Source organism: Sorex araneus, chromosome 1 (genome assembly GCF_027595985.1).
Source record: "Sorex araneus isolate mSorAra2 chromosome 1, mSorAra2.pri, whole genome shotgun sequence".
Classification (NCBI taxonomy): Eukaryota; Metazoa; Chordata; class Mammalia; order Eulipotyphla; family Soricidae; genus Sorex; species Sorex araneus.
In genome coordinates this window covers 188,023,102-188,167,280 of record NC_073302.1, presented here as the reverse complement: position 1 = coordinate 188,167,280, position 144,179 = coordinate 188,023,102, and the positions used below count along the sequence as shown (strand labels likewise).

The following is a 144,179-nucleotide window of genomic DNA, read 5'->3' as shown; positions in this document are numbered from 1 at the left end:
TAAGAATTTTACAAGTGTGGAGTCAAATGAGTATCCCAAGATAAAATTAAAAGATATTAGCCCGTGGAACAATCCAAACTCTTCTATATGCAAAGCAATACAATTTGAAGCAAATATTAGTCATGCTATTTCTGATGATCTTATCACAGTTTGAAAGACTAAATAATCCATTTTACGTAATGAAAATATTTTGCAAACTTTTAGGTGAGAAATAAAAGATATTATTAAATTGTAAAATATGATTCTGGACAATTGACTGGACAATCATGTCCAAAAAACATGATTCTGCAAGTGCTTAATGGTACATAAGAGAGGAACTATGAGACATGTTCTATTGATGTCTTCAGACATATTGAATAGGCTGAATTGAAGTGAGTCAAAGTTTCATCAGAGTCAATCTTCCACCTAAAGATAACATATTTTCAAGAGATTTAAGATTGTATATATTGATTCTAAAATTCTTTTCTTTCAAATTGGCCACACTTATTTTTCTTAAACAACTTGAAAATTGTTTCTTAAAAAATTGATTTTCTAAGTGTAAGGGATTTGAAATGGCAAAATGAAATTTAAACTTACTTTCAGCTGTTAGAATTTCAATAAATTGAAAGACGAAATCATGTGATAAAAAAGAAAGAAAAAATATCAGTGCTTCCCAAAGATGCCAGGTTATTGTACAATTGCAATAATGTGTTTTCATGTATCTTCTTTTCTACAAATTTTCTATAAATATAGTGAATTAGAATGGGTGGGATGGGAGATGTGTGCTGAAAGTAGGTAATGGGCCAAACATGATAACCTATCAGTGTCTGTGTTGCAAGCCATAATGCCCAAATGTAGAGAAAGAGTATGGGGAATATTGTCTGCCATGGAGGCAGGGGGAGGGCGGGAAAGGGGAGGTATACTGGGGATATTGGTTATGGGGAATGTGCACTGGTCGAGGAATAGGTGCTTGATCATTGTGTGAGTGTACCCCAAGCATGAAAGCTTGTTACTATCTCACGCTGATTCAATAAATTTTTTAAAAAAGAATTTTCTTTTACCATATGTAAATTTCATTTTGTTCCACTTTTACAGTAGAAGAAACATTCCTAATTCTGAGATCTTCAGAATATTCAATATATAAATTTAGAATGAATCTAAATAAAATAATGTAGGTTAACCAACAGCCAATATGCTATGAAATTTTCTTATCATTCTCTAATTTTTGCAAGTATCATTAGCTCTTTTCCTTCTGATGAAAGAAGAAAAGCTTTGGAACTTCTATTTGGGGGCTAAAGTTATTGTGCAGTGGATAGGTTACTTGCTTGCACAAAGACAACCAGATTCCACCCCCAGCACCTCACATGGTAACCTAAACCCTGCCAGGTAGGGGTGTTCCCTGAACTTAGAACCAGGAGTAAGGCTTTAACAACACTGATATGTACCCCAAAACAACAACAAAAATAAATTTCTATTTATGTTTTTGGATTTTAACAAAATAGGGCCTGAATGATAGAACAGTAGGTAAGGTACTTGCCGTACCTACTGGGTTCAGTCCCTCTCCACAGATGGTCTTCTAAGCCCACCAAGAGTGATCCTTTAGCGCAGAGCCAGGAGGAAACCTTGAGAATCTCTGGGTTGGGTCAGGCATGTTTCTTCCTTTATTTATAATTTAGATAGTTAAATAGCCAGTAATTAGCAGTATTTTACATCTCCCTCAATGAGTTTTTTAAAAAATTACTTTACATAAACCCTCTAATGCGCAATAGGGATATGGTTCAGTGGTAGACAATACACTTGTATTTGTGACTTTCTGCACTCAATCACCAGCAACACATACACACACACAGAACCATCTTAAATATTTGTTCATATTTCAGAGATTCTTTGAAAGATATGCTGTTCTATGTTTTTCATTTTATGCAGTTTATTTTGATCAGCCTTTGGGGGCTCAACTATAACTTTCAATTGATTGCTACCTATAGCACTCATATATTTTCATCTTAAGTGCAGTCTATAAGTCACATATTTAAAATGTCAGCTACTAAATATTAAAAAGGTCTGCTTTCAAATCTCACAATTTGAGCACAAGGTGTGTTTTATTTATAGAAGACACACAATGAAAATAAACATTAACACAGAAAGTTTAACACTTAAAAATAGTGCCTGATTACAATTCTATTATAATGAAGGTATTTTCATTTCTTTCATTTTTCATGAGTTCCATACAGAGCCTTATAAGTTGAGTTAAATGTAAGAATGGAAATATTGGGTCCTTAGAGAACATCTATTTTTACCTGTAACTTTTGGAATTGTAGAAGAACATACCAGAACACTTCTCATGACAGATTGGACAGTATGGACATGCTCCAATTTGCACTTGAAAAGCATCCCAAAGAGAGAAAATGCAACATTGACATGGGTTCAAGTGTCCATCATCTGTCAAGCTATCTTCTTTCACTTCTGACTTGGGTTATTTCACAGTATCTCCAGGAATCAAGCATTGTATCATTTGTGACATCTCACAGAAATCACCACAGATTGGAAAATAAAAATACAATTTAAAAACTAAATTTTCCAATTTGATTTGTATTCCTTTGAAAAGACTTTTATTTTTGTTATGATGTCCAACTAATAAATTCCAGATGTGCTGATTGAGCTTCTAATATTTAACATTTTATTCAGTATGGTTCTTATATTTAGGTACATGTCCACCAGGAAATTATTAATTTATATAAATTATTTATTTATTCATTTATTTGTGTTGGATCACCGAACGATACTGTTACAAAATTCTCCTGATTGAGTTTCAGTCATAAAATGATCGAACACCCACCCCTTCCCCAGTGTATATTTTCCACCACCTAAGTCCCCAATATCCCTCCCACCACCTCCACCTGATGCTATCCCCTGCCTCTTATGGCAGACAATTTCTGTTGTAGTCACTGACTGTTCTGCTACTTTTATAAGCCCATACTTTTATTATCTCAGTGACTTACATGAATCAAATCTATCAATCAACCACTGCAGTGGCTTGTGGTGCACAGATAAATATAAAAATGTTTCCTTGCTTTGGACATTCTCATAATTGATTGAATAAGACAAGAATAAATTAAAAAATAATCAACAAATAATTGGTATAGGGAAAAGAATAATAAATTGATCAGAGGATTGGTGGAAAAATGAATGTTAAATGTTTCAGAGAGAATCTGATCCCTCCCTGTCAAAATGGAATAGAGGTAGGATGATAAGAGAGGGGATATATAAGTCTTAACATTAATAGATATGTGAATGATATTGGCAATTAAAGGAAATATAACATGGGAGAGTCTAGCCCTTATCCTTGAGGGTGGATTATTGGAAACCTGTAAAGAAAAGCACACACACAATAAAGAGAATGGATTTTGTGAAAAATAGAGTTTATCAATTTTCCTTTAGAATGAAGATTTAACATAAAATGTGAAATTAAACAAGAAGGAAAGTTTGGGTTCTGAATCTGAAAGTGTAATATGCTGGGTTAGGTATCCAGGGATTGGTAGGCTGACTATGTTAGCCTCAAGAAAAACACGAAATCATGGAGTTTGCTGCAGTGTGAATGGAACTGGTCAGTATCCTTGTGAGCAACGGAAGAAGGAGAAGTGTCAGGTGATGTGACTTACCTGTGCCACGGAGAGAAACAGAGAAGGCTGGACTATGACAGTTGGTAGCAACCCTGAACACTGCATTACAGAATTCTAAAGACCAGGTGGGTAAGACAGTGGAGAGAGGATGAGGTGAACTGAAGTAATAAAAGGCTTTGTTAGAGGGTCTTGGCATGTTTTAGTGGTAAGGCAAAGGGTCCAAGTGTCTAAAAGACTAATGTAAATGTGTGATCTAATCTATAACTAAATGCAAGTGACATGGGGCCAGAGAGTACAGTGGGCAAGGTGCTTGCCTTGCACACAGGGACCCAAGCTTGGTCCCAGCGTGCTAGGTGGTCCCATGAGCACCTCCAGGGATGAATCCTGATTGCAGAGCCAGGAATAAGACCTTAGTATCTCCAGGTGTGCTCCCCCGAAAGCAAACAAAATGAAACAAACAAAAAACAGGCAATGGTGGAGGGTTACAAGCACTTTGGTGGGGATACAACAACAGTGTGCATTAAAATAAAAAATGCTGATACTGTTTTAGTATGGTACGTAAACTGATATAAAAATAAATGAGATAAATATGAAATAAAAATATAAGATAAAAATGGATTCTCTATGTGTGACTGTTTAGTTATTTTAGGTACAGGATTAGATGCCAGGGAAATTAAATCAAGAAAGCTTTAAAGGTTGATATCTAAGTTCCTTCAGGATTTTTAGACCAAATCTCAGGGTATACTTACCAATGAAGCTGTCGGTAAAATGAAATCCTCTTTTTTTCAATCACAATCAATCACAATATCCCGTTAATCACCGATTTCTTGGGCGGGCTCAGTAACATCTCATTTCTTCCTTTCCTTGCGATCTTAGAAGTCCATCTCGACTCAGCCCTCCTAACGATGTTGCACTGGGGACTCTTCAGGGTCAGGGGAATGAGATCCAGCTTGTTACTGGATTTTGCATATGAATACACCATGGGAAGCTTGCAAGGCTGTCCCATGGGGGCAGGAAACTCTCAGAAGATTGCCAGTTTCTCCGAGAGGGAGAAGTAGGCTAAAGATATCGAGGCCCCGCTCTTCTGAGAGCTTGCTTTTAAATCTCTCCCTGAGTGTTGGCTGTTGATGGGATTACACACCTGGGTTCCTCTGCCGGTACCTTCATGCATGAGGCCTGTGCAAATGTGTAGAGAGGAGCCTCCAGCATGGCTGCAGCTAGGTTCCGGTGGTCTTCGGCTGCCAGGAGCTCTGCCGGTGGGGAGGGAAGCTGGAGCCCATCCCTTCCAAGGGGCCCCAGGTAAGACAGCCAGGCGTGCGGGCAAGACTCTGCAGAGTCTCTTGCCTCTTTAAAAAAAAAATTATTAGTGAATCACTGTGAGGTACAGTTACAGACTTATGAACTTTTGTGTTTGCATTTCAGTCATAGAGTTATTGTTTACCCATCCCTTCACCAGTGTCCATTCTCCTCCACCAATGTTCCCAGTATCCCTCCCACCACCCCCACCCCATCCTCCACCACCCCACCCTGCCTCTGAGTCAGGGCATTCCCTTTTGTTCTCTCTCCTTTTGGGTGTTATAGTTTGCAATAGAGGTATTGACATCCCTTAAGAACATTTGGATTGAGGAAAATTTATTTTCCCAACCCAAAGTTGGTTCCAGAAACTTCCCTCTGATTCCAACTGCAAGAGAATATATACCACAGTTCAAAAATTCTCACAATTGCTTTCGTGTCAATCCCAAGTGTCTATCTTAATGACAGTAGGACAGCAGACAGGCTTTTGTGAAATTCCATTTGAAATAACACATTCCCACAGGACATGCTTTCTTTGCCAGACACTGGCCTCAATACGACATATTATTGTGCACATATTTATCCCTTGGTGATTAAGTAGCAATTTCCTTAAGTACCTCATCACCTAATCGTGATGCATTATCAACTTTATTTCATTTCTGACCAAGTACCTGATTGTAACAGCTCCTCAGTCCTGAGAACTAGACTTAGTATACTTTTTTATCATTTGACTCTTTGAAAATAATAAAAAAAAAACCTTTTGATGTTGTAAAGCCTAGGTCAGAATGTAATGGCATTAATATTGAAAATTTATGAAATATAAAATGTTAAAGGGCATTCTAGCTATTTGACATTCTTTTGTATTGTAACTTAGAACTTGTTATATTGATGTTAAATACTAATGACCCCATACATATTCCAGAACTGTTCAGACTCTTACTCAAGGGACCTAAATCTAATTAAACCTATTTTATATACTATTGTGGACCATGAGATCCATGTCTGATAATTTTTATTTTAAAGTTGAGAGCCTCATCTCTGGCCCTGTAGATCTGGTAGTGACTGGGCTCTTGCCAGACAAGCAGGGTGATGGATTAAATGTGGTTGTGAATCCCTTGACACGGCCAACATATAGAAATCAAGGCTATTTTTCTCTCCCTGTGAAACTGGATTGGCCTTGTGATCTGATTTGACTAATAGCCTGTGCTGAGGTGACCTTGCATAACTGCTCTGACTGTGCCTTAAAATATCAGCAGACACAACTGTTTCATTTCATATGTTCTCTCTTAGAAGTCATTCACCATGGAAGATGATTCCACTCGAGGACTCCTGCACATAAGGCAGACTGGGATGTTGAGGCAGGTGCAGCCATCTGCACAGATGTGTGAGGACCCTGTCTCCTCTGCAGAGATGGGAAGTTTCTAGGCAGCCTAAGAAGAACCAGTCTAAGCTCCATCTTTTTTTCTGGTTCTCTTTATCCAATAGTATAATGAAGAAGAACCGCCACCGACCCTATGGTTTGAGTTTGTTTCACTGAATGAAGTTGTCCTTTGGGGAAGTAAGTGTGTTAAGCCACAGTCCCTTGTTACTAGTTTGCACTTGCGACACTGCCACAGCATCACCACCTCCAGTGTCAGTGTCTCTGCACGCTGTCCTTAGGTCCCTTTCTTCCCCCCTCTGTCAATGCCAAATGAATTCTGTTGTCATAATCACAAGAATATGATACTTTTGTAATTTGAATTTATTTTTATAAAGTTGCTCATGATGATTTATTACATTCAAGATTCCAGCACCAATTCCACCACCATTGTACCTTCCCAACACCATGATTTTCAATTTTCCCAACCACCACCCAGTGCTACCCCAATTGCAGGCCCTACATAATTTGCTTTATATTGCTTAGCACTGTAGCACTGTCGCCCCCGTTGTTCATCAGTTTACTCGAGTGGGCACCAGTAACATCTCCATTGTGAGACTTGTTGCTAGTGTTTTTGGCATATCGAATATGTCATAGGTAGCTTCTCAGGCTCTGCTGTGCAGGTAGGATACTCTCAGTAGCTTGCCGGGATCTCTGAGAGGGACAGAGGAATCAAACCCTGTTAAAAACGAAGGCTCGCCGAGGGGCACATGCACTCGCGGGCTCTCTTGGCGGCTCTGTCTCACCGCCCGCATTCGGTGCCCTGGAACAGCTGTGTGTGCTGTCGGTCGAGGGCAGGCGACGGAAGGAAGAAGGCCAAACTGGTTGCTCGATCAGTTTATTTCATTCTCTCTCTTTTTCTCTCCTGGCTCTGGATCTCTCTCTGGATCTGTGGATTTGGCCCCCCAATCACTCTTACAACCTAGTTAAATCTCCCCAGCATGAAGGGGTTGGGATCTACACGTAGGTGTGGTCACAATCAATAGGGTAAGATTCCTTTCCCTTAGGGAATGCTTCTCCTAGGACCTAATTATCTTTCAGCAGGAGGATCTACTCAAGGGTGGAGTCCCATGAGTGTGTTTCTGTTCTCCTCAGCCAGCAAACATATAAGAATTCATAATATTAATCATTTTGTATGGACACAATAAGAGATGCATTAAAGCTTATAGAATTGCTCTCCTGGGGCCATCTCAATCTCAGAGTACAGTGCTCAGGTCAGATCAGTCTTTCCTATCCCTAGCAGGGTCCTAGTCTTATCATTACTTTTGGATCATGACAGCATTTGTCTATGATCAAGCTCTTAACTTATAGTTAAGAATTAGGCACTTTGGCCAGGCCCATCTTGATGCCAGGGTAGCACATAACTCACTGATTGCCCTGGATCTGTCCCATCCCTCATCGAGACCCTGCTTTTGGGGTGCTAGGAACTGAGGGCAACTGAGGCTTAAGTGGAGAAAGCAGATGTCCCGGAGGGAATAATATTCGAAGCCAATTAAGCTCCAAGTTACAAAAACATAATATTGTCTTCTTGTGTCTATACAAAAAAGACATAGCTTTAAAGTAAATTATTCAAAGGGCATAAAGGGGAGAAAGGCAATGTTATAATATTCAGTGTCCTAGGAAGGTCTGACCTTACAAATTAGCAGAGTCAGATTAAGGGAAAGCCATGAATTAACTGTTTTGGGTAAGAGAGCGTGGAGAAGTGATTATAGCTAAACAAAGGGATGGGAGAGATTTGGGAACACCTTGATGGGTGAGACTGGGGTAAGCCTAAACTCTGGGAAAAACTGGGACAAGCTACTCACTGTAAGGGGAAGAGGACAAAGTTATGTCATCCTACAGAACCCTGGTTGGTCACATGCAAGGCAAATGTCTTACCCGCTGTGCAATGACTATAAATGATCAAAACAGATTTGCTTAAAAGAGAGTGTGTGACGACTGTTGTATTTCATCCTAGAGCAATTGAGCCCTTATATAAGAAATTACTAATCTATTGTTACAAGTTAAACATTGTGTGTTTCATTTTTTAATTGAGATTGGTTGCCATCTACTTTACATCCTATCCAATGTGGCGTGCTACTCCTGGCACATCAGTGGTGTAGAGCATGAAATGTTGCTCCAGAGATTCTAAAATGTTGGATGGAGTGACAAAGCTGGAGTTTAAATTTTGAACTGGAAAGTGACTTTGGGGTCCAGAAGAGTCTCCACAGCACGGTGATCTCTTCTAAGATTTATCTGTGTGTCTCTGGATCATGTCCAGTTAATGTCTACCATGGTTCACAAATTATCATCATTGCTCCCATGTGGGGAAGCAATGTTCATGAACATCCAGAGGCAGTTCATGGGTGTGACTGCCAGACTCCTTGAAGAATAGGCGCATGGAGGAGGTTGTCCATCTCCAACTCAGTGAGAGCCTGGAGATTTTGGTCAGAAACCCACATCTCTGAGTTTTTCAACAAATTCATTCCTGGATGATGTTTGTTTCGAGCCTGTGGTGATCAACCGTGAGCCAGGCGGCAATTGGGTTATATGGAAGGTTTGGACTGCTGGGGCTCTATCTGGGCTGACCCCTCTCCAGGGGACCCCAGGTGAGACTCAGCCCGGCCTGAATTCTGGAGTCTTCTCTGCAGCATGTTGATCTCCTTCTAAATGTATTTATGATCCTCTCAATAATATAATTCTTAACCCCACAGTTTACTGTTACAAGTATGAAGCAACTAATCCAAGAATAAACAGACAAGAACAAAGATCCTGCGGTGCTAGTAGTAGCTATTTCAGCATAGCTCACAGACAAAATCTTTCCAGCCATAGCTTATTGGAAGGATGATCTCTGGTTAGCTTCACCCATGATGATTTTATTGCTTGCTTTAATGACAGTCTGGAAAAATTTATGCAACTTAGGAGAAATGGTGTTCTATTTAATTGAAGAAAATGTCCAGAAAAAAGATTTGAAGTAGTTATATTTCAAGTTCCTGTTTTATGTTTCTTTTCCTTTTAATTTTATGTTTTAAAATAAACCTTCTTAAATTTTCATATGTGCTCTGACGTTATTATTTTTTTTTTGATAACTTGTGGCCTTGAGGTGGCATGCACTCCACGTGTTTTGGGATATAATGTAATAGAAACTTGTGCATACAAGTTTGCAAAGGCAGTTTATAAACAATGCTGGTTATGTGACATCAGTTCTATACTGACATTATTTGTAGGTCGTAGCAGCTTGAATTTAAGGAAAGTGAGACTCCTTTGAAGATTTAAAGCAAAGAGAAAAATTGTCATGAGTCAGTCAAGAATCAGAAAGAACATTTTTATTACCCAAATAATAGTAAGTATATTAATGAAATAATACATTCGGAAATCAGAAAATTCTCATCTATCATTAACAATATTTCCCTGCATTGGTATTTGAGGGGCTTCTAAGCAGTTCTCAGGGGCCCAAGATCACTATCAGCAGTGTTTGGGGCCACCAAAGTCACACCTGACAAGGCTGGGTGTCATGACACTCGTGACTGGGATCAAACCTGGGTGTACTTCAACCTCTACACTCTGACCCCAGTCCCAAGTCACCATGTTTGATTGATATGTTTATGGTCTTGCATGCTAGTGACTGTACTAACATGACCACTGAAGCTTCCACCACCAAATTGTATGAAACACAGAGATTTGAGACAAAAATTGACATTCGTGTCATAGCTTGGACATTGCCTACTGGCCACTGTACTGGGGACCTGAAATATCTATTGTATTGTCTTGTTTTTTTCTTGCACCATAACCTTTTAAATAATCATTCTATAATAATGTCTCTCACATCTTTTTAATTAAGGTTTTATTCAGAAAAAATACGCTATCTCATTGCTTGCTGAGAAATCATGTAATGAAACGATGCCCTTGAGCTCATACTACTGTACTTTTCTCATCATGAAATAAGAATGATTTTCTGAAGGAAAATGTTTTCTAATACTTATATATCACAAATGATTGTCTAGTTTTCCCTATGAGGATGATCCTTATTTTAGAAATTAAGAGAACATACTGGATATTGGAGAACATGTGTGTGCATGTGTGTATGTGTGTGTGATTTGTTTGTTTTTCATTTGGGGGCCATGCATGGTTGTTGTTCTCAGGGCTAGCTCCTGGCTCTGATGTCAGGGATTTCTCCAGGTAGAGCTCAGGTGTTTGGGGATCAAACTCAGATTGCCACCATTCAAAGCAAGCACCGTATCCACTGTACTAGCCCTTCGTTCCTAAGAACTTTACTTTGTGAGGGTAAACTACATATGCATACGAAGAGATAATATAGGCTTTTAAAAAAATTAAAATGGTGAGTAACAAACCAGAAAATAAGAATTTCACATTATTTTATACTGATTTTGCGTGATTTCAATCATCACCATTAATAGTAGTAGTCATGTTTGTTAATTTCAACGTAAACAATATTTACACACCAAGCACATGTTAAAAAAATTGGCATCCTCTCACATACTAGTAGATTGTTATAATGCTTACTGTAACTCTACAGCAAGAGTTTGCTCACATTAAAACCAAAGCCATGATCATGGGGATAGCATGAATGATTGAGGGTGTTACTAGAAGCACAGGAGCCTTCTAATGTGACTAGAAGCACAGGACCCAGTACTGCAGCACCTAGGTGGCTCCCAGTTACTGCCAGGTTTGGTGCAGGGAATACACGTGCCTCTGGGCCAAAGCAGCACGTTGTAACTAGGTCCCTGGGTGTTTTTATTTATTTATTTTTAAATTGAATGTTCTAGTTGAATCACCATGAGGTACACAGTTGTAAAGTCTTTCACGACTCGGTTTCAGTCGTGCAGTATACATTTCCTATCTCCAGGGTCCCCAGTTTCCTTTCCACCACCACTCGTCAACCAACCTGCCTCTTTTTCTTCTCTTTCCTTTTTGGGGTATGATGGTATGCAGTGCTGGCAGGCCATCATGCACATCCCTTTACGTATTTCCCGCACCCAGTTTTGTCCAGAGGGATAATTTCCAGCTATGACTATCATCGTGCACTTCCCTATCTAACTGTCCCACTTCAACTTGGAAGCTTCCGTGGGTGATTTTGACTTTAATACTTGAGGACCTGAAGGACTTTCTGAAAGCTAATACTGTCTCCTGCCATTTTTCCTTTTTGCCCTGTGAATGATGCAGGTAACAGATAAGCACTTCCTTCCAGTAACTCAAAGGTTATGAGCCCCAAATCTCACAGTGGTTGTTACAAAGAACAAGCTTTTTCTTTCACTCTGAGAAGCAAATTACTGAAATAAGTCAGCACCTTGCTGTATCCATGTCTCCTGTGCTCAGGGAACCTTATAGCTTGGAAATAAATTTCTTTCCCTTAAAGAAATATCTGATCAGGGTCAGCCAATGGTGCACACTCTTGCCAGAGCACAGAACAGAAAGAGTTCTCCAGAAAGCTTGGCCAGCAGACACAGATTTGAACAATAAATCTTTTTTTGTCATCTTGTCATCTGCTCCAACACTGTGGTCGAGTTTTGGTAAAGGATGTCCACCCCAGGTGGGAACTATCACGCTCACTTAGTCACATGTGGGAAGAACATCACTTGATTCTTTTTGTGTTTCAAACAAAACTTACTCATGGAGAGATGACCAAGTTGTGCATATCCTTCAGTTTAGGGAGAATAACTCTCAGTATTGAGCTCATAGTGGTCAAAAGCAACTGTTCTAATTTTGTTGTTTATCTGCTGGGATTTGGCTTGAAGCCTTAAATTCTTCAAATGCTCTGAAGCAGGGGCATATACTCTTCAGAAAAGATCCAGACCTGCTCACTGATCAGGTTTTCAAGAGAGATTCACTAGTGTTCCCATAGATCTGTCTGCCTCTGTTCCACGGCAGTACTTGCTAGTATTCATTCACTGTAAAGCTTAATACCAATTTTTAATTCCTAGAACATCATTCTGATTCTCTTTCACTAGGTCACCATTTCTGACATGGCAACCGTGGCCATGGAGATTCCTAATAAAATGAAAGATGATTAAACAATTCTTAATTATTTAAAGAAGCCAACACCCAACCTGGGCTGGAGCGATAGCACAGAGTAGGGGTTTGCCTTGCACCTGGCTGACCCGGGTTCAATTCCTCCGCCCCTCTCAGAGAGCCCATCTTGCCGGCACGGCAGAGCCTGGTAAGCTCCCTGTGGCATATTTGATATGCCAAAAACAGTTACAACAAGACTCACAATGGACACGTTACTGGTGCCCGCTCGAGCAAATTGATGAGCAATGGGATGACAGTGATACAGTGAATTTGACAGTGAATAATTTGAAAATGTATTTTACAAGCCAGAGATACATTAAAATTTCATTTTTATTAGAATACTATAACTCTTATGCTACGACAAAAATCAATGGCCGATAAAACAAGCTAAGATGGTCAGTAGAGAGAAAAAAATACTTATAAACTAAGCTATGAAATAAAAAGATCTAAATGATGTACAAAAAATATTGGAATGACTATAAAATACTAAAAATATGTGCAGCCTACACGACTAGGGATCAATGGACGGTGTGCTCATGTACTTAATAACAATTTTTCTTAAAAAAAATCTTGTTGATGGGGCTGGAGAGATAGCACAGCGGGTAGGGCGTTTGCCTTGCACGCGGCCGACCCGGGTTCAAATCCCAGCATCCCATATGGTCCCCTGAGCACGGCAAGGGGTAATTCCTGAGTGCAGAGCCAGGAGTAACCCCTGTGCATCACCAGGTGTGACCCAAAAAGAAAAAAAATCTTGTTGATGAGCTAATTGAGAGACAGTTCCTAAAAGACTGAGAGTCTTAGAGTGGTTAAGGGGCATATTCTTGTCTTTCTCACTGGTACTAGATTGTAAATAGGGAGAGAATCTCCAGAACCTGTGATTTACTAAATGCAGGTAGGAAGAGACTGCAACACTCTATGGTTTTCCCTCTTAGATTGGTGATCAAATATTGTGAGTCATTCTTATTTTATAAATCACTGTATCACTATCACTGTCATTGTCATCCCATTGCTCATCGATTTGCTAGAGCTGGCACCAGTAAAATATCCATTGTGAGACTTGTCGTTACTGTTTTTGGCATATCAAATAATATGCCACGGAGAATTTGCCAGACTATGCCATGTGGGCAGGATACTCTCAGTAGCTTGCAGGAGTCTCCTAGAGGGATGGAGGAATTGAACCTGGGTCTTCCACATGCAAGAAAAATGCTGAGCTATCGCCAGGGCTGTAGTGATTTTCAAAATACGATCTAATATTTATTTATTTATTTATATTTTTAAATTTATTTTATTTTTTAATTAGTGAATCACCATGAGGGTACAGATACAGATTCACACGTTTTCGAGCTTGTTTTTCCCTCATACAATGTTCGCAAATACATCCCTTTACCAGTGCCCATTCTCCACCACCTATAAGCCCAGTATCCCTCCCAACCCCCAATCCCACCTCCCCCCCACCCCAACATGACTAAGTGGCAGGGCATTCCCTTTTGTTCTCTCTCTCCAATTGGGTGTTGTGGTTTGCAATAGGGGTATTGAGTGGCCATTGTGTTCAGTCTCTAGTCTACTTTCAGCATGCATCTTCCTTCCCAGGCAGGATCTCCAACCACATTTTCCTTTGATGTTCCCTTCTCTATCTGAGCTGCCTATTCCCCCAGAATGTGAGACCAGCTTCCAAGCCATCGAGCCAACCTACTGGTACTTATTTCTACTATTCTTGGATATTAGTCTCCTACTCTGTTGTTTTATATTCCACAGATGAGTGCAATATTTCTATGTCTGTCTCTCTCTTTCTGACTCATTTCACTTAGCGTGATACTTTCCATGCTGATCCACTTATATGCAAAGTTCATGATTTCATTTTTTCTAACAGCTCCATAATATTCCATTGTATAGCTGTACCAGAGTTTTATTAACCAGTCATCTGTTCTCAGGCACTCAGGTTCTTTCCAGATTTTGCCTATTGTAAACAGTACTGCGATGAACATGTAAGTGCAGATGTCATTTCGACTATACTTTTTTTGCTTCTTCGGGGTATATTCCCAGTAGTGGTATTGCTGGGTCAAATGTGAGCTTAATTTCCTATTTTTTGAGAAGCGTCCATATTGTTTTCCAGAAAGGCTGAACCAATCGGCATTCCCACCAGCAGTGTAGAAAGGTCCCTTTCCCCCCACATCCTCTCCAACAGAGGTTGCTTTTGTTCTGTTGGATGTGTGCCTGTCTCGGTGGTGTGAGGTGGTATCTCATGGTTGTTTTGAACTGCATCTCCTGATGATTCGTGATGTAGAGCACTTTTTCATGTGCCTTTTGGGCATTTGTATCTCTTCCTTGGGAAAGTTTCTGTTCATTTCTTTGCCCCTTTGAAGAATGTCATGAGTATCCTTATAGGGACCACATTGAATCTGTATAATGCTTTTGGGAGTATTGCCATTTTGACAATGTTGATTCTCCCTAACCATGAGCAGGGGATATGTTTCCATTTCCTCACGTCCTCTTTTATTTCATGGAGTAGTGTCTTGTAGTTTTCTTTGTAGAGGTCTTTCACTTCCTTAGTTAAGCTGATTCCGAGGTACTTGATTTTCTGAGGCACAATTGTGAATGGGATTGCTTTTTACATGTTCCTTTCCTCTCTCTCCCATTGTTTGCATATAGGATGGATATGGATTTTTGGGTATTGATTTTATAGCCTGCAAATTTGCTGTACAAATCTATTGTTTCTAGCAGTTTATTAGTGGAGGTTTTAGGATTCTCTAGGTATAGAATCATGTCATCTGCAAATAGTGAGCGCATGATTTTTTCCTTTCCTATCTCAATATCCATAATGTATTTTTCTTGCCTAATTGCTATTGCAAGTACTTCCAGTACTATGTTGAACAGAAGTGGTGAGAGTGGGCACCCTTGTCTTGTCTCTTATCTTAGAGGAAAGGTCCTTGGTTTTCCTACATTGAGGATAATGCTTGCTATAAGCTTCTGCACAGCAAAAGATACAGTGACCAGAATACAAAGACAGTCTACAGAATGGGAAAGGATTTTCACCCCATACCCATCAGACCTCTACAAAAAGAAAATCCAGCCCCATCAAAATATGGGGCGAAGAAATGAACAGAAAATTTCCCAAGGAAGAGATACGAATGGCCAAAAGGCACATGAAAAAGTGTTCTACATCACTAAACATATAGGAAGCCAGGGTTGAACCCAGGTAAGCTTCATGCAAGGCAAATGCATATAGCCACTGTAATACTTTTCTGATCTCTACAGCCCATCTTTTCCACTAAATTGCTTGTTCTTTCATAATTGAGTTGTGTTATTTCTTTATGTATTTTGGATATTAGCCCTTTAAGTTATTGAATTTTTGAATATTTCTGCTGTTTGATATATTGACTTTTCATTTTGTTTATGGTTTTCATTGTAATGCAGAAGTTCTCAGTTTTATTTAGTACCAATTATCCGTTCTTTTCATATTTGCTGTTGACTTTTAAAAATCACTTAGCCCATTATCTCAAACAAACTATATATTATCTTCCACATGTTTTGTGGTCAAGTCTCACATACAATATTTAGTCTTTTTTTCATTGTGTGGTATATGAGAGGTCCAGTTATGTTCATTTGCACACACTTGTTCAATTTTCCCAACATCGTTTCTTAAAAAGACTTTCATTTCCCCATTGCATATTCTTGAACATTAATTGATCATATAAGCTTGGGCTTGTCATTGGTATCTCTGTTCTTATTGACCTATGTGAATTTTTTAATGCTAAAACCATAATGTTTTGATTACTAGAGCTGTTCAATATAACTTTGCCATTAGACAGCATTAGGATTATAACCATTGAGTGAAAGCATCCTTATTACTATTAATAGTGAGTTTGTGATATATTTGTTTTATGACAAACAAAATTGCTTGAATTTATAAAGTTTGAATCTACATTTTAAATATATATATGTACATATATAAACATAAAAATAGACTAGTAATTCAAAGCCAGTCTTCAAGGACTAACTTCAGTTTGAAATTAAGAAATAGGATCCATCTAGATTTATACTTTTATTAAGATTGCTCTCACTGATTATGTATTTCTTGGTCACATACACATTTGGGGTCCATTTGTCCTATTTCTCTGATAAATGCTGTTGGCATTTTTATAGGGAATGAAACAAATCTATAAATTGTTCTGTGTAAGGTGAACACATAAGGGAGCTCAAAGCAGTGAGCATGTGGTGTTCCTTGGGGGCTGTGATTCCAGTGATGGGAGTTCCACATGGTACCCATCAGTGTCTGGAGACCATGTGGTACCAGGGACTGATGACTGTTAGTTACATGTAAAAGCCTGTCTCTTAATTTCTGCACTATCTCCTGGCACTGAGTTGCATTTCTAACAAGATTGGTATTTTCCAATCTATGATTACATGAAATGTTGATGCTTAAGATCAAGCCTTAAATAATTCACAACCTTAGTGGCAGTATACTTTTTCTTAAAAAACACACATTTTAAATGGGTGATTTAAAATGATATATCTTGGTTAAGTTGATTCCGAGGAACTTGATTTTCTGGGGCACGATTGTGAATGGGATTGCTTTTTTCATGTCCCTTTGCTCTGACTCATTGTTTGCATATAGGAAGGCCATGGATTTTTGGGTATTGATTTTGTAGCCTGCAACTTTACTGTATAAGTCTATTGTTTCTTAGAGTTTCTTAGTAGAGGCTTTAGGCTTCTCTAGATATAGTATCATATCGTTTGTGAATAGTGAGAGTTTGATTTCTTCCATTCCAATCTGGATGCCCTTCATCTCTTTTTCTTGTCTAACAGCTACCACAGGTACTTCCAGTACTATATTGAAGAGAAGTGGTGAGAGTGGGCATCCTTGTCTTGTGCCTGATCTTAGAGGAAAGGCCCTTAGTTTTTCCCCATTGAGGATAATGCTTGCCATAGGCTTGTGGTAGATGGCTTCGACTCTCTTGAAGAAAGTTCCTCCAAAACCCATTTTGGTGAGGGTTTTCATCATGAACGGATGTTGGATCTTGTCAAATGCTTTCTCTGCATCTATTGATATGATCATATGGCTTTTATCTTTATTTTTGTTGATATGATGGATTATGTTGATTTATTTCCGAATGTTAAACCATCCTTGCATCCCTGGGATGAATCCCAGCTGGTCATGGTGTATGATCTCTTTGATGAGTTGTTGGGTCCTATTTGCTAATATTTTTTGAGGATCTTCACATCGGTGTTCATCAGGGATATTGGTCTATCATTTTCTTTCTTAGTGGTGTCTTTGTTTGCTTTTGGTATTGGGGAGATATATGCTTTATAGAAACTGTTTGGGAGAATTCCTGTTCTTTCAATTTCCTGGAAAAGCTTAAGGAGAACTGTCAACAGGTCTTCTCTAAATGTTTGGAAGTTTTCGCCAGTAAATCCATCTGGACCTGGGCTTTAGTTTTTAATTACAGTTTCAATTTCCTTAATATTAATGGGTCTATTCAGGTATTCCAAGTCTTCTTGGTTCAGTCTTAGGAGATTGTAGGAGTCAAGGAATTCATCCATTTCTTTTAGGTTCTCTTGTTTTGTGGCATACAGACTTTCAGAGTAGTCTCTGATGATCTTTTGAATCTCCTTGGTTTCTGTTGTGATGCCCCCTTTTTCATTTCTGTTTCGGTTTATTAGGGTTTTCTCTCTCTCTCTTTCTTTGTGAGACTTGCTAGCGGTTTATCAATCTTATTTATTTTCTCAAAGAACCAGCACTTGGTTTCATTGTCTTATTGGACTGTTTTTGGGGTACCTTGTTGTTAATTTCTGCTCTAATTTTTATTATTTCCTTTTTTCAGTCTGGTTTGGGTTCCCTTTTTCTGGTCCTTTTCTAAGGTCTTGAGGTGTGAAGTCAAGCTATCTGTTTATGCCCTTTCTTCCTTCCTAAGGAATGATTGTAGAGCTAAAAATTTTCCCCTTAACACAGCCTAGCTGCATCCTATAGGTTTTGGTAGCTCATGTCTTCATTTTCATATGTTCGAGGTATCTCTTTCTTTCTTCCTTGATATATTTCTTGACTCACTCACTGTTCAACCCTGAGCTGTTTAATTTCCAGGTTTTTGCTTTGATTCTCTTTGTCTATGTGTGGTTAGCTTCTATCTTCAGCACATCATGGTCTGAGAAGGTAGTTGATGCAATTTCTATTTTTCTGATTCTATTGAGATACGTTTTGTGGCCCACTACATGGTCTATTTTGGAAAATGTTCCATGTGCACTGGAAAAGAATGTGTATTCTTTCTTTTTGGGGTGTAAATCCCTGTATAGGTCTATTAGGCCTCTCTCTGCTATTTTTTCCTCCAGTGTCAGTATTTCCTTGGTGAGTTTTATTCTTGTCGATCTATCCAGAGGTGATAAAGTGGTGTTGAAGTCTCCGACTTCTATTGTGCTGCTAGCAATGTTTTCCTTTAAGTCTGTTAGGACTTGTTTTAAGTATTTAGCTGGTCACTGATTAGGTGCGTATATATTTAAGAGTGTGATTTCTTCCTGTTGTACATATCCCTTGATAAATAGAAAGTGACCTTCGCTGTCCCTTCTAATCTTTTTCAATCTGAAATCTATGTTGTCTGATACTAGTATGGCAACCCCAGCCTTTTTTGAGGGAGTTGTTTGCTTGTAGGATTGTTTTTCATACTTTGACTTTGAGTCTGTGTTTGCTCTGACTGTTCAGATGTGTTTCTTCTAGGCATCAGAATGTTGGGTTTTGTTTCCAAATCCATTTTGCTACTCTTGCCTTTCAATTGGTGCATTTAGGCTATTGACATTGAGAGATATTATTGTCATGGGATTTTGTGTCATCTTTCTGCGGGGTTTGTTGTTCTTGTAGGTTTTTTTCCTGTCTTACAAAAGCCCCTTTAGTCCTTCTTTTAAGCTTAGTTTTGAGTCTATGAAGTTCCTTAATTGTTGCTTATCTATGAAATTGTGTGTGATTCCTTCGAGTTTGAGTGAGAACTTAGCCAGATAAAGTATTTTGGTGGGGCTTTCATTTCATTGAGTTTTTTCACTATGTCCCACCATTGTATTCTGGCTTGGAGGGTTTCCTCTGATAAGTCTGCTGTGAATATAAGGGGTGCTCCTTTGTATGTAATTTATTTTTTTGACCTTGCTGTTTGCAGTATTGTGTCCCTATCCATGGCATCCATCATTCTGACTATGATATGTCTTGGAATCTTTTTATTGGGTCCCTTCTAGCTGGCACCATTCTGGCTCCTATGATCTTAACATCTGCATTATCCAGCTCTGGGAACTTTTCAGCAATGATTTCTTTAACTGTGGCTTTCTCGTTAGGGTTGCCTCCCTGTCCTTCTGGAACTCCAATGATTCTTATGTTATTCCTCTTGGCATCATACCCTAGGTCTCTAATTAACCTTAGAGCTATTTTAAGATCTTTTCCAATTGTCTGTTGTAGCCTGTGGGCTTTCTGTTGCTCATCTTCAAGCTCACTAATTCTCTCTTCAGCTGTAGCCATTCTACTGTTGAGGGCTCCAACTGTGTTTTTTATTTCGTCTACAGTGTCTTTTATTCGTGACATTTCTGAATGTAGCTTTCGTATTTTTTCCCGTAATTTCTTCGCTGACTGCTCCACTGTTTCTTTAAGTTCGATGAGCATTCTCAGAATTTCTTCTCTGAGTTCTTTATCAGAGAGATCACATTTGTGGGAAACCCCTGCTGAGGCTTCTGGACTCTTTTCTTCGTCCTCTCCTTGCTGTGGGGATTTGCGCTGTTTCTTCTTGCTGTCACAGTTGTTTGGAGGTGGGACTTTCCAGTTCACTAGAGATAATCTCTCTTTTCGTGAGTTTTCGATATTTTGGTGCAATTAGAGTAGGCTAGTGGTTAATTTAGCCTTTTGTGTTTGAGGTAACTGGGGAGATCTCCACAAAGTTAGTTAATGGGAATTGCGACGTCTGTCAAGTACATTAGAACAGGGGAAAATAGCTGAGGCCCAATGAGCGGCTGCCGCTCGGGTGACCACGCCCACTGAAGCAGGGCCACGCCTGCTACCAAATAGGCCACGCCCCCTTTGGCCACTGATCACTGGCTGGAGATGGGATCCGGGGGCCATGACGGGCACCTACGGCTGGGAAGCTCAGTGAGGGAAAGACTTATTATTTATTTTTATATTTATTATCTTATGAATTGGGAAAGCTATTTTTAGAGATAATGTGAATATTCCAAATTAGCTTTTACAATATAGATAAAATTATTTCTTTGTTGCTTTGAAAGTTGAACTTTCAGACACTGGTATTAGGAGGAAGGAGGTAAATTAAATTGAATAAATTTTGTATTTAATACCTAATATATTCAGGCAACTTAAAAGAAAACAGAGAAAATTGATAAAATCATCAAATGTTTCATGTTTTTTTACCAAACAAATGAGATGGTTTAGTGAGAGTAGGAATTTAATTGCTCTCACACAGAGCTATGGCATAAGCGTTGAATGTGCTATGCTCTCTGATCGATGATCTGCCAGTTACTTTGTGGTAATGAAAAGTAAATGCAGTAATAAGAATGCACAGTCAGAATATGTTACATCTAACTATATAAGAGCTCTAGTAAAGATTTGTGAAAATTGAAGGTATAAATGATAAATTGCTAAAGTCATAAAGTAATTAATTTTAGAATAAGAGAACCCCCTTGTGTTTACTTTATGGAAGTTTCTGGGTTTAGAGGATCTATCCTTTTTTCCATATGTACTAGTCATTAGCATAATTACGATGCATTAATGCATTGTAATTCTTGTTTAACTCATTGAAAACCATGAATAACATAATACTTCAAATAAGAAACTCTCTTCTCTCTTATCCTCTATTTCAGCTGGTTTGTGATCTTGAAAATTTAATCAGTTATGTAGACTACCTTTTCCATTCTTCTTACCATCAAAGTTTCATTAGAAGACAGGTAAGTGGTAGTAAAGCAGAGGCAAAATTGACTTTTAATTGCTTGTTGAACCTAATACCAAGTACTTCTACAGCAATTTACATTGCAGCAGTATTCACAGACACACATGCACAGACACACAGGCACACACAAAGCTGGAAACAACCTAAGTGTGAGGCATGTAAGAACAGATGACAGGGTAGGGTCTTTGGTAAGTACACACAATGGACTACTAAGTGACTATATGGGAAGACAAAGTTATGCAATTTTCTGCTATATTGGATAAAATCTTAAAAGACACGTGGAATCAAAACAAAAATACCACCTAAAGTAGATTTGAAGATTTTTAAATTGTAAAAAATGATGAGGATTTTACAAAACCTCATCATTTTCTGAGTATGAAGAGTAACATGCTACCCATCTTCCTTTTAAAGCTTAACTTGAAAAAAGATAAAGTTGTGTACAGAAACAAAGGAAACAAGAATATCATTACAGCTTAGACTTATAAATAAAATTAAGAAATATTGTTTCGGGGGCTGGAGTGATAGTACAGTAGCTATGACATTTGTCTTTCATACAGCCAATGTGGGTTTGATCCCTGGAACCCATTTGGTCCTCTGAGCACAACCAGGAGTGAATCCAGAGTACAGAACCAGGAGAAAACCCTGAGCAGAGCAAAAAGCAGAGCAAAAAGCAAAAACAAACAAAAGATAGCCGCTCGCCACCTTCCAGCACCACAATGCCGGTTCGCTCCCTCTTGCAGGTTAGTGTACTGAAACGTTTCCATCTCCTCTGCGCCTGCACCTCCCACCTCCCCCCAGGCTGTCTCCTGTCGGACCCTGACTCCCACAATGCCTGAGCACCGCCAATCTAGCCCCTCACCACCCTCCAGCGCCCCAACGCGGGTTGGCTCCCTCCCTGCGGTAGTGGGCGTGGCCTCAACAGAAGTGGACTTGGCCCCTCCTGAGGTTGCTAGCTAATTCCAATTTTCAAGAGTACCAATGAATATAAGAAGCTCTTCAAGCCAAAGCTAAAGGAACCCATTTTTAAAAAGCATCATTGAAGCCTCACATGAAGAATAGAGGGACATCAGAGATGAACATATTCTAGAGGGGGTACAGGAGAAATTGACCACCACTGACCAAGCCCATTCAGAATCCTTTTTCGCAACCAGAGGTGAATTTGAAGGTCCCTCTCCCATACCACCATAACAATATGAAGAAACAGCGCAAATCCCCACCACAAGGAGAGGACGATAAAAGGAGTCCAGATGCCTCCATAGACATTCCCTACAAACTTGAGCACTCCGATAAAGAATTGAAATCCTAAAGATGTTCAATCAATGCAATGGAAAGATTGAGAAGTTAAAGGAGGACCTGATAGAAACAATACAACAGACAGCCGAGAAATTACGAGAAGAAATGAGAGCAGAAATAAAAAAAAACCTACAAAAGGAAATGTCACAAATAAAGGGTTTGCTATATGAATTAAAAGAACTCAGTGGGTGCCCTCAACAATACAATGGGTACAGCTAAAGAGAGAATCAGTGAGCTCCAAGATGAGCTGCAGAAAGCCTACAGGCAAAAACAATCAATGGGGAGAGACCTCAAAATAGCTCTAAGGAGAATCAGAGTCCTAGGGGATGATTTCAAAAGGAAGAGCATTAGAATCATTGAAGTACCAGAAGCACAGGGGTCCAACCCCAATGAAAAAGCAACAGTCAAAACAATCATTGCTGAAAAAGTTCCCAGAGCTGGAAAATGCAGAAATTCAGATTCAAGGAGCCAGAACGGTACCAGCTAAATTTGACCCTAAGAGAAAAACTCCAAGACACATCATAGGATAATGGATGTAATGGATAGAGAGACAATACTGCAAGCAGCAAGGTTGAAGAAGGAAATCACATTCAAAGGAGCACCCTTTAGATTCACAGAAGACCTATCAGAGGAAACCCTCCAAGCCTGAAGGCAATGGTGGGATATAGTGACAAAACTTAATGAAATGAATGCTTCACCAAGAATACTTTATCCAGCCAAACTCTCATTCAAACTTGAAGGAATGATACACTATTTTGCGGATAAACAACAACTCAGGAACTTCATAGACTCTAAATCAAACCTAAAAGAAGGACTAAAGGGGCTACAGTAAGACAAGAAATACTCCTACAAGCACAATAAACCCTTACAGAAAGATGGCACAAAACCCCATGACAATAATCTCTCTCAATGTCAATGGTCTTAATTCACCAATTGAGACACAAAGTGGCAAAACGGATTCAGAGACTGAACCCAACATTCAGCAAGAAACACATCTGAATAGCCAGAACAAACACAGACTCAAAGTCAAAGGATGGAAAACAATCCTGCAAGCAAACAAATGCCTCAAAAAAGCTGGGGTGGCCATAGGAGTATAGGACAACATAGACTTCAGGTTGAAAAGATTAGAAGGGACACATAGACTTCAGGTTGAAAAGATTAGAAGGGACAGTGAGGGCCACTTTTTATTAATCAAGGGATATATAACAGCAGGAAGAAATCACACTCCTAAACGTGTATGCACCCAATGAGGGATCAGCTAAATGCAAACAAAAGCTGCTAACAGAACTTGAGAAGGAAATTGTGAGCAACACAATAGTAGTTGGAGACTTCAACAACGCCCTATCACCTCTGGACAGATCAAGAAGATAAAAACTCACCAAGGAAATACTGTCTTTGAAGGAAGACATAGAAGAGAGAAGGCTAATGGATCTATACAGGGTTTTATATCCCCAAAAAAGGAATACACATTATTTTCCAGTGCACATGAAATATTTTTCAGAATAGACCATGCGCTGGGCCACACAACATACCTCAACAGAATCAACATGATAGACTTTGTGCCACCTATCTTTTCAGGCCATGATGTACTAAAGAAAAAAGTTAATCATGGACAGATGCAGAAAACCAAATCAAACAATGGAAATTAAACAACTCAATGTTGAACAATGAGTGGGTCAGGAAGAAAATCAAGGAAGGAAATCAAAAGGTACCTGGAAACAAAGGAGAATAAAGACACGAGCTACCAGAACCTGTGGGACGCAGCTAAAGCCATATTAAGAGGAAAATCTATAGCTCTGCAAGCATATCTTAGGAAGGAAGAAAGGCCCACATAAATAACTTGACTTCACAGCAAGACCTTAGAAAAGGAACAAACAAGTGAGCCCAAGCCAGGCATAAAGAAAGACATAGTAAAACTTAGAGCAGAAATTATCGACATGGAAACCAAAAGACAATCCAAAAGATCAATGAAATCAAGAGCTGGTTCTTTGAGAAAATAAACAAGATTGATAAACCACTAGCAAGACTCACAAAGAAAGAGAGAGAACCCTTATAAGCCAAATCAAAAATGAAAAGGGGGACATCACAACAGAAACCAAAGGAATTCAAAAGATCATCAACTACTTTGATAATCTGTATGACACAAAAAACAAGAGAACCTAGAAGAAATGGACAAACTTGTGGATTCCTATAATCTCCCAAGGCTGAACCAAGAAGACGTGGAGTACCTGAATAGTCCTATAAATATCAAGGAAATTGAAACTAATCAAAAGTCTTCCCAAAAACAAAAGCCGAGGTCCAGATGGATTCACTAGCGAATTCTTCCAAACATTTAAAGAGGACCTATTGCTAGTTATTCTCAAGCTTTTCCAGGAAATTGAAGAAACAGAAACCCTCTCAAACAGTTTCTCTGAGGCTCATATCTCCCTAATACCAAAACCAAACAAAGACACCAGAAAAAAAGAAAACTACTGGCCAATATCCTTGACGAACACAGATGCGAAGTTTCTCAACAAAATATTACCAAATAGAATTCAATATCAAAAAGGTCATACAACACAACCAAGTGTGATTCATCCCGGGAATGAAAGGATGGTTTAACATCTAAAAATCAATCAACATAATCCATCATATCAACAAAAGAAAAGATAAGAAGCATATGATCATATCAATAGATGCAGAGAAAGCATTTAACAAGATCAAGCACCCATTTATGATGAAAACTCTGGCCAAAATGTGTATAGAAGGGACTTTCCTCAATATAGTCAAAGCCATCTACTACAAGCCTATGGCAAGTATCTTCCTCAATGGGAAAAACTAAGAGCCTCCCCTCTAAGAACAGGAATGAGATAAGCATGTCCACTCTCTCCACTTCTGTACAATATAGTACTGGAAGTACTTAAAATAGTGATTAGGCAAGAAAAAGATATTAAGGGGATTCAGGTAGGAAAGGAAGAAATAAAGCTCTCACTATTTGCAGATGATATGATACTATACTTAGAGAACCCTAAAAACCCGACCAAGAAACTCCTAGAAACAATAGAGTTGCAGGCTATAAAATTATTACCCAAAAGTCCATGGCTCTCCTATATGCAAATAATGAGAGAGAAGAAAGCGACAAGATAAAAGCAATCCCCTTCACAATTGTGCCTCAAAAAATCAAGTACCTCAGAATCTGCTTAAATAAGGAGGTAAAGGACTTTATAATGAAAATTACAAAATGCTACTTCAGGAAATAAAAGAGGAGACGAGGAAATGGAAAGATATCCCCTGCTCATTGATTGGAAGAATTAATATTATCAAAATGGCAATACTCCACAAAGCATTGTACAAATTCAATGTGATCCCTATAAGGATACCCTTGACATTCTTCAAAGAAATGGAGCAAGCACTCCTGAAATTTATATAGAAAAATAAGCCCCCACGAATAGCTAAAGCAATTCTTGGGAAAAAGAAAATGAAAGGAATCAACCTCCCCAACTTCAAACTCTACTATAAAGCAGTAGTAATTAAAACAGCATAGTACTGGAACAAAGGCAGAGATGCATTCCAATGGAATAGTGTTGAATACTCTGACACACACCCCCAAATATATGATCATCTAATCTTTAATAAGGGAGCAAGAAATGTGAAGCAGAGCAAGGAAAACATGTTTAACAAATTGTGCTGGCAAAACTGGACAGCTGCATGAAAAAAAAAACTCCACCTATAACTATGTACAAAAGTCAGATTAAAATGAATTAAAGACCTCAACATCAGACCAGAATCCCTAAGGTACAGTGAAGACAAGGCAGACAAAACTGTCCAAGACATTGAAGCCAACCGTATCTTCAAAGATGACATGCTACTTGCCAAGCAAGTAAAAACAGAGATAAATAAATAGGATTATCTCAAACTATGAAGATTCTGCACCTCAAAAGAAACAGTGACCAAAATACAAAGACAGACTACAGAATGGGAAAGGATATTTATGCAGCGCAGTACCCATCTCACAAAGGTTGATATTAAGGATATACAACTCACTGGCTGAATTCCACAAAAAAAACCTGCTGACCCAACCAAAAAATGGGGTGATGAAATGAACAGAAACTTTCCCAAAGAAGAAATCCGAATGGCTCAGAGGCACATGAGAAAATGTTCTACATCACTAATCTTCAGGGAGATGCAGATCAAAACAACTATGAGATATCATCTCACATCACAGAGACTGGCCAATATCCCACATAACAAAAACAACCAGTGTTAGCGTGAATGTGGGGAGAAGGGGGCTCTCCTTACTGCTGGTGGGAATGCCGACTGGTTCAACCCTTTTGGAAAACAAAATGAATGATTCTCAAAAAATTAGAAACTGAGCTTCCATTTGACCCAGCAACACCACTCCTGGGAATATATCCCTCAGAGGCAAAAAGTTATAGTAGAAATGACATCTGCATTTGTATGTTCATTGCAGCACTGTTTACAATAGCCACAATCTGAACAGAGTGCCCCAAAACAGATGACTGGTTAAAGAAACTCTGATACATCTACACAATTGAATACTATGCAGCTGTCAGAAAACATGAAGTCATGAAATTTGCATGTAAATGGATCAACATGGAAAGTATCATGTTGAGTAAAATGACTCAGAAAGTAAGAGACAGATATAGAAAGATTGCACTCATATGTGGAATCTGTAAAGTAGAAGAGAGGTACAAGCTTGCAATGATGCAATTTCTGGCAGAAATTTCTTTGGACTTAGTTACTAAAGTACTAAAATACAGAAATCCAAAACCGTGCAGCCATTGGTGCGGCCCCTAGACCTCATATTTCTTCATTTTCAGCAATGGAAAACAAATTATCAAATGCTTTCTTTTCAGCAGGTCCGACTTTGGGGGGGAGTATCTCCAAACAATTATAGTGAGTTTTTTATTGAAATATTAAATATAATCAAAGTAAAGTGAAAGTAAAGTGAAATTTATCAGTTACACAGGCTGGGTGGTGGGCTGGGGAGGTGGGCGGTAGAAGGAGGTATACTGTGATTCTTGGTGGTGGAATATGTGCACTGCTGAAGGGATGGGTGTTCGAGCATTGTATGACTGAGACTTAAACCTGAAAGCTTTGTAATTTTGCACATGGTGATTCAATAAATAATAAAAAAAAACAAAATAAATAGTATTTTCTAAGAGAAATTTTATAACTAGTTTAATATTGCTTTGAGAGTTTTTCAGTGTTTCACAATGTAATAAATAAAAAATATGTCTAAAATTGATTTTGGGAGGGTGTCACACTTGGAAGTTCTCAGGCATTAATTCTGGACCTATGTTTTGGAATTAAACCAAGTGGGCTTTGGAGAACCAGATGAGGTTTTGGGGATGGAACCTGAATCAGTGGAGCAGTAAGCAAAAACTGACATTCTCCATTACATCTTCAGCAGAAGAATTTCACATTCTTGACTACTAAGCTCTACGCATTCTCTCTCCCCCCATTAGAAAAATGATAGAAAATATTCTTGCTATGATGAATCAATGATATGTTTGAATAAATTGCTGTCAAAATACAGTTGCCTAAATTTATTCTACTGGTTAGTATTCTGTTAAATTAGTTTAATAATTATCATTTTGGAAGCAAAATATAATTATAAATAATGATTATTTGGGAAATAGAAAGTTATATGGATAATCTAATAACCAGCTTCTATTATGCTTGAACTTTACATTTCCTATTTTATTCCCTCCCCACCCCAAGCAGAGCTCCCGGCAGCCGAAGACCACCAGAACCTTGCTCAAGGCCACTCTCCACAACTTTGGACAAGCCTCACGCATGAAGTTACCAGCAGAGGAACCAAGGTGTGTGTAATCCCATCAAAGGCCAACATCCAGAGACTTAAAAGCAAGCTCCCAGAAGCGATATCTTATAACCTACTTCACCCTCTGGGAGAAACTGGCAAGCTACTGAGAGTTTCCTGCCCACATGGAAGAGCCTCACAAGCTTCCCATGGCGTATTCATATGCCAAAGCCAGTGACAAGCTGGTATCATTTCCCTGACCCTGAAATAGCCTCCAATGTGGCATTGTTGGGAAGGCCTAGTAGAAGAGGTTTCTAAAATCTCAGGGAAAGGACGAATGGAGAGATTACTGAGACTGTTACAGAAATTGACGATCAACGGTATTTCGTGATTCGTGATTTTATAACAAAATGTTACTGAAAAGAAAATGAAAAGTAAATGTTGCATTTTTAGTAAAGGAAAAATTAGAAATCTTCTCAATACTTTTTGTTTTCTGAACTATTTATAGCTGCTGAAAAGCAAGGATATACACTAAGAAGATGACTACATAATCTGGAAGTATGTTAGGCAGGTGATATTTTTTGAATCTTTGTCAACAAAGATTTTCCAAATTATTATTAGTTAACTTAAAATGGCATAGCTACAATTGGGAAATATTACACTATTGAATTTACAAGAACTATCTTCTAGTTATGTTTGCTCTGACACACTTAAAATCATTTATAAATCTCTAGTAGTCAATTTTATATTTTAAAATCATCCTGAAACTCCTTGTATTTAATACTTTAAATGCAATGACTAATATTTCTGCCTGGAAATACTCTTTATCATCATCCTTTTTATGATGCATTAATGTGTATATAGAACAACTGAAAATTATTAGCCATACAGCAAGTGTAGTACCAGTGTTTACAGGAAAAATCTTTTATTTTGTTTCATGGTGGATATTTGGGCAGGATCAACTTACTGCAGGCAATCTTTCTTTCCCTCTATCCCTAATTTATCATTTTTAGCACCTAATTTAGTTTTATGACACCATAGTACTTTCTTCTGATATTACTTATTCAGAATCTTCTAATATAAAATAAATTTATTTAATAAAGATTCAATTTTTATTAACTAAGAAGATCCTAGTAAATTTGACTATTTATAATTTATAAATAATAAAATATTTTTTCTTTGTAGTTTCTTTGTAGTGTTCAAAGTGTATTTCTGGGTTTGTGCTCAGGACCAACCCCAGGCAGTGCCCTGGGGACCATGTGCAATGCTAGTGAGCAAACCAGGGCGGTCCTCACACAAGGCAGGCACCTTAACCTCTGTACTGTCTCTCAATTTTCCCATAGATCAACCCATGATTACATTTAGAGTATAAATACACCTTTTCTAATCTTCATAAGTTAATTTATTTTCAACAAATAAATACAACGTACATTTAGCATTTTAATAATTTTAAGTATAGCATATTTTGAATAAATTCCCCCAATTTTTACTTAGGCACCATGACTTACAATATTGTTAAAAATAGTACTGAAGGCATTGTTAAAGGGAATCTGTGATAGAAGCTTATAGGTTGGGGATTATTATAGGCAGATATCAAAAGAATAATGTTTAATAAGCATGTGGTTCCATTTTGCTATATTTTGTTATCCATTTTGTTATATTGTTATATTTGTTATATCCATTTTGTTATATTTGGAACACCTTTTTTCCTATTATCGTCATCGAAGTCTTATGAGATATATGGTCCCTTTAATTCTTCCTTTCCATAGTCACAAATGTGGGGTACTGTAGTATAACATTGGTTTGTCCTTTCTCCTCCACCACACTGAGCTTAGGTTTAGTGTGTAACACCTATCGTTGTTCCTGAAGCCCTCTCATTTTCTCGGTATTCATCTTTAAACTACCCTTTGCGCTCTGTTTTCCCTATCTGTTAACCACTTATAACCCCAAATCAGACCCTGTGGCTTGTAAGGTCTGATCCTTCTAAGGACTCTGGGTTTTGTATTTGTTAATGAAATATTGCTTCTATTGTTTCCTTCAGTCCTTTGCTGCATAGTTTAAATTAGAGCAGTTTCCTTTTTGTATAGACACAAGAAGACAGTTAAAATTTTGGCTTTCCTAACTTGTGAGTTAATTGACTCTGAATAATATTTACTCCTGAGCATTGGTCATATTCATTTGACTTGAGCCTCAGTTGGCCTTAGTTCCTAGAACCCCAAAAGGAGGACCCCAACAAAAGGATTTAAAGAACTCAGAGCATGGTATAAGCCATCCTGGCATCTAAATGGGACAGGACAAGTGCCATAAAAATCATAAGTTAAGAGCACAGTCTTTTTTGAGGAAACTTCTGTTCATTTCTTCTCCCCATTTTTTGATGGGGTTGGAGGTTTTATTCTTATATAATTCTACAAGTGTCTTGTATATCCTGGATATTAATCCCTTATCAGATGGGTATTGGGTAAATATTCTTTCCCATTATGTGGGCTCTTTCTGTATTTTTGCCACTGTTTCTTTTGAAGTGCAGAAGTTTCTTAGTTTGATGTAGTCCCATTTGTTTATGTTTGCTTCCACTTGCATGGTCAGTGCTGTTTCATCCTCAAAGATACTTTTAGCTTTAATGTTATGGAGAGTTCTGCCTACATTTTCTTCTATGAACCTTATAGATTCATGTCTGATATTGAGGTCTTTAATCCACTTCGATCTGACTTTTGTGCCTGTCATTAGACAGAGGTCAGAGTTCATTTTTTTTTTTTTTTGCAGGTAGCTATCTAGTTTTCCCAGCACCACTTGTTGAAGAGTCTTTCTTTGTTCCATTTTTGCATTTCTTGAACCTTTGTCAAAGATTAAGTGGCCATATATTTGGGGGCCTGTGACAGGATATTCAACTCTGTTCCATTAGTCTTCAGGTCTGTTTCTAGCCCAATACCATGCTGTTTTAATAACTACTGCTTTGTAGTAGAGTTTGAAGTTGGGGAAGGTGATGGCACCCATTTCTTTTTTCCAAGGATTCCTTTAGCTATTCGTGGAATACAAATGGCCAAAAGGCACATGAAAAAATGCTCCACATCCCTAGTCATCAGGGAGATGCAAGTCAAAACAACAATGAGATATCATCTCACACCACATAGACTGGCACACATTCAAAAGAACAAAAGCACCCAGTGCTGGTGAGGATGTGGGGAAAAAAGGGACGCTCCTTCATTGTTGGTGGGAATGCCGACTGGTCCAGCCTTTCTGGAAAACAATATGGACAGTCCTTCAAAAACTAGAAATTGAGCTTCCATATGACCCCACAATAGCACTTCTGGGAATATATCCCGAGGACGCAAAAGAGCACAGTAAAAATGACATCTGTCCCAATATATTCATTGCAGCACTGTTTACAATAGCCCAAATCTGGAAATATCCTGAGTGCCCTAAAACAGATGACTGATAAAGAAACTTTGGTACATCTTCACAGTGGAATACTGTGCAACTGTTAGGAGAGATGAAGTCATGAAATTTGCTTTAAAATAGTAAACATGGAGAGTATCATGTTAAGTGAAATGAGTCAGAAACAGAGGGACAGACATAAAGGGACTGCACTCATTTGTGGAGTGTAGGGTAGCATCACATGAGGCTGATACCCAAGGACAGTAGATACAAGGGCCAGGGGGATTGCCCCATAGCTGGACGACTGCTTCATGAGCAGAGGGGAGTAGGCAGATGGAATAGAGAGGGGATCACTAAGAAAATGATGGCTGGAGGAACCAGTTAGGATTGCAGATGCATGCCAAAAGTAGGTAATGGACCAAGCTTGATGACCTCTCAGTGTCTGTGTTACAAGCTATAATGCTCCAAAGTAGAGAGAGAGTATGGGGAATATTGTCTGCCATGGAGGCAGGGGGAGGGTGGGAGAGGGCAGGTATACCCAGGATATTGGTGGTTGGGAATGTGCACTGGTGGATGGATGGGTGTTTGATCATTGTGAGATTGTAACCTAAACATGAAACTTGTAACTATCTCACGGTGATTCAATAAAATTTAATTTAATAAAAAAAGAAAAAAGAAAATAAATTAAAAAATAAGAGCACAGTTATGGACAAATTCTATCATGACCAAAGAGAAACTAGTGGACAAGGACTCGGATGTGGTTAAGAAGGTCTAGTCTTGCCTGAGCATGATAGTTTGGGATCTATAGTGAGAGGTCCTCAAGAGAGCCACCCTTTAAGTTTAATATATCTCTTGCTGTCTCCATACAAAATGACTTAGAATGATTACTAAGAAGTAAATTTAAGGTGACTGTTTAAATGGTTATGAGCTAAGGAAAAGAGAAATGCACCCTTAGATAAAATTCTGCCCTTGAGCAGTTCTAGCAGCATGAGATCTTTGTCTTAGGAAGGAAAGGCTTTATGTATGTTGATTGCTCCACCTGACCTAGGTGGAACTGCTAACCCAAACTTGGAGGTTGGGCTCTTCATTAAGATTGTGTGACAGGAGACAGAGAGAGACTATCATGGGGGAAAGGAGGAGACTGAAATGAGGGGCAGTGTGAGACTGGTAAGAGGTGCTCAGTGAGATTGGAAAAGGTGCGGAGAGAATGGTACAAATGGCAGGACAGAGATTGGAATAGATGGCAACTGATAACCAGCAAGCTTGGCGACCCTGTCCCCTCCTTCTTGTGTCTGTCAGCAGCCGCTGGGGGTGGGTGGGTAAGGGGCTCGTGACCACCCAACACTAGAGGGAGTGCACTCAAACACTTTTATTGAACACATAGTGAACCGCGGTTGAAAATACAGGTTTCTTTTAGCTATGTTTTTATGGCATTATCGTTGCCTCTCACACCCCTCCTTTGAATGTACAGTGGTTCCTTGAATAACATAATTCCTTTCAGCATTATTATTATGCAGCTGATGAAAAAGAAATAATCTTTTTCCTGGCCAGGAAAATGACACTGATATTTGCACATTCTCCCCATGTCTCTGTGGGTTTTCTCTGACTTCTTTGATTTCCTCTAGCATCTTGAAGCTGTTCACACTAGGTTAATTAGCATGTTTCAATGCTCCACTCTGAGTGAGTGTGGGAGTATGTGCACCCTAAGATAGAAGGACAACCCTGAATTGCAATGAAGAGGTTTGAAAATTATTGTTTACATTAAAAATGATTGAGAGCTTTAGTTAGAAATTTCTTTATTCAGAAACTTGGTAATATTTTACCATAAAAGTATAGTAGAAACAAATATTTTTTTTATTTGTTTGTTTTGGTTTGGGGGCCACATCTACTAACACACAAGGTTTCCTTCTGCCTTCGGTGCTCTAGAGTCCATCCTGACGGGACACAAGGGACAAAATTAGGATCAAAGTAGAGTCAGCTGGATGCAAGCAAGTGCTTTAACCTGTGTTCTATGTCTGCAACGCCCCAAATCTTCATTACTTTATTAAATAACAATTCCACTTTGATAGACTTGTCTCCATTACACATCAGTTAATACTATCATTAAGTTGACTAAAAACTAAGTACATAATAAGATACATATTCATGAACTATTAAAAATATATGCTGATGTATTTAAATGGGCTGGAGTGATAGCATAGCGGGTAGGGCATTTGCCTTGCACATGGCAGACCTGGGTTCAATTCATCCATCCCTCTCAGAGAGCCCGGCAAGCTACCGAGAGTATCCGGCCCACACGGCAGAGCCTGGCAAGCTACCCGTAGTGTATTCTATATGCCAAAAACAGTAACAACAACTCTCACAATGGAGACATTACTGGTGCCCGCTCGAGCAAATCGATGAGCAATGGGATGACAGTGGCATATCTTAACATATCTTTATTCATAAATGCTTTCTGTTATACACATTGGAATTATAAAATAGAAACATAGAGAGTTTGTTACATTTAATATCAGTAGAAAACAAATATATTTTAAGAAAAATAATTTTTAGTTGAAAAGAAGTATCTTTTAAATCTTAAGACCCAGAAAAATAAATGTTATTTAATATGTATTTGGCTTAGAAAGAAAAGTCTTTAAGTCTTCAAAATTGGAAGATGCAGTCTTAAAATTTATGAGTAAGAGCTATGGAGATATATTTCCCTATTTTCCTAATTTCCTATCACTACACTGTAGTGATAGCATTTTTCTGCATTACATTACCACAAATCAACTATATTTATATCATCTATATCTATACATATATAAATACACTTAGATCTGTATATATATTCATATATATATGAATACACACATATACATATACATATACATATATAGGCACACATATTCATGCACACACACATCTTTGTCGGGGGCATGCCTGGCCATGCTCAGAACTCAGAGAACATTCTGGCAAATTTTTTGGCAGTCAGTCTTGTAATGCCAGGAGAGTATGCAGCTCTGGGGGTTGAGCTGAGCATGTAAAACCTACAATCCAGTTCATTAAGCCACATTCTTACCTCCCTTTTATATGAAAAAGAGCCAGATATATACAAAACTAAAACAAGGTAATATTTTTAATATTAACAGTAACTTGCTTAAGATGTAATGTCATTTTTTTTTTGTTCCCAGGTACAAGAACTTCTTTCAACATTTCCTTCTGGTTTCTTTCTAAACTCTTTTACAAATAATTATTTACCAGTATTAATTTTCACATGATATTTGGGTCAAGGTCCTGTGCATTATCATTTTTTTAAATTTATTTTATTGAGTCACCATGAGATCAAGTTACAAAGCTTTCATGATAGACTTAAAGTCATAGAATGATAGAACACCCATCCCGCCACCAGTGTGCATTTTCCACCACCAGTGTGTCCTGTATCCTTCTAGCCACCCTCATCCAGATTCCTACTCTTACTCTGTGTGACAGCCACCTTCCTTCTTTCTCTCTATTTTTGGGCATTATGGTTTGCACAGATACCGAGAGGCTATCATGTTTGGTTCTTAGTCTACTTTCAGCACACACCTCTCATCCCAAGTGATCCCTCCAAACATCTTTGTCATAATGGTCACTTCTCCATTCCAACTGCCTTTTCCCGGAGGACATGAGGCAGGCTTCCAAACCGCAGAGCAATCTTCCAGACCCTTGTCTCTAATGTCCTTAAGTGTTAGTCTCATATTTTGTTATTTTATCTTTCACAAATGAGTAAAGTCATTCTATGTCTGTCCCCCTATTTCTGTTCTAATTCTATCTACTAATGATCTTTTGTCTATCGAAGCATCCTGGAATATAGTATCTGTGCAAATTTCTGTTGTATTGTGAAATTTTACTGATTTACAATTATCCTAAGTTAAATGAGAGACAAATACCATCTTATAGATACTTTAATAGTATCAGATGTGGTGGTAGTTGGAGGGTGGGAGTTGTTCAGAGAGATAGTTCAAAGGAATTTGCCTTGCAATAGCTAAACAGGGTTCAACCCCCTATTCTACATAGGAGTCCCCCCATCTCGCCAGGAGTGATGCCGTAGTGGAGAGTCAGGAGAAAACCCTGAGAACAATGAATGTGGGTATCAAGATTGATATGCCCTTATTTAATAAAGATGACTTTTTTTTTTTGCTTTTTGGGTCACACCCAGCGATGCTCAGGGGTTACTCCTGGCTTTGCACTCAGGAATTACTCCTGGCGGTGCTTGGGGGACCATATGGGATGCCGGGGATCGAACCCGGGTCGGCCGCGTGCAAGGCAAATGCCCTACCCGCTGTGTTATCACTCCGGCCCCTAAAGACGACATTTATTGAGTTGTACACACCGTTACTTCGATATAAAGTTTGTTCATGTATCTTAATGAGTTTATGTGTTGTGCCTATTACTCTAATATTATAAAACAAAATATGCTTCTGTACTGAAACTAACAGAGACATGGTTCTCCTTTATAGTAATTATATAGTTGAGGATTTGAGTTATGCATAAAAATCCATTGGATTCCATTATCTTTATGCATAGTTACTTCTAAATATATAAAAAGAAAACTTTGTGAAAAAAGATAATGGCAGAAACCACAAATATGCCTAATTACAAAAAAGACAAAATAACTGCAATTTGTCTACATAATTATTTTTCCTAGCACATCTTAAATACTGGATTTTTTTTCGGTTCTTTAAGCATCACTGCTCCATCTATTTTTAAAACTAGACCATGTTTAAGCTTTGTCTTCTATTCAATGTTTTGAGCAGAAATTTTTATTGTTCATATTACTGCTCATGTAGTCTTTATTCAATCAGAAGAGTAAAATTTTCTGTTATGCTCTCATGGGCATAGTTTGCAAATGTTTTCAACAAATTTATCCTTATTCCTGAGAACTTTAGGCATCTTCTAAGCAAGAGAAGCTAGTAAATCAAGTGTAGTGTTAATCAATAAAAGTAATCAGCCTCTGAAGAAAAACCTGTCTATTGCAATGTGTTGCAACTAGCTCTTGTGTGAACTTTAAAATAGCTTGAAGAGTAAACACAGAGTTGATCCAATGCACTGTTTTCCAGGTTTTTTCAGTACAGGCACAGTTTTAGAGGCAATTAGAATTAGAATAGATTCTTTGAGAGTATCAGCTAAACGAGAATAAAAAAGAATGTAGAAATGAAGGAAAAAACCGAAATTGGTATGAAATATTTTTCCTATGCAATGTGATACATCAAGTAAGATATGCTCATGTATAATTATAAATATAACCTTTATATGAAATAAAATTGTATGGTTTATATGTCAACCAATGTTTTCTAATATATTCAAATTAGTTTCTGTTGAACAATTTTTCTACTTTTTTAACCAAACACAGATTTAATGTTATTCAGTTTGTTTAAATTTATTTAAATTTATTTATTCATTTGCTTTTGGTTTCTGGGCCACACCTGGAGGGTCGAAGGGCTTACTTATGGCTCTGAGATTGAGGATCATAACTTGCAGGGTTCAAGGAATCACATGGAGTAGTGGGGGTCAGACACTGGTGGGTGAATACAAGGCACAAGCTTTATCTACTGTACTATGTTGCTCTGGCCCTTGGTTTTCTTTCAAAATTTAGTTTTATTTTATGTACTAAATGCTTTGACTGGTGTCACATATTTTCAAATTAATTAGTAGATAAGGTACTCAAAATAGTATATAACATATAAGAATAATTTAAACATAAAGCAATGAGTCAATTAAAATCTTAGTTTTGCTCAATTAAAAAGATTATTAAAGAAATTTAAATAGGTTTATTTATGCAGTTAGAAGGGACAAAATTTAAAAAATTCAAAATAGTCAAACTATACTGAAGTTAGAGTATGAAATATTTTAATATAACTAACTTTAAATGTTTTTTTAAGACTATCAATAAATAAAATTATTTGCTCAACAAGTTTCTGTTAAAATGATGTTCCCCAATTCCATTAAAAATAAAGAAAAGTGGTATGGGCCCATGCATTAGTAGTACATAAAGACTCAAGTTCTGTACCCACTACTGCTCCACATACCAGGATGATGTATGTGACTCTCATATTTAAAATGCCTGGTGTAACAAACATGTGTGAAACTTCAGAAACACGAGAGCTAACAATGCAAATGCTATAAGCCCAAGCAAGATCTTTTATCACCCCCCCCAAAGGAATGGAAAGAACAAGAAAGAAACATAAAATATGAACTCCATGAAAATAAAACTCTTTTATCATGAATTTCCAATAGCATTCACTATAAAAAGTAAGTAATCAATATATACATATTTATAACCATAAAACATATAGTTATGGCTAAACTTGGATGGAAACAAAAAGATAATTATAACCATTATATTAAATACTGCTACTCACAATTGCTTGAGATCATTAATACATTTTAAAATTTATTTTAATGTAGACAAAACTCATAACTGTTGATAAAATTCTAGAGTTGAAATGACAAAGCTACAACATTAAAATCAATATGTATAAAATTTATTTTTATGTGAAAATTGTATCAGATCAGGGGGTTGTTTTGTCCTTGTCTAAGAATACATTTAGCTGTTTGTTTCTAGTCACACGTTTTATTGCTTTTGTTTTTTGAGTTTAGTTAGCATCTATGTTACTTTCCCAAGTAATTTTGTGTACTCCTACTGGAATTTCAGTTTTGAGGAATTAGGAGGTGTCACATGGTCCAGAGAATTAAGGATCTATGATCTGGGCCAATGAATTATGGCTGCTTCGAGTCTGGAAATTTAGAGGCTGCCCACCCCGACTTTGAGAAACACCAAAGTCCTCATCCTGGGTCTGGGGTACCTGAAATTAGTCCCAGTTTGGCATCTTTATGAAGAATATTCATGAAGCAGTGAGCTGAGTTTTTTTGTCTGGCTGCAGCAGTGGGGTGTGGGTGTAGTTGCCAGAACTTTGGCAGGGTCTGCCAGCCTCCCAAGTGTGCCCTAAAGTTTTCAGTAGCAAGAACCAGTCTTCCCATGAATTTTAGCTGCTTGACATGCATCTCCTGGAAGATTTGGTCAGGAGTCTGTAGAGGAGGGCTGGTGGATAAGTCAACATGGTGGTGGCTTTCAGTGTATATAGTTTTATATATGAGCTATATAAACTTTGCTGCGAGTTTGTAATCCTCTTAGATTTAAAAGCTAAAACATTAAAAAAAAACAGAAAAATCCAGAAACCTACTTAAGGGGCCAGAATGCAAGACAGTGGAGAGGGTGTTCACCTTTCACATAGCCAACACACCTTCCAACTCTGGCATCCCAAGCCTGGCAGGAGTGATCTCCGAGCACGGAGTCAGAAATAAGCCCTAAGCACTACCTGCTGTGGCCCCCAAACAAAACATAAACATTTTAAATTAATGTATATTTGTCAATGTTGATGAAAGAAATCTTCCTAAGCTGTCTGCTACCCATGAGCAATTACAAAATATGATTTTAGCTATTCACTTGAGCAATAGTCAGACGGGTAAGGAGGTTGTAAAGTAGGAAGAATTTTTGCTATGGTGATTCCCTTAGATTATTAGCTGCTTAAACATCAGGGGTAGAGGCACCCCGGGAGTAGAAAATCGCAAATGTTGATCTATTTAGTTGTTTTAGGGCACAAAAAAGCCAGGACAACACAGTCTCTCTGCTAGGACCTCATTACCAACCTCATTACAGACTTACGGCAGAGTTTTCAGTTGCTAAATTTTATTTTGCAAAAAAAAAAAATTCCTTCCAGCCAGCAGGGAAATTTGAATATCAGAGACAAAAATTATATATATTACATATCAAAGCAAGATTTGATGATGGTTATGTAGAAGTTCTGTGGAATTAATTTTCAATTACCATACCATCAAATGTATGTCATTAAGGACTTAGTTGTTGATTATAACTGTAATCAAGTGATTTTTATAAATTTTGTATGTACAGATTTTCATGGCTGATAATAAGAAGCTGATATCTTTGATTTATTTCTGTTTCTAAGAGATTTTCTTGATTTTAGTCCATAATATATATATATATGATTTAGACTTCTAAAAATGTTTAATCATGTCTTTTGAGAGTCAAGAATTTATCAAGTATGTGTTCACAAGTTAGTTTGTTGAGAGTTTAATAATATATGTTGCTTTAAAACAAGTTTTATAGCAGTGTGATTTGAATATGTGTGCATTCATTTCTTCTTTTTAAATAAAGCCATGAAAAATAAGACTAGTGGAGTAAACTTTTCTTTCTCTGAAAATATTGTCATAAACTTTCACTTAATAATATCATCAGCTGGAGTTAGAATGATACTATGGCTTACAAGGTGTTTGCCTTGCATATAGTCGAGCCAGATTTTATCCCTGGAAACTCATATGGTCCATTGAGGCTGCCAGGAGTAATTCCTGAGTGCAAAGATAGGAGCAACCTCTGAGCACTGCTGGGTGTGGTCCAAAACCTAATAATAATAATAATAATAATAATAATAATAACAACAACAATAATAATACTGCTATCTTTACAAATCCTAGGTTTCAAAAGTGGGTACAGATAAATATATAATTATAATTATTTTCCTTTTTCTCTTTATACAGTCAATGATTTAGAATATGTACAGTGCATTGTATATCCTTGTTATCAACCCTTTATCAGATGGGTACTGCATAAATATCCTTTCCCATTCTGTAGATTGTCTTTGTACTTTGGTCACTGTTTCTCTTGAGGTGCAGAAGCTTCTTAGTTTGAGATAGTCCCATTTATTTATCTCTGTTTTCACTTGCTTGGCCAGTGGCGTGTCAGCTTTGAAGATACCTTTGGCTTCAATGTTGTGGAGGGTTTTGCCGACCTTGTCTTCAATGTACCTTAGGGATTCTGGTCTGATGTTGAGATCCTTAATCCATTTTGATCTGACTTTTGTACATGGTGATAGTTGGAGGTCTAAGCCCATGTTTTTGCAAGTAGCTGTCCAGTTTTGCCAGCACAATTTGTTAAACATGCTTTCTTTGCTCCACTTTGCCTTTTTTGCTCCCTTATCAAAGATTAGATGGTCATATATTTGGGGGGATGTGTCAGAGTATTCAACCCTGTTCCATTGGTCTGTCGCTCTGCCTTTGTTCCAGTACCAAGCTGTTTTAATGACTACTGCTTTGTAGTAGAGTTGGAAGTTGGGGAGGCTGATTCCTCCCATTTTCTTTTTCCCAAGAATTGCTTTAGCTATTTGTGGGGGCTTATTGGTTGAACTCCACAAGAAGAAAACTGCCAACCCGATCAGAAAATGGGGTGATGAAATGAACAGAAACTTTCCTAAAGAAGAAATCCGAATGGCTGAGAGGCACATGAGAAAATGTTCAACATCACTAATCATCAGGGAGATGCAGATCAAAACAACAATGAGATATCATCTCACACCACAGAGACTGACCCACATCCCAGAAAACAAAAGCAACCGGTATTGCTGTTGATGTGGGGAGAAAGGGTCTCTTCTTCACTGCTGGTGGGAATGCCGACTGGTTCAGCCCTTTTGGAAAACAATATGGACGATTCTCAAAAAATTAGAAATTGACCTTCCATTTGACCCAGCAATACCACTCCTGGGAATATATCCCGGAGAGGCAAAACGGTATAGTAGAGATGGCATATGTATTTCTATGTTCATTGCAGCACTGTTTACAATAGCCAGAATCTGGAAAAAACCAGAGTGCCCCAAAACAGATGACTGGTTAAAGAAACTCTGGTACATCTACACAATTGAATACTATGTAGTCGTCAGAAAACATGAAGTCATGAAATTTGCATATAAATGGATCAACATGGAAAGTATCATGTTGAGTGAAATGAGTCAGAAAGAAAGAGACAGACATAGAAATATTGCACTCATATGTGGAATATAATGTAACTGAGAAGTACAAGTTGGCAACGATGCAACTTCTGGCAGATATCCCTCTGGTCTTAGTTACTAAAATACTAAAATACAGAAACCCAAAATGGAGAGGCCGCTAAGTGTGGTCACTCAACCTCATACCTCTTCATCCTCAGCAATGGAAAACAAATTATCTAATGCTTCCTTTTCAGCAAGTCTGACTTTAGGGGAGAGACTCTCCAAACAATAATAGTGAGTTTTGTTGAAATATTGTATGCAATCAAAGTGAAAGTAAAGTGAAATTTATTAGTTACACAGGCAGGGGGGGCTATGGTGGGGGGGCTAGGGGCGTGGGAGGGGTTAGGGGTATGGGGGTGCGGGGTGGAGCTATACTGGGATTCTTGGTGGTGGAATATGTGCACTGGTGAAGGGATGGGTATTCGAGCATTGTATAACTGAGATTTAAACCTGAAAACTTTGTAACTTTCCACATGGTGACTCAATAAAAATTAAAAACAAATAGAATATGTACAAATGACCCATTTGTTTTTTAGAAAAATGTCTGCCATAGAGGCAGATACAAGTGGGAGGGGATGTGGGGGCTGGAGGTATCTGGGAACATTGGTGGTGGGAAATGTACACTGGCAAAAGGATGGGGTTGGAAAATTACATTAATGAAACACAATCATAAACAACTTTGTAACTGTGTATCTCAATGTGATTCAATTAAAAGAATGTGTGTGGTTTTTAATATAGTGAAGTGTGCAGCGTTTTACTAATTTCCAACCTAAAGCTTTATTCTATTCCACCTTATAAGCAGCAAATGCCAACATCACACGGGCAATCAGCCTCAAGGTCATAGTGTGGTAAGATTAATTCCAGATTTAAACCTACATGAGACTAATAGTTTAATCTTGATTGTTTAACTCTATAAAAATAAACTTTTTCTATAAAGGTAAATGTGTTCACTTATTTACTGTTTCAATCTGCCTAACTGACTGATGAAGCCGAGGGACTTCTTCAAAGTCTAAAATAAAAGTGTTAATAATCATGTTTTAAATATGTAACAGGGTGTAAAACGCCTGTAATGATGATAAATCTCAGTTTGTGCAATGTGACTGATTCATAGTGTCAAGCGCAGACATCTAAGGCAGAACCTGATCTGTTATGTTCTTATAAATCAAAGCTCTCAAAACTCCAGCATGTGAAATGAAACTTTAATATAAAAAGTGCAAATCCTCTGGAACTCATGAAAATAATTTACTGCCTCAAAACATAATTGTTTTATTTGCATAGCAAAAATGGAATTTTGGTGAAACTAATTAATTTTACTGATACTAAAAGTTTGTCTCCAAATTTCTTAAATAGAATAGCCTCATATCCATATAATCTATCAATGATATAATTTAGTTTCATAATGTTCATCCTTTACTAGATAGCAAGATTACCTAAAATATAAATTATAAGTAAAATGTAAGATACTCTAGAATTGAAATAAACACATAATAGTATTTTTTGTTTCACAATAAATTTTGCTTTTGTTCAAGTAATTTAAGTAAAATGAGAATTACTAAGAATGAAATTGAACAGATAGTAGTGAAAATTAAATTTCTTGATATTTCTAAAAGAGACTAATAGTATAAATGAAATTAATTCCAATTACTAAGTTGACAATGTGAGGAGGCTTGGTTTCAGTTAGTGGACTGAGCCTTGTGATACTTTGGCTTCACTCTTTTGTTTTTCATTAGTGACCGAAAGTTCATGAGGCATCTGAAAAAAATAGCAAGTGGATTGGATAATATTGAAGAAGTTATTCAAATTCTAAAGGTTCATAGGAAAGTATATTGGAAAATACTGTGACTAGTTTCCCAGATAAACAAAAATCTAGAAGCAATATTGTACAGAAAGGCGTAGCTAACTGTTTCTTGGAATGCTATCACAGATTACGTAAATCACCGGGGAGGGGACTGTACTAGAGGAATTAATTTTATCACTGTTCTGCATGCTCTAAATTTGAAGTTAAGGGATTGACACAGTTATATTCTTTTTTAAAAAATTTTTAAAATTTTATTGAATCACCGTGAGATAGTTACAAGCTTTCATGTTTGGGTTACAATCTCACAATGATCAAACACCCATCCATCCACCAGTGCACATTCCCCACCACCAATATCCTGGGGATACCCCCCCCTCTCCCACCCTCCCCCTGCTTCCATGGCAGACAATATTCCCCATACTCTCTCTCTCTACTTTTGGGCATATAGCTTGCAACACAGACGACACAGTTATATTCTTTAGGAAGAGTCTGGGGGAGAATCCATGCTCTAATGTTCCCAGGTCTGGTGGCTATTTCTCTTTTTTTCCATTCTTTGACTGTTAGCACAGGAGTCCAATCTCTACTTCTGTCAGTAGATTGCCTTCCCAGCTTATGATATGTGTCTTTCTCCAATGCCTTCTGTTGTACTTAGTACATTTTTCATATAATTCATCTCATTTCATACTTAATTATATCTTTGAACACCTTCCTTACTCCCAATAAAATCATCTTAGCAGTGCCAGAGATGTAATACGATGACAATAAGGTGCTTGACTTCAACACAGCTCACCTAGGTTTGATTGCTGATTCCTTATATGGTCCCCCAAGTACTACCAAGAGTGATCCCTGAGCACAGAGCCATCAGTAACATGGCAGCACAGTCAGGTGTGGCCCCAAACCCCAAATAAAAAGATGTTAACAGGTATGGCCCAAAACCCAAAATAGAAAAAGACATTATCCTTAACAGGTTCCAAGGATTAGAACTTGGATAAATATTTGGGGACATTGGTCGGCTCCTGAAGGATAAGAACTGTTAGAAACTATTTTGCCGATGTTGCATAAATGATTTCCAACTGCTCAACTTCTCTCTGAATAAACATTTAGCAATAGAATGGTTATTCTTTCAATCATAAACAATAACTTCCAATTTTAAATGAAAAAATTCAGGAATACAAACATTATATTTGGCCACATGCAATAGGCATGTGAGTGAAGACTTGAAATTCTTCATTTATATTGCTGAATTTGGCACTTTGCACTTCACTTCCAGTAATTATCCATTTCTGAAAGTGTACTTTAGTGTTGGATCATTTAGTAGCTTGAATTTCTCATGTCTCTTAGGTCTATTAGATATGATCCAAAAATGAGTTAAAATACACATTCCTCTCAGAATTGCCAGATTTTAAAGTCCTTTAATATGCATTATTTTATCCACAAAACCCAACAGTAATACTAAATAGAATAACCAAAAATCAGCAAGATAGTCGAGGGGTTCAGGTGTATGCTTGCATGTAGCCAATTCCAGTTCTATCCTGCTATCACGTACATCAGGTAGTAGAGATCAGGTAGTGGAGCCCTGTACACCTAGAACACAGTGTGGAGTACTCAAATTATAGAACCCAAACACCCCGACTTCCTCACATTGCACCAGTGGAAATGGACGGAGAGTTTAGAATCACTGGGCATGATTAGGGCTTCAACATTTTTTAACTGAGTGATGCATATTTAAAGTTAGTTCTATGAAAGTATTCATATTGTCTTATTAAATAATACAATTCTTAAAAAAACTATTCTAAGTTCCTGAAATGAAAGTGAAAGTCTAATACACTTATGAATCTTTTAACATGTCAAGTTCCATTTCATAATTTTCTGTCTTTGATAATGTCTCTGCAGAAAAATAGGTACTTATCTATACAGATGTTAATATATCTATATATTTGAATGTTTATTTTAAGGAAATTTAGTTTAGAATTAAGTGTGTTGCACATCATCAAACATCCCAATTTATTAGTACAATGCTATATTTTGTCTATTATATGCTCTGTTCATTATTTTATCTCTTGAGAGCATGACCATAAGGTGTCTTTTCAGTTATCACCCTTACTTGCACATGTTTTAGAGGAGAATAAGATGTATGAAGTTCCAAAGTCTATCTTAAATATATATCTCATAATTTCTAACAGGGTTATGTCCACAGGACAATATCAGGAAAATTTCCCCTGCGTTTGTCCTGGGAAACTTACAAGATCATCATGTGAGGGCTGGTAGAATCATGTGACTGCATTGTAATGAAGGACTGCAGGACTGCAGCACCGTGCAGGCACGCTACTCACATCTCATTTGGAATCTGTTCAGTGATTGTGGCTGACGCTCAGCCTCCAACTTCTTCATTTATTTGTCAAAGTGTATAGCATAAGGCAAGCCTCTAGTGTGCCCTGAGACCGCCCAATCAGAGGCCAAGGCTGGTGTATTCTGCTAGGTTCAGCTGATGTCTGTTCAGATAAGATCTCAAGATGTGAAACACATTGGCCTATTTATATCTTTCCTGAACTAACTATGAACACCTATTCAGGGCTTCCTCTAAGAGATGCTAGACTTGCATCCTGGTTGGATCATCTTCAGACCCATGCCTGGCTATTATTATTGCTTTTTTTTAAGTCCAGGGTTTGTAAGTCTAATTAGAAATTAAATATGTATACTATTCTCCGTTCTTCAGAAATTTTAGAAAACATTATAAATATATTTTAGAACATTATTTTTTAGCTTATTTATAGACAAATAAGTGTGAAACATATTGATGAATGTTGATAACATAATTGTATCAACATATATGGGTATATATATATTACTTTCTCAGAGCTAATGATGTGAATTAGCATAAAGATATCTTTTGGACAGTTTTTATAGTTTATAGTAAATGCAAATAAGAATACGATAGTTATGGTATGCTTCTTTTCTTTTATTCTGGGAACTAAGACATCTTTATATATTTAGTGCTAATCTATGAGTTATGTTAGAATTTAACTTTACCAGCTGAACATTAGACTTGTGAGTTCAGAAAGATTGATAAATATAAAATAAATACATGCTATAAAATTGTAATAAAATATCTACCAATATTCATGAACAACTGAAAAGCTATGTCCTCTATTATGGCAAATTATATGTTCAATATTTATTTAGGATGTATGCTTTATGAAGAGAAATAATAAATGCAACTGGAACTCTGTAGCATGAAATAAAGTTATGAAATAAAAGGAAAGGACATTATATGGACACAAGTTGTTTGCTGAGAAGAGGTAAAAGAGAGGACATTTCTAAATAACAGAAAGCAACTGAATCTTCCCTTATTAAAGGACTGTAACTTCCCAGGCCAGTGAGAGAGTAAGAGGCTAAATCACTTGTTTTACACACAGCCACACCTGGTTCAATTTTCAGCACCTCATATGATCTCCTGAGCGCCCCAAGAGTGATGCCTGAGCATCGAGCTAGGAATAAGCCATGAAGACTTCCAGGTATGACTCCAAAACCCACCAAAATAAAAACTAATTTTGATAAGCCACATATGATAGCTGATATTTATTTGCAACAATATCAATTTAGTACATTTTAACACAATAAATGTTATGTAGACAAAATACTTACATAAAAACACAGAAAAGAAGGCCTGGTGAGGTAGTAAAGTCATTAAGATGCTTGCTTAAACTGACACAAACTCAATGCCTGGCACTGAATGCGTGGTTATTATGGGGACACCTGAGCACAAAGCCCTGAGCACTGCCAGTTGTGGCACTGAGCCTTCAAACATAGGAGAGAGGTGACAGAGAGTAACAACATCAACTTCTGCATTTTCTCTAATGTTGTAACCAATTGTAGTCAAAACTGAGTCCAGACTGTTAGCAGCAGGGAAGCTTCATTTTGGTTGGGTTTTATCGGGGGGACCCCACCTACAGGTGCACAGCGGCTATCCCTGATACTGTGCTCAGGAGTCATCCTTAGTGATGGTTGGAGGACCAGGGGTGGTGCCAGGAGTTTTAAATCAGAGCCTACTGATGCAAGCACCTTAAGCCCTTTCCTGACACTCACCTTGATCTGAAATTTGAATTTAGTGTAAGATTATTGCGAGTAAAATCAAATTATGACTGAACCCACTGGACTAAATTGTCACTTCATCAGACACTTAAAATTAAGTGATAAATTTGTCTGGTCAAATTAGTTCACTTCCCAGGAAGATGTAGTTATGAAATATCTCAGTGGTACCAAAGCTTGCCCCTATTTAGATGTGGAAATATACCTGTATGTCTGGACAGGGTAACCAAGAGTGAAGGTAACATGAGAGAAGTCTGCAAAAGTAGACGAGTTCTTCGGGGTTATATATGTAGGCACACTCAGAGCTTACTGATTTCTCTGAAATTCTTTCTCTGTCCTGGCTGTAGGTATCTGTGGGTTTTAGAGCAAATGTAACAGCCACATAGAGTAAGTGGCAGATAATTCATGTCAGAGAAGCAGCTCTGTGAACAGCTGCTGCCCTTAAAATGTATGAAAAATTTGAGGCCAGGAACCACATCCCACTGTCAATGCCTAAAGGCCACAACAAAGAATTGGCAGCTCAGCTAAACTACTCAGAGCATTATTCTGTTGTTGGAGGGGCACCACTTTATAGTATGTGGTTTATTACTCAGAGTATCTATACATTCAAGAGGTAGATTTCTGAATGTAGAGGTTCAACATTTATAGATAGATATTCATCCTCAACTTATATAAAAGTGACTTGATGAAAATTATATATTTCTATTTTATTTAATCTATTGGTCCATAGTGAAATATGAAATTCTCTTTTAAATTTTAGAATTACCTTTTGGTGTCAAGCTCAGCGGTGCTCAGGGCAAATCTCCAGTTCTGTTTAGAGATCTCTCCCAGTGGGCCTCAGTGGATCATATGTTGCTCCCGGGATTGAATCAAAGTCAATTGACTGCAAGGCAAATGCATAAACCCTTGTACGATCTCATCCTGTTAAACTTTCCTCTTTAGATTTTTTTTAAATTCACTAACATGTTTAAATATGTGATACCGAGTGACTAGTATTTTTCATAATTGGCTTTGAAATTCTAAATCATTTCATAAGAACATTAACATGATATGATTAAATATTAAAATGATCAGAAGCTGTGAAGAATGATTTTAACTGGATTACAACAGGAAGTATCAAAACACAGACAATAAATAGCAAACAACACCTTCTAAAACCTAGACAGGCATTGCAGTTGATGAAAATTGTTAGAGTCCACATTCATCACCCAGAATTCAACAGAATGTTTGACGAAATTGTGTAAGACCAATAATTTTTATTTTTAACGAATGACTAGAATATTGTTGATAGAACATACTGTCAGTTGCGAACCATAGGTTAGAACCACTTTTCAGCTTAGATTAGAACTAGTAAATAAGTTTAGTAGTTCAATATGGCATTGATATTTATGCATCCATGGACATTTTTTACCTCTGATAATGGAGTTAATCTTTAAGGAACTCTGTAAGGATCTAAGAGTGTGACTGTGGCCTCAGAGAAGCTGGGAAGTAATTGCTGTTTGCTTAAAGAAGGGAGATTTCTAAGGAGGCACTGAATGAATTTTCTTCTGAAAAGGAGGTGGTAGGCCAAATAAGTTTGGGAACCTCTGGTCTAATGTATGTAATTATCTTGTCACTTTTTACCATTGAGTAATAATCTGAGAATTAGTTTCATTTTAACTGTAGATTTCCATACTGCCATAATGCAAAGCAATTCTATCTGGTGGAACAGATTGCTCCAAAGATTTATGATCTGTTGAGTATTAACCAGTTTTATATTTAAGCCAGCAATCCTATTTCTTTGTTAAATAGACTATAAATAATCTAGTTTCCCTGATGACCATTGAACCAATCATGACAACCTAATTTCTCCCTCATAAATTAATGGGTTAAATAAGATTTTGATATATGCTCATTTTATATTGTGTTCTCATGGAAGTCATAGTTTTCACCCTTTTGAAATTTATAGTTCAAGGCTATGACTGGAGCTGTCTATATGGTGACAGAATAATAAGATGTCACAATAATCACTAAAGGGGATAACCTTGTGGTCATTTTGGATTTATGTTCTCAAATTAATGCTTTGTGAGTCAATCTGATTCTGTCATAGAGTTATGCTTGGTTGATTGTTTAAAGTCCATTAACAGTGGGTGAAATAAAATATGTGATTCATGTTCATTTTATAATGAAAATGTTTTACTTTTGTAACACTTTCATGGTTTTAGTAGCTATTTTTGAGATTCCCAATAGTAGACACAATGAGTGGTTGAGGAAATAGCACTTTGGATACTTGTGTAAGTCTTTGAAGCCTCACTGAATGTACTTTAGGTAAAACTCTAACTTTTGTCTTATTTGGCACTGTTTCCTGGCTTTACCACTGCGCTATCTGTAATGATTCTCTCATTATTTGTTTCTGCTGCTACTGTGTAAAAACTAAATTATTTAACATTTGTGGTGGGAATTTCTTTAGGCATGAAATGTGGAGAAGCCAATGAACATTATATTTGTTTTCCAGTTGTTACCTGAAATTTTTCTCTCATGCCAATATTAAAATAGCAAGATTGTTCATGATAAATGAATTACTATAATGCTTACCACTGTATTCCAAACAACTGCCAAAATATCTTATCAATTTTACTCAATAAATACTTCTTGGGTAACTAAACTTGTTTCCATGATTTCTTTTAATTTTTTTCTTTTCTGCATTTATCAAATTAATTTGTGTTGATATATTCTGCCAGTTAAGTCCTATTCTTTGTCTTCCTTCCACCTGGGTTCGAGGAATATATATTTTGATAAAGCCATGTTAACAATAAAAATTTCACATTGTCATACAAAACAGTTACATGCCACACCACTAAATTTTATTTAACAGAAAGAATTATTTTCAAAAATGGCAAAAGAGTAATCTAAAAGAGTTTTTTTAATTTTTTATTCTTTTATAGAATCCCCATGTGGAAAGTTACAAAGCTTTCAGGTTTAAGTCTCAGTTATACAATGCTCGAACACCCATCCCTTCACCAGTGCACATATTCCACCACCAAGAATCACAGTATACCTCCCCCCTCCCCCCGACCTCCCCAGACCCCCACCCCGTAAAGTGAAAGTAAAGTGAAATAAAAGAGTTTTGGGCAATACGATATTGTATACAAATCAGAAAGAGAAGTAATATGGATGGAAATCGATCCAGAAAATATTTTGTTTTGCTGAAAATGTTTGTTAATCTGAATAAATTCATATTTAATTTCTGAACTGGAAATGTAGCTAAATGTTTTTCTTTAACATTACTGAAATATATATGTCTTGAGTTATTATAAATATGATCATTTTTCTTTCCTATATTGATAATTTGATACAAAATCTTATAGGGTCAAAAAGAATTGGTTAAAAGGATAAAAAATACAAGTTTTTTGATATGAATAATTATATATAATTTCTAGATCTCTACATGTTTTATATCCTAAAAGCCTGGTAGCAATTTGTGTTTCTAATTTTTCAAAATATGTTAGACTCTTGTCTAAATCTTTAATTCTATTTCTAGAAGTCAACTTTAAAATACTAAAGTTTGTTAAGACTCATAAGATATTCAATGATGAGGTTTCAATGATTGTGTTTAACTATAATTTTTATCAAAATATGCCCAGAATTTAAACAGGGAATAATATTATAGAACATTTCCTCTATTCCAAGTAAATCTTTCATTTAATCTTTAATGAAACAACTTTCTTGATTAAAAAATATGGTGTTAATTAAAATTGTGTATCCATGGAGATTAATTAGAAGAATTGCTATTCACAGTAGATATAAATAAATATATGTGAAATTAGTGAGTCTATATATTCAGATAGTATATAATATCAAATATCACTGTATCACTGTCATCCTGTTGATCGTCAATTTTCTTGAGCATTCTCAGTAATGTCTCCATTAATCCTAGCCCTGAAATTTTAGCAGCCTCTTTACTGATCCATCCCAATGGTGCCACATTATAGGCTCTTTCAGGGTCAGGGGAATGAGACACATCATTGTTACTGTGTTTGGCATATGAATGTGCCACAGGAAGCTTGCCAGGGTCTCCCATGGGGGCAGGAAATTCTCGGTAGCTTCACAGGTTCTCCAAGAGGGAGAACTAGACTATAAGATGCTGTGAGGCTTCCAGGAGCTAGGTTTTATATATAAACCACCGATACTCTTAATTAATGATGTGGAAGTAAAGTAACTAAATTGTGGGGGCCAGGAGAGATACTACAGCTGGTAGGATGCTTACCTTCTATGTTGCTGACCAGGGTTGGATCCTTGACATCCTATATTTTCTCCTGCCAGAAGTGATTTCTGAGCACAGAGCCAGGATAAACCCTGTACATCACTGGTATGGCCTCCAAACAAACAAAAGACGTAATCAATTTCTCAAACCAGTCTAGCCCTTTAGGTTCTCTCTTCTACACTTGCTCTTAGCCAAAAGTCCAAGAAGTGATGAGGTTCTCTCTTCTAATTGAAATTTCTCCATTTTATTAATTTTTTATGTGTACTAAATTCCAGAATTTGAATTTGTGTGTGTGAGTGTGCTTGTTTTTAATGACTTAAAAACTCGTCACAATATTGGAGATATGACTCAGGGCCAAACACTTGCCTTGCATATGTAGTGCACTAGGTTGAATCTCTGACACCAATAAAAGAAAGGTCATTCACGGTCAAAAAATATTAGTATTGCTTTAGACATTTCTTTATTAAATTTTCCCTGAAAACTATGTCAATGTTTTAGGTAAGAATAATGCCTAAGTACTTTGCCTTAGGCTTCAATTTCTTATAAAAAACACTTTAATTCTTTAGAGTATGTTTATGAATAAGTCAAGTTGGCATGAAATGATAATCTAAAATACTAAGAACATATTAGAGTATATAGCACTGCACTGCACTGTTATCCCATTGTTCATCGATTTGCTTGAGTGGCACCAGTAAAGTCTCCATCGTGCGACTTGTTGTTACTGTTTTTTAGCATATTGAATATGCCGCGGGGAGCTTGCCCGGCTCTTCCATGCATGCAGGATATTCTCGGTAGCTTGCCGGAATCCCATCTCTGAGAGGGATGGAGGAATCAAACCCTGGTAGGCCACATTAAGGCAACTGCCTTACCTGTTGTGCTATCGCTCCACCTCTTTACTTACTTTACTTAGCAATTCTAGAAATTTTAGGTACCAAAAAGTCTCAGCTATCAAATAGAGCGCTAGTAGGATAAATTTTGCAACCAATTTTATAACTCCAGAAACTCATCTTTAAACTAAACCTGTTTTCATGTGTCATAACTATTTCAACTCACAAGATTTTCTAGGTCAAATATTCTAGTCCAATGCAGATACAAATATGCACATTGCCTTAACAGTATAAGACCTTTGAACTATCAATTTTTATGAACCACGAGAAAACCTTTTTATCTTTAACTTATTTTCAATATTTCTTGTACCTTAGTTATTTCAAATCATGAGCTTTCTACACCAGATACTTTTAACAATTTCACAAGAATACAAACATGACATCAAAATAGTTTTCTCATGTTTTTATAAGCATTGGCAGTTCAAATGTTTTCTTTTGCTTATATCAAAATTTGATAAAAATTAAAGGGCCTCTTTGTGTCTGAAAGCATATTAGAGAATACATTTATTAGATATTCCAGAACTAATCAATCAATCAATCAATCAATCAAGGAAACTATTACATTTTTACTTAAGTTACAAAAATAGTAATAGCTCTACTCTTACATTAGCTAAATATCATTACATTAGTTAAACCTTACAAGCAAAACATGTTTATATTTTTTCAAATATTTTCACTTTTCAATCATAGTCATCCATAAGTTTGGCAGAACTAATAGCAACATAAATATGACATCATATTGGATAAAATAATACTTAGATATAACAAATCGGTTTCTATGAGTCAAATGACTTTAGTGTAATATTTAAATTGACTTTGGTATAATATTTAAAATGTATACATCCATTGATCTGTATTTTTCCTTATTATTGATTCTTCTGTGTATAACTTTTAAAGTAAGCTGAATAAAACAATTATGCTATGCATCTACTTGTCAAAAGATTTGTTGTATATGGAGTACTAACAAATTGCTTCTGCAATCCCTTCCATATTAAATCAATCTCATATTTAGTAAAAATGTAATGAAGTCATGCTATATTGTTGACTAAACACCTTAACATTTATTTAAAGACATTATTCTGTCATATTCTTTATAGGGATGAAGTTGACTTTCAATTTCAGAGTTAAAAAAATAACAAATTCCATTATTCCATAATTCTTAATCACTGACGGTTGATCCATATTCTGAATTAGAACACTCATCTGTAAGACCTAAGGAAAAAAATTAAATGACGAATTTGAAGGAGAAGTGTGGGAAATCACATTTTAATTTTAATTTTTTATAATTTATTTATTTTTTTAATTGGTGAGTCACAGTGAGGGTACAGTTACAGATTCACACATTTTCGTGCTTGTTTTTCCCTCATGCAATGTTCGAGAGCCCATCCCTCCACCAGTGTCCATTCTCCACCACTTATGAACCCAGTATCCCTCCCACCCCCTTACCCCATCCCCCCACCCCACTCCGTCTCTGTGGCAGAGCATTCCAATTTATTCTCTCTCTCTCTCCTTTTGGGTGTTGTGGTTTGAAATAGGGGAATTGAGCAGCCATCATGTTCAGTCTCTAGTCTACTTTCAGCATGCATCTTCCTCCCTGCTCGGGATTTCCAATCACATATTACTTGATGCTCCCTTCTCTATCTGGGGTGACTTGCCCCCAGCGTGTGAGGCTAGCTTCCAAGCCATGGAGCCAACCTCCTGGTATTATATACTGCTATTCTTGGGTATTAGTCTCCTACTCTGCCATTTTATATTCCACAGATGAGTGCAATCTTTCTCTGTCTGTTCCTCTCTTTCTGACTCATTTCACTTAGCATGATACTTTCCATGTAGATCCACTTATATGCAAAGTTCATGACTTCATCTTTTCTAACAGCTGCATAGTATTCCATTGTATAGATGTACCAAAGTTTCTTTAACCAGTAATCTGTTCTCAGGCACTCGGGATTTTTCCAGATTCTGGCTATTGTAAACAGTGCTGCGATGAACATATAAGTGCAGATGGGGGAATGACATTTTTAAATTAGATAACATCCACTGAAAATTCCAGAACATATTTGAAAAGATATAGAAGACAATTTAGGGAATCACTGGAAGAAAATCATATACATCAATCTTCAAGATATTAAAAGGTAAATTAACTCCTATTTTATATGTTACTCCAAGAAGTACTAATGTCAAGAAAATTATTTGTATAGTAGGGAGATAGCTCCAATGGCTAGAGCACATGATCTACGAGAGAGACCTGGGTTTGGTACCAGCACCCCATGGTCTGTTAAGCACCACTGGGAGTGGCCCCCGAGCAGTAATGGAGAAGTATCCCCAGCACCACAGAGTATCCTGCTCCCCCCAAAAAAAAAGAGAAATATATCTTATTATTTGTGAATATTATTATAAACCAAGGTTTCACATTACTAATATTTAATAGTAGAGATAGTATGTAAATTTTCATTATTTTATAGGATTAACTATGGATGTTAGATAATTATGTTGTCATTTAAATTCCATTTGAAAAGGTTATAACATATTTTCCTTTACCTTTTATTTTAATAAGATTTCTTAATCCTGGGTGTCCTTGTCCTTATTTTAAGCATTTTACTTTATAAAGTCACCAAGAGAGACTTGTGCACATATAGATTGTGTTCTTGTTTAACATTGACTTTATGATTTTTAATATTTAATATAGGCTTGAAGTAAGTCAAAGTGAAATTGGATACTTCAATACTCCCACAAATTCAGGCTTTCATTTACTTTCTGGAAAGCTAAATAATGCCTAATTTTGTAATGTACATTTACAGCTTTCTATTCTTCTGCTAAAACAGTTTCTGAAAGTGTTATATTGAATTGATGTCATTGGCTCAGCTACTGTAGGTATTAAAAGTGAAACAAATTCAGTTTTTTTTTTTTTTTTGCTTTTTGGGTCACACCTGGCGATGCACAAGGGTCACTCCTGGCTCTGCACTCAGGAATTACCCCTGGCGGTGCTCAGGGGACCATATGGGATGCTGGGAATCGAACCCGGGTCGGCCGCGTGCAAGGCAAACGCCCTACCCGCTGTGCTATCACTCCAGCCCCCCAAATTCAGTTTTTTTATTTTTTTTTGCTTTTTGGGTCACACCCAGTGATGCTCAGGGGTTACTCCTGGTTTTGCACTCAGGAATTACTCCTGGCGGTGCTTGGGGGACCATATGGGATGCTGGGGATCGAACCCGGGTCGGCCGTGTGCAAGGCAAATGCCCTACCCGCTGTGCTATCGCTCCGGCCCCCAAATTCAGTTTTTTTAAATCACTTAACTAAGCCAGAAGAGCAATCAACTGAAATCTAATCATGAACAACTTTTGTAAATGTGTGTCACTGTAATTCAATTAAAAAAGTAAATAAATAGAAAAATAAATGTTAAAAACAAACTTCCTACAAAGGAAACTCTAAAAAAATGTTAATTATGACAAAAAGTAAATGTTCAGATAATGAGTGCTAAAAAAGACATCGCAATTCAGATTTTACTTTTAGAAATGAAAAGAATGAATGCACATATTTTTGAATATAATTTGAAAGTTTTCTTTTATAATTTTGTGTATATGTAATTGATCATATCAATTAATACTTATTTCATTTTTATTTTTATGATTACATATGCTTATGCATTTTTAAAATTTCATATGGATAAGAGTAGTTTGGGCCATACTGGGCATTGGTTAGGGCATATTCCTGTCTCTATGCTGAAGATCACTTCTTGTGGTGATCAGTAAACAGTACTGAGCCATTTACATCCAACCAGGGTGAGCTGCATGCAAGGTCAGAGTCTTACCTGCTGCATTATCCCTTTAGAGCTGTTTACATATTTTAGAAGCAAAATATCTCACTGCCACCAAAGTGCCAAAAATCCTTCACCCAGTCTAAATAGATCACCTGCCTCTTCTAACCTGTTCTGGTTTTGTTCTTAGTTCAATGTTCATAATCCAAGGTTTTCTTTTATTTAGACTATACCTCTTTTCTTTTGTCTTATTTTTAATGTACCAAATATGAGTGAGATGATCCCACTGATTTATTTGGCTTTTTAACATGACTTTTTCAGTTCCACTTTTACTGTTGCAAATGAAACTGTTGACCAATGAAAGAAGGTTTTATCTTTTCTTTTATCTAATATCCATTATATATAATTATTTTATATAATTTATGTAATTATCCATACTTAATTACCCATCCATCATTTGACACCTAAATTGCTTCCATATCACAGCTATTACAAACAAAATTGTGAAAAATATCAGTGTGTGTATCTTTTTTTCTGGCTTTCGAGTGCTACCCGGAAATACTCAATCAGCCCTGTCCTAATCATATAGAATTCCAGGGATGGAACCTGGGTCAGCCACATGCAAGGCAAATGCCTACTTGGTGTACTACCACCCTGGCTTCTGAGTGTATATATTTTTTAACTGTTGCTTTTTCCCCTTAGATACTTAGGATTTTCCCCTTTTATGCTTGTATATTAATGAAAGCAAAGCTCTAAAGGGGAATGGAGCAATAGTTCAGGCATATGGCCCTTGCCTTACAGGTGGTGAACCCTGATTCAATCCCCAGCACCATCACATTCGGTATCTCAAGCACTGTCAGGAGTGACCTAGAAGTACAATTACAGAATCCTTCCCCTAAGCACATAGAGTATGGCCCCAAATACTCCCCAACAGAAAGAACTCTTTGTGGTGGTCTCTTAGTAGTTAGATTAATTATTTTATTTTCTTTTACCATCTTTTTCAGATTAAAGATTTTTTATTCTAATATAAGTAAGTCCTTTCATTGGTCAACACCTTTCTCTCTATATGTTGTTTTTTATGTTGTTTTCTAATATTTCACTTGAGGCTGTGTTTGTCTTTGTAGTCCCAATAGACATAAAATGGTCTGCATGACAAAAGAAAAACAAAAAGGAAAAGAAAAAGAAAATGGTCTGAATTTTCTTTTCTAATTCACCTTTAACTTTGTGCTTTCTGATTCTTAGTTTCAAACCATTTACATCTAGTCAAATTAAAACTATTACTTTGTCAGTATTCTATTTAGCTTCTGGATATCTTTTTAGGGTTTTTAAGATATTAATATTTTTTAAAAATTATTGTAGTTTAGGTAATATGACATTACAATACTGTTTGTCTTTATGGTTTTGATGTACCAAGTTGCTGCTCAACACTGCCTTCCAGTCCTCACGACACACAGCCTTTACCTCACTTGTAATTCACCTCTTCCTTCTCCCTCCTCCTGCCCCCACTGCTTGGACATCTTAGTTTTCTCAACAAGGGCCAAGCAGTTTTCATTATAAAATAGTCTATTTCTTTGTTTTGTATCTCTATGTACAACACATGAGTGAAATCATGATGTATTTATTCCCCTTATGACTTATTTCATTTAATATTTTATTTTGTTTAATATTTAGATTTTCTTCAGTTCCATTCAAATTACAGCAAACTAAGCTTTCACCTTGTCTGGAAGCTATTATAATATTAAGAATATGTCCTAGTATTGCATTGTGTATATACACCATGTATATACACCATTACCTATTCATTTGTCATTTGATATGTGGACAGTTTCCATATTTGGCTATAGTATTTGCATTGCAATGAACATAAGTTTGCATTATTATTTATGTTATTACAAACTTTTCTTATTGCTTTCTTCTCCTTAGATATCTGTCTTTGGTTGTGGTCAGTTTTCACAGGTTTTTTTCTTCTATTTTCTTTTTGTTTATTTTATTGCTATCATAAGGTTTATATTGAAGAACCTACTATGGAAATTGAAAGCAAGTAAAACTGGAATTATTGGCAAGAGGTCTGGTTTTATTCTCCATCTCTCCCACATTTTATGTTGTTTAAGTTAAATTGTAAATTCCAAGTGTATCTTTTTTATTCTAGAAATGCTTTAAAATAGTTTAAATGTTTCAAAGAGGATCAATTTAGCGGTAATGCATTTTGTTAATTTTAGTTGTGGGGAGTGGTGGTCTGGAAAGTACTTTATCAATTAGCTCCTTCAAATCTGAGTAATAATCCACATAGGTTATTCTTGGTTGATAGTCCTGTCCATTTAGCACGTCTTTTCCACTGAGGGAAGCCTGTCATCCCACTTCCCTCTGAAAAGCAGCGGTTCGGTAAACACCAGTGATCTGAACTCACCAATAAAAGACACAGAATGATGAGGTGTATAAGAAAACAAATTCCAAAGTAATCACTCTCTATAGGAGACCCATTGAGCAATAGTGATAAGCATGAACTCAAAGTACAATGCTAGAAATCAGTTGTACAGTTACATGCAGCCTGGCCTAGTAAACAAATGAGAACCACAGGCATACTTACATCAGATAAAATAAACTTCCAGACAGAAAAGATGACAGAAAACATGCATGTGAATTACTTAATGATGAAGAGCTCCATTCACCAGTACAACTACTATTAACATTTATGCACTAAAAATACTGCACAGTAGAGAGACATCAGCAGAGCCACACGGCAGCCCTCCCTTTGCCAGTGTACGTGTCAACTGAGAAGAAAATAATTGTCCATAATGGGGTCTTATGAGCCAAGCTGTATCCGGCTCTACTCAGCCTCCACCCTTTGGTATTTTGGGACCCCCAGTGTTGCTCTCAGTGGTGTGAAGGTACCCATGCTCTGGGCACCGTGCAGGCCAGGAATCAGAGCTGAATATAATGGTTTCTTAGCATTGACAGTGACAAAGAGCAAAGACCCAACAGACTTGGGAAGCCATATTCCACCACACAAGGCTGGGACTGAACGCAGTCTCCTAAAGCTTGAGCCATAGGGCTTCCTTCAGCACACTGAACTCAGGGCTCTCTGGAAGATCCCTTTTAAGCCCTAATTAGCATAACTGAGATGGATTCCCTCTTCTTGCACCTAAACACGTTGTCACTGCATTCCTCAGGATATATAATCAATCACTTTTCTCAATGGGAATGTTTAGTTAGCATATGAATAGATTCAGCTTTGTATGCGTGTTTTCTTATTTTTGTTTGTTTCATTTCATTGTTTTGAGCTTCCTTAGTCATTTGATACAGGACTAATCCGAAGGTTTCACTGACGTTTCCTTCAAACGCATAATGACTGTGCAATTTTCCCATAGACTCAAAAAAGGGTTTCTCACAAAATGAAGTGTGTCGCTTCGACAGAACATATACTAAAATTGGAATGATACAGACAAGATTAGTATGGCCCCTGTGCAAGGATGACACGTACATTCCTGATGCATTCCAAATTTATCATAATGCCCAAAAGTAGAGAGTATGGGGGAAATTATCTGCCATAGAGGCAGGGGGAGGGGAGGGGAGTTGGGGATACTGGGGACATTGGTGGTGGAAAATGTGCACTGGTGGAGGGCTAGGTGTTTGGTCATTGTATGACTGAAACTCAAACATGAACGCTTTGTAACTGTAACAATCATTCAATAAAAAAAAAACTATTAAAAATGTGAAGTATACAATATAGTATTGGTAACTATGGGTACAACATTTTACAGCACACCTTTAGAGGTTATTTTCTTATTTTGCTTTTTGGGTCACAACCAGGGATACACAGGGATTACTCCTGGCTCTGCCCTCAGGAATTACCCCTGGTGGTGCTCGAGGGACCATATGGGATGCTGGGAATCGAACTCGGGTTGGCGGCATGCAAGGCAAATGCCCTACCCGCTGTGCTATCACTCCAGCCCACACCTTTAGAAGTTCTTTATCTTGCATAACTACAGCTTCTTTTAGGGGCAAGTAGTCACACCCAGCCGTGCTCAGGAATTCCTCCTGACTCTCTGCTGCTCAGTGCTCACTCCAGGTCGTGCTCCTGGAATTTATCCAATGCAGAGTCAGGAACAGGGTTGGTGACATGCAAAGGAAGCTCTTCTATACCCCGGGGCCTGCTCAACTAAAATTTCATTGGATAGAAACTTCACATTTCCTCTTCTATAGGTGTTCTTCATATAAATGACATCCTATAATATTTATCATTCTTAGGCTAATTTTATAAAAGGAGCATGTACTCCAAATGATACATGTTGCATTTATTAATATTTCATTCTTTCTCAAAGTATTCTTTTTAAAGACTCAGAAATAGTACATTGGATACATATGCCAAATATTCTATATTCTTTTACCTGTTAGTGAACCTTTAGATTATTTCTTTATCTGGAATTTTTTGTCAAGGTCTGATGCTGAAATAAACATAAGAATATTTACGTAGCCTTGATATTGATTCAATATTAAGTCTGCAGGCCTCAGAATACTGTATAACAGTTTTTTTTTCTTTTTTGTTTTTTGGTGAACGGTAATACTGCTTCCATCAATTGCACCATTTGACTTTACCAATAAGAATATGCAAGAATTTCTCTCCCGGAGAGAGAGCAAAAGGGAATACCCTTGCACAAGGTGGGTAGGGTAGGGGAAATGGGATGGGTACTCATCATTGTATGACTGAAACGCAAACACGGAAGTTTGTAAATATGTAACTGTACCTCACACTGATTCACTGTATAGCACTGTCATCCAGTGGTTCATGGATTTGCTTGACCGGGTACAGGTAACATCTTCATTGTGAGACTTATTACTGTTTTTGACATGTTGAATACACCACAGGTAGCTTTACAGTCTCTGCCGTGCAGGCAGGTTACCTTTGGTAGCTTGCCGGGCTCTCCGAGAGGAAAGGAGGAATCGAACGAGGCAAACGCCCTACCCACTGTGCTATGGCAGTCTGAATTGAAGAGAGATGGTGATTTGCTAATAAAAATAAAATTAAAATTAAAAAGAATGAAGCAACAGGGCATTAGAGAAAAATAATAATTTCTCTCTCCACTTGCACACACACACATACACACTTGCACCCACCTGTGAACATGGTTCTAATGTAAAGAAATGTCATTGCATGTTTTCAAATTCCCTAATTAGTGATGTCAAGTGTTTTTCTTTATGTGTTTTCCATCCATGAGCCTAACTTCTCTTTTATTTTTTGAAATTTTATCTTTGGACCACATCTGGCAGTACTCAGGTTTCACTTCTGGATCTGCACTCAGAGATCATACTGGCAGGCTCAGGGGACCATATGGTATGCCAGGAATTGAACCCAGGTCAGTTGCATGCAGGTAAGTGCCCTACCCACTGTAATATTGCTCTTGCCCCAATGCCCTTCTTTTAAAAATTTATTAATTAATTTTGTGGGATTAAAATCATACCCAGTAATAACCAGGGCTAACTCCTGGCTTTGTGCTCAGGGATTCTTTCGGAAGGTACTTAGAGGACCATCTAGGATGCCAGGATTGAACCCAGGTAAGCTTCATGCAAGGCAAATGCATATAGCCACTGTAATATATTTCTGAACTCTACAGCCCATCATTTCCAACAAATTGCTTGTTCTTTCATAATTGAGTTGTATTATTTCTTTATATATTTTGGATATTAGCCCTTTATGTTATTGAATATTCAAATATTTCTGCTGTTTGATGTATTGACTTTTCATTTTGTTTATGGTTTTCTTTGTAATGCAGAAGTTCTCAGTTTGATTTAGTACCACTTATCCCTTCTTTTCATATTTGCTGTTGACTTTTAAAAATCACTGAGCCCATTATCTCAAGAAAACTATATATTATCTTCCACATGTTTTGTGGTCAAGTCTCATATACAATATTTAGTCTTTTTTTCATTGATTCTTATGTGTGGTATATGAGAGGTCCAGTTATGTTCATTTGCACACACTTGTTCAATTTTCCCAACATCGTTTATTAAAAAGACTTTCATTTCCCCATTGCATACTCTTGAATATTAATTGATCATATAAGCTTGGGCTCGTCTTTGGTATCTCTGCTCTTATTCACCTAGGTGAATTTTTTAATGTAAAAACCATAATGTTTTGATTACTAGAGCTGTTCAATATAACTTTGCCATTAGACAGCATTAGGATTATAACCATCGAGTGAAAGCATCCTTATTACTATTAATAGTGAGTTTGTGATATATTTGTTTTATGACAAACAAAATTGCTTGAATTTATAAAGTTTGAATCTACATTTTAAATATATATACATATATATACATAAAAATAAATTAGTAATTCAAAGCCAGGCTTCAAGGACTAACTTCAGTTTCAAATTAGGGAATAAGATCCATCTAGATTTATACTTTTATTAAGATTGCTCTCACTGATTATGTATTTCTTGGTCACATACACATTTGGGGTCCATTTGTCCTATTTCTCTGATAAATGCTGTTGGCATTTTTATAGGGAATGAAACAAATCTATAAATTGTTCTGTGTAAGGTGAACGCATCAGGGAGCTCAAAGCAGTGAGCATGTGGTGTTCCTTGGGGGCTGTGATTCCAGTGATGGGAGTTCCACATGGTACCCATCAGTGTCTGGAGACCATGTGGTACCAGGGACTGATGACTGTTAGCTACATGTAAAAGCCTGTCTCTTAATTTCTGCACTATCTCCTGGCACTGAGTTGCATTTCTAACAAGATTGGTATTTTCCAATCTATGATTACATGAAATGTTGATGCTTAAGATCAAGCCTTAAATAATTCACAACCTCAGTGGCAGTATACTTTTTCTTAAAAGACACATATTTTAAATGGGTGATTTAAAATGGTATATCTTGGTTAAGTTGATTCCGAGGAACTTGATTTTCTGGGGCACGATTGTGAATGGGATTGCTTTTTTCATGTCCCTTTGCTCTGACTCATTGTTTGTATATAGGAAGGCCATGGATTTTTGGGTATTGATTTTGTAGCCTGCAACTTTACTGTATAAGTCTATTGTTTCTAAGAGTTTCTTAGTAGAGGCTTTAGGCTTCTCTAGAGATAGTATCATATCATTTGTGAATAGTGAGAGTTTGATTTCTTCCATTCCAATCTGGATGCCCTTCATCTCTTTTTCTTGTCTAACAGCTACCACAGGTACTTCCAGTACTATATTGAAGAGAAGTGGTGAGAGCGGGCATCCTTGTCTTGTGCCTGATCTTAGAGGAAAGGCCCTTAGTTTTTCCCCATTGAGGATAATGCTTGCCATAGGCTTGTGGTAGATGGCTTCGACTCTCTTGAAGAAAGTTCCTCCAAAACTCATTTTGGTGAGGGTTTTCAACATGAACGGATGTTGGATCTTGTCAAATGCTTTCTCTGCATCTATTGATATGATCATATGGTTTTTATCTCTATTTTTGTTGATATGATGGATTATGTTGATTGATTTCTGAATGTTAAACCATCCTTGCATCCCTGGGATGAATCCCACTTGGTCATGGTGTATGATCTCTTTGATGAGTTGTTGGGTCCTATCTGCTAATATTTTTTGAGGATCTTCACATCGGTGTTCATCAGGGATATTGGTCTATCATTTTCTTTCTTAGTGGTGTCTTTGTTTGCTTTTGGTATTAGGGAGATATATGCTTCATAGAAACTGTTTGGAAGAATTCCTGTTCTTTCAATTTCCTGGAAAAGCTTGAGGAGAACTGTCAACAGTTCTTCTCTAAATGTTTGGAAGTTTTCTCCAGTAAATCCATCTGGACCTGGGCTTTAGTTTTTGATTACAGTTTCAATTTCCTTAATATTAATGGGTCTATTCAGGTACTCCAAGTCTTCTTGGTTCAGTCTTGGGAGATTGTAGGAGTCAAGGAATTCATCCATTTCTTTTAGGTTCTCTTGTTTTATGGTATACAGACTTTCAGAGTAGTCTCTGATGATTTTTTGAATTTCGTTGGTTTCTGTTGTGATGCCCCCTTTTCCTTTCTAATTTGTTTTTTTAGGGTTCTCTCTCTCTCTCGTTCTTTGTGAGTCTTGCTAGTGGTTTGTCAATCTTGTTTATTTTCTAAAGGAAGCAGCTCTTGGTTTCATTAACAGAGCTTTAGCTGTGTCCCATAGGTTTTGGAAGTAAAAGAACTCTACAAAGAAAAGTATAAAATGCTACTCCATGAAATAAAAGAGTACACGAGGAAATGGAAACATATACCCTGCTTGTGGATAGGTAGAATCAATATTGTCAAAATGGCAATACTCCCCAAAGCATTATACAGATTCAAAGCGCTCCCTATAAGGATACCCATGACATTCTTCAAAAACATGGATCAAGCAATCCTAAAATTCATATAGGAACAACAAACACCCAAGGATAGCTAAAACAATTCTTGGGAAAAAGACAATGGGAGGCATCACCATCCCCAACCTTATACTTTACTACAGAGCTGTAACAATTAAAACAGCATGGTACTGGATCAAAGGCAGAGCCTCAGACCAGTGCTACAGGGTGGAATATCCCTATAAACAACCCCAAATGTATGATCATCTTATCTTTGATAAGGGAGCAAGAGATGTGAAGTGGAGCAAGGAAAGCCTCTTTAACAGATGGTGCTGGCACAACTGGACAACCACATGCAAAAGAATGGGCTTAGACCTTGACATAACACCATCCACAAAAGTCAGATCAAAATGGATTAAAGACCTCAACATCAGACCACAAACCATAAGGTACATTGAAGACAAGTTCGGCAAAACCCTCCACGATATTGAAGATAAAGATATCTTCAAAGATGTCATGCAACTGGCCAACCAAGTAGAAACAGAGATCAACAAATGGGTCTACATTTAAACTAAAAAGCTTCTGCACCGCAAAATATACAGTGACCAGAATACAAAGACAGTCTACAGAATGGGAAATGATATTTATCCAATACCAATAAGATAAGGGTTTGATATCAAGGGTACATAAAGCACTGATTGAACTCTACAAAAGAAGACACCCAACCACATCAGAAAATGGGGCAAAGTAATGAACAGAAACTTTCACAAGGAAGAGATACGAATTGCCAAAAGGCACATGAAAAAGTGCTCTACATCACTAATCATCAAGAGATGCAGTTCAAAACAACCATGAGATACCACCTCACACCACCAAGACTGGCACACATCCAACAGAACAAGAGCAACCGCTGTTGGAGAGGATGTGGGGGGGGGGAGGAAAGGGACCTTTCTACACTGCTGGTGGGAATGCCGATTGGTTCAGCCTTTCTGGAAAACAATATGGACGCTTCTCAAAAAATAGGAAATTAAGCTCACATTTGACCCAGAAATACCACTGCTGGGAATATACTCCGAAGAAGCAAAAAAAGTATAGTCGAAATGACATCTGCACTTATATGTTCATTGCAGTACCATTTACAATAGGCAAGATCTGGAAAGAACCTGAGTGCCCGAGAACAGATGACTGGTTAATAAAACTCTGGTACAGCTATACAATGGAATATTATGGAGCTGTTAGAAAAAATGAAATCATGAACTTTTCATATAAGTGGATCAACATGGAAAGTATCATACTAAGTGAAATGAGTCAGAAAGAGAGAGACAGACATAGAATTATTGCACTCTTCTGTGGAATATAAAACAACAGAGTAGGAGACTAACACCCAAGAATAGTAGAAATAAGTACCAGGAGGTTGACTCCATGGTTTGGAAGCTGGCCTCACTTTCTGGGGAGAGGCCAGCTCAGATAGAGAAGGGGACACCAAGTAAAATGTGGTTGAAGACCATGCGGGGGAAGGGTTAAGTGTGCTGAATGTAGACTAGAGACTGAACACAATGACCACTCAACACTTTTATTGCAAACCACAACACCTAATTAGAGAAAGAGAACAAAAGGGAATACCCTGCCACAGTGGCAGGGTGGGGTGGGGGGAGATGGGAATGGGGGAGTGGGAGGGATGCTGGGTTTATTTGTGGTGGAGAATGGGCACTGGTGAAGGGATGGGTTCTCGAACTTTGTATGAGGGAAACATGAGCACGGAAGTGTATAAATCTGTAACTGTATCCTCACAGTGACTCACTAATTAAAAAATAAATAAATTTAAAATAAAAAAAATTAAAAAAATAAAATTATATATCTTACTGATTATTTTCTTTTAAGTTCATATGGTTTACAATAGTGTAAATATTTATGCTTTAGTCATCAATGATGCTGCCCTATATCCACATGCTTCTTTTACTTGATCATTTCAGTTGTTAGCAACCTTTATTGAATTTTTCAGTTCTTGTACATACTTCAGTTTCAGATTGGTTTTGGTTTTTCTTAATCATTTCCTTTTGTTTTTTATGTTGTTTTCTTCATTTTTTTAATCAGTCATTTTTGTTTACTTGTTGTGCAGTGAACTTCGTTAATAATATTTTAACTATTCTTTTTTTTATGAAATCTATAAGTATTTCTTTAGGGTGGATTATTATAAATGTAGTTTCCTTTGGTTATGTTTCCTTGATTGCTCATGCTTTTTGTAATCATGATCGATGTCTGCATTTTAAAAGACAGCTGATTCTTTGGGGCTTTATAAAATGTCTTCAACAGTCAAAGACAACATTTTTTGTAACTGGGACTCTATAAAGTCTATCACATTTTTCCAAAGATTGTCCTTGCTTCACTCTTTCCCAACCCTCTGAATAAGTCTCAGAATTATGCACCTTCATTAACAGTATAGAGAATCATGGTGACCCTCATTTCTTCTAACTTGTACACAGATATCTGAATTATCTTAGTTGCTCAGTAAGGTAAGAGAGAGACAAGTTCCTTGGCCCATGGCAACAGCTCTAATTACTAAGCTGTGGGGCATGGAGGAAAGCCTAACATTAGCAATGTGAAATTATTCTTAGCAGTTTCAATGCAATCACTCTTGGTTTCGTACTTTTGGGTACTACAAGTCCTTAGCTAGATTCTGGACTGTCATAAAGTTATTTTAGATAAGTATGCCATTTTTATCTTCCATTTGAAAAGGAGAAAATACTGAAATAACTTTGAAGCAATCTTGTACTTTCTCATTATATAAGTTTCAGTCATACTTTGATGTTGATTATTTCGATTGCTGTTTCTGTGGGGCGTACTATTCTAGTGCTTCCTATTCTGCCATCTCATGTACCTAAGAAAACACCTAATTAATCTGAAAGATTGAGTTCTATCTTACTAAAAACATTTTTAAGAATGTACAACAACTACATATTCTCACAGAGCTTTTGACTTGATATCATATCACAGTATAGTTCCATACTGAAAAAGCAAATGCCAAGTGACTATTTCCAGTGCACATTTCAGAAGCAAGCGCTGTTGATTCAGAGCCTTATGCTGTAGTGTTGGCCATCAAGCACTGAAACCCAGAATGAAGGGTAAAGGAAAACTTTATAGGCAGGGGAACATGCCTCAGAATTAGGGAAGAGATCTCAGGTGTGTGGTCCTGGGTTCAATCCCCAGCACATACACATACACACACAGAAACAGAAATGCGCGCGCGCGCTCACGCACACACACACACACACACACACACACACACACACACACCACCACATACACATGAGCTTTAATAACAACTAATTGGCAGTTTGGAAGATGATGGACTTAAATCCTACAGAACATTTTTTCAACCTTTATTTACTTGTAAATAAAGTTCCTTCTTACCCATGATCCGTTGTCGTTGATTAATTGGCTATTCCAATGTCCATAGAACCAGACTATCACTATCGCAGTTTCAAGAGAAAATCAGAAACTGTTTCTCTGATCTATTGTGAAGGAAGCTGGCATAATAATGGGAATGAAAGGGACCAATTCCCAGAGTAAAGTATCTTGGCAGCCAGTGGGACTTATTTTTATGTGCCTGTTTATAATAAAGTTTGATATTGCTCTTAGGCTTTCTTCACTTTTTACTACTGATTCTCTCAACAACTTCATTTTTCTTCTAACATGCTGATTATATCTATCTTTCTGCATTTAAGATAGTGCAAAAAAGATTTTGTGCCATTATCAACTTATTCTTATTAAACTAAGAAAATTCTTTTTTCTTACCACCCACCTGTTTTTTTTATTTCAATGTGCAATTGCTTATCATAATACTTACTATTATACTTTTTATTTTTTATTTTGGTAAAAGTATTTTCATCATTCCTTGTAGTGCAGGTGTGATGGGGTAAATTTCATTAGGTTTTGGTTCAACTAGAAAAATCTTTATTCACCCATAATATTTGGAAGATACTTTTATAACAAACAAAATTCTCAGTTGGATGTTTTTATCTTTTAGATCTGTGAATATCATTCCGGGCTCACAGACGATAGTATTGTGCTGAGAAAATTCATGATAGCCATATTGGGTGCCTCAGTGGATTCCATGGTTTTTCTTTAGAAGAATTAAATATTTTTACTTTATTGTTTATGTCTGATAGAGTAAATATAATTGTACCAGTATAGGATTTAGCATTTAAAATGCCATGCTGGTGTTCTCTCATCTTTCTGGACATCTCTGGTTAATTATCACCTTAGATTTGGAGAGTTCTTAGTTATTATTAACTTTTAGGTGACTTTCTCTTTCCCTCTCTCATCTGCTTTCTGGTACACCCATCATTCATTTACTGTTAGGGGACTTGGGGGTGTTAGGGCACACCCAGCAGAGCTTAGGGCTTACTATTGCTCTGAACTCAAGGATTACTCCTGACAGTGTTCAGAGGCCGTACCTGGTGCAAGAATTGGACCTTTCTTTGCTATTTGCAAGGCAAGCTGCGAACTCCCTGGATAAGGGGTCATACATCATTTCTAGTCCCTGTTAATATCTTTTCAGCCATGCTCATTATTCTTAGGTGTCCCTTTATAATAAAATCTGATAATCCCCATAGTGTATAGCTTTTTATAATTTTTTTCTAAAACTTATTTCTTATCTTTTATTTTTTTCATAAATGGAATTTTAACTTCAATTTCCTTTTTTTAAGTAACTTTTGAGGCACTTGTTATACTTTAAGTGGAGTTTTAAATTTCATTTGTTTGTATGTATTTTATTAATTAATTCATTTTGATTGGGGGCCACACCCAGCAGTGCTAAGGGCTTACTTCTGGCTCTGCTCTGAGAGGTCACTCTTGGAAGGCTTGGGGACCCTATTGGATGCCAGGACTGACCTTGCATGGCACCTGTCTGCTGTACTATCTACTTACCCCTTCATTCATTGCTTTCAATATGTAACCTCCTTGTTTGGAATTTATGTATAGTTAAAAGTCTTTGATGATAAATGATGTGTTCCTTCACCTATTTGCTATATTTTTCTTGTTTCATTATGTTAAAATGTATTTGGTGTATCTCATGTAAGTTCTTCAAAATATTGTATTTTTATTATCCATGAGATTCCCTCAATCATTCTGTATTAAGATAATTTATGAAATTTCCTTTATCATTTACCATTGTCTGGCATTGGGTGGGTGGGGAGCAGATGTTTAGTAACAGCAGAAATGTGTTCTATCTTCTTGTCCTCGGGTCAAAGACAAAGTTTCCTACCTTAGACTTTTTGACAGTGTGGTGCCTACTCTTTAAAATATCTATTTAAAGATAAATATTTAAAATTGGCAGTGTCATTTTTATTTGTTATGCCATAAACTTGTTTGAATTCTTATATCCAAAAGAAAGTGGCAAAAGAAATGAAGGCTTTCTCCTATCACAGGGCTGGAGTGATAGCACAGCAGATAGGGCGTTTGCCTTGCATGTGGCCAACCCAGTTTTTATTTCTCCACCCTCTCTCAGAGAACCTGGCAAGTTACCTAGAGTATCCCGCCAACACGGCTATTGCTCCACTATTTATAACCCAAATTTTTCACTTTACTTATAACCTAGCTAATCTTTAACATATATACTATAGTAAGAAAAGATAATACAGTGGGGAAGGTGCTTGTCTTTCATGTAGCTGAACCAAATTAGAAACCCAATATCTCATATGGTCTCATAAGCACTTTCAAGAGTGATCCTGAGTGCAGAGTCGGGAGAAAGCTCTAAACATAGCTGGGTGTGGGTCAAAAAACAAACCAAACTTTAAAATATAATTATTAGTCTGAAAAAAAGAAACAATGCATATAAAATTTGAAAATGACACATTGAATTATCACATGACTTATGGTTTACATTATAAATTAGTATTTTATAACCTACTGAGTTATACATTTAGTGCATACAACAATACTCCATAGTCAAATGGAAGTGCAAAATCTGAGATGAAACTCAAGAAATTCCATAAGGCACAGCTATATAGCTATATTTTGTCATCAGCTGGAATCTTTTTTTTTTCTTTTTGGGTCACACCTGGCAATGCACAGGGGTTACACCTGGCTCTGCACTCAAGAATCACTGCTGGCAGTGCTCAGGGCACCATATGGGATGCTGGGAATCGAACCCGGGTTGGCCACGTGCAAGGCAAACGCCCTACTCGCTGTGATATTGCTCCAGCCCCATCAGCTGGAATCTTAAGGAAGACATCTATCCCTAAAATGTACTTCCATTTTCAACATATCTGCATAATTTCATAAAAATAAATAGATGAAAAATGTATTTGATTCTTAAAGCACATCTTGGTGTATATTAGCAATATTGAAATCTCTAACAGAAGAATCCCAAATGCATGTGATGAAGAAAGTGGAGATATATTTGTGTCTTGTTATTCATTTCCTCTGGATGAGTAAGTGACCAAGGTCATTATAGGGATTTATGAGTCATAATTTACACGTTGGTTTGGTGCCATGAAGTAGGAAAAGATATATTTCATAGATCAATTATAAGAGATTTAGGAAAGCAATAAATGAAAGACATCATAGCATTATAACCACAGCAAGGCAAGCTCTCAGCATTCATGAAGCAATGACGATCAGTTTTGTTATGTTCTGATACCCTCTTTATCCAGAACTGTCACATTTTTCTACGTGGTCTCCTGGATAAAGTGACTATGGTAGCAGCAATAGAATAGGTATGGACATTAGAATATTTGCTTTCTCTACCAAGACCTTATTTTACTGGCATCCTCTTGCCAGTAATGGTGACAGTATGCACCATTTCATTTAGACAAAGCTGAAAGGTGATAATAAATTTATTATCTTGCATCCTAATGTACTGGTGATGGCAGCATTTATATTCCCTAAAATATATATTTTATACAAGGTATAGACATGTGTTTCCTGCCTCATAGAATGTTCTATATATAATTATATGCTATATATATTTATATATATACATTTATATGTGTATGTAGAGAGAGCAGTAGTGAGTACGCTAGAGTGACTGGACAATAAAAAGAAATGAACATCTTTTAAATACAAATAAGGCGGCTTGTGATTTGATATCTCCTCTTCTAGGGAAAGATAGCTATGACATATCCTAAAAAGGATTATTCTGATACGTCAAGCAAAGCATGGCACAGACCCCTGAAGCTGAAATGTCATAGGTATAATGGTGTGTGTATCCACTAAGTCTGTGCATGTCCTGGACTTCTGGGATCAATCGGAATTCATCTCTGCTTATGAAAAATAACTACATTTCCCAGAATTCCCTTTGCTGGATGACTTCAGCTAAGATTCCGCTGAGAAATGTTTCAGGGCTTTTGGAAGGCTAGTGAAGAGGAAGTTCTAATTTTCTGAGCAGATGTTCACAGATGTATTCTGGAAAACTTGGCGGAATGGCCTCATTGTTCTAACAAACTGGGCAATCTGTAGTCATTTTTTTCTCTTCCTTATTTTTTTTGTTTACTTTCCATTTATTCACATTTCATGGGTGATTACATATACTCAGTGGAAGTGATGCTAGGCAAAGTGAGTCAGAAAGAAAAAGCCAAACGCCTCTAGGTCTCACTCATGCAGAGTGTAAAGGAGAAAGCAAGTTTCCAATGAGAACAACCCCAAGATAAGATCAATCAAAGTATGATCTAAGTGTGTAGAGAGTTGGGGGAATCTTGGGGTAGTGGTGGAAGAAACCTGGAACTTAGCCATGATCTTGGTGTTAAAGCACTCTTAAGTATAAAATAGTAATGTTGGATTATTTAAAAATGGTACCTTGAACAAAGTCAACCAAGGCAGAGACTAGCGTGAGAAAGGGCTGTAGCTTTAAGTGCAATGTTCTCCACATTACATGTGGATAGCCCATATCGCTCCAATGCTTCACTGATCCTGCTGTCAAATGAAAAATAAATTAAAAGCAATTCTACATTTAATGGTACTATTGACTGAATTCAACTTCCCTTTTAATATTGCTATTAAATATTAAAAATATCTTATAATGCACCGTAGTACTGTAGCACTGTTGTCTTGTTGTTCATTGATTTGCTTGAGCGTGCACCAGTAACGCTTCCATTGTGAGACTTGTTGTTACTGTTTTTGGCATATCGAATACGCCACAGGGAGCTTGCCAGGCTCTGCCATGCAGGCGGGATACTCTCGGTAGTTTATTGGGCTCTCTGGGAGGGATGGAGGAATTGAACCCCGGGTCGGCTGCATGCAAGGCAAATGCCCTATCCATTGTGCTATTGCTCCAGTCCTGTGCTATTGCTCAAGTCCATTTTAGAATAATCCATTTTAGAATAGTCAATTTAGAATGGTTTATAGAATCTATGGTCCTTTTTTTGATAATTTATATTAATTACTTTTATCAATATTGGTTAAATATTGAGTATATATCACTTCCTCACATTATTTTTCAGACTACTTGTATTTGAATCATTAATTTTATCTTCAGTCCTAGTGATAAATTAATTTCAATTTGAAGTCTATACTTATATCTTATCTGATGTTTAGAACTTATTTTACTAAGTTCTCTATTCATTTAAGAATTTTTAAGCTTCCATTTATCTTCTTTTAATTTTAAAATTTAATTAAAGAACCATGATTTACAAAGTTGTTGATAATTGGGTTTTAGGCATACAATATTTAAACACAATCTCACCACCGTTGTAAACTGCCCTTTACCAATGTTTCCATATGCTATCTCCATGCCTATCCCCTATCCCGTCCCTGCCTGACTAATCCAGTGGTTTCAACATGACATCTTCCAGTTCCAAACAGATTGGAGCTTTAGTTTCTTTTCACTAGTTATCCAGTTTACTCAGTACCATTTGTTTTTGTTTGTTTGTTTGTTTGTTTGTTGCTTTTTGGGTCACACCCAGCAATTCAAAGGGGTTACTCCTGCTCTGCACTCAGGAATTACCCCTGGCGATGCTCAGGGCACTCTATGGGATGATGGGAATCCAACCTGGGTTGACCGCGTGAAAGGCAAACGCTCTACCAACTGTGCTATCACTCCAGCCTCCCCAGCACCATTTGTTGAAGAGGCTTTCATTATTTAATGTTATGTTCTCAACTCCCTTATCAAAAATTAGTAGTCTATATATATAGGGGTTTATGTCATTGGGTACTTAATTCTGACCCACTGATCAGAGAGACTATCTTTATTCTAGTACCAAAACAGGTAACAAAATATATCCCAGTTTCTTATTTTTTTTCAGTATGTTTTTGGGTATCTGTGGTCTTTTGTTGCTCCATACAAACTTTATTATTTACCTTTCTAGGTCCTGGAAAAATGTAGTCTGAATTTGGATGGCAATTGTATTGAATCTATATTATAGATTAGGTAAGATAGTCATTTTAACAATATTGATTATTCTGACTCATGATTATGGAATTTTTTTTTCTATTTTCTAAGATTTACTTTATCTCTTTAAGTAATTTTAAGTTATCATGATATAGATCTCCCATGTTTTTTTTTAAGTTGATTCTTAGACACTTTATGTTTTGGAATACTATTTTAAATGGGATAGACTTTTTGATCACTTTCTTCTGATTCATTTTTTTTGTATATAAGAATGCTATTTATTTTTTTGTATATTGACTTTGTAGTTGGACACTTTAATGTATTGGTTCATTTTTTTCTAGGAGCTTTTTGGTTGACTATGTTCCATGTATATCATCATGTAATCATATAATCTTCAAATAGTCATAATTTAACTATTTTCTAATTTGGTTTCCTTTCATTTGTTTTACTTACCTGATTACTGTAGTCAAAATGTTGAACACTATGTTGAATGAAAGTGGAGGCAATGGACATCCTAAATTTTTACCTGATCTTAGAGAGAATGCTTTTAGTTTTTCACCAATAAGAATGACACTGGCTGTGAGTTTGTTACATATGATCATTATTATCTTGAGGAAGGTTCCTTTCACCTCTATTTTATTGATATATTTGATATATTTGTATCATGAATGGATGTCTGATATTTTCCATTTCTCTGCATTGATTGATTTCACATGTTTTTTATCTTTCTTTTTACTAATATGATGTGAAGAGATGTTCACTATCTCTTATTTTTAGAGAATTGCAATTCAAAATACTAATCATTTGTTACTGAAAGAAGGACTATTGTTCAATCTACAATAAGTGACAAGCACCGAAGAGGATGCCAAAAGAAGGGAATCTTTACAAACTGGGAGAAATACATATGTTCACCCACATGAATTGAAAGTAACATGAAGTGTGCTAAAAATTTAAAAATACAGTAGAAATTCCATATTCAATTTATCTACTTCTGGGTTAATATCCAAAGAATACAAGACACTTTAATCCAAAGGGATATGCCATTGTGCACCCTCCTGTTAATTGCACCATTATTGACAATAGCTAAACACTGGAAACTACCTAAGTATCCATTAATAGCTGATTTCATGATTGTGTGATTTGTACATACATTGGTACTTGACTGTTAAAATAAAGTTGAAATATTTCTATTTGCAACAACATGAATAAAACTAGAAGGAATTATGCCTAATGAAATAGGTGAAACATAGGGAAATACATACCACATGATATCACTCATCTGCTATTAAAAAATTAAATAATTAACAAAGTAAAAAATAAACTTTAATTCTTGAAGAGCAGACTATAAGTTACCAAAAAGAAAAGGCAAAATGAGTTAGCTGTGTAAAACTGTGATTCATGAGGGACAGAAAGACACTATAGTGGTGTACTTGATATGAATATACAGATGTTTATTCTTAATTATGCTTATTTGTTGCATATTAAAGTGAAATGTAATTTTAAAACTTTTAGTTAAAGCATAAGTATCATTTTTGTGTTAGAAATAAAAAATTGGAAATATGAAATACAGTTACTTTTAAGCAATATTTCATTCTAAAGTATTATTTCCCAGTAGTTCATAATTTTCATATTCTAATAATTAACTTCTTTAGAAGAGAAAGACTTTGATTAATTAATAATTGTGTCCAAAAACAAAAACTAACATTACTTTAACAAAATTAATTATGAATCAGATATGTAAACGTGTATAGGTATATATCTATAAATATCTTTCTATATGTAGACATGAGTATTCATGTGCTTAAATATATATATATATATATATATACATGTATTTGGTAAAAATCCAGTCTTAAATTCAGCTTTGCAGAACCAAGATGAAAACAGAATAATGGAGAAAATAATGTAATGTGATATTTTTGCTCTTTTATGAGTATGACATAACCAAGCAGTCATTTTCCCTTTTACCAATAACAAAGCTTGTCATTGGTACCACTACTGGTACCCAGACATTGGTATTCATTTCATCCCTGTCTAAAAGTCTTTTTCTTGGTCTTATGAATGATTAAAATTAGAACTATTTATCTACTGAAAACTACATGTGAATAGAGATAAGAATTCTCTGCATAAATTATCGACTGAGATTATAGAATAACTCTAGAACACCCTACCTTCATCTATTTAATCTCCTGGCAAAATATTCTAAAGGAAAAACACTCTTGTTATGAAACTGATCAAATATGTCTGTTTCTCCTGTTGCAATAGTCTGAATAAAATTATCTTTAATTATCTGGTGAATTTTGTCTTTGTCTATACTATGTATTTCTACCAGAAAGTCTAAGCATATAAAATAATCAACAATGGCATTTGTATTGATGCAAGTGACTTAAAGAATGAAAAGAATATGAAGGAGGAAAATGATTAATTCAAAACACATTTTTCACTGTCTATCACCACCTGACAGATAATAGAAGATTCTACATTAAAACCTTACAGGCCTGAGAGTTTGAATTATTTTATATCAGTTTCAGTGACTGGAAGAATTACTTCTAAAAAAGGAAAGGCTTATACAGAAATAAAGAAATAAAATATGTAGACATTCTTGGCTGTCAAGGTTTTGGTTTTCTTCTCTAAAATATCTAATTCATTTTAATATGTACTCTTTACCACCAAATTAATTTTATTGCTACAACTTTAAATGCATCTATAAGTTGAAGAGCTACATAATTTGTGAAAATCTGCATTGTGATGTGCTATCAAAGAAAGTACATGAAATTGATGCTCTATGACAGAATTAATGTTGGAAATATTCTAGTATTAGATCAGTAAAAATATAGTATGTGTTATATGATCTATTAAATTCTTCACTTAATTTTTCCATCTCTTTAGAAAGTTAATTGTTTTAATACGCAGACATGGATTCTTTTTATCTTATGCATTTTTCTCACTTAACTTTTGAAATATGCACCTATTAATGTATATTGGACTGGAGTGGTAGCATAGTAGGTAGGGTGTTTGCCTTGCACGTGGCCGACCCAGGTCCGATTACTCTGTCCCTCTCAGAGAGTCCGGCAAGCTACTGAGAGTATCTTGCTCACACAGCAGAGCCTGGCAAGCTACCCACGTGTATTTGGTATGCCAAAAGCATAATAACAACAAGTCTCACAATGGGGACATTACTGGTGCCCACTCGAGCAAATCGATGAGCAACACATTGGAAAACAGTGCTACAGTGCTATTAATGTGTAGTGAGGTATCATCATTTACAATGTTGTAGTTATTGTGTTATAGTGTAGAGTACCAAAGTCATCCATCTGCCAGAGCTTCCAGATCCTTGATTGTTAGCCCACATCCTCTTCCCCATGACATCACCCCCTCTATTCACGTTGTATAGGGCATGCCTCAGGATTGCTTCTATTGGGGATTGTCTGTTTGGTTTCCTTGTTTCTCTACACTGGGAAAAATCACACGGTATTTATCATTTGTCCTAGTCTCATTTCACTTAGCATACCATCCTCTAATTTAGTTTAAGTTGCAGCAGACTATAAGATCACACCTTCACATGTATAACCTGTAGTCCTGTTGATCTTTGATTTGCTTGAGCAGGTGCCAGTAACATCTCCATTTGTCCCTGTCGAGAGCTAGTGTAGCCCAATGATTCCTGCTCATTCCAGGAACAGAAAGAGCATCAAATCGTTCATTCAGAGATTTGTCTAAGAAATCTGATCATCTAGTTGGTGGGTGGCCACGAGGTCTTCTGACGTCCCATGGCATCCAGTCTGTAACAGCTCTAGTCCAACAGTCATCTCTGAATCACATTACATGACCGGACCATCTGATTTTTGATGCCTTGGCAAACGAGACAGCATTCCTGATTTTTGATCATCGATGGAGGACAGAACTCTGGATTCCTTCTCTCACTTGAGTGAGACATGATATTCCCAGCATAGCTCTTTCGATTCCTCTGTGGGATACCCTAATAGCATTCTCATCCTGCTTGCATAGGGCCCAGGTCTCAGAGGCATACATTAGTGCAGGAAGAACGGTGGACTTGAAAAGATGTGCCCAGAGACGGAGGTTCTTTGTTCTCTTAACCACCTCTTCAACGCTCTTGAATACATTCTACGCTGCTCACTTCCTCCTGCACAGTTCTAGCACCAAGTCATTCCACATGTTGATTTCTTGACCCAGGTACCCATAGCTGCTGCATTCAGAAATGTTCGTTCCATTGAGAGCAAATGCAGCTTCAGGGACCAGTTCATTTTTCATGAACATTGCCTTGTTGAGATTCAGCTGCAATCCAACCTTTCCACACTCATGGTTGAAGTCGGTCAGCATTTGTGCCGCTTGCCTAATGTTGGGTGTTATGAAAACAATGTCATCAGCGAAGCAGAGGTGGTGTAATTGCCGACCGTCTATCTTCACTCCCATTCCTTCCCACTCCAGTCGTCGCATGATATTCTCAAGGGCGGCACTGAAGAGTTTCAGTGAAATGGTATCACCCTGCCGCACCCCTCTTTACATCAATGATCACTTCATTGTAGAATGGTGAGATTTTGCTGGTGAATCCACAATACAGCTTGCGGAGGATATTGATATACTGAGTTTGAACACCCTGTTTGGCCAAGGCTTCGATGACCACCTCAGTCTCAATAGAATCGAAGGCCTTCTTTAAGTCAATGAACGTTAGACAGAGCGGCATCTTGAACTCTCGTGAAACCTCAGTGAGTTTGGTCACTGTGTGGATATGGTCTATTGTGCTGAATCCCCTTTGGAACCCGGCTTGCTCGCATGGTTGTCCTTCGTCTAGTGTTTTTGCCTATTCTGTTCAGGATGACACAAGTGAACAGCTTGTAGACAACAGACAACACTCAGATTGGGCGATAGTTGTCGATGTCGTGGATGTCTCCCTTCTTGTACAACAGAACGGTACTACTGGTTTTCAACTGGGACGGAACCTTTCATTCATACAGGTAGTGTGTGAAGAGTTGGGCCAGTGTATTGATGAGTACTGGCAGCAGATTCTTCAGGTGTTCGGGTCTGACATTCTCAGGACCAGATGCTGTTCGTGTCTTTACCAGCAGCATGGCCTGTCGGATTTCAGAAGGGAGAACATTGGGAACGACATATCCATCCTGCACAATTTGGTATGTGGGCAGGTGGACATGGCTATCAAAGAGATCTGAGTAGAAGTCGTGAATAATTTTCTCCATTGCCTTTCTAGAGGATGTGATAGATCCATCGGGACATCGGAGGGCAGTCATCTTGGTCCTGTAGTTGGAGAAGGACAGGCGAGCACTGTGAATACTTTTCCCGGCTTCTGCTGCTTCAGCCAACACTGCTGCTCTTCTCTCTAAGGTCTTCCTTTATCGTATCTCTGCACAGCTTTGTGAGCTCGGACGTTAGCTTGTGGTTGCCTGAGGCTCGCGCCAAACCACGTTGAAAAATGAGCTCGAGAGTTTCTGAAGACAGGCGTCTGTTTGTGGTTTGCTCACTCTCGGCATTCTTTGCACAGACATGGAGGTGCTGAACCAGTCGATCATATTCCTCATCGATGTTGTCAAGGACGCTATCTTCCCATGTTGCTGCAATAGTGCCAAAGAGCTCCTGGTTGGTGGTCATTCTGGGAGTTGTCCTCTTAGACTTAAATTTTGTAGACTTTTCTCCCTTCTCTGTGAAGTAGAATTTTACACGAAGGAGACCGTGGTCCAATCCAATTTGGAATTTTGGGACAACAGTGACATCGGTCAGGCAAAACCTTTGATAGAATATGATGCGGTCAATTTCATTGTGGAACTGTCCACCGGGACACTCCCATGTCTAGCGTTTAGATTTGGCCTTCTGGAACTGAGTTACCATGAATGGTCTTGGTCGACATGATGAATTCAGATAGTCTCTCACCTTGATCGTTCCATTCTAGGCCATGTGTCCGAATGTGGAGTTCTTCGGGGGACCTTCTTGGACCTATCTCACCAACAATGATCTTGTAGACGGTGTGGTCTTCTTTATAGAACTTCTCTAGTTCCATGTAGAACCTCTCAATATCTTCTTCCTCGTAGTTGGAAGTTGGTGCATAGATGATGAAGATAGAAACTGCTGACAGTGAGCCACATCTATTCAAGAGTAATCGTCCAATTCTGGTTGTTAGGCCTTCGAATGAATCCATGCTCATGGCCAAGTTCGTGTTGAGAAGGACACCAACGCCATCAATGCCTCTGTTGTCGTATGTTTCGAGGAACAATTCTTCTCAATTTTGACACTGCAGTAGATCACATATTATATACCACAATTTTTGCCATTCATTGTGTTGGACACTTGGGTTGTTTCTAGAACTTGGCTATTGTTCATAATATTGCAATAAACATAGATATGCACATAGATATGCACATGTCTTTTTAGATTAATTTTTTTCTCCTTGGGAAAGGTTTGAATAGTAGAATTAAAGAGTCATACTGATGTTCTATTTGTAGTATTTTGAGAAGTCTCAAAACTGTCTTAGAGCAGACAGACACAGAATGACTACACCCATTTGTGGAATATGAAGTAACATAATAGGAGAATAACACCTAAGGGTAGAGTAAAGGCCAGGAGGGTGGCCCCATGGCTTGGAAGCCAATCTCATGTGCTGTGGGAAAAGGCAGGTGGGATGGAGAAGTGACCACTGAATAAATGATGGCGTGGCATAAAAGGGGGCGTGGCCTCCTGCCTGAAGACTATACCTAATGTGCTAAGGTAGGTTATTATTTCCTACCTTAGCACAATAGGTATAGTATTCTTGCTTTGAAAATCGCTTTAGCCCATCTCAATCACTTATGCGAACTAGCCCATTAGCTTACTTCAACTTATAAAAATTATCAGTGTATAAGAGAAGCTTAGCAAAACCTTTGTAAAGACAACTTACCCTTAAGTCTTCATTAAAGCCCCCAAATCAAGCAGGAAGAAAACCCTGAGTATAAGGAAGAACTCTAGAATAGGAACAAAGCTGCCATCAGCAATAGCACAACCAAAGCCCTCCTTCTCTCAGCAAGAGGGAGTAGGTATAAACACCTACAAAGTTCCAATTCTATACTTCCATAACAATATGAAGAAGCAGCTAAAATCCCCTCCACGCAGAGAGGAAGAAGAAAAGATACAAGAAACCTCAAAAGGGGCTCCCCACATCTACAACCTCTCAGATAAACAATTCAGAGAGGAAATCTGGAGGAGAGTCGACCTACTCCAAGCAACCATGGAACAGATGTCCAATAAATTAAGGGAGGAGATGAATGAATCACTGGAACGATCTACCAAAAAAATGCAGGAAGAAATGAGACCAGAAATTTCAAACCTACGAACGGAAGTCACACAAATAAAGGAATCTGTAGATGAATTAAAAATCGCAGTAGATGCCCTCAACAGTAGAATGACTACAGCCGAAGACAGAATCAGCGAGCTTGAGGATGAGCTGCAGAAAGCTTACAGACAACAACAAATAATGGCGAAAGACCTCAAAATGGCTATAGAGTGAATCAGAGCCCTTGGGGATGACTTCAAGAGGAACAACATAAGAATCATTGGAGTACCAGAACCACAGGGAAGTAACCCCAATGAAAAAACACAGTCAAAGACATCATTACTAAGAAATTCCCAGAGCTGAGAAGGCAGGCATCCAGATACAAGGAGTCCGAAGAGTGCCAGCAAAAAGAGACCCAGATAAAAAGACTCCAAGGCATATCATAGTCAGAATGGTGGAGGCTGTGGATAGAGACACAATTCTACAAGCAGCAAGGTCAAAGAAGGAAATCACATACAAAGGAGTACCCCTCAGATTTACAGCAGACCTGTCAGAGGAAACTCTCCGAGCCCGAAGACAATGGTGGGACATAGTGAAAAAACTCAACGAAATAAATGCCTCACCAAGAATACTTTATCCGGCTAAACTCTCACTCAAACTCGAAGGAACCATACACTATTTCTCGGATAAACAACAGCTCAGGAACTTCATAGACTCAAAACCAAACTTAAAAGAAGGTCTAAAGGGGTTACTGTAAGCTAAGGAGGAACCCCAAAGAACAACTAACCCCACAGAAAGATGACACAAAACCCCATCACAATAATCTCTTCCAATGTCAATGGACTAAAAGCACCTATCAAGAGACACAGAGTGGCAAAATGGATCCAGAAAATAAACCCAACATTCTGCTTATTACAAGAAACACACCTGAACAAACAGAGTAAACACAGACTCTAAGTCAAAGGATGGAAAACAATCCTGCAATCAAACAACTCCCTTAAAAAAGCTGGAGTGTCCATCCTAGTATCCGACAATATAGATTTCAGGTTGAAAAAGATTAGAGGGGACAGCGAAGGCCACTTTCTATTCATCAAGAGATATGTACAACAGGAGGAAATCACACACTTAAATGTATACGCACCCAATGAACGACCGGCAAATACTTAAAACAACTCCTTACAGACCTCAAAGAGGACATCACTAACAGCACAATAGTAGTCGGAGAGTTCAATACCCCCTTATCACCTCTGTATAGATCAACAAGAACGAAACTCAGCAAGGAAACACTGACTCTGAAAGAAGAAATGGAAGAGAGAGGCATAATTGACCTATACAGGGTTTTTTTTTTGCATTCCACCCGTTTATTACATTTTTAATGTAAATAATTTCACAGTCTTTTAAATTTCATTTAACATAAAACTGAAGATTCAATGATTTTTAAAAAAAATTTAATGAGGCTACCCTTAAGCCAAAATAGCTTTGACATGTGTAAAATTTTATTCTTTTTTTTTTAATTTTAAATTTTTTATTGAGTCACCATGTGGAAAGTTACAAAGTTTTCAGGTTTAAATCTCAGTTATACAATGCTCGAATACCCATCCATTCACCAGTGCACATATTCCACCACCAAGAATCCCAGTAGAGCTCCACCCCGTACCCCCACACCCCTAACCCCCCACGCCCCTAGCCCCCCATCCTTAGGCCCCCCCGCCTGTGTAACTAATAAATTTCACTTTACTTTCACTTTGATTGCATTCAATATTTCAACAAAAATCACTATTATTGCTTGGAGAGTCTCTCCCCTAAAGTCAGACTTGCTGAAAAGGAATCATTAGATAATTTGTTTTCCGTTGCTGAGGATGAAGAGGTATGAGGTCGAGTGACCACACTTAGCGGCCTCTCCGTTTTGGGTTTCTGTATTTTAGTATTTTAGTAACTAAGTCCGGAGAGATATCTGCCAGAAGTTGCATCATTGCCAACTTGTACTTCTCAGTTACATCATATTCTACATCTGAGTGCAATCTTTCTTTCTGACTCATTTCACTCAACATGATATTTTCGATGTTGATCCATTCATATGCAAATTTCATGACTTCATGTTTTCTGACTGCTACATAGTATTCCATTGTGTAGATGAACCAGAGTTTCTTTAACCAGTCATCTGTTTGGGGGCACTCTGTTTTTTTCCAGATTCTGGCTATTGTAAACAGTGCTGCAATGAACATAGAAATACAGATGCCATCTCTACTATACCTTTTTGCCTCTCGGGGATATATTCCCAGGAGTGGTATTGCTGGGTCAAATGGAAGCTCAATTTCTAATTTTTTGAGAATCGTCCATATTGTTTTCCAAAAGTGCTGAACCAGTCAGCATTCCCACCAGCAGTGAAGAAGAGTCCCTTTCTCCCTGCATCCACGACAACACCGGTTGTTTTTATTTTGGGGGATGTGGGCCAGTCTCTGTGGTGTGAGATGATATCTCATGGTTGTTTTGATCTGCATTTCCCTGATGATTAGTGATGTGGAACATTTTCTCATGTGCCTCTGAGCCATTCGGATTTCTTCTTTAGGAAAGTTTCTGTTCATTTCATCATCCCATTTTTTGATCGGGTTGGCAGTTTTCTTCTTGTGGAGTTCAACCAGTGCATTGTATATCCTTGTTATCAACCCTTTATCTGATGGGTACTGCGTAAATATCCTTTCCCATTCTGTAGATTGTCTTTGTACTTTGTTCACTGTTCTCTAGAGGTGTAGAAGCTTCTTAGTTTGAGATAGACCCATTTATTTATCTCTGTTTTCACTTGCTTGGCCAGTGGCATGTTAGCTTTGAAGATACCTTTGGTTTCAATGTCGTGGAGGGTTTTGCCGTCGTTGTCTTCAATGTACCTTAGGGGTTCTGGTCTGATGTTGAGGTCCTTAATCCATTTTGATCTGACTTTTGTACATGGTGATAGGCGGAGGTCTAAGCCCATTTTTTTTCATGTAGCTGTCCAGTTTTGCCAGCACAGTTTGTTAAACATGCGTTCCTTGCTCCACTTCACCTTTTTTGCTCCCTTATCAAAGATTAGATGGTAATATATTTGGGGCGATGTGTCAGAGTATTCAACCCTGTTCCATTGGTCTGCCGCTCTGCCTTTGTTCCAGTACCAAACTGTTTTAATGACTACCGCTTTGTAATAGAGTTGGAAGTTGGGGAGGTTGATTCCTCCCATTTTCTTTTTCCAAAGAATTGTTTTAGCTATTCGTGGGGGCTTATTGTTCCATATGAATTTCAGGAGCGCTTGATCCATTTTTTGAAGAATGACAAGGGTATCCCTATAGGGATCGCATTGAATTTGTATAATGCTTTGGGGCAAATTGCCATTTTGACAATATTAATTCTTCCAATCCATGAGCAGGGGATATTTTTCCATTTCCTCGTGTCTTCTTTTATTTCCTGAAGTAGCATTTTGTAGTTTTCATTATACAAGTCCTTTAGCTCCTTAGTTAAGAATCATCTGAGGTATTTGATTTTTTGAGGCACAATTGTGAACAGGATAGCTTTTATCATGTTGCTTTCTTTTCTCTCACTATTTGCATATAAGAAAGCCATAGACTTTTGGGTATTGATTTTATCACCTGCAACTTTACTATACGAGTCTATTGTTTCTAGGAGTTTCTTTGTAGAGGTTTTAGGGTTCTCTAGGTATAGTATCATATCATCAGCGAATAGTGAGAGCTTGATTTCTTCCTTTCCTACCTGAATGCCCTTAATATCTTTTTCTTGCCTAATCGCTATTGCAAGTACTTCCAGTACTATATTGAACAGAAGGGGAGAGAGTGGGCATACTTGTCTTGTCCCTGTTCTCAGAGGGAAGGCTCTTAGTTTTTCCCCATTGAGGATGATGCTTGCCGTAGGCTTGTGGTAGATGGTTTTGACTATATTAAGGAAGGTCCCTTCTATACCCATTTTGGCAAGAGTTTTCATCATAAACGGGTGCTGGATCTTGTCAAATGCTTTCTCTGCATCTATTGATATGATTATATGATTTTTATCTTTTCTTTTGTTGATATGATGGATTATGTTGATTGATTTCCGAATGTTAAACCATCCTTGCATCCCTGGGATGAATCCCACTTGGTCGTGGTGTATGATCTTTTTGATGATTTGTTGAATTCTGTTTGCTAATATTTTATTGAGAATCTTTGCATCTGTGTTCATCAGGGATATTGGCCTGTAGTTTTCTTTTTCTGTGGTGTCCTTGTTTGCTTTTGGTATTAGGGAGATGTGAGCCTCATAGAAACTGTTTGAGAGGGTTTCTGTTTCTTCAATTTCCTGGCAAACTTGAGAAGGACTGGCAATAGGTCCTCTTTAAATGTTTGGAAACATTCGCTAGTGAATCCGACTGGGCCTGGGCTTTTGTTTTTGGGAAGACTTTTGATTACCGTTTCAATTTCCTTGATGTTAATAGGACTATTCTGGAACTCCAGGTCTTCTTTGTTCAGCCTTGGGAGGTTTTAGGAATCCAGGAATTTATTCATTTCTTCTACGTTCTCTTGTTTCGTGGCATAGAGATTTTCAAAGTAGTCTCTGATGATCTTTTGAATTTCATTGGTTTCTGTTGTGATGTCCCCCTTTTCATTTCCGATTCGACTTATAAGTTTTCTTTCTCTCTCTTTCTTTGTGAGTTTTGCTAGTGGTTTATCAATCTTATTTATTTTCTCAAAGAACCAACTCTTGGTTTCATTGATCTTTCGAATTGTCTTTTGAGTTTCCATGTCATTAATTTCTGCTCAAAGCTGTGAATCTAATGGGTGCTCCTTTGTATGGGATTTCCTTATTGGACCTTGCTGCTTGCAATATTGTGTCTCTCTGGATGATGCCCATCATTGTAACTATGATATGTCTTGGTTTTTTTCTTCTAGGATTTCTTTTAGCTGGCACCCTTTTGGCACCTTGAATCTGGATGCCCGCATTGTCAAGCTCTGGGACGTTTTCCGCAATGATTTGTTTTACTGTGTCTTTTTCGTTGGGGTTGGTTCCCTGTGGTTCTTGTAGTCCAATGAGTCTAATGTTGTTCCTCTTGAAATCATCCCCTAGGACTCTGATTCTGGCTAGAGCTATTTTGAGGTCTCTTGCTATGGTTTGTTTTTGCCTGTAGGCTTCTTGCAGCTCATCTTCAAGCATACTCATTCTGTCTTTGGCTGCAGTCATCCTATTGTTGAGGGCAGCCAGAGAGTTTTTGATTTCATGTACCGAGTCCTTCATTTCTTTTTGAAGGTTTTTTATTTCTGCTCTCATTTCTTCCTGTATTTTGTCGGCTGTCTGTTGTATTGTTTCTGCCAGGTCCTCCTTGAAGTTGTCCATCTTTGCATTGAGTTCATTGAACATGTTGAGAATTTCAACTCTGAATTCTTTATCAGAGAGATCAAGTTTGTAGGATACTCCAGTTGAGGTTTCTGGACTCCTTTGATCGTCCTCTGCTTGCAATGGGGATTTTCGCTGTTTCTTCATGTTGTTGTGGTGGTATGAGAGAGGGACCTTGAAGATGAGTATCCCTGCTCCCTCTTGCTGCGTAAAAGGATTGTGGATAGGCTCAGTCAATAGTGGTTGCCTTTTTATTTCCCGCTCGTAGAACATGGTCTCCCAATGAGATGTTCCTTCAATCCTTATGTGAAGTCTTGTGTTTTATTGTCCTATTGCTTGCGAATAGCTAGGATGTTATTCTTGAATATAATGTTGAGGAAACTATCTGCAGTCGCGTTAGCATTGGCTGGCTGGTAAAGAGGCCACGCCCACTTTGCTTAGGCCATGCCCCTAACGATTAGGCCACGCCCCTTTCCCACAACCCGACAGTGGTCAAGGGGCTGGGGGTAGTGTGCCGGACACTCGGCCGGCAGTCCGAGGGGAGAGAAGCCTGGTGTGCTCAGGGCCAAGGAGCAGGCTGGATCCGGAAGGTGGGGTCGAGGGAGCGTCACACACCAGAGCCGGAAGACAGAACGGCTGCAGTGCTTGGGGTCGGCGTGTCGACTTGGCTGGCAGTCCGAGGGCTGTCATCCCATTTTTCATTGATTTACTTGAGCAGGAGCCAGTAACATTTCCATTCATCCCAGCCCTGAGATTTTAGCAGCCTCTCCTTACTCCTTTTTCCCAATGATTGGAGACTCAATGATTGGAGATAGGGTCAGGGGAATGAAACTGGTTATTATTACTGTATTCGACATATCAAATATGCTACGGGGAGCTTGTCAGGCTCTTCTGTGTCAGCGTAATACTTTTGGTACTTTGCCAGGCTCTCCGAGAGTCATATATATATTTCCCTTTATGATGATATGCTTATATATACGTATATATATGTACATATACTTTCAGCCTAAAAATAGATCAAAGAGATGATATGAAGCAAGTTTTCACATCCTCTCAAGCTTAGCAATTACTCAATATCAATCTGTAAGTCTAATTCCACATAAAGGAAGATGAAATTCTGTTATTATCATTAAATACAAATATTTTTAAAACAGAAACTCAGGGAGACATATACTGCAAACAGAAATACCTATCAAACAGCCATTAGATTAATGATTAATGATTGGTGATAAAATGGAATAGGTATTTGTCACTTTCTTTAACTAATGTTCAATCAGCATTTATAATCTTTCCTTAAACCAATAATTCTTACTATAAATTCTTGCTAATGAGTAGTCATAATCTAGTGAAGACACCTTCCCATAAATATTCTGGAATGTGCAAAATATATACCATTTCTGACCATGAAATGTAGTACATTTTCTGTTGCAATTTTCTGCTCCTCTTTGGCATTTAACGATCTCTCATGCCCTATAAGAATTAATCCTTCAGCTTCATGGTATCTCTTTTCCTCAAAGGCTTTCTTATATGCTAAAAAGTTTGTTTCCCTACATATTCAGTCAATGGCAGCATGGAAGACCTTTTTATTATGACTGTGAGGTCTTTAAAATAGCCAAAAATCATTCATACTGCTGTCTGATTCATAGACCATGAAAATTAATATGTAATTTATGTCCAATATAGTTGTTGTTAATGCTAAAAGTTAAAAGGTTTGAATATTGAGGGGACATTTAAAGGAATTATTTTTTCAACAGAGAAGAAAAATGGCATGTAAAGGAGCATTAGACATTCATAGGCATACAAGTGCTATTGGATTTGCTAATTGTCTTCAAAGATTTACATAGTATCTAGAGAAATATAAAGTTATGAGTAGTAATAAATTTTTATGCAATTTAAATAAATTGATTTGGGTCAGTGGAACTTATTCACCAGTTTGGATGTTATTGATTTGTGTAAGAGCAATAAACATTTGTCATGTAAATTAAAATGGTCCATTGCTTTACCATATCTGCATCTACCAACATGATACTATACAAGATTTTATATGAATAAGTAAAAAGAAAGAGAGGAAGGGAACAATAAGGCCAATCATTTGTATTACACTATTTTATAACCAACAACAACAAAATGCTTCAATAGAAAACTTGGACCATGACATTATTAAATTCAAAGAAAACTATAAAGAAAGAAATTGGATAATCTAGAATCTTTCTAAGAAATGACGAAATAGCTTTTCATTTCACATATCTATTTCTTTTATTCATATATTCACCACAACTGCTGTTTGTAGGTTAAGTTTTCATGAACTACAATTCTTCTTTAAAAACAGTAAGGGTGCATAATATGTGCTATAAAATGTATGCAAGGTATTCTTTATATTTAAGATAGTAAATATAATTTCTTCGATTTGTAGTCACAACTGCGACTCACGAAGGACACTGAAGACTAGTATGTCTTTCGAATAGTTTGTGGTGGAAAAGTCTGATGTTGAGAAGGATGATAGTTTTCAGATGCTCAGTTTTCAGGCACACTCTGATAAGAATGTGTCAGTACATCATGCAAAAGGAAAGATTGTTTCATCTTTGGGAAAAATGTAACAATGAGAACATTGCTCATAGACCTATCCAAGAGCTGATTGTATGGTTGCTCATTTGTAATTTCTGCTACATAGATCTGATGTAAAAGAGCTGTCTATATCAATTAATAGGACAATTTAGAGTATGCATAATACTCCTAATTTTTATCCAAAAGTTTTTAAAAAATATTTTCTGTGGAATTTTACTGTCATTTTTGCTTTCATCACAAATATTCTGTAGAATTTCCCTCATAAATATTCGGATTTCTGATACAGGTGTCACATAAGGTCAAACCAAATCTGTTCTGCATTCTGACAGGGAGCAAAAAAGCATAATCCTTTTTCTGTGCTCATGTGTTTGTGTGCTTTAAATACTTAAGAAATAAATCTAAAGTCGTTTCTCCTAATGTGTACTTGTCTTTATCTACTAAATTCAAAGAAATCACTGACGTTTTTCTAGCACTGGAAAATCATTAAAAGATTATTACACAAAAGCTGAGACTTGGCATTTACATTTCTAAGGAATGGTTATAAATGCAATATCTCATATGGATCTGAGGACCAAGTTTGAACTTATTAATATTAAAAACTTTCTGTAAGGGCTTATTGATGAACAACATATATTTTCAATAAATTTTTATTAATTACCTATGACTGAGTGATAGCACAGCGGTTGGGTGTTCGCCTTTCACACGGCCAACCCAAGTTCGATTCCTCAACCCCTCTCAGAGAGCCTGGCAAGCTACCCATGCGTATTGGAATGGATATGCTAAAAACAGTAACAATGAGTCTCTCAATGAGAGACGTTACTGGTGCCCGCTCAAACAAATGGATGAGCAAAGGGATGACAGTGATAACAGTGATAACTATGCCATGCATTGAAATAGGCATTGTAATTTATTACATTCATAAATATATAAACATATATAAGCTATGAATACACTATGCAAAATTCTGTCTTAATAGATCTCCCAGAGAAGTGAAAAATAACTTTGATAAATTTATTAAAAAATTACAGTTGTTAAAGTTATATGATTGGAATTCCATCATGAATATGTTTGGATGAAGTAAGTTGTATTTATTTTTATTAGTTTTTAATTTAGTTTTCATTGAGATATTATTTATCTAAACATTTGTGTATATTTCATGAATACTGTTTTATACATTTAAAAAATAAATTATTCACATATGCATATAAAAAGATATAGAGAAATGAACATACGCAGTAACTTGGAAGAATAAGATCAAATTTTTCAACTGCCCTGGCTACAATCTTCCTCAAAAGCCTCCATATATATCAGTTATCTAAAAAAAAAAAAAAGAACAAAATACATTTTGAATAATAAAAATATACAAGGAAAGAGGGGTAAACATTTACATGCTAATTACAGAAACTATCACAAAACCTTAACTATTTAAATACAAATTAAATATCAAATGCTTTGTATGAGTCCAATATAACATGTCTCTGGGGGCCAGGGAGCTGATACAATGGGTAGAAACTTGTCTTGCATTCAGGTGAGCAGGTTTCAATTCCTGATGCTCCGTGTGGTTCTCCAAGCTCCAAAGGAGTGATCCCGTGCACAGAGACAACCGAAAGCTATGAGCACCCCCACATGCAGCCCCCTCAGAAACCCATCAATCATTTCTTTTCTAGAACTATATGAGAAAGCAAAAATATATCAGAAAACTTAATTACCTAAAATGCAGATGAATGCAAAATTTAAGGCTTCAATGCTGAACGCTTTAAAGTGCTTTATCTTTCTAAAAATTATATGTTTTTCTAATGCTGAACCAGTTAAAATAGCTACATATTTTACCCATTGCTTACCAAACCTAAGGTAGGACAACATATTTTAGAAATTAAGATATCTTTCATAAATTTACCCAATTTAACTGGATAGCTCTTTAGAAAACATAAACTTCAAAATCAACTAAACTTTGCAATTCAAGTAATATTCTAATTCAAGAAATATCAATATAAAAGTCAGTTGCCTAACAAAGGTTTATGAAAGCCTGAGAGATAGTATTGTGGGCATCTGTAGTACTTGATTTCCATATGGTTAACCCAGCTTCTATCTCAGGCAGCATAAGTTCCCCCGAGTTGCACCAGAAGTGATCCTTAAACACAGAGTCAGGAGTAATCCCTAAGCAACTGCCAGTGAGTCCCTCTCACCAAAAACAAACAGAAAAATAACTTCAACAGCAAAATTTGAAAAGATATCTTCTTCACTAGAGCAGATTATTTTAGCGTCTGTTTTATTTCTAATTTCCAAATTTAATAATGATAAATGAAGCTTAGTGTAATATTTTGTTGTTGTTGTTCCTTGGGTGTCATGTCAAGAAGTGCTCAGGGATATCTCCTGGCTTTGTGTTCAGGTATCACTCCCGACAGTGATCACTCCTGACAGTGATCCTAAGCATTACTGAGGGTCAGAAGCCGAGTCTAGCGCATACAAGACAGCAACCCTAAGTGCTGTACTGTGTCTCCAGCCTCAAACACTAAAGTTTCTTTATTGTAAGTACATATGAGAAATATTTACTATGTATGGATAATAAAATATTTATTGTCATTTACTTTAAATTTATATTTTATAGACACCCTGCATTTTATCAGAAGACTCTACGTAAATACATTACATAAAATGCTGCATATGGGTAGAAAGCGCAAACATAATAACTATCCTAGATGTATTAGAATTCCAAACAATATGGTTTATATTCATCATCAATAAACTAAGACATTGAAATGCATTCATACAATGCCTCAGTAGAAAATAGTTGAAATGAACAAATTACACCCAAGATGAGCTACAAAGTATTGTACCACAGAACAGTACATATTGCATGATTTCCCTCCTGCAGAGTTCAAAGACAGCAAAAATTTGTGTTGTGTGAGAAACCAGACACTTGTATGCTCTTGAAAGAAACGTCTTACCACGCCAACCGGCTCTGACCCCTCCCTGCTCTCCAACTAATTGGGATTTCCCTTTGGAGACCCTGCCCGACTTGGAGTTTGGGGCTTGGGGCTCGATCTGGAGCCCCCAGCCCCGCCTGGCACCTTTCAGCCACCATGCCAAGGGCCCTGACCCCTCCCTCTTCTCCATTTTAGTGGTCTGTCCTCACTTTAGGGGGCGTGGTCTCAAAAGTGGGCGTGGCCTCCTTCTGGAGCAGCAGCAGTTGTTTCTCTCATTCCATGCATTGTTCTTTGGCCACAATCGATATAATCTATTCCTCTGAAAAATGCCCTGGTTATCTTAGTCAGTTACACCGACCAAACATAGAAGAGCAAGATATGGGGCACTATTTAGTCCCGGGTGCCCAGAGTCACCAGGCTTAAACCCTGAAGTCCTCAGAGTGTCATTCAGGGTCACAAATCTGCCAGGGTCAATACATGTGATTCATGAACACCTGTACTTCGTGCACACACCGTACCTCATGGTGTAGCTTTTAGCTTGAATCGAGATATCTACCTGGAAACTGAGAAGTGAATAAAGAGCTGCAAGTTTGCCTCTAGGTGCAAAGTTCCCTTATAAAGTCAAAATATTCTGGTCTTAAATTCTTATTGAGGGGCCAGAGAAACAATACAGTCGGAAAGGTGCTTGCTTTGTACTCACCTGACTAAGTTTGACCCTGAAACAAAAACCAAAAATGTTCTTAATTTGAATTAAATTTAATGAAAGCAAATTCTTGACTTGAAAAAAATAACAAATTGATTGGCTTTGATTTAATTTATTACTTATTTATTATTTTAATGTTTATTTCATTATTTTAATTATATTATTTAATATGTAATTTAATTATATTAATTTATTATATTATTTAAATGTTTATTGTTTATAAATAATAAACAAATATTTGTTTGTTGTTTATTCATTATTATTTTATTTTTTATATATAAAGCTTGTTCATGACAGACTCTAGTTTTTTAAACTCACATTCCTAGTTATGTGTGTATGTACATAGACATAGGTTTATATCTGTCTGGCTGGCTTTGGGCCACACCCTGCTGTGCTCAGGGTATGCTCCTGCCTCTGTGCTCAGGGGCCAGCTGAAGCTCTGGGAAGTCTGGACAGTGCTGGAAATTGAACTGAGTCAGCTCATGGAGAGCAAACTGCCTACCTGCTGTACTATGCTGCCGGCACCTATGACTCTGCAGTTTTAATTTCAGTGATAATGAGTTATCCATCTCCATCCCAGAAAGAATAAGAAACAAGAATTAACTCAAGCTCTCAACCACACTCTTTCTATTGGTTTATGAACAAAATAATTGTCTACCATTACACAGGAAATATTTCCTTTAAGCTTTATAAAACAACACAGATTTCATTACAATTATAAATATTACTGGAATAGAGAATACAACACTTTTAATGAGATAAGTGGCTACAGCTGACAAGTGAAAAGAATTAAATAAATCATCTGATATATATTAGTAAGAAGTATTAAAATATATTAAAATACTCATAGATCTCACTAAAACTTACTCAAGATTATGATTTCAATTATGATTCATAAAGATCTATAAGAAAAATAATATTTATTGAAAATGACATCAAGGATAAAATTATGCTTGACAAATAAATTAGTTCTCCTTGTAAATGAATAAACAGCTCAGGAGCTCAGAAATCAATCAATGAAACATTCATACTATATAAATATAATTTTCTATCCATTAGCATTAAGAACATTGATATATTTTTATTTATTTAATATATGGTTTATTCAAATTTTCATGAAGAACAATTTTCTACTTTCACTTATTTCCCTATATTTTTAGCCTAAATCACAATTTCAATGACCTTCTTTTGTACATAGAGAAATTCTTGTTGTAGGATATCTTGAAGACTAGAACTAAAAATTGTCTAATGACTAAAGGTACCAAAAGGATTTGTAATAATGAGATTCAGCTAGTTCTTAAGTTCTCAGGAAGTGTGTATAGGTTAATACATAGAAGCCAGATAGTTCGGGATTTTTCAGTACTTTATTTAACAGCATAAGAGGATAACTTCTGCCTTGTCTGATAAACATTATAGTCAAAATCCTCTTTGTTCCAGTTCCACATGATCCCGCCTCACACTGCCCTCTCTGGAGTTCCTAGTCTAGGAATCAAGTCTAAATCCATCCAATGAAGTCCAGTTCTTATGTCATCCATGTATGAAGTCTAGGTCTTAAGCCTTTCAACACATGAAATCCAGACATCTTCTTGTTCCATGTATGAAGCCTATGTCTCATGCAATCCTACACAGGTCAAGTCCTGGCCTCGCGCCGCCAGGTCCAAGATGCCTTGCTCCAGTGCTGTTGGAATCTTCACAATACTTGTTACCTGATGGCCAGGTCTGAGAATCAGTTGGTGTCTAATGCTTTTGTCTCATTGCTTTCTTCTTTACTTTCAATCTGTCATGTATGAGAGCTATCTTTAGTTTCTGCAATCTTCCAGGTAGGTGTGTTGGACGAGGGAGTGGAAACTCCCTATCCAGTGCTCATTCACAAATACTTCCTTCTTTGATCTTCTTCCCAACCTTAACTATGGTTGTAGTCTGACTAGTTAGGTTCTATGCATGGGACATTTTGCATGACTGATAGGATTATCTTTGTCATCTGGTACGACCTTGCCTCTTACAGCCCTCTATGACTGGATGCTTTAAATGGCTGTAGAGAGTTAGGACTGATAGTCTGTCTTCTGCAGGTACTTCATGCAGAAAGGAGAACATGCCTTCTCCCAAGGTAACGGAGACATCTTTCCTTTTTCTCAGAAGAGGAGTTAATCCAGAGTGTCTCTGTTTCTGAGATGGTTGGACAAATACTTTTGGAATCCAGGACTCTGGGGAGAAAAACTGAGTTTAATACCAAGATAAAGATGTTGAGATAGCTTAAGATGCTGAGATGTCTTGAGAATGACAGTAGAACCCTAGGGAATGTCACTCGGGTAATAGGTCTCTATACAAGAGTGTATGCAGATTGAAAGTGGGGATGAGTTACTGAGAAGGATGAGACTGAGGTCAAACTCAGGCTCTTGGCCAGAGGAGTCTGCCTTCCTATCTTCATTGAGAAAGAGATGTCTGAGTAGAGTTTCCAGGCGCCTGACCTGAGGGACTTATTCACCCCTTCTCCTAGGAATGATGAATTCAGCTGAGGATCTCAGGAAACTTGATGGCTATCCTCTTCCTCCTCCTCCTCCTACTACTCATCATCATCATCATCATCATCATCATCATCATCATCATCATCATCATCATCATCATTATCATCATCATCATCTCGTTGATCATCAATTTTCCCTAGCAGTCTCAGTAACGTCTCCATTTGTCCTAGCCCTGAGATTTTAGAAGCCTCTCTTTACTCGTCCTTTCCAACAGTGCCTCATTGGAGGCTCTTTCAGGGCCAGGGGGATGAGACCCATCATTTTTACTGCTTTTAACACATGAATACGCCATGGGGAGTTTGCCAGGCTCTCCCGTGCAGGCAGGAAACTCTCAGTAGCTTGCCAGGTTTGCCAAGAGGGAGAAGTAGGCTATAAGATGTGGAGAACTTCTGGGAGCTTGATTTTATAGTCTCTGGATGGCAATAGGAGCAGAGAGAAGAGAGAAAAGAAGAACTTGGAATGGACTTGGAATTGGCCCCTCCAGAGAATTTGTGATAACCCTGTTGAGTGAGCTCCACTCCATAAGTCTTAGTTCCCAACACTGGGGAATAAATATGCTCCCAAGTGGGCATGGGGGTGTTCTTGGAGGACTTGATGACCAAACTTGAAGAGTCTGTCATAAGAAACTGGAGATGAATGTGCCCCTTTGCAGCAAGGGGTACTCAGAATCGACATGAAAGATCTCAAATAGTGTGTGTCCAAGTGTCTGGACTAAAGTGAGAGGAAGAAATGACACTAAGGAAGAAGCTGGCAACATCCCTCAGGAAAAGTGTCATTCATTGTGTGCTGCAGATGGACAGGGGACTTGAGCTCACCAGAAGCCACGATTTGTCTGGGTTCTGGTCATTTGTAAGACTGAACAGCCCACTGTTATGCTGAGAGAGAATAGACTTACAGCACGCCAGGCCCCTCCTTGGCTCTGAAGCTCTCTGGGGGTTACCAGAAGCCCAGTGCCCTGCCATTTGCCCTCGACCTGAACTAGAAAACTTTGCCTCTGTGTTCTTGGAGCCTGAGAAGCTTCCAGTAAGCAACACCCCTACACAGCAGGCAGGACCCGGAGGGCGCTATTGGGTACCATTTCCTGCAATGCCTTCTTGGTGGCACGGGTTAACCAGGCCTGCTGAGACAGAGATGACAAATGTTTGACCCAGGGTGGTCTCAGAGGTATCTCTTCTTTGAGTCCTTTTTAGGACCCTGTCGTCCTCCCCCAGCTCCTTCCTCAGTTAATTCCATCAGCTCTCTGGGTGATCACCAGATCCAATTCTGCCCTGTGTCTCCTGGGAACACCCAATCTGGAGGTGAGAAAAAAAACATTTATTATTTCTGGGCTCATGTTCTACTACTGGCCCCAGCAGGTCCAAGAGATGCTGCACGGCTTGGAGATGAAAAATCCACTTGTCTCAATCACGTTGAGTCACCACACATGAGAAAGGCGAGTAGGGCATGTGCCTTGCAAAGGGCTGACCTGGTTCCATCCATGGCACCCTGTATGATCCCCTGAGCTCACCAAGAGTGACCTTGAGCACAGAGAAAGGAGTAAGCCCTGAGCACTGATGGGTCCACTCCACGATGGCTCTTCTGGAGAGGACATGGAACATGTGGATGGGAAATAGATGGTAGAATTGGGCAACAGAAAAAACTATATTTTGTTTGTCTTATTTTGCTGGTTTGGGGGCCATACCCAGCTGTGCCCACGGTGAAATTCTCTTTCTTTGCTTGGTGGCCAATCCTGTTAGGGCTCAGAGGACCATATGCAGTGCGAGGAATAAAAACCTGATTGGTTGCACACAGGGCAAGCACTTTACCTGATATTCTATCTCTCTGGCCCGGTGGCGGCTTTTCAGTAAGAATGTCCAAGGACAGAACGAGAAGCTAATGGGTGAGTACCTCCAAATCAGAAACACCAAAGCAAACTATAGCCTAAACTACACACTGACCATGATTTCTGCACAGAGCAGCTGAAATAAAGGCATTGGATACCCAACCATCACTCCATCAATGCTCTGCAGGGATGTTGCCTCAGACTGTGTGAAATTCAGACCTACCTGCAAGGCACCATACATAGTCGAGTTCTATCCCCTGAAACTTCAGTGGCTGTGGAGAGACAGACAGAAATGAAGCAAGCAGGCGAGAGATTTGTTACAGGAGGTGTAAGTGTGTTTGTTCTTGCAAGCAACCAAACCCAGCTCAAAACCCTTTGGCACAGATTCTGCCCAAGCCCGTGTGCTGCTTGTGCCTGTGTGGCCAAGCATGCGTGTCGCCGCATCTGCCCTCTTGAGATGTGTACTTTCATGCTTTTCTGTCTAATGCTGGGGGAATGTGTGTAGGGGCTCTCTCTGCCCTTAGAGAAGTCCGTGTTCTCTCTTGAGCGCATTACTCTGTCTCTCTTACTCTCCACTCTCCCACTTTGCCCTTCCTCCTTCCCTTCAAAAATCCTCCAAATAAAAAGTTTTTCTTCAAAAAACCAAAAAAAAAAACCCAAAAAACAAACCTGGCAACATGTAGCCCCTAGAAAACAGCGAGGGGTCACACCCAAGCACAGAGCTGAGAATAGCCCCTGACCACTGCAGGATATGGCCCCTCCAACTTGCCTCCTCCAAAAATTTAAACATTTCTCTTTCGTGTGGCTCTCGATACTATCTGCTGCTGGCTCCCAAATGGTCTCACTCTGGTTCACTGTGTTAATTACTCAGTGTTGTGGCAGCAAAATAAGTTACAGAGAGTTCTGGCTAGTTTTTGATGCTTGGGAACTGCATACAAGATTAGCAACTAGATCCCAAGCACCTTGGGTGTTTTTTAGTAGTTATTCAGCAGTATAAGCAGGAGTATCTTTGCTCTGTGGGCTGTAGTCATAGCAACAGGTACCTCGCTCTTCCTGACCCCTGCTATAAGAGTTTCACTCTGCCTGGTATGCAGGGTCCAATGCATGAAGAGGGTAATTGACAATATCAGAAGCCACATGTTTTACTATGGTCCTGTTGTGTTCATTCACCATGAGTTCTGCAAAGGATATTTCTCACAGATAACTTCTGTTAAAATTAATATTTGTTATGCTGATATTTATTTAAATTTATTAATATATGCTTGGAGTACCCAGGCTATTTGTTCTATTTAAGAAAATAAATTTTAAAAAATGTTATGCAGTTATATAAGTGTGATCGTTTCTATAGGTTTCCAGAGAGAGAAAGGTATTTGATTTGCAGGATTTGACAATTTCTCTGACCTAGATGTCCTTTTTTTTTTACTTTTTGGGTCACACCTGTTGATGCACAGGTGTTCCTTCTGGCTTTGCACTCAGGAATTACTCCTGGTAGTGCTCAGGGGACCATATGGGATGCTGGGGATCGAACCCTGGTTGGCCACATGCAAGGCAAACGCCCTACCCGCTGTGCTATCGCTCCAGCCCCAGAACTAGTATCCTTAACTAAGCCAATGGGATTTCACTAAACAAAGAATTGGTGGGAAAAAAAAAAGAACAAAGTATTTATGATTCTATATAAACTGATAATGAGATAATGATAGTCATCATAGGACTGGATATGACAAAATATTTTACTAAAAGTAATAAAAGAGAATACTTTTCTTTTTTTTCTCATAAAGGTAGGTGGAGTAAAGGCAGCAGGGGAGAGAAACTAGGGACATTTATGTTGGGAAATGTACACTGGTGAAGTGTACAGATGTTAGAACATTCTATGACTAAAACCCTATCATGAACAACTTTGTAACTGTGTATTTAAAAAATAAAATAATTAGGAATATGAATATTTTGCTATATGAGAGTTACTATGAGTTTAATAGTCACCAAAAGGGAAATTGTAGTAAAATTCAGCCTTAAGAAAAGTCAAGTCACTTATTCAATTTTTAATTTAATCTTTAATTCTCACCATACTGTTCTATCCCAATAGTCATTCTAGAGAAACCTCCTCATCTGTCTTATGTTAGATGTTCATAAATATTCCATTTTCTTCTTACACTTGCTGATTGATGCCCAACAGACTTGATGATTTCCATTTCTTTCATCTATACTTTATGAACAATATTGTGGTTTCTTTGCCTCCATAGCCCCTAAATATTCTAGCATGTATAGGTATGTATGCACATGAGCAAGAATAAGACCTAATATGGGCAATGAGCTTCTTGTGTGCGTACTTTGTACAAATTCTCATTTCCTCTAGGTCTTTACCCTGTCTTCCTGTTCTACAAGATGTTCTTGGGCACTGCATACTGGATGTCAAAGCAGGTCACTAACAGATTCAGGGTGGAAGAGGAGGCACTGGCATGACACCTAAGGGTTGGTGTATACCCCTAAGACAAATGTAATTATCTCAAAGTTTTAGAAGAGACCAAGTACAATCCCATGGGAGTTTATTAAACCACTCACCCACTGACCCCACCTGAACTGCCTCCAGATCACTTTCCCTCCTGAACCTTTGCCCATTTTTCTAACGTGTTTCTCTAAAATGCCCTGCATAAGTCCCTTAACTCCAAATCTGAGATCAGGACAGTTGAATGTACAACAAGGCCACTATCTTCTCAGGCTGCTAACAACAGAATCAACATTTTTTTTCTGTTTCCTTGTATCAACATTTATTCCTCAAGTAATTGGCTCTTGAGAAGCAAGCACCATGCCTGGGTTTAATAACAAGCACATTCTTGAACATTTTACCCTAGAAGAACAAAAACAGCACAACTTTTGTGTCAATGTATTTGCATTAATTCATCATATCATAGAGGCTTTATTTTGTAAAGACATTCTATACAACATCAATTGTATTATACATGGGAATACTAAAAATTTAGGAGTGATATGTGGAAATATAGGAGGATAACAAAAAAGGGAGATATTTTAAATGACATTTTCTAGATATCAGAAGAAGAAAGAACACAGTGTGCTTTCTCCAAATATACTAGCATTTACACACAACACTGAAGAGAGAATCCTTAGGAAATGATATTATTTCTGTAGGTAAAGTCTTTATCCTTTCCAGTAAAAATCAAAAATATATAAGCAGAATAAATAAAGAACTAGAGACTAATGTGAAGGCGGAGTCTGGGCGGGGTGCAGGTGACTCAGCAGATGAGGATAATGAAGAAGGGGGGAGGACAAGCTGGAGCTGACCTAGGATGATGGCAAAGAAGCAGAGGAAGGAGAGGATGACAAAGATAGCACCAGTGGTGAAGATGACTCTTTAGCACACAGTGGAATTTAGGAATCTAGTCCCATTATTTCTTTATCTAGGTGTTTGTCTATGATCAAAATTACACCAGCTCCTCTTCCCTAGTATCTTCATACATGTTCACTGTTCTTCCCATCCTTGTCCTTCTCGTGTTCATAATTCATATTGCCTTGCACCTAGTAACGTTTTCACTTCCTCTGACACTCCTAGTAGTTATAAGTAGTGATAAGTCTGACCCTGTAATTTATTTTGTCTTCAATTTTGATACCTCTTATGACTTAACAATAAGAAAGAGGTATGCTTTTCTTTTAGTTATCTCTCTCAAGTATTCATACCTATCTGAAATTAGTTCCTATGTATATCCTTAATTATTAGTGTCTTCACTCTATCATACAGCTTTGCATGTGCAATAAAAACTAGTTTTAAATTTAAAGATACTTTAAAAAATAGTTTTCATTAAATTCACAGAATTTTATTATGCAATTTTAAATGCTTAATTTATAATTAGATAATTGACTAAGTCTAATAAAAATGAAAATAAATGAGAAACTAGTTCAAATCAAAGAAAGGATAGTAAAAAGATAGAAAGTATTAGATAGATAATACTTTGTATTAAAAAAGTCAGTTATCACAACAAGATGGAGCTTAGAAGTGGGCTTGTGGCACAAACTCTTAATTAAAACAATTAAAATCTCAAATAAATATTATAAACACCTTAATTGAGAATCTACAAAAATATGAAAAATTCAAAGCAATGAAGAGGAAACAGAAAATATTAAAAATAATAAAATGGTTAAAATATTGATGAATGCAATCAATAAAATTCTTCTGAATGAATTTTATACATGACAATTTGACAATTTGGCCAAAATGAAAGGGAAGAGAGAACACTATCTATCCTTAAGATCTAAGTTATTAAAAGGGAATATTGGGAATAATTACATGTTAATAAACTACTTAATGAGTATATCATGAAAAAATTGTTAATAGTGCACAGATTATCAAAACTGATTCAAGAATAAAATGAAAAATTGGGGTATCTACTTCTCAGTAATATGAACTTGAATTAGTATTCCTATAATCATCTACAAAGAAAAGTTAGAGGCATTGCTAGATGAATTGTTGTTATCTTTCCTAATCCTATTAGTCTAGTGTTACTCAACACCAACATCAAGACAAATAATAATCAGAAAACTATGAATCAACATTCCTTCTAGATACAAATATTCATATAGAAATATGTAGCTATAAATAATAAATTGTTCTTAGTCATCATCATCATCATCATCATCATCATCATCATCATCATCATCCCATTGATTGTTGAATTTCTCGAGTGGTCTCAGTAATGTCTCCATTCATCCTAGTCCTGAGATTTTAGAAGCTTCTCTCTACTCATCCTTCCCAACGATGCTACATTGGAGGCTCTTTCAGGGTCAGGGGAATGAGACCCAGCTTGTTACTGGTTTTGGCATATAAATACACCATGAGGAGTTTGTCAGGCTCTCCCATGAGGGCAGGAAACTCTCGGTAGCTTGCAAGGTTCTCCCAGGGGAGAAGTAGGTTATAAGGTATCTGGGAGCTTGCTTTTAAGTTTCTGGATGCTGGCCATTGATGGGATTATACGGGCAAGGGCAGTCCCTGGGTGTGACCGCCTAGCTATTAGAAAATAGGAAATCTGAGTGGAAGAGGCCCAGTCCCAATCCGAGCAGGCTTGGTGGTCTCAGCCCCAGGTCCCACACACCTAGGTTCCTCTGCCGGTTCTTTCATGAATGAGGCTCATCCGAACACGTGGAGAGGGGCCTTGAGTATGGCTGTGACTAGGCTCCGGAGGTTTTCAGCCGCCGGGAGCTCTGCTCAGGGTGGGGAGGTAAGCTGGAGCCCATCCCCTCTGATTAATCTTAGTAATATATAAAACTAGTACATTATATATATCAAACTCTTATATACTATAATCAAGTGAAAGTAACCATAAAACTGCAAGATTATTTCATTTCTAAAAATCAATGAATGTAGTATACCATATAAATATGTTGATGTTGTGTTTGTAATCTGCGTTAATAAGCCACATCAAAGGGTGAGTTACAAGTGGTACATGCTGGTACTCAGTCATTAATCAAATGAAGCACTTGCTGCAAAGATTGGTCAGTGCACTGGAGAGCTTGTTTTGCAAGCAGGAAGTTCAGGTTTGAATGCAGCATCATAGAGTCTCTTTCATATGGCCAAGAGTAATTCATGGCCACCATAAATTATAACTCAAATTGAAAAAAAAATGCATCTACTTTTTACTAGTTAGGCTGTTAGGGGCGGCAGATCTCTGCCCGGGGGAGGCTGGGAGAGACAAAAGAACACAACCAAGACAACTCTTTCTGCAAACACACGGGGTTTATTTAAGCTAATATAGCTATATCGGGACCTTCAACTGTGCCTCAATAGCGTGGCATAGCTGAAGGCCCCGAACTCCATAAAGCAGGCTGTATTTATACCCTTTTGAGGGAGAAGGGAAAATCACACATATTGCAGCATCAAAGGGAAATCACACCTATAGATCAAAGGGGATCACAGATAGGTTGCTTAATTTGCTTATCTCAACATTGGTTGACTGTTAACTGTTTCCCTGCAAATGTTTGCATACAGTTCCTAGGGCAGTTTGTTGACTCTTTTGGTGACAGTTTCCTGCCCAGCGGTAGGTCTCGAAGAAAACCTCTTTCAAAGCAGTCAAACAGTTACAAAGGAAAATTTAACCCTTAACCTGCCCTCCTCTTCAAGGCAGGTCCTCCAACATAGAATTAAAATAATAAAATTAACATGTAACCCTTATATTCTAGTTCAAGTTGTATATTTAAGAGAGCTAAGGCCCCTTGTTTAGCCAAAAAATGTTAATAGAAATAAATTAACTTAAAATAAGTAATATTGATTATCTAGCTAACTATCAGTTAACAAATAAACAATGAGAATGTGATATACCTGTGCAGTGAAATATTTTGGAACGTAAAAATGAATGAACTGGTCTTGGAAGGACTTTGTACATATGATGGTAAATGTGAAGGCAGTTACAAATGCCCCATATTTTATGATTTTGTCAATATGTACAATCCATAAAGTGCATTCCTAGATACAGAGAGTAGCTTAGTAGTTGGAAATACCTGGAATCAGGGATGTGTGGAGAGTTCAGATGCCAGGGATGCATATCTTGGTACTCTGAGCCCTGCAGTGGCAACCACAAAGGTCCCTAAGCATCACTGTCTAGGCAGTCCTACATGGCCTGGCCCCAATATTAAAATGCCCTGTGCCAGGGGCCAGGTATTTCCCGGATTTTCCCCTGGAAAAATTTTCCCCTGAATTCATGAGAAATTCAGAAACTGCTTTCACGTGAAATAGATATCTTTATAGGTGTCTTTTCCTCCTGAGGCTTATGATTAGAAGCAAAACCACTGATTCAAATGCTTTAAAGTATGTGTGTGTGTGTGTGTGTGTGTGTGTGTGTGTGTGTGTGTGTGTGTGTATGACTATGTATATGACTGTGTCCTGCTCTGGGTGGACACCTGTCCTATAATTTGAATCTCCTATTACTTAAATTTTTATGTAGTTTAAATCAGAGTTCACCAAGTTTTTTATTTAACAGACCAAGTAACATATACTTGAGGCCCATGCACTGTATGATTTTTTTTTTAATCACAAAGAACTGGACTCTTGATATAGTGCAATCGCTGCTAGAAAACAAAAACTTTCAAAAAGCTGAGTTTGGTCACATTTGTAAACAATATGTTATTGATACTTGAACTTAAATTTTATATATTTTCATATATAGTAAAGATTTTATCTTTTAATATATTTAAATATGTGGAAATATTGTTAGATTGCGGGTCATATAGAATAGTGACTGTCACTGTCACTGTCATCCCGTTGCTCATCGATTTGCTCGAGCGGGCACCAGTAACATCGCCATTGTGAGATGTCTTGTTACTGTTTTTTGGCATATTGAATACGTAAAGGGCTAAATTTGATCTACGGGTTTTAATTTGTTGATCTCTGTTATAGGTTAGTATTATTTATCCTTTTCTTTTTACATGTTATTTCATATTTTCTATAGCATGTTTTCTTTGCAGGAAAAGGAGAATCAGTCCTAATTTCAGCAGACTTCTCAGGAATGTTACCTTATCTTACAGAAAAGAATCACAGAAAGCAATAAGATATTGGAGTCAAACTTTTCGAAAGATGTTTATTCAGAGAAATGAGATGGGGTAAAAGAGAGACATTCATGTTCAACAGAGAACATAGACCTCTCCAGGGGAGATTTGGAACAGAAAATGTCTTTTGGGCGAGTGTTATAGACAATTCTCCAAACTCTCTAGGCCTGAATTTCTCAACATACCATACATTAAAATTAACCTGGGTATTGCCATTAATGTTAACCTCAATGATTGAACACCAAACAGGAAACCCTTGAACTCTTGAGGGTACTGCTATAGTCTTATAAGAACTTTTAGATTCTCCTAAAGTGTAACCTTATCTGACTATGCCTCAGTTTCTGCATCTGGGCAGTTTTTATTTTTTTTATCTCTGAAAAGCTCAGAATTTTTGTCTCAAACATATGTAGTTTATGCCTTTGGGTTGCTTCAGGGCTAAGCAAGCTTTTAATTTTATTATTTTACAAAACCTCATTACCAGAGCCTCTATTCATCTGTCTGCAATGCAAAGATGTGTTAAAATATATCTACCGGAGAACATGCATTTTTGTCCTTGACTTCCCTAGGGGTTCATGAATATTGCAATATTGTTCATATACTTCCTTTTGCATGAAAACATATTTTTATGGAGAGTTGGATTCAGAATTTTCACTTAACTTAAAAGAGGCTTATAGCTTGTGGAATACCACAGAGCTACTGGCTAGGAGTCCTATATCTAGGTTTCTAGTTATCTATAATATAGAAAATGATCATGAAGAGAGTAAGTCTATTGAAATAGGGATGATACAACAACAAACATAATTAGAGAAAAAAGATGTGTATTCTATAAAATACATCTTTATCACCTTTCATTATTTGAGCATATTACAGACATTAAAAGAGGCTCCTAGTGGACTTCATGCCAGGTGCCATCTAGACCTAATTTCATAATTATATTATGATTGAGGCAACCAGGTGGGTATATAGGGAATATACCCCAACTCCCCAACTCCAGCTGCCCGCCCTACAGCCTCCCAAACACACACTGCAATGAGTTCCTGAAAACTAATAAAACTAATAACCCCAAGGGTGCAAAAATAAAAAAAAAATTCACTTTGTGAGCAAGGAAAGAAACTGCTACACCCTTTACGTGGTGCCACAGCAGGCCTGGGAGGGGCTGAACCCGCTATAGAGAGGACACACTATAGCAGAGGTGACAGACTGTGACGAGGACATGAGGAGGATCACCAAAAATCCCCAAACTCTTCCATAATGACAATACTGGGCAGACAATCACAGACACAAAAAAACTCCAGAACAAGGCAACCTGAAGAATATCCATATACAAGCTCATTGTTTATTTTTTCCAAATTTTTATTTTATTAAAGCACTGTGAGTCGCATCAAGCCAGCCTAGAAGGTCAGCACAGTCTCTCTCAGCCTTGGAGAAGCCTTTGTTCTCACGTGAGTGCCTTACTCTCTATTCCTCCCTTTTCCCCTTCCCCACTTCCTCAAAGCTTTTAAATAAAACATTTACTCCATTGCTCCATTACTCATTCTCCCCTTAAATTCTTTTCTATGAGAAAAATAAAGGACCCAAATTGCCTGGATGAGCTCTGGGACTGACTTCTCTTTCCTGCAAAGAGCAATGCCCAGCTTGGGTCTGTATCTAAGGCTGCCCGAGAAATGGGGCGGTAGGATTGTGTCTTTCAGAACAAGTGGGTTTCAGGAGTTGCTTGGTGGCCGCTTAGCAGAGGTGTTGGGATGGGAGGTCACTGCCTTGTAGTTGCAGATCATCAGTCCTAGATTTCCCCCGGCATCCCTTGGGTAGCTGAGACGCTGAGGAAGGAGAAAGCAGCAGATTCCCTTCTCCCAGCTGCCGGCCCCTCCTCCCCACCCCAGGGGAGTCACCCAGGGGACCCACTGGCAGCATGATCACATTCATGTTGGATAATTACAGCAATAATCATATTTATTTTGTTGTCACTCTTTCTTTTATTTATTTATTTATTTATTTTTATTGAATCACCGTGAGATGCACAGTTATAAAGCTGTTCATTTACGGTTTCAGTCATACAAGAATCCAACATCCCTCAATCTGCCAGTGTCCATTTCCCACCACCATGATCCCAGTTTCCCTCCTGCCACCCCACTCTCCCAGTCCCCAACTGTTACTCTATGACCGGCACTTTCTCTCTCTCTCTCTCTCTCTCTCTCTCTCTCTCTCTCTCTCTCTCTCTCTCTCTCTCCATCTCTCTTCCCTTCCTCAGGACTTCTAAATAAAACATGTTTCGGTGGTGGTGGTGGTGTATTTTTAATTCACTGCTCCTCGTCTTCTCCAGAATTATTGATTTTTTATTTCCCTGCTTTTTTTCTCCTGTACTTCTTTTTCTGAGACAAAGGAAAGAACTTATCGGTCTAGGTGAGGTCAGGACTGACTTTCCTTCCCTGCAAAGAACATGCTCACAGCAAACTTTTCTCATTCCTGATTCCCCAGCCATCCCCCGAGTGGCCGAGGTGGATTGACCAGAAGCAGCAGATCACCTTCTTGAGGCTGATTTGTCTATCCTTCCCACTTCATGTAAGTCTTCTGCAGAACTTATTGCCATTGCTTTCATATAGTTAATTATATTTCTAACCTTAGTTGGATGAATTTTGTTTCTTAACAGAGGTCGTGACACTTCCAGTGCCTTTTTAACTGTTGGCATTAGAGCAATTCGTTTTTGTTTGTTTGTGATCATATCAGCTGTGTTCAAGACTTACTCCTGGCTCTGGGCTCAGGGATCAATCCTGATGAGTACTTGGGGGACCATAGGCCCTGCTTTTCAAATAGGATTTAGGTCAGCTGTGTGCAAGCCAGGCACCTTATCTGCTGCATAATCTTTTTGAGCCAGCAATTAACATTTTAGATTTAACTAGGGACATGCTTTATCTTTACCAGAGTTTTTGCATATACAGGATGATTTACTGGACATTCTATTTTTAAAGCTGGTATTTTTATTGCTCTGATAGTTCCCTGTGGAAGCTATTATGTCACCCAGATTGAAATGCAGCCAGTTTAGGCAGAGAGCCCTTAGGTACTTACAGTCTTGGTGCAAAGCTTCACACTTCATCTCCAATTATTTTGTTTTCAACAATGGACATCAGCTCCTCACCTCTCCTTGTAAGTCATCCCATTTACATAGTTTCTCTTGTAGTGCTAGAACAAGCATAGCTGGAGGGCTAGTCTTCTGCTTTTGATGACTATCTGTGGATGGTTCTCAGACCTCTGGTGCCTGCTTCTCTTTTCCATTGCATTCATGCAGGAATGCCCCATAGCATTTGGGTTTTGCTTTCTTTCCCAGGTATTCACATCTGAAAGATCCAAGAACAAGGAACAGAGCAGAATCTGCTTATCATCCTACAAAGTTGTTTCTAATAGGATATTTATTGAAATTTATACTTAAATAAAAACATTCATTTTCATAGTTGGGTTATCATAGAATTTAAAAAAAATATTCCTTACATAAATTAGATAACCCAAAGGCATAAACGTCTTTGAAACAAAAGCCTCTCTCAGAATCCAGGAGCACTTCTGTGATGCAGAATTCCAGATGTAAAGCAAAAATGGATCTGATGTAGACAGGCAGGCAGATTGTGGAGGCCCCTCCCAAGATAATGGCAGAAGATTTCCTGGGAAGGAATTGCCCTGAGGTTCGGAAAGCCAATCTTGCAGAAACAGGAACTAAGTTAGCCTGATAGGACCTCACCTGGCTGCAGCCCAGACCCTGAAAGGATCCGGAGCCTACAGAGGTGAAGAACTTCAGCAGAGACAGAGACACAATTAAGAACTTGAAAGAGATTTACCAGAAACTTCAAAGCTGTTCCTTTAATGCAATACCTGATCAACTCTCTGTCAGAAAACTCCAGAACAAGGAACCCTAAAGCCAGTCTTAAAGGCCACTCAGGGCTCCTCAGTCCTTGGGAAGCCCACACTCTCCCTTGGGTGCTTTACTCTACCCTCTCTCACTTTCTCTCCCCCCTCCTCTTCAGAAGCCTCCAAATAAATTCTGTTTTACTTCACTACTTGTCTACTCCTGAAATACTTTTCTCTGAGGCGAGACAAGAACGCTGAAAACCCTGGGTCAGGCCTGGGACTGGTCTTTCCTTCCTCCAAGGAGCAAATCCTCGCTCCAACCTGAGTCTGTGGCTCTGAGAAATCAGGGTCAACTCCCGTGCCTGGAAGATGACGTATTCTTCAGGTGTGGCTTGAAGGCCACCCAGTGGGGTTGGCAGTGCTCTGGGCCATGCCAGCTGGGGCTCATCCCAGACTTTCCAGTCCTAGACTTCCCAGCAGTCCTGGGTGGCAGAGATGGAGTGGAAGAAGGTGACCAATTTCTCTTCTCCCCAACTCCCATGAGCCACCGTGGGACCCACCAATATCAGATCCAAGGAAAATATTTCAGAGAAAAGAATTTCTAAAGCAGGGCTGGAGCGATAGCACAGTGGGTAGGGCGTTTACCTTGAATGCGGCCAACCCAGGTTTGATTCTCAGCATCCTGAGCACCACCAGGAGTAATTCCTGAGTGCAGAGCCAGGAGTAACTCCTGAGCATCGCTGGGTGCGACCCAAAAAGCAATTAAAGAATAAATAAAAGAATTTCTACAGGAGTAGTGATGTCAAACAGTTTTATTTTGAGATTATGAGGAAGGAAAGAGAGAGCAACACATTGAAGAGAGAACAGGGGCTTCTCCAGGAGGAAGATCTGAAAGGATGCAATTCTGGTGGAGAGAGATGTGGGCCAGGACTAAGTGGGGAAGCAGCCCTCTTGGGATTGCAGTGTTGGTTTTAGAGGTTTTCTCACAAACTTCCTGTATGAGGTGGTTTCTGTGAAGATGAGAATCCATTGCTATGGCATCAAAGGGAAGAATTTGAAACTTTTTGTGTCCACCTTCATGGCCCTATCACAATCCTTTGTTGCTGCCAAAGTGTCTCTGGGCAGTGTGAAGTTGGGGCAGGCAGCCTTCTCTGCGCCTCTGCTGGTGCCAGAGGCCAAACCTCAGTTCTTTTGTACACAAAGGGTGGTTCCTTATATAGCATTTTGACTATCTTAAGACGAGTGACAGATTAACCTTCTTCAAATCCCATCTTGGCTTCAGTACACCCCAAGTACTGGTGACCAAGGACACCTCCCCTCTATAGCTGCCTGCTTCTGTGGCAAATGACTGAGATACACAAGAATCACTAAGATGGTAAAACTGATCATTATCTCACCAAATGATGGAGTTTGGAACAGAAGATGTGATCACATTTGCAACTCTACTGACACATTTTCCTGCCACAATTTGATAAATGTGACACAATCTTGAAATCAAATGACTCCTGAGCATGGTTTGAAAATAATCTTGTAAGAGATAAAAAGGGGGTCATATCTGCTGTGAATCAATATCTATGGTGGCTAGGTAGGAGTAAGTAAGCATATACATGAATAAGTTGTGTTTTTGAAAGTTGCTCTTTCACAAAAGAGATCTAAAAAGTTAAGTTCACCATATTAACAAAATAAAGTAAAATTACTGTATTCTTGTCAATAGATCCTTAGTAATCTGATGATTTAAAATAATTGGTGCAATATCTCCCTAATACCAAAAGCAAAGACACCACTAAGAAAGAAAATTACAGACCAATTTCCCTGATGAACACCGATGCGAAGATCCTCAACAAAATACTAGCAAATAGGATCCAACAACTCATCAAAAAGATCATACATCACGACCAAGTGGGATTCATCCCAGGGATGCAAGGATGGTTTAACATTCGGAAATCAATCAACATAATCCAGCATATCAACAAAAGTAAAGATAAAAACCATATGATCATATCAATAGATGCAGAGAAAGCATTTGACAAGATCCAACATCCTTTCATGATGAAAACCCTCGCCAAAATGGGGTTTGGAGGAACTTTCCTCAAGATAGTCGAAGCCATCTATCACAAGCCTACGGCAAGCATTATCCTCAACGGGGAAAAACTAAGGGCCTTTCCTCTGAGATCAGGCACAAGACAAGGATGCCCACTCTCACCACTCCTCTTCAATATAGTACTGGAAGTACTTGCGATAGCTATTAGACAAGAAAAAGAGATTAAGGGCATCCAGATAGGAAGGGAAGAAATCAAACTCTCACTATTTGCAGACGACATGATACTATATCTAGAGAAGCCTAAAACCTCTACTAAGAAACTCTTAGAAACAATAGACTTATACAGTAAAGTTGCAGGCTACAAAATCAATACCCAAAAATCCATGGCCTTCATATATGCAAACAATGAGGCAGAGGAAAGGGACATGAAAAAAGCAATCCCATTCACAATCGTGCCCCAGAAAATCAGGTACCTCGGAATCAGCTTAACCAAGGAAGTAAAAGACCTTTACAAAGAAAACTACATAACGCTACTCCATGAAATCAAAGAGGACATGAGGAAATGGAAACATATACCCTGCTCGTGGATAAGGAGAATCAATGTTGTCAAAATGGCAATACTCCCTAAAGCATTATACAGATTCAATGCGATCCCTATAAATATACCCATGACATTCTTCAAAGAAATGGATCAAGCAATCCTAAAATTCATATGGAATAACAAACGTCCAAGGATAGCTAAAACAATTCTTGGGAAAAAGATGATGGGAGGCATCACCATCCCCAACCTCAAACTTTACTACAAAGCAGTAACAATTAAAACAGCATGGTACTGGAACAAAGGCAGAGCCGTAGACCAATGGAACAGGGTGGAATATCCCTACACACAACCCCAAATGTATGACCATCTAATCTTTGATAAGGGAGCAAGAGATGTGAAGTGGAGCAAGGAAAGCCTCTTTAACAAATGGTGCTGGCACAACTGGACAACCACATGCAAAAAAATGGGTTTAGACCTTGACCTGACACCATGCACAAAAGTCAGATCAAAATGGATTAAAGACCTCAACATTAGACCACAAACCATAAGGTACATTGAAGACAAGGTCGGTGAAACCCTCCACGATATTGAAGATAAAGGTATCTTCAAAGGTGACACGGAACTAAGCAATCTAGTAAAAACAGAGATCAACAAATGGGACTACATTAAACTAAAAAGCTTCTGCACCGCAAGAGATACAGTGACCAGAATCCAAAGACTATCCACAGAATGGGAAAGGATATTTACACAATACCCATCAGATAAGGGGTTGATATCAATGGTATATAAAGCACTGGTTGAACTCTACAAGAAGAAAACATCCAACCCCATCAAAAAATGGGGCGAAGAAATGAACAGAAACTTTACCAAGGAAGAAATACGAATGGCCAAAAGGCACATGAAAAAGTGTTCTGCATCACTAATCATCAGAGAGATGCAGATCAAAACAACCATGAGATACCACCTCACACCACAGAGACTAGCACACATCCAAAAGAACAAAAGCAACCGCTGTTCGAGAGGATGTGGGGAGAAAGGGACCCTTCTTCACTGCTGGTGGGAATGCCGACTGGTTCAGCCCTTCTGGAAAACAATTTGGACGACTCTCAAAAAATTAGATATTGAATTCCCATTTGACCCAGCAATACCACTGCTGGGAATATATCCCAGAGTGGCAAAAAAGTACAATCGAAACAACATCTGCACATGTATGTTCATCGCAGCACTGTTTACAATAGCCAGAATCTGGAAAAAACCCGAATGCCCCAGAACGGATGACTGGTTGAGGAAACTTTGGTACATCTATACAATGGAATACTATGCAGCTGTTAGAAAAAAGGAGGTCAAGAATTTTGTAGTCAAGTGGATGGGCATGAAAAGTTTCATGCTGAGTGAAATGAGTCAGAAAGAGAGAGACAGACATAGAAAGATTGCACTCATCTATGGTATATAGAATAACAGAGTGGGAGACTATCACCCAAGAACTGTAGAAATAAGTACCAGGAGGTTGACTCCATGGCTTCGAGGCTGGCCTCACGTTCCGGGGAAAGGTCAACTCAGAGAAGCGATCACCAACTACATTGTAGTCGAAGGCCATGTGGGGGAAGGGAGTTGCGGGCTGAATGAGGGCTAGAGACTGAGCACAGCGGCCACTCAACACCTTTATTGCAAACCACAACAGCTAATTAGAGAGAGAAAACAGAAGGGAATGCCTTGCCACAGTGGCAGGGTGGGGTGGGGGGGGAGATGGGATTGGGGAGGGTGGGAGGGACGCTGGGTTTACGGGTGGTGGAGAATGGGCACTGGTGAAGGGATGGGTTCCAAACTTTGTATGAGGGAAGTATAAGCACAAAAGTGTATAAATCTGTAACTGTACCCTCACGGTGATTCTCTAATTAAAAATAAATAAATTTAAAAAAAAATAAAAATAAATAAAATAAAATAATTGGTGCAGGGACAGTGATGGTTGGTCTCTGTACTCATCCATGGTTCCCACGTTCTTCAACATATTCAAGAATCAAAATATTGAGCAAGAAGGATGCCCAAACTTAGAGTTAGAAGACATAAAAGCTTATTTGAAAGTAAGTTGAAGGAAAGAAGCTCACCAGCATGGACGAAACATGGTAGAGTGTTAACTTGAGAATGTATTTTCAGGGATCACATAAAGGTCATAGTGCTGACTTACTTAGCTTTAGTGCTCATGGGGCACCATGCTTCCATAGCTATAGGCTTTACACCCATTCTTAGCACCATGTGCATTTCTTTGTGTTCATAGCACTCCTGCACAATATCATTTTAATGTTTAATTATGTTTTCTTCTCTCTTCTACCGACCATACTCAATGAATATGAAAATGAGATTGAATGTCCTTATTTATTTTGGATTGGTTAGCCTACAGGAAACACACATCAAATTTAGTATATTTCTTTAGTTTTCTGTCCTTTGAAACTCTCTTCTAAGAACGTAAACTAGAGTTTCCACTTATTATTTAGGTTTCAAATTATATTCTTTGGAAAACTACCTTCTTAAAGTCTGCACTGAAGATATCCATCCAGTTGTTGAATTCTGACATCTCTATTTCATAAGATGAACAAATATTTCCATTGTCATATGCAGTTTTGTTACCAGATCGAGATTTTGAAATCATGTACACTTGTATACATATGCACAATAACACTGTCGAATATGCCACAGGTAGCTACCAGGCTCTGCATGTGGGCTGGATTCTCTTAGTAGCTTGCCGGGCTCTCCAAGAGGGGTGGAGGAATTGAACCAGGGTTGGCTGCATGCAAGGCAAACACTCTACCCTCTGTGCAATCGCTCCAGTTCTACTTATGCACAATAGCTGCAATTATTGAAGCAGGTAGGAAGGTAGATAAGGAAGGGATGCCATGGCAATCAGTTCTTGGAGAATAGAAAGAGACAAAAAGAATAGCGCCAAGGATGCAAAATCCCACCTCATGGACACAGGAACTAAGGCCTGATAAGATCTTTACCTGAGCCCCAGAGAAGACTGCCCCCCCCCACCATGCTGAAAGAAGTTCCATTGGGAACAAAGGCCGGGAAAGAAATGCCAAAGAAAGTCATCAACTGATCCCAATCCTCCCCCCTTGGCAACCACCCTAGCAACAAACTCCTATGTTGGTAAAAAGTCCCATGTTGGGAGGCTTTGGAGAAACCCTCTAAAGTCAACTGGAACAAAGGAAGCACAAGGATACTCTACCCCAGCCCATGTGCTGCTTGTAGTTCCTGAGGACACGTGTCATTCACATCTCTCCTCTTGAGATGTGTACCTTCACATCTAATGCTGGGGTGTTTACTCTACTGGAGTTCTCCATGCCTTGGCAAAAGCCCCTGTTCTCTTTTGAGCATGCTCTCTCTCTCTCTCTCTCTCTCTCTCTCTCTCTCTCTCTCTCTCTCTCTCTCTCTCTCTCTCTCTCTCTCTCTCTCTCTCTCTCTCTCTCTCTCTCTCTCTCTCTCTCTCTCTCTCCCTCACACACACACACAGGCCCTTCTCCCCGCCTCCAAAACTTCCAAATAAAAAGTATTTGTACATCAGGATCCTCTGAGAGCTGTATTATGGATTCACCACCAGGATCTCACCATACTACAAAGAAGTGATCATTGCATAAAGACAGGGGTTCAGCAGGGCAACACCATTTCACGGAAACTCTTCAGTGCTACCCTCGAGACTGTCATGAGACAACTGGAATGGAAAGGAATGGGAGTGAAGAAGATGGTCGGAAACTACACCACCTCTACTTTGTTCATGACATCGTTCTCATAACGCCAAACATTAGCCAAGAGGCACAAATATTGGCCAACTTCGACCCCAAGTGTGGAAAGGTCGGACTGCAGCTGAATCTTACCAAAACAATGTTCATGAAAAATGAAATATTCCCTGATGCTCTATTTGCTCTCAATGGAATGAACATCTCCGAATGCAGCAGCTATTTGTACTTGGGTCGAGAACTCAACATGAGGAACAACTTGGCTCCAGAACTGCACAGGAGAAAGAGAGCAGCGTGGAACACCTTCAAGAGCATCGAAGAAGTGCTTAAGAGAACGAAGAAACTCCAGCTCTGGGCACATCTTTACCACTCCACTGTTCTTCCTGCACTAACGTATGCCTCAGAGACCTGGGCCCTATGCAAACAGAATGAGAATGCTCTTCGGGTCACTGAAAGAGGAATAGAAAGAGCTATGCTTGGAGTATCATATTTCACTCAAGTGAGAGAAGGAATCCAGAGTTCTGACCTCCGTCGATGGTCAAGAATCAGGGATGCTGTCTCGTTCGACAAGGTGTCAAAAATCAGATGTGCTGGACACACAATGCGATTCAGAGATGACTGCTGGACTAGAGCTGTTACCGACTGGATTCCATGGGACGTCAAAAGACGGTGTGGCCACCCATCTATGAAATGGTCAGACATCTTTGCTAAGACCCTGAATGAATGGTTTGAGGCTCTTTGTGTTCCTGGAGTGAGCAGATACCATTGGGCTACACTAGCACACAACAGGGACAAATGGAGATGTTTCTGGTGCCCACTCGAACAAATTGAAGATCAACGGAATGACAAGTGATACAAGTGATACACTTCATGGATTGTCTTCTGAAATTCTTTTCTGAAAGAAAGCAAGAACCTAAAAGGCCTGGGTACATCTAGGACTGACTGTCCTTTCCGCAAGGAGCCAGGCTCACAGTCCTAGTTTTTCCAATCATCCGAGGTGGCTGAGGTGAATCCCCACTTCACACAAATCACTCCAGGAAACCATTGTTATTCTTAATGATTTCTTAAATCCTCTTATTATAGTAAATCTTATTAAAGAAACAGTGACAAAAATAACTGTGTGCATGCCACACATAATAACTAAGAGAGTATTTGAAGTAATACGATGTGCTAAAAGTATCAGATTATTGAGTACATATAAGATATATGTCTCTTAGCGGAGCATATTATAAATGTAAGAATATAATTTATCATAGTGGAGGGAAGCATTCAACTGGGAAATGGAGGTGATGGTGGCCAAGTGTTATGTATGAAACCCTGTCAGGAACGGCAAGGTTAAACATAGTGCAGAAGCCTATAGACAAGTCTACTGTAGAAGTCAATTGGTGGGTGTGAGGTAAATGGGTCTGAGGGCTCGGGTATTGGCAATGGATCTGGACTCTGGTGAAGGAATCAGTGTGAAACTTTGTATGTCTGAAACACAATCATGAATAGCTTTGTAATTTCATAGTGACTAAATGAAAATGTTTAAAAACACATATTAATTCTTAAAATGAATCACTTCTGTGTTTATTAGGAACAGTAAAACTAACCATTTTATAAAATATTTTAAATATTTTGATAATATATTCAACTTACATCCCTGAAACAATTGGTTGAATTTTACATAACAAGTATTTTAAGACTAGAACATGGAAAATGGGCAAGTTCTCCTCTCTCTCTCTCTCTATATATATATGTATATATATACATATGTATATATACACATATGTGTGTCCTATATATATGTATATATACATATGTGTGTATGTGTGTGTGTTCTGCAACTATTCTTTATTGAAACGTGTGAAATGTGTCAGCTCCTATGGCAGATTTCCATGATTATTTTTCATTATAACTACCCTATATCCTTTGTATCCAGGTCTGCAGCTGGCCTTCAATTTTCCATGCCCTTTTTGAACAGATCTGTAGACTTTTATCAGGAAGCATAGGTAGTGTAACTTATGATCCTATGAAGCTACTACTTTTTTCCCAAAATAATATTGTAATGTGAGCATTATCATCATAGTGATGCAAATGTCTACTCAAAAATGACAATAACTTGAGTTTAACTTTTTAAATGGAAGTTTTTTCTGTTTGAAAACTTCTCTCCAAATTGAAGAGAATGCTTTTACTTTCTTCCTTTTCTTATGATTTATTATTTTCAGATATAGGTTTACTTATTTATCCTAATTTGTTACTTTGCTTTTCAGCTACATGAGACATTTTAATAAGACCAGGAAATACTATCTAGAAGCACTGACTGGGTTATAAACATCTAGAGAACTATTATCATTGATCAGATTGAGTGTTCACTCATCCTCTACAACAAAGTATACTTTTTTGAGAAAGCAAAGAGGCTTATTTCAGTTTAAGATAAATGTTGTTCTGTTTTAAGAATTTTTCCTTGGCAAATTTTGATCAGATCTTAACAGTTTTGCTGACAAGTTTTATCCAGCCCTCTGCCAGAACTCAGTTGATCTGAACTTTCATTGCCCATCTTGGAGAAGTCCTGAAACATTATATTCAGGAAAATGTATTCCAACTATCAAAGTCTTTGAAAGGAGCAATCTCCAATACAATATTTCTCCATGGGAAATATTCTACTTCTGTATTTTACAACCCTAGTCTTGTTCTGAAGGAGAAATGCATTGAAATTTCCTGTAAAAGATTAAATACTAATCTCTCAAGAGGACAGCATCTATTCAGCTATTTAAAACATGGTTATAAGCCAATACCAAGCAGCTGCTCTGTTTATTTCCTCATACAAGGATTCTTAGCTTTATAGCCTAGTGAATCAACCTGAGGTTGATTTAGCCTTGCAGTCATGCAACAGTTATGCAGTATATTGATGACTTAATAATTTAATAAAATTTTCACATTTTCTTATGACTAGTAAATCTATCATAAAACAGAATCATGACAGATCCAGATTAATTAGAGAGTAACCTTTAGTTACTTTAGTCATTACTTTTAATTTTAAACTAGTGTGTATTATAAATTGTTATAAATTGTTTCTATATAAAAGAAAAAAATCACGATCTCTTCCAGTATGTTTAACTCCCCAAAACCTGTCCTTTACAAGTGTTATCTATGTTCAAAAGAACAATATCAGAAATATTGAAGCATTATAAAACAGAATTGTAGTGATTAGAGCAATATGTGAAGAAGGTGGCTCTGATTAACTTGTTATGAATAATTCTCTGACAATAAAACATCTAGTGTTCATATGGTTATAATTGTCCATTACAAAGATAGGTATTGTAAGACTCATCAGAGCATAGATCCAACAGCAGTTATTTATCTGATAGAACATACATCTGTGATGAGAAATAAAACAAAAACAGTATCAGAAGGTCAGTTCAAGTTTCTTGTTAACATGATGCAGATTCCCATGTCAGAGGCAACTGTTATGTCATAGCCTCTGCTTCAATTCATACCTATGACACCAGAATTACATATGGATAGCTGACCCAGGAAAAAAATGTCCAAATATCATTCTTTTTTTTTGCTTTTTGGGTCACACCCGGCGATGCACAGGGGTCACTCCTGGCTCTGCACTCAGGAATTACCCCTGGCGGTGCTCAGGGGACCATATGGGATGCTGGGAATTGAACCCGGGTCAGCCGTGTGCAAGGCAAACGCCCTACCCGCTGTGCTATCACTCCAGATCCCTGTCCAAATATCATTCTAATAGATTCAGGCTATGTAGTACAAGCAGAAAAATCATTAATAGCTATACCATGGAACCATTTCAAAGAGGCCCAAGAGATTCCTGAGTAAGTGTCTCGATGCATAAACATTTGTATTTGATTTACAGTATTCTATTTTGTGTGATGGGAGAAGTGTCCTATGACTGGGAAAAATATAGAGGAGAGCTACATATCGTGGTACTCAGGTGTTACACCTGTCTCTATTCTCAGGGATCCCTTCTGGGATTGCTCTGTGAACCATATGTGATGTTGAAGATCAAACCAGGGTAGGCCACATGTGAGGCAAGCACCCTAGCCTCTGTATTCTCTGAACCAAGGAAAACATCATTTTCAAGTGGTTGGAATTTTGAGTCAGATTAGACTGGAGTGGTAGAAAGTGGGTAGGGTATTTGCCTTGCATACGGCTGACCTGGGTTTGGTTTCTCCATCCCTCTAGGAAAGCAAATCGGTGAACAGTGGGATGATAGTGCTACAGTGCTACTAGAGATCAGAGGGATGGAACTTGGATTGCCCACACACAAGGCAAGGGACCTCACTCTTGTACTAACTCTCCAGTCCTTGATTAGAAAAATATCTGAACTCATTAAGAAGTGTTAATGGCTGAATCCTGCCCCTTCCAAATGTGTAAGTTAATATTTCACTATCTCAGAATGTAATCTTGTTTATAAGTTTGTTCTTAAGACAACATCCTAATCTAAAGTGATTGAGACATTTTAAAGAGAGGAAGAGACACTAGAAGTGCATACACAGAAATAAAAAAGTCATGTAGGATAAAGTTGAAGAAACTTCAAAAAAAGCATCAGAAGAAAGTAGATGAGCTGGCACTTTGCTCTTAGACTAGAAAAATTTAAAGAAAATTGAATTTATGCTGTTTAAATCATGCAGTGTGATATTATAGCACCCTGATTAATATAAATGGCAAATAACTAGATTTGTCTAAAAGATGTCTGGAAGGAGAAAGGAGGAAAGATGGGACTGGAGCGATATCACAGCGGGTAGGGCATTTGCCTTGCATACGGCAAACAGGGTTCGATTCCTCCATCCCTCTCAGAGAACCTGGCAAGCTACCAAGAGTATCCTGCCTGCATAGCAGAGCCTGGCAAGCTATCCGTGGCATATCTGCTATGCCCAAAACAGTAACAACAAGTCTCACAATGGAGACATTACTGGTGCCCGCTCAAGCAAATCAGTGAACAACAGAACAACAGTGATATAGTGCTAATCTTAGGCTAGAGAGACAGCGCAAAGTTAACAGGCTTGTCTTGCATGCAAACTATTCTGATTCCATCCCGACACCACAAGATTCCCAGAGAACAGAGCTGAGAGACCATCCCCACCTCACCCACCACTCTGTTTTCTTGAGTCTTGATCAAGAGTACACAAGGATATTCTTTCATATCCTCACCAATATTTTCCTTTTTATTTAAAATTTATGTATCTTTAGGGTTTGTGGATTCTGTCGAGTGTTGACTACTAAGTGGTGTACTTCTATCAAATGTTCTTTGCTCTTTTATCTGAACATTAATCTAATGCAATGTCAAAAGAACAAATACCAAGCTACTGTTTTGACCTATGTTCCAGTGCATGTTTGTGTAAGAAACTTCACTATCCATATTTCACACAATGTAAGTCATTTAAAATCAACAGAGTAAGCTGCTTCCCTTATTTTCTTAGAGATAAGATCTTTTGTCTTAGAACAATGTAATTATAATTGAAGATTAGGGTAAGTGAGACAGATTTTTAGTGTATTCTGATTCCTCTGTTCAGCTTTTCTGTCATTGCTGTACAAAAATTTGAAAAAACTTGTGTTGATATTATGGGCAGATTATAAGAGTTTAGTGTAGGCTCATCTAAAATTTGAAGGGCGGTTAATTTAGGAGAAGTATTTTGAAAAAAAACATAATTTTTATGCTTTGAATAAGAGAAAATATTATTAGAGAGAGAAAATATACTGAGAAATGGATCCTATAAGAAAGACATTAGGTAGGATTAAAATAAGAACTAAGTTAGAAAACCTTAGGGTTGTAGATAATAGGAAAGTGTGTTTGCATGGTATATGAATATCTGAATGTCTTACTATTAACAGCTTATTCAAAAATCTAGGATCTTTGATTTTCTCTTGAAATAATGCAGATGTGTTTCAAGTTGTACCAATACTTAGTTTTTGAATACTTAGGGTTTTTTAACTTTATTTATTTATTTATTTATTTATTTATTTATTTATTTATTTATTTATTTATATAGGCTGGAGAGATAGCGCAGTGGTTGGGCATTCTCCTTTTACATGGCTGACCCGAGTTCTATTCCTCCACCCCTCACGGAGAGCCCAGCAAGCTACCAAGAGTATTGAGCCCGTGAGGCAGAGCCTGGCAAGCTACCCATGTGTATTGGATATGCCAAAGACAGTAACAATGAGTCTCTCAATGAGAGATGTTACTGGTGCCCACTCAAAAAAATCGATGAGCAATGGGATGACAGTGACAGTGACAGATGGACTGGAGCAACAGCACAGCTGTTAGGGGTTTGCCTTGCATGCTGCCAACCCAGGTTCAATTCCTCCATCCCTCTCGGAGTGCCCGGCAAGCTACCAAGAGTATCCCGCCTGCACAGCAGAGCCTGGCAAACTACCCATGGCGTATTCGATATGCCAAAAACAATAACAACAAGTCTTACAATGGAGACGTTAACTGGTGCCCACTCGAGCAAATCGGTGAACAATGGGACGACAGTGCTACAGTGCTTCTCTTGGTCAAAGCAAATCAGTGTGTGTGTATGTGTGTGTGCTAATGTGTATATAAATATGTATACATAATGTAAATAAGATGTTCTCAAAAATTAAAATAGAAATATTGTTTATATAAATCGATACACATATACATATATTGATACATATCCATAGATGGGAGGTTCTCAAAAATAAAAATTGAACTACTATTTATGTACACATATATAATAAATAGGACTTTATAAAATAAATTAAAGCTAGAAATACTGTCTAACTTAGTTGCTTCATTTCTGGGTATATATGAAACGGAATTGAAATGTAAAGCTAATGCATCACACTTCCCTTCCCCAATTGCCAAGATACGGAAGCAAACTAAAAGAGCATCAGAGGATGATGGGTTAAAAATGGTGTGGCATAAGACACAATATTCAAACTAGTGAAAGTAGAAAATTCTACTGAATTTGCAAATTCAGATGACATTTGAGGGAATTAGGCTTAGTGAAATTTGTCAGAAAGAGTCTGCATGATATTGGTAGAAGTGGTGTCTAAAAATGCTGATACATAGGGACAAATGAAGTGATGATTATTGGGGCCTGTGTGCTGAGCTTGGAGAAATGTTTATGGGTACAATACTTGAAACAAACAATAAACTCCATTGATCTAGTACACAGAGTAATGGATACAGGCCACGCTGATGTCCTACAATCATCAGACGTCCTAAAAGGATAAAGCTTAATTACTCTGACCACTTATTCAGACTTTTGTCTTTGGCCACAAAATTAATGTAACAAGTATTAAGAATAAAAATCAGTATCCTTTTTGTCCTCATGAATTAAAATAATTGTCAAATCTTATTTCACAAAAAACCTACTGTATATAGAAAAGATAAAATAAATCACTATGACACAACATTCTAGAAAAAGATAAAAGGAAAAAAACACATGCTCGGTAGCAAGATATAACTGATGGTATGATGAAAACCTCAAAGTTCCTGTCACTGTATCACTGTCATCCCATTACTCATCGATTTGCTTGAGCGGGCACCAGTAACGTCTCCATTGTGAGACTTGTTACTGTTAGCTTGCCAGGTAGCTTGCCAGGCGGGATACTCTTACTAGCTTGCCGGGCTCTCCAAGAGGGGCGGCCACGTACAGGGGCAAACCCCCTACCCACTCCTGGAATAAAATCAAACATGATAGAAAATTACTGTCAATAAAATGTAGATTACACATCATTGTAAAATCCAACCCTTAGTCAATAAACATCCTTCAGAGACAGGGCACCTGACACAGCAGTTGACCCCAGGCTCCACTTGACCCTCCAGGTGCTGTAATGTGCTCCTGCAGGCCTCCAGCATCACTTCATATGTGGCCTTGGAAGACAGAGAGTGTCCCTCAGCCATCCTGAGCTCGGGAGCTCCCCATGTAAAAGATAAAGTATTGATTCTCACCCGTAACGTAATCATAGTCATGAACAATATTCCGAACAGTGAGGGGAGACTGTAACGTCGTCCTGTACGGGACGCTCTGGAGCATACTCTAATAACGGTTTTGCGTTAATAAAAGACCAGGTGGAATGAAGTTACAAAGAAGGAGAACTTTTTTGAATAGTTTATGACAGCATATCATCTATCATTGAGCTACACTAGCACGAGACAGGGATGAATGGAGATGTTACTGGCGCCCGCACAAACAAATTGATGACCAATGGGATGACAGTGATACAAGTGGTACTTGGTTATACTCAGGGGTTGCTCTTACTTCTGCACTCAGAAATCACTCCTGGCAGTGCTCAAGAGACCATATGGCTATAGGGGATCAAACCTGGATGAGGTCTGTACAAGGCACTTGATCCACATACTGTCAGCCCTGTCCCAAGAGTTGAACCTAAACGTTTTTATCTCTACCATTTTCTCAAAGCAATGAGACTGCCAACCCATTTTTTAGATGCCACATATATGCCAAATCCTTGTAAATTAAAAAATTTCGCTAATCAATTCCTGGTGACAAAATGTTATTACAGCAATCTTCCCTTAAATCAATGGCATTCATTAAATTATAGATGACTGAATTTTTGGGTGATTAGGGTAAATTTAATTGCAGCTTCTGATGGATTAGCTGTAATTATGAGGCAACTTTATTTTAACCTAAATACTATGAGCATAATAAATTTTTATAATTTTAGTATATCTTGGATTTGGGCAATGTGTCCAGTGACAAATGCATTCATATCTGCTTAGGACATTCTCAATGTTAATGAATGTTAAAGATGTCACAATGTCAACAGTTAATAGCAGAATTCTACCTATTAACAGAATTAAATATAAAATTATATTTGTTGTTTTCTTATTTTTTTCCTTTCCTACTTTACAATCTCAGTCATAACAGAGAGGCTTTACAGGGAACTAGTGGCTTAATTAATTTTATACCATATTAAAGTTTAGCTTGATTAGTGCAATTGAATAAAATGAGATTATTAATTACAGATGAAATTTTGTTCTACAAATTTCATAAAAAATTAATCAGCATCTTTGTTCTATTTCTGTGCTTACTATGTGCAATTAGGTCTTTACTTGGGAACGTTATTTTTTTCATATCAATCTAAAGAACTTTCCAAGGAAAATTAGAATATTTTAATTTATTATTCTATCTTTCACAAAGATCAAGGTGTTTTATGATGTTTGATTCTGCAGTACATTTTAGAATGTTTAAAGACATTTAGAATTAATGAAAACTGAACTTTATCAAAGAAAATCAGAAATAGATGCTTTCTATTTTACTCTGGCTAGGATTACTATCTTCAAATAGTTTCATTACAAAATGTACGGCAAAGAATGCCAGGTGGTTTTAATGGCTAAGAACAAGGTGAGTGGAATCTATTTATTTTAGAAAAAAGAAATCTTATTTCCTAACTGCTTAGTTAGTTCTTCACTATATATGCTACTTTATTTCTTGTAGTCTTTTTTCAACAATACGGTAAGTATATTCCTTAATAACATTAAATGAATTGAATCCTTAACAATAAAATTCAGGTCAATGAATCTTATTATTTAAAATACATCTAAAGAATAATGTACACCAAAGTTGCTTACAGTATAATAAAAGGAAAGTGTTGTGAGGTTAGTTTAATGACTAACAATCTCTCTTAATGGGGGGTCTTTTTTGGTTTTTGTCATGCTCAGAGTTTAATCCTGGCTTTGCACTTAGGGGATCAGCCCTGAAAATGCTTGTGGGCCCATCCAGGGTCCCGGGATCAAACCCAGACAGGCAGGGTGCAAAACAAATTCAGTGTATGGACTCTGTGGCTTCTAGCTGGGATCTTTTATTTTAAATATTTTCTCTCTGTAAGAAACTTTTTTGTCTTCTTGTTTATTGTTGCTTTCACACTCTTATTCATAATCGGAAAAATGTATTCACACACAATTAGCAACGAGACACTTTTAATAGCAGGGAAGAAATTCTTAATATAGGAATATCTTATTCCTTCCTTTCTTACACACACACACACAGACACAGACACATCACACACATACACATATTATATATATATATATATTTTTTTTTTTGTCCTACAGAGGTTAGCCTTCTCTAAAGGGTGAAAATCACACTCACAAAAAACTGTCTGACTTTAATATGCTGTCTTATCAACTGTTTTTTTGTTCACTTCTCAGGCTGGTCCAAATTGTTCAGTGGAATTGTTCACCTACACTTTGCATAATTGAAATATGTTCTTGTTTTCTCTCTGTCCCGCCTATGGGCTTAGACAGCTGTTTCTCCAACAGGCAGTAAATTGGTAAACAAAAACCCAGCTCCTTTTGGACAGCTGTGTAACAACAGAAAAAAGAATTTATTAAGCTTTTACTGTCAATACGATAATGGCTTTGCCTATGTTTTGCATAAATTCATTTCAATTGTGTTTCTCTGGGTAATTTTTAAATTTATTTCCTACAATAAAAAGTGTTTTTCCACATGCTTATAATGATGAAAATATATAATACCAATGTTTCTGATTTCTTCATGCTATCACTTATTTAATTTGAGGATGCTAAAATAAATAGGGCAAAAATAGCTAAATAGAGGTAAAGGTAATAATATTGAATTTTACAATCCATACAAATTTGTGTTTTTTGAAGCACCACTACAACTCTTATGCATTTTGTTTAGCTTTGTTTAGCTAAATCTTGCATTGATAACAGTTAGGTACAATCACCAAATCAGCATTGAAGTAAGTGAAACAGCACGTAATGCAAATTTTTTCTTTAATTAGTCAATGCATTCTCCTTGCTAGATGTTCAGATTAAAATTACATTCCATATTATAGTCAAGATTTAGGGAGACTGATTAGAGTTGTTTTAGTTGAAATCACTGTATCACTGTCATCCCGTTGCTCATCGGTTTGCTTGAGCAGGCGCCAGTTATGTCTCATTCATCCCTGTAGTGTTCAGGGTCAGGGGAATGAGGCCCATTATTGTTACTGGTTTTGGCATATCAAATACACCACGGGGAGCTTGCCAGGCTTTGGCATGCAAGAGTCTGCCTTTAGGTGGAATAATAGATAAAAAGACAATCTATGAGTGAAGAGCCAGAAATGTCTATTCCCTGTTCCACTTTATGTTATGAATGGCACTTAATTATTTGAGAGCAAGGTTCTTTTTGTATAAAACTGAGATCATTGTAGGTATTTTAAAGGATGATTGTATAGATTGAGTATGGCAATGCATTTGCTCTTTTAAAGTACATCCTGCCTTTTGGGTATTTAGATGCAGTGATAGAATATTTAATGGTTCATGAAAATTGTTTCCTTGAAACATGAACCTACCAACCGTACAAAATACTTTACCAGTAAATTTTTAAAAAATTATTCTTTTATTGAATCACCATGTGGAAAGTTACAAAGCTTTCAGGTTTAAGTCTCAGTTAAACAATGCTCGAACACCCATCCCTTCACCAGTGCACATATTCCACCACCAAGAATCACAGTATACTTCCCCACTTCCCCCCACCTCCTCAGCCCCCCACCCCGCCTGTGTACACTGGTAAATTTCACTTTACTTTCACTTTACTTTGATTACATTCAATATTAAAAAAAAAACTCACTATTATTGATTTGGAGTTTCTCCCCCCTAAAGTCAACCTGCTGAAAAGAAAGCATTTGATAATTTGTTTTCCATTGCTGAGAATGAAAAGATATGAGGTTGAGAGGCCACAATAGCAGCCGCACAGGTTTGGGTTTCTGTATTTTAGAATTTTAGTAACTAAGTCCAGAGAAATATCTGTCAGAAATTGCAACATTGTAAGCTTGTACCTCACAGCTACTTTATATTCCACACATGAGTGCAATCTTTTTATGTCTGTCTCTTTCTTTCTGACTCATTTCACTTAGCATGATACTTTCCATGTTGATACACTTATATGCAAATTTCATAACTTCATCTTTTCTGACAGCTACGTAGTATTCCATTGTATAAATATACCAGAGTTTCTTTAACCAGTCATCTGTTTTTGGGCACTGTGGTTTTTTCCATATTGTGGCTATTGTAAACTGTGCAGCAATGAACATAGAAATGCAGATGTCATCTCTGCTATACCTTTTTGCCTCTCCAGGATATATTCCCAGGAGTGGTATTGCTGGGTCAAATTTTACCAGTAATTTGTGATATGCTACTGGCAATATCTTAGCTGACCTAAGGATTTGTTATTTTTCCTACCTTTGCTTTGTATCTTATTTTGTTTTATAAATTAGACATAATATGTCTTTGTCTAGCTTTCGCTAGAATTCTAATATTTATACTTCTTATTTTCCTCGACACAATACTGTCTTTCTAATATTGAGTTGATTCTCTGGAACTTTATAAAATACTTGATCTTTAGCATCATCTAATATTTTTGGTATTTAGTTCTTGCCTCACTGTTTTTTCTCTTTCTCACTGTGGCATTATAAGAAATTAATGTTAGAAATTATGCGTATATTTCCTCTGTAAGTAATAAAATGAAAAAGCTGAATTCAAAATTTGTAAAACCAGCAAGAATTTCTGGGTCTGAGCTGTTATATGTATCTTGTCTTTTCCCCAGAGCTAAACCCTTGGAATCCTTTGTTCTGGATTACAGATAAACTGGACCGAGCCAGATACCAAGCTACAGTACCACGGGTAGGTCACTAGCCTTGCCCTCAGCAGACCTGAGTTCAATGCACAGCAGTTCATAAGGTTTCCAAACTCTGCCAAAGTGATTCTTGAGTGGAGAGTGAGTAGTAAACCCTGATGAAGGGTAAGGTGTGGCCTCAAGGCAAACACAACAAAAACCAAGTGAGAAGGCCACTCCAGGGGTGGGATTTAGTGATGGTACTCATCCACTGATCACTAAAATACCATTTCTAAAAATGTGCTTTATTGCTACTTTGTCTTTAAAAACTGTGCCAGGAGACTATAAACAAGAAGGATACTCTGAGAACATGAATTCACTCACTTGCAAGAAGCAAATTTGTTGGCAGTGAAGTTCTTCCTCAGTCTTTCACTTTGCCCTTTTTTTTTACTTTTGGGCCATGCCCTGAGGTAGCACTGTAGCACTGTCATCCCATTGTTCATCGATTTGCTCGAGCAGGCACCAGTAACGTCTCCATTGTGAGACATGTTGTTACTGTTTTTGTCATATTAAATATACCACGGGGGGCTTGCCAGACTCTGCCGTGCGGACGGAATACTCTTGGTAGCTTGCCGGGCTCTCTGAGAGGGATGGGAAAATCAAACCTGAGTCGGCTGCACGCAAGGCAAACACCCTATCCACTGTGCTATAGCTCCAGTCCACCCTTAGGTATTCAAGACTTATCCCTGGCCTTTTACTCAGGAAGCACTTCTGGCTGGATACAGGGATCACATGGGCTGCCGGTGATGACAGAACTGGGATCTCCCACATATCAGACACATTCTAGAACAATGCCTTATTATGAGGAACGGTTCATTGATACACCTTAGTATTAGTATTTGCAGTCAGAATTAGCATTTTCCACATCTCTTTTTTTTTTTTTTTGGTGATGGGGCTATGCCCAGCAATATCAGGACTGGTAAAGTCTGCACATGATCTATATGGTATGAACATCACAGAATCTTATGTGGCATGGCATTAAGGCCATGTCAACTCCACTTGTAAGGCCAACAAGCTGTGCTAAGACCCATTTGAATTTCATGGAGTGTGAGTTGTTCCCAGCCCTCAAAATTTCTAAGCAGTTGTGGTTCTCAGGCAGTGAGGTCTGAGCTCATAGGAAAAGGAAATGTCAGATCTAACTTTGATCCTAGTTCAGGACCTTGCATGTATGACACATTTCTTTTTTTTTTTTTTTTTTCAGAAAGGAGAGAGAGCTTTTATTGAGTCAGGGCACTAATTCTAAAGAAAGAGGTTTTTTTTTTTTCAGAAGTAAGTAGAAGGAGGATGATCCAAAACATGAAGGAGATTCAAATCCCAAGGGAGGCTTGGGTGCTCTTGAGTGCTCAGAAGAGAAAAGAGCTCAGAGAATGGACCTAGGCTAGCTGACATATCCAACTCAAACAGTTGAGTACATATTCCTCTCCAGTGCACTCGGGACAAACTGAAAGGCAAATCACATGCTGGGTCACAAATGTATATATATATATATATATATGGACACTGACCACCATTCCCCAATATCTGGTGACCCAAGAGTCACATCCATAAGTCACTCCCTGCCAGCCAACCTCCCACCAAACCACCACCACGCTCCAGGCTGCTTTCTTAGAGCATCATAAAAATAAAACTTTCTACCCATTTTCCATAATTATCACACCATATTTGATGGGTTTCAAATATGGTATGAGCCATATGGTTCACCACCTCATCGTGGCAGGGCGTGGCAATGGTGCCGATCTACAAAGAGTGAACCAACAGGTGCTAGAGATTCTTACAACATGCCAGTCAACCAAAAGCTTGCATTTGGTAGACGGGGAGCACCTGCAAGGGCGATTAGAGACCACCCTAAAAGCCTCCGTCCCTCTCAGAAAACCTGGCTAGCTACCGAGAGTACCCTGCCCACCAGGCAGAATCTGGCAAGCTACCCATGGCATATTTGATATGCCCAAATCAGTAACAACAATGGGCCTCATTCCCCTGACCCTGAAAGAGTCTCCAATATGGCAGAGTTAAGAACTAGCAAAATGAGACTGATAAAATCTCAGGGCCAAACTAGGTTGCCAAAATGAAGAAAGACTAAAATGATTCTCTGTACTTTCAAAGCATGTACGCTGGCTTCGGAAGCATCCATCGAGGACCTGATGGTGCAAGCGCAGATCAGTATGACATCATTGGTCTGACTAAGACGAGAAGGCATCAAACACATAACACCACTTTTGACACTGGAGAAGAACTGTTCCTCAGAACATGAGACAAGAGACTTCGGTGGTGTTGGTGTCCACATCAACATGAATGTGGCCATGAGCATTGATTCATTCGAATGCCTAACATCCCGAATCAGATAATTGTTTGAATAGAGTGGCTTGAATAGATGTGTCTCACTGCTGGCAGTTTCTATCTTTGTCATCTATGCACCAACATACAACTACGATGAAAAAGAAGTTGAAAAGTTCTACATGGAGTAGAAAAATTTCCATTAAAAAGACCACACCTTCTAAAAATAATTGTCAGTGATTTTAATGCCAAGATAGTACCGAGAAGGTCGCCAGGAGAACTCCACATCGGGACCCAAGGCCTAGAATTGAATGAACAGGGTGATAGAGGGTCTGAGTTTATCATGTCGACCAAGACCATCCATGGTAACTCACAGTTCCAGAAGGCCAAATCTAAATGTTGGACATGGGAGTCTCCCAGTGGACAGCTCCACAATGAAAATGACTGCATCATATTCAATCAACGGTTTTGCCTGACTGATAACGCTGTTGTCCCAAAATTCCAAATGGGATTGAACCACCTTCCTCTTCATGTGAAAATCTAATTCACAGAGCAGGGAGAAAGTGCTGAAAAGTTTAAGAAGAGAACTTCCAGAATCACCACCAACTGGGAGCTCTTTGGCACTATTGCGGCAGTATGGGAAGATGCTTCCATTGACAAAATCGATGAGGAATGTGATCGACTGGTTCAAAACCTCCATGATTGTGCAAAGAATGCTGAGAGTGGGAAAGCCACAAACAGACTCCTGTCTTCGGAAACTCTCGAGCTCATGTGCCAACATGGTTTGGCATGAGCCTCTGGCAATCACAAGCTAACATCCAAGCTCACAAAGCTGTGCAGAGAAGCGATAATGGAAGACCTCAAAGAGAGAAGAGCAGCACTGTTGACCGATGTGGCAGAAGGCAGGAAAAGTATTCGCAACTCCTGCCTGTCCTGCACTAACTATAAAACCAAGATGACTGCCTTCTGACACTCTGATGGATCAATCATATCTTCCAGAAAGGCAATGGAGAGGATTATTCACGACTTTTACTCAGATCTCTTTGACAATCATGTCCACCTGTCCACATACCAAATTCCTCAGGATGGATATATCCTTCCCAACATCCTCTCTTCCGAAATCCAACATTCTGTTTCGTTGGTAAAGAAGTATACAGCACCCAGTCCAGACAAGGTCAGACCCAAACACCTGAAGCATCTGCTGCCAGTACTCAATAGACTGGCTCGGCTCTTCACACAGTACCTGTCTGATGCAAGGTTCCATCCCAATAGAAAACCAGCTGGCAGAACTGTTCTGTTGTACCAGAAGGGAGACATCCACAACATCGACAACTATCACACAATCTGCCTGTTGTCCATCATCTACGAGTTTTTACTCGAGTCATTCTGAATAGGATTGACAGAACAATAGATGAAGGACAACCATGTGAGCATGCAGAGTTCTAAAAAGGATTCAGAACAATCAACCATATCCACTGGGTAACTAAGCTCATTAAGGTTTTGCGAGAGTTCAAGATGCCGCTCTGTCTAACATTCTTCAATTAAAAGAAGGCCTTTGATTCTGTTGAGACTGAAGCGGTCATCGAAAGCCCTAGACAAACAGGGCATTCAAACTCAGTACATCAGGATCCTCCACAAGCTGTATTACAGATTCACCACCAGGATCTCACAATTCTACAAAGAAGTGATCATTGATGTAAAGAGGGGTTCGGCAGGATAATACCATTTCACTAAAACTCTTCAGTGCCACCCTCGAGAACATCATGCAATGACTGGAATGAGAAGAAATGGGAGTGAAGATAGATGGTCGGCAACTACACCACCTCTGTTTCACTGATGACATCGTTCTCATAACACCAAACATCAGCCAAGCAGCATAAATGCCACCCGACATTGACCACGAGTGTGGAAAGGTTGGTCTATAGCTGAATCTCATGAAGAAAACGTTCATGAGAAACTAACTAGTCCCTGAAATTCCTTTTGCTCTCAACAGAATGAACATCTCCGAATGCAGCAACTATGTGTACCTGGGTCGAGAACTCAACATGAGGAATGACCTGGCACCTGAGCTGCATAGGAGGAAGAGAGCAGCATCGATCACCTTCAAGAGCATCGAAGAAGTGGTTAAAAGGACAAAGAACCTCCAGCTCTGGGAACATCTTTTTGACTCCACCGTTCTTCCTGCACTAAAATATGCTTCAGAAACTGGGCCCTATGAAAACAGGATAAGAACTCTATTCGGGTCACCCAAAGAGGAATTGAAAGAGCTATGCTTGGAATATCATGCTTCATTCAAGTGAGAGAAGGAATCCACAGTTCTGACCTCTGTCGACGATCAAAGATCAAGGACTCTGTCCCATTTGCCAAGGTGGCGAAAATCAGATGGACCAGACACATAATGCAATTTAGAGATGACTGCTGGACTAGAGCTGTTACCGACTGGGTTCCACAGGACATCAGAAGGACACCTGGTCACCCACCTATGAGACGGACAGACTCTTTGTTAAGACCCTGAATGATTGGATTGATGCTCGTCGTGTTCCTGGAGTGAGCAGACACCACTGGGCTACACTAACACTTGGAAGGGAAGAATGGAGACATTACTGGCACCCATTCGAGCAAATTTATGAGCAATGGGAGGACAAGTGATATATATGGCAGAATCTTCTTCCCTTTTGCCAGGCTGTCTTCCCCTTGGAGGGGGGTGGGTTGAGTTCCCCTGACCGCCCGGAGCAGAGCCCCTGCAGCTGAAGATCTCTGGAACCCAGCTACAGCCATGCTCAAGTCCCTTCTCCACACACTCAATCAATTGTCACTCATGAAGGAACCGACACAGGAACCCAGGTGTTTGGGACTCGGGGGCTAAGATCTCCAAACCTCCTCCACCCAGATCCCCCTTATTCCAGTAGTTTGGCAGTCACACCCACAAACTCTCCCTGGCGCCATATATCTCATCAATGGCCAAGATCCAGGGACTATAAAACAAAGCTTCAGAAGACAGCAATGCAGAAACTTGCACAGCAGAGCCTGGCAAGTTACCCGTGGCATATTTGATATGCCAAAAACAGTACCAATAATGGGCCTCATTCCCCTGACCCTGAAAGAGCCCCGAATATACCATTGGGCTACACTAGCATGGGACAGGGATGAATGGAGACATTATTGGCGCCCACTTGAACAAATGGATGAACAACGGGATGACAGTGATACAGTGAAATATATATATATATATACATATATATATATATCCAGAGTATCCAAGAGATAGATATCTTATCAACTCTCCTCACAGATAGCAATGCTTTGAAAATGAAAATTAGTAACAAACAGAGACAGTAGAAATTAATCACAAACAAAACAAGAAAAAAAAACCTTAAACACAAGGAAATTAAATTATAAAGTAAGAGATTATTTTCAATGAAAAAAAAAGGACGTTAATGCCAGATTTTCAGAGAAAATCTCTGAAAAATAAAACACAGTAAAATGAAAACTGTAGAGAGAATAACAAACTGGTGGCAATAGGGCTGGAGAGCTGGCTTATTGTATTGAACTCATCTCTGTCACGGGGAGGCTGGATGGGAAGGCTCTTGGGGACACGGAAAATGAAGTTGTCACTTTGATGGGTATGTGTTCAAATGATTCACACATGACTCATTACTTATATTGCTTGTCATGGTACATCAATTAAAAAATGATGTAGCACTGTAACAATGTCGTCCTGGTCATCCTGTTGCTCATTGATTTGCTCGAGCGGGCACCAGTAATGTCTCCATTGTGAGACTTGTTGTTACTGTTTTTGGCATATTGAATACTCCACAGGTGCTTGCCAGGTTCTGCTGTGTAGGCAGGATACTCTTGGTAGCTTGCCGGGCTCTCCGAGAGGGACAGAGGAATCAAACCAGGGTAAGCCTCATGCAAGTCAAATGCCCTACCTGCTGTGGTATTGCTCCAGTCTCAATTAAAAATGATAGGAAATAAAATTTGGGAAACATAAGACCCTCACATGCTGTGCTCACAGCCTACAGCTGTGTTGGGAAGAAGACATTTTAGAAATTTCTAGCCGCTTCAGTGGCTGAGGGCCAATGCCAGAAAGTTTTTATTTTTGAGTATTTCTCTAGTTCCTATTAGTCTTACCTGAGCATATTTCTTACCAGCAGTGATTTCCAAACTGAGTCTGATTTTCATTCTTAGCTGGGAGCAGGATACTTCTTTTTAGATTATTTTCCTCTTTCTAAAAATCTATTAATTTAAAGGATTTTTGTTTCTCTAAACATGTTTTGCTTGTTCTTTGGCATTTTTCATAACCCTGAAATTTAGTTTGTAGAGCCCACCGACAACTGCCTACCTCAGGCCCGCTTAATATATTCCAAGCATAGGGAAAATTCTCCAGAAGCTAAAGTGGTTCTCCACTTTTAAATTAAAAGTTAAATGAAATGAAATTTAAAATATGATTTCTCTTTTACCAGGAATGCAATTCAAGAGCTTTGCAGCCACATCTAGTGGCTGCTATATCTGGCAAGGCAGTGCTAAGTGAATCCAGGTGATTCATTACACTGTTAGGGGCAGCTTACATATGAGCCCCAGGCTTATAAAATGTGAAGAAAACTCTACCAGTTGGCTCTTGAAAAAGGTTTTTTTGAAGTATTAGAAAGATAAAGGTTAAGCCGAATATACCCACTTTTTCCATGCAGTGATGCCTGTACCTTGTATATTTGAACTTTTTATTATGCAACATGTCAGAAATAATTTTTTAAATCATTTGAAATGAATTTTCTGAATTTATTACCAAAATATATGTAAGAAAATGACCATTTTAGAGGGAGCTCCCCAGCAGTGCTCAGAGGCACGGGGCCACGCCCATCACTTCTATGCCAACTGTGTTGGATGTTTTCTCTGAGTGCTGAGAGCTATGTGTTACTAAGAGCCTGCAGGGCCAGGGACCATCCTGGGAATCTCACCGCTCAGGAGCCTTCAGGAAAGTGCTCCAGACTTCCAGAGATACAGCTGGCTCTGCTCGGCCAAAGTCATGCCGGGAGTCTAATGAGGGTTGCCACATGCCTAACACTTGCCTGACCACTAAAACCAGTATTTTTTAATTAAAGAGGAAAATGTTATTTTGTGCAATTCCCCCATACTTCTTTCCTTAACCATCAAATATTTACATTGAAATGTAAATTTTATTATAGGATTAATGTAGAGAAAATATTCTCATTGCATTCCACTCTGTATATATAATATACCTATATGTATATATGCATATGTACATATGCATACGTGTCCTTTGGATGAACATCTTTGCAAACCCTAATGATTGATATATCAAGGTGCTATAATGGATGACCAGTATGTTCATATGAATTTTTAACCTTAGACATATTTTTCTGTGATTGGAATTCTTTAGATTAAAAAAGTATGTATACATGGCCTTTATTGACACTACCCTCTCTTTATAGGATTGCATCATCATATGTCTGTGTATCATATGTGCTATATTCACTGTACCACTGTATCACTGTCATCCTGTTTTGCATCGATTTGCTCTAGCAGGTGTCAGTAACATCTCCATTTGTCCCTGTCGCATGCTATTGTAGCCTGATGGCTATTTGGGAGCTCTTCCTCGATCAGGGGAATGAGGACTGTCATTGTTACTGTTTTTGGCATATCAAGCGTGCCATGGGTAGCTTTCCAGTCTCTGCCATGCGGGAAATATACTCTCCATAGCTTGCCGGGCTCTCCAAGAGATGTGCTATATGCATATATGTATTATATGTATATATACAATTTGGGTCACACCTTCAGTCATGAGCTTCAGTCATGAGTTCTGTGCTCAGGGATCAGTCTGTGCTCAGGGATCAGTCCACATAGTGTTCAGGGAACAATATGTGGTGCTAAGATTGTACCCAGTTAGGCTATGGGTAAGGCAAGTGCCCTACCCCTGCACAATCTCTCCACCTTAGTAGCAAAAATATATCTGTTCATCATGTACTTGTCAAATAAATGTGTGCTGTCAAACTATTGGAGTTCTATCACTTTTCAAGAGAAGTGATTATTTTCTGTCCATGCCCTAGGACCCCAGAGATTGGGAAGGGATCACATTCAGCAGTATCCAGAAACTTTATATGGTGCTGGTGAATGAAGATAGCCCAGCAGATAAATTAAGGCAGATAAATGCCTTAACTCTGTACTATCTTTCCAACTATATTTCCCATTGCAAACACGTTCGTGCAGCATTTCATATGGATCAGTTAAATTTATACTACTTACTCTGTGAACTAGATGTTTATTATGTTAATGTTTTATTTTGTACTATTTTTCATATATGCTGTGGATTTGGGTTTAACACATAAGAATTTAATTCACTCTGTGCTAATTGTCGCACATGTGAATGAACACAGTTTTATTTTCCTTCCACATTATTTGCTTAAGAGTATCTGCTCCGGTCTTCCTGGCTTCACTCGGGAGAACATATCTGATGCTGAAAATCAGCTGGTCATCTGCTCTATGCAAGGCAGGCGCCTCCCCCAAGTGTGTTGCTGGGAATAAAGTTGGTGTTTGCTAAATGCAAGGCTGTGCCAACAGCCCTGAACTAGCCCGTAGGCTCAAGAGCTTTATGTATCATGTTTATAGTTTCCAAAGTGAAATCTGAGGGGAATTTTCTGGTATTTCCCTTGTATCTGAGACTTTGCTCATCTCTTATTAATTTAATGTGCATATCTCCTTTGGGGGGTCTTGCCATTTTCGCTACGGTGTATTGTATTGTTGCTCTGATCGACTTTATTTTGTCTGTCATTCAGAGGGACCCCTGGATCAGTGCCAAGTATCCCTCATCAGACTGATACATAGCTGCTCTCTTAGCTTGATTCCCAGCACTCACATGGTCTCTTGAGTGACACCAGTAGTTGTTCCTGAGCACAGAGCCAGGAGTAAGCCCTGAGCACAGTTGGGTTCTAAAACAAAAAACAACAGAGTATTGCAGTGCCTACAAATCCATGTAGAAAAAAAAATAAAGAAAAAGAAGAAAAACTTAACAGACAATTTGTCAAAGAACATTAATGGTCATCAGACAAATGCAAAATTGATCACTGTAGCACATTATCAAATAATTTCAAGTAAAACAAAAGGAGATATCCACTGTGGGAATGAATGGTCTATATGAAAAATGCTGGTGGAAATTCAATAAATGATAGGATATTCCCTGTTGGTAAAATTGTTGACTGGTTCTGACTCTACACAAAATAGTATATAGGCATTTCCAAAGTTAAAAGTGGGATTATTATATTATCTAAGATTCCACTTTTCAGTATCTATCAGAAGAACATAAAAACATTATTCTGAAAAGATAAATGTATATTTAATTTATGTTCACTGTAACACTATACACAATAACCAAGTGCTGGAATCCACCTAAATACATAGAGATATACTAACAGCACATGCCTTAGAAGAATGGATTAAAAATATGGGATATATATATATATATATATATATATATATGTATGTGTGTGTGTCTTTGTCTTTGTGTGTCTATGTGAAATGGCATATTGGTCATTATCTTTTTTTACATAAAAAGATAAAATTGTGTGCTTTGTTACTCAACAAATGAAGTCAAAGGGATCATCTCAGATGATCTCATTCATATGAGTCATATATTCATATTTGATAAACAATAAAACAAACAGATGGTGACCAATGAAAAGAAATGCTTGATTTTTTTTAGTGGATCATCGTGAGGTACAATTACAGAGTTATAAGCTTTCGTGCTTGCATTCCAGCCACTCAATGGTCGAGTACCCATGCCTCCACCAGTGCCCATTCTCCACCACCAATATACCAGTATCCCTCCCACCATCCCTTCCACTCCCCCCCACCCCGCCTCTGTGGCAGGGCATTCCCTTTTGTTCTCTCTTCTTTTGGGTGCTGTGCTCTGCAATAGAGGTATTGAGTGGCCTTCATGTTTGGTCTATAGTCTACTTTCAGCACATATTTCCCATCCTGAGCGGGTCTTTAGAACACCCTTTACCTGGTGTTCCCTTTTCTATCTGAGCTATCCTCTCCCACAGCGTGTGAGGTCAGCTTCCAAACTGTGGAGCCAACCTCCTGGTACTTATCTCTACTATTCTTGAATGTTAGTCTCCCATTCTGTTACTTTATATTCCACAGATGAGTGCAATCTTTCTATGCCTGTCTCTCTCTTTCTGGCTCATTTCATCCAACATGATACTTTCCAGGTTGATCCACTTATATGCAAATTTCATGACTTCATCTTTTCTAACAGCTGCAAAGTATTCCATTGTATAGATGTACCAAAGTTTCTTTAATCAGTCATCTGTTCTTGGCTACTCAGATTTTTTCCAGATTCCTACTATTGTTAACAGTGCTGCAATGAACATACTAGTGCAGATGTCATTTCTACTATGCTTTTTTGTCTCTCTGGGATATATTCCCAGGAGTGGTATTGCTGGGTCAAATAGGAGCCCAGTCTCTAATATTTTGAGAAGCGTCCATACTGTTTTCCAAAAGGGCTGAACCAGTTGGCATTCCCACCAGCAGTGAAGGAGAGTCCCTTTCTCCCCCCCATCCACACCAACACCGGTTGCTTTTGTCCTTTTGGATGTGGGCCAGTCTCTGTGATGTGAGATAGTATCTCATTGTTGTTTTGATCTGTATCTCCCTGATGATTAGTGAAGAGCATTTTTTCATGTGTTTTTTGGACATTCAGACTTCTTCTTTAAAAACAAGAAATGCTTGAACTCTTAAGAACAGAATAGAAGTTATGAAATTGGAATTGGAAGTGGTTGTGGTGTTGAGGGCATGAATATTAAAGGGATGGGCCAACATGGTCAGTTTGGTATTAGAGTGATACATTTCCCTCTGTGCTGAGTGATGGTTATGACAAGGAGCTTTATTTTGTTTTCTACACAAATTCCTGGAGACAATAATAAAATTACTTTTGTTGGTCCTTGTTTTTTGATTTTAAAAATAAACTCCAAAAACTTACTTTACCTACTCAACTACAAAAGGCAAAGAAATGTATTTTTGTGTATATGAATTTCACATTTCTGAAAGAGCAACACAGATATTTCCCTTGCACTACTTTCATATTCAGTCACTGCTCTCATTTGGGGAGTGAAGATACTGCTTTTTAAAGCATACCAAGCTGCATCAATTTTCTTCTAGAAAATTTCTCTCCAGATATAAATTTGCTTTGTATTAAATTCACATGCAGGAAGAAAGTGTTTTTAACTGATGTAAAATAAAGTTAAATTTAAGTAATATTTAATTAAATTTAAGGAGAAAGTTCCACAAGAAAAGTTCCCAAAATATGCTTTACTTGAAATAGGCTTATTTCTTCCTTACACTAATTTAACTATTCAAGAATTCATCACTATTGTAATAGCACTGTAGCACTGTCGTCCCATTGTTCATCGATTTGCTCAAGTGGGCACCAGTAATGTTTCCATTGTGAGACTTATTATTGTTTTTGGCATATCGAATACACCACAGGTAGCTTGCCAGGCTCTGCTGTGCGGGTGGGATACTCTCGGTAGCTTGCTGAGCTCTCTGAGAGGGACGGAGGAATCAAATCCAGGTGGGCTGTGTGCAAGGCAAATGCCCTACCTACTGGTCTATTGATCCAGTCCATCACTATTGGATATAGAGAATTTTTTAAAAAATTATGGAACTTTTATTTTATAATGCCTACCTAAACAAGTTTTAATATATTTGAAGCAATGGAATGCACTTCCAATAAAATAAAAGAGAATCTGAGAGCAAAATGAGGAAAATGCAAAGGAAATTACAAAGATAAATGACAGATGTGAAAAACCAGGGTGGTGATTTGAAAAACTCAGCGGAGGGCATTAGTATTAGAGTAACACTTGCTGACAACAGAATCAGTGAGCTCCGAGATGAGGTACACACAATCTCCAGACAATAGCAGAAGTTAAACCAACAGATCACAAGAGAACATTTGGAAGAATCCAAGAAGAAAAACATAAGAATCATCAGGTTATCAGAGGGGCTAGAAGTAAATCTGGACACAGAAGCAATTGTAAAAGCTATCATTTATTGCTGACAAGTTCCCAGATCTGGCAGAGGCATGTTTCCAGGTCCAGGAGGCCTTAAGAGCACCAGCTAAAAGAAATGCAAATACAGATACTGCATGACACATCCTAATCAGAATGACGGAAACTGTGTTCTGAAAGGTAAGTGAAATGCCAATGGCATCAAAAAGATAAAATGAACACAAATACATATATTTATCATGAAAATGAAGATTTAATATTGTGAAAATATATTCAAGATATATACAGATTCAATGCAAAAATATCAAAATTCAATCATATTATTTTTAGATGACATATGTAAATCCAAATTTATAGGGAAACTTGAAAGACACAAATAGACAAGGCAATTGAAAAGGAAACATGATGGTTTCATGGTCTCTACATTTTTTTCATGATCCCTAATTTTGAATTTTGTTACAAAGCACAAATAAACAGTCTGGCTTCATAGTAAAAATTATTGAGCAGAATAGAGAAAAATCAAACAGCCAGTATATATGTTGTGACCTTTGTGTATCCTAAGCACTGCAAACTCTACACCATGAATTAAACCTTCAGTGTTTATGTTCTACCATATACAGCCTTCCTACTATCAGAAAACAAAAGTGCAGGCTGTTGTATGTAAGGAGCGGATCCTGTGAGTAGGTGAACCCTGTGGAATGTAACCAGACTCAGGAAATGGAATTCACATCTGACTATAACAAAGTCTGAGTTTGATAGGAATACTTTATTCAAAAGAATAAAACTAAAGATACTAACAAAAACACATGATGACTGAGGGTGTCATGTATTTTATTGATTTTATTAAATAATAATTATTATTATTACTTATTATTATCTACATTTTTTTTCTAGGAAAAATTTGAAGGGGGAGCATTCTTAGCAATGTGTTTCCACTGCAATCTCCATGGAAATTCTCTCTGTAATATGGTTATATTTAAAGCACCAACATTTTAGTGATTCTCACGGCCTGTCTGTATCATTGGGTTTATCAACATGTCCAAATTTGGACTTTATCCCGTTTGTTTTCCTTATATTCCCCCCACAGACAATCATTCATTACTACTGACACATATTGGATAATACCTGTATTCTGTTATGACTGATATTATCAGAGATTGTTTCTAAAATGTTTTAAAATTAATTTAGAAATAAGGTATGAGGAACAGGAAGAACAGATGAGAAAAATAGATGAGAATGAGGAAGTAGAATCTATATTACTGTATCACTGTCACTGTCATCCCATTGCTTATTGAGTTGCTTGAGCAGGCACCAGTAACGTCTCCATTGGGAGACTTGTTGTTACTGTTTTTCACATACCAAATACGCCACTGGTAGCTTGCCAGACTCAGCCCTGCGGGCGGGATACTCTGGTAGCTTGCTGGGCTCTCCAAGAGGGGCGAGGAATCAAACCCTGCTCTACCACATGCAAGGCAAATGCCCTACTGCTGTGCATTTAGGTAGGGCATATATATATATATATATATATATATATGAGTATATATATGTATATATACAATATATGTATATATCTTCAGGTGGGCTGCAAATAGACTATTCTCAAAATGAGAACATTATTCTTATTTTTTTTCTCATTTTCTTCATATAATTCTTTTCAGACGAGCTAACAGGAAATGTTAAGGGTCTAATAATTTGCTTTGGTAAAAGGTTAAGTCGTTGGCATGTATTTGCATTTTTTAAAGCAATGTAAGATTTGTTTTGTTGAAATCATATGTTCATTTAGTGATTCTGTTCGTGGGGTAGAGGAAATTGCTGGGATTTGAGGAGGGAGGAAAGATGCTTTTGTGCCCTCCTCTATGAAAATACTAAACAGAAAATTGGTTCTAAATTCAATTTGACACTGTTAAACTGGGTGAAAATGTAAATGCCTTTATCTAGGTTTTATCTTCAAAAAATAAATTAAAATAAAATGTACAGGCACATAGTATAAACCAAGTAAAGCTTAAACAAGTCCACACTATTATCAGATATAATATTTTAACAATTTTTTTAGTATTGTGTTTATATGTGTTAAATTTTACAAGTTAATATAATCTAATAAATTATGTCACAAAATGTTTGTTTTTTAAAGTACACTAACATTGTTTTATATGATTATGTTTTAAGGGGATGATTTTACATCTCTTCAAAGTAGGTTTTACTATGTCAAGCTACCACCAAAATATCAATTAATTGTATTTATAAATATGTTTTGATATCTCAGCACATCAATTGTAATACCGATCATTCTTATGAAAATATTAATTAATTTATGTACTTTTTCAGAATAATGCTATATTTCCTATAACAGTCACGGAGAATTAGACAATAGGAAAATTATATTTCTTCCTCATAAAAATATTGTTTAATCAGCAAATACAAACCATGATTAACCACATAATACAAAATACAAGATGTAGTTGCCTTAATAATTCAAAATTCTGCATTGGAAGAATAAGAGAGAATATCTATAGTTGATAAAGAATATCTGTGGAATCTTCCAAATATCATACAAAGTGGTGAAATATGGGGGCTGGAGAGGTAATATAGATGGGGGCAGTCTTGCACGTGACCCTCTGGGGTTTGATCCCTGGCATCCTATATGAATCCCTGAACACGACCAGGAGTGATTCCTGAGTACAGAGCCAGAAATAGCGCTGAGCACTGCTGGTGTGACCCAAAAACAATGACAAAAAAAAAAGGTCATCTACTATTCTTGGGTTTCAGCCTCATATGATGTTATTCTATGCTCCACAAATGAGTATTTGATCGTAGTGTAATTGTAACCCAAACATGAAACTTGTAACTATCTCGCAGTGCATCAGTAAAATTTTTAAAAATTAAAAATAAAACAAAAAATAAAATAAAAAAACCCAAAAGTTCAAATATTGGTTGCTGCGTATAAAATGAAATATAAAGATTCATTATAAATTCTTCAAAAACAGTCTTTGAGAGAGATAAAGTTATTACTAAGAATTTAAAAATAATTCGCATATTAACTTGAGAGCTTGGTTGGGCTGAGAGTCTCTTGCCCGCACGCCTGGCTGTCTTCCCCAGGGCCCCTCTTAGGGGAATGGCTCCAGGTTCCCTCCCCACCCCGAGCAGAGCTCCCAGCGGCTGAAGACCACCGGAACCTAGCTATAGCCATGCTGGAGGCCCCTCTCCACATGTTCAGACAGGCCTCATGCACGAAGGTACCGGCAGAGAAACTCAGGTGTGTTTAATCCCATCAACGTCCAACATCCAGAGAGAGACTTAAAAGCAAGCTCTCAGAAGTGATATCTTTAGCCTTCTTCTCCCTCTGGGAGAAACTGGCAAGCTTCTGAGAGTTTTTTGCCCACATGGGACAGCCTTGCAAGCTTCCCATGGTGTATTCATATGCAAAATCCAGTAACAAGCTGGATCTCATTCCCCTGACCCTGAAGAACCCCCAGTGCAACATCCTTAGGAGGGCCGAGTCGATATGGACTTCTAAGATCTCAGGGAAAGGATAAAATGAGATGTTACTGAGCCCACCTGAGGAATCGGTGATTAACGGGATATCGTGATCAAGATCGTGACACATATTAACTGTTCAACTTTTTTTCATAGTGCTTCGATATAAGGGGATAGTTAAGCAATTCATTGATTTTGTGTGTTACAGAAACAAATTTAAAATTAAGTTACTATGAAAACACTTCTTGTATGTAAGTGATGTTTTTTATTTCATTTGGAAAATTTGAATGACTTGTAGTCCCATTGATCTTATATTTGCTCGAGCGGCACCAGTAATGTCTCCATTTGTCCCTGTCGCGAGCTAGTGCAGCCAATGATATCTGCTTGCTTCAGGAATAGGAAGAATGTCAAATCGTTCATTCAGGGATTTGATGAAGAAATCTGACCATCTACTTGGTGGGAGGCCACAAGGTCTTGTGATGTCCTGTGGAATCCAGTCGGTAACAGGTTTCATCCAGTGGTCATCTCTGAAAAGCATTACATGACCAGTCCATCTGATTTTTGATGCCTTGGCAAACGAGACAGCATCCCTGATTTTTGATCATCGATGGAGGTCAGAACTCCGGATTCCTTCTCTCATTTGCGTGAGTCATGATATTCCCAGCATAGCTCTTTCTATTCCTCTTTGGGATACCCTAGTAGCATTCTCATCCTGCTTACGTAGGGCCCAGGTCTCTGAGGCATATGTTAGTGCAGGAAGAATGGTGGAATCAAAAAAGATGTGCCTGAAGTTGGAGGTTCTTTGATCTCTTAACCACTTCTTCGACGCTCTTGAATAAATTCCACGCTGCTCTCTTCCTCCTGCACAGTTCTAGCACCAAGTCATTCCGCATGTTGATGTCTCGACCCAGGTACACATAGCTGCTGCATTAGGAGATGTTCATTCCATTGAGAGCCAGTGGAGCTTCAGGGACCAGTTCATTTTTCATGAACATTACCTTGTTTAGATTCAGCTGCA

General features: G+C 38.0%; 1 non-coding gene across 1 annotated transcript; it reads left to right on the top strand.

The window, feature by feature from the left end:
• The first annotated feature begins 59,696 nt into the window (after positions 1-59,696).
• LOC129401344 (U6 spliceosomal RNA) lies at positions 59,697-59,804 on the top strand. Its single transcript, XR_008628274.1, has one exon. It is a non-coding gene; the product is annotated as a U6 spliceosomal RNA (small nuclear RNA).
• The last annotated feature ends 84,375 nt before the right edge of the window (positions 59,805-144,179 follow it).